General features: G+C 40.4%; 7 protein-coding genes across 11 annotated transcripts in view; 6 read left to right on the top strand and 1 right to left on the bottom strand.

The window, feature by feature from the left end:
* The first annotated feature begins 8,971 nt into the window (after positions 1-8,971).
* lhx3 (LIM homeobox 3) lies at positions 8,972-19,251 on the top strand. 2 transcript variants are annotated; one of them, XM_034122964.1, is made up of 6 exons: positions 8,972-9,344; positions 14,145-14,316; positions 14,433-14,632; positions 16,231-16,382; positions 17,502-17,673; positions 17,991-19,251. In XM_034122964.1, exons 1-6 carry the CDS (start codon positions 9,275-9,277, stop codon positions 18,422-18,424), a joined length of 1,200 nt encoding a protein of 399 aa, XP_033978855.1. In that variant the 5' UTR covers positions 8,972-9,274; the 3' UTR covers positions 18,425-19,251. The 2 variants fall into 2 exon arrangements, with proteins under 2 accessions (XP_033978855.1, XP_033978853.1); XM_034122962.1 differs by having other exon boundaries at positions 14,430-14,632.
* Positions 19,252-49,578: 30,327 nt separating this feature from the next.
* Positions 49,579-51,374, top strand: LOC117476291 (transmembrane protein 250). Of its 2 annotated transcripts, none has more exons than XM_034122697.1 (2): positions 49,579-49,752; positions 50,084-51,374. In XM_034122697.1, exon 2 carries the CDS (start codon positions 50,239-50,241, stop codon positions 50,656-50,658), a length of 420 nt encoding a protein of 139 aa, XP_033978588.1. In that variant the 5' UTR covers positions 49,579-49,752; positions 50,084-50,238; the 3' UTR covers positions 50,659-51,374. The 2 variants fall into 2 exon arrangements, with proteins under 2 accessions (XP_033978588.1, XP_033978586.1); XM_034122695.1 differs by having other exon boundaries at positions 49,579-49,781.
* Positions 51,375-53,804: 2,430 nt separating this feature from the next.
* LOC117476425 (nucleus accumbens-associated protein 2) lies at positions 53,805-84,038 on the top strand. 2 transcript variants are annotated; one of them, XM_034122970.1, is made up of 7 exons: positions 53,805-54,248; positions 73,307-73,488; positions 73,602-74,360; positions 75,876-76,052; positions 78,166-78,271; positions 78,502-78,599; positions 78,690-84,038. In XM_034122970.1, exons 2-7 carry the CDS (start codon positions 73,377-73,379, stop codon positions 79,208-79,210), a joined length of 1,773 nt encoding a protein of 590 aa, XP_033978861.1. In that variant the 5' UTR covers positions 53,805-54,248; positions 73,307-73,376; the 3' UTR covers positions 79,211-84,038. The 2 variants fall into 2 exon arrangements, with proteins under 2 accessions (XP_033978861.1, XP_033978860.1); XM_034122969.1 differs by lacking the exon at positions 53,805-54,248 and adding an exon at positions 71,728-72,294.
* Positions 84,039-84,546: 508 nt separating this feature from the next.
* nup214 (nucleoporin 214) lies at positions 84,547-124,548 on the top strand. Its single transcript, XM_034123068.1, is given in 37 exon segments — positions 84,547-84,718; positions 86,404-86,599; positions 86,723-86,877; positions 87,353-87,551; positions 87,639-87,709; positions 87,807-87,867; positions 88,064-88,167; positions 88,814-88,920; positions 89,052-89,121; positions 89,584-89,707; positions 92,196-92,354; positions 99,581-99,714; positions 99,716-100,035; positions 100,119-100,255; positions 100,357-100,451; positions 101,349-101,432; positions 101,832-101,981; positions 102,206-102,364; positions 102,465-102,568; positions 102,657-102,839; positions 103,150-103,238; positions 103,334-103,417; positions 104,288-104,590; positions 105,261-105,416; positions 105,768-105,864; positions 107,152-107,215; positions 107,817-107,880; positions 108,063-108,147; positions 109,833-109,885; positions 109,979-111,469; positions 112,701-112,765; positions 112,860-113,097; positions 113,259-113,411; positions 114,961-115,132; positions 116,458-116,606; positions 117,189-117,228; positions 124,062-124,548. Coding segments are annotated over 37 exon segments (5,973 nt in total). The 5' UTR covers positions 84,547-84,676; the 3' UTR covers positions 124,078-124,548.
* Positions 92,531-97,682, top strand: LOC117476487. Its single transcript, XM_034123069.1, has 2 exons — positions 92,531-92,972; positions 94,601-97,682. The coding sequence occupies exon 2, from the start codon at positions 94,958-94,960 to the stop codon at positions 96,887-96,889; it is 1,932 nt and encodes a 643-aa protein (XP_033978960.1). The 5' UTR covers positions 92,531-92,972; positions 94,601-94,957; the 3' UTR covers positions 96,890-97,682.
* A 5,170-nt stretch (positions 124,549-129,718) lies between the features above and the next one.
* Positions 129,719-139,172, bottom strand: fam78ab (family with sequence similarity 78 member Ab). Of its 2 annotated transcripts, XM_034123266.1 has the most exons (3): positions 138,597-139,170; positions 137,551-137,854; positions 129,719-132,784 (listed from the first exon to the last, which is right to left on the bottom strand). In XM_034123266.1, the coding sequence occupies exons 2-3, from the start codon at positions 137,811-137,813 to the stop codon at positions 132,259-132,261; spliced, it is 789 nt and encodes a 262-aa protein (XP_033979157.1). In that variant the 5' UTR covers positions 137,814-137,854; positions 138,597-139,170; the 3' UTR covers positions 129,719-132,258. The 2 variants fall into 2 exon arrangements, with proteins under 2 accessions (XP_033979157.1, XP_033979156.1); XM_034123265.1 differs by having other exon boundaries at positions 137,551-139,172.
* Positions 139,173-140,340: 1,168 nt separating this feature from the next.
* LOC117476325 (inactive phospholipid phosphatase 7) overlaps positions 140,341-144,179 on the top strand; it is a 6,920-nt gene continuing 3,081 nt past the window's right edge. The window contains exons 1-2 of the mRNA XM_034122761.1: positions 140,341-140,526; positions 140,696-141,433. Coding sequence (XP_033978652.1) covers positions 140,962-141,433 — 472 coding nt within the window. The 5' untranslated portion in view covers positions 140,341-140,526; positions 140,696-140,961. The remainder of the gene's footprint in view (positions 140,527-140,695; positions 141,434-144,179) is intronic.

Genomic DNA, 144,179 nt, shown 5'->3' with positions numbered 1-144,179 from the left:
TCATGTGTGGCAGTATGAAGATTATTTTCAATCTGTGACCGCGCTGATTTAATCAGTGGGATTTACAAGACGTGCATATAAACCTTTTTTAAGATTATGTAATTTTACATTTTTTACATTTCTTTTACATTCTATATTTCAAAGATATGTACCAATGTAGTAAACTTCTAGAGAATTCAAAGGGATTTAAGAAAAGTGGAGTTTATGCCTCATATTATTTATGGTCAAATATAAATACATATATGCAACATGATCTGTAGGTGCAACAATATGTGATGAACACATCTATCAGATTTATAAAAATAACACCTTTTCTCTTACATTGTTTAGTTTTTTTAGGCAGTGTGATTGTCAATCAAACATCTGGACTTTATAATTTCTGACAGATGGGCAAAAGGCACATGTGGCTTGTTATAATGCACCACACAAAAAAAAGGCTATTTTGTGTGCTGTTTGGTAATATCGATAGAGCCATCTATCAACAAAACTAAGTGATGACAGGGGCTAGGACGGGGAAAACAATTTGCATAATGGAAAAATCAGACCTAATCTACTCCAGAACTCGGCCTGCATGAGAGCTTTGTGAGACGATGAAGAGAGGGAGGGTGGGAAGAGAAAAGCACTGGATGAGCCTTTAAATCTGAGAATCCAACCGCAGCTCAAGTCTCAGCTCTAGCTATAAACCTCTTTGAACGCCCGTTATCTTGCAGCAATCCCCAAGACAATGCTCTGGCCTCCAACAATCCCCTAAGAATAGAATCATAGCTTGTTGAATCCAGTGTTTCTCAGTTTTCTGTAATGTTATGCAGGCTTGTGATTTCCAGCAAATCCTGGAACCATCCTCTGTCAACTTGTCTGTATGGGTGGTTGTTCTCTTGGTGACCAAAGGGTGGCAGTGTTGTTTACTCCTGTGGCATGAGATCACTCAAGATGAACAATTGTTAAGGTGAATATTATAAAGCAAATTACAATAGTTTGGTTACTGACACAATTAAATCACACAAAAACTGCTATTGCAACTGAATCTCAGCTAAAGTCTCCAAAACTCTAAACATATTCTCTGCTTTGTACCCAGTTTGCGATTTAACATGGCCCTTTTTGCAACACTTTGCACACGTTTCTCTTTATAAAACTTAAGGAATCAGTCACTTTAAAACACTGCATTTCATAACGACTCATCAATCGGGTTCAAAACATCATACATTTTTGTCTCGAGAAATTATTTTCTGTACTTTGCAGTAATATTCAATTTAGAACATGTTCTGTTCTGATTTCATGCAAGAATGCAACCTTTTGAAATGCTTTGCTGTATTGGCTGATTTTCTAATGTAAGGAGAAAAAAAATATTTGAATCAATATATACATGAATATATTAACCAAACACAGCAAACTACTCAACATTGATTTAAATATACATTTATCTTCACATCGTGAAAACAGTGAATATATCAATACATTTCCGAAGGTTGCATTTAGCTTATGATTCTGGGGGAAATGATAACACAAAACTTCGCAAATGTATGTGGTCATTTGTTCTTTGTTTTATGACAGAACGTTTTTTAACTTTGCTTTTAATCAGCAAAAGACTGAATGGTTACGCTGGTAATTCTTCAGTGGTTTTGCTTTGCATGATAAACCATTTGTCTGAGAATGCAATATGCCACCAATAATTGAGTGACTATGTCTAAAGATAAATAAATGTAAGAGTTTAACATATTTACAAAGTTGTTATTATTTCTGATTAGGGAAGGATTACATTCAGCAGTATCTTTTCGTATTTGAGGGAACCACTTTGCCCATGTTTACATCACATGACTTCATCCATAGGAGGTGTGTCTTCAGTTACCTCTTATCATGGCTTGTGCCTCCTAAAGAGGCTTCTATGTCGCTATATTTGAAGCAATACTGTCCACCAAGCATTTGAAAGGGGGCCTTTTATGTGTTCCTCCACAGATCTTTGAGCCAGGGTATTATCTGCACAAGCTCACAGGTTGCTTAAAACAGCATATGGGGATTTGATTTAGAAAATTATTGATTTGTGTTCACAGCTTATACTCGGCCCCTCCGGCCAAACTGAAAACAGGGCGTCACACCCATTAGGCCCCTGTACACTGAAAGAAAGTTATTAACTAATCAGGAGAAATGGGTCTAAATAAATGTGTTCCCTTCCGGTGGCCATGACGAGCCTTGGAAGGTGTTTGATAACTAACAGGAACACAGGATATGACATAAGAAGAGTACAGCAGGAGTTGGTGTGGATGTCTCAGCATTTTGTAAGGAAGAAACCATGGAAGCAAGTGTGTCTAATTTTCAGGTTAGCATCTGGGTGTGTGTGTGTGTATGTCAGCTTGTCTTTACTGTTCTGAATACCAGCTTATACGTCATCTGTCCATGGGTCCGTCTGTGTGTATATGCCAACGTGTGTGTCACTCTTGTCTGTGTGTCTAGCAGCATGATAACGCTTAGCCCCTCGTGAAGCCGCTTGCCTCTCTGTTGTGGCTCCTTGTTCTTGGCCTACTTTGGTCGAGGTGAATTTAGGGCAACTCGAGTCTATGGGTAAGGGGATTAGGTCTCCAAACACGCTCCTCTCCAGTTTGGGATTTTGCCCCGATGCCAGACACTTAAAGTCTGCCAGGGATTAAGATAAAGAGAGAAGTAAGAGCGGCGTGTATTGTGGTGCGCGTGGGGAGATGTTTTCAACAACAAAAATATAAGAGGAGGGGCAGGTGGTGGTTAATAAAAAAAATAAGATATGCAGAATGGTGTTGATATGATCTAATACATCAATGCATTATGACCTATTTGGCAGTGGCGCGTGCCATGATTTCGGTCAGTATGTTTTCAAGGGATAAGACACAATAATGAAGAAGCTGTTCTTTTAATTTCCTTTGTAATAATGGATGATCTCTGCTAGATTTAGTGGTTTAATCAGGAAATGGCTCAGATGTTTGCATATTGTTATTGGTCTCGGTTTAGGAAACAAAAGAGTCATTTTATCTCACAAGAGCATTAAGTGTTGGGATGCATCCCAAAGAGAATCATCTGACATGAAGGTCAAAGTAATGAAGTAGGCTTGTTTGCAACTTCGTACCAATGACTAGATATTGAATCTTCACTTAAAGTTGGACATCATCTGCATACAATTATATATTTCCTGATAAGTTTGCTGAAATACTTTTGAGGACTCTAAAGCACATGTGAAAGAATAAGACACCTCCAACAAGTTTGCACGGAGAACAAAGTGGCACATCCTCTGAATTATTTATTAGATAGAATGATAAGAGCATCAGGTTGAGGTATTAGTATTCCTGAACCTCTTATTTGGCTTTCAGGAGTCTTCACAAGTGTCTGTCTTTTCCTTTGTCTTGACAGAGTAGGGGGGGGGGGGGGTCCCCTCCACCCCTCCAACCCTCCACCCTGCGTCTGGAGGCTCCTCCTGGGTAAGAGGCTGCTGCTCCATCACGCTCCTCCAAGAAAGTGGGTCATGAGTCTGAGACTGTGGGATTAGCGACCGTCAGGCAGGCGTGTGCCGGGCCGCCTCTTATCCGTAATGTTAAGACCCCCACCCACTCCCCCTCCCTTCAGTAAAAAAGAAAGGCAAAAAAAAACACATGCCCTCCACCACCCTAACCCTAACCCTAACCCTATACAAACAACCATCTTTAGCCATAAGCCTGTTAGCCTAAGACAATTCAAAACTGACTCCCAATGCAGCGTGGCCACCTGGGAGTGATTAAGGGGAAAAGTACATCATGTTACAAACATGACAACAAACTGCTTAACCTCTCAAAATTCATGGACATGCACATTCTCAACAATAACATCAAGGTATTATTACTCAAAATAAATAAACCCCAGTAGATGTGATATGTACGCTGTTCCTAACTCTGTTTCCTAATTTACCGAAACAGAAACCAGCTCAGCAATAATGACATCTACTAGCGACACCATGATAAATGCTACCTTTTAAACAGCTGACCCTGTGATACTCATGGCAAGCTGGCTGTCTGGTTCCATGCTCGGACATGGTATATGATTAATTAGCAAATAAATTGCTAATAATAAATACATTCATTTTCCAGTTGAATGATTACATCCGTCATTGAAGGTGAGTGTTCCCCAGTACAGTCGCTAATCGCTCTTTCTCTTGACTTTCCACCTACTGATGGGTAAAGAAAGGGATAGGTCAATGAGGGACTGTGGAAACTTTAAAAGGTTGATGCGGTGTAACGATGGGATTGGGATAGTGGTAAACGTAAGTTGAGTTAAAAAACAAAACCATAGTTGTGTTTAAGGGTTGTGGCTGTTTCATGCTGCACAGAGGGAGCTATAACTTATCTGCTCAGCTCATAGTTTTGGTGCAGATCGGAGGTCTAGCTCACTCAGGGTTCATTAGAGAGAGAGAGAGGCGGGACAGAGATCTAAATTAGAGTTCAATTATAAGCACACTGCCCCTCGTGACCTCCTTAAAAATCAAAACACAACATTAAATTGAGCCATGGGGTGTCATTCCAAGGTTTGCTAGTATTACAAAGAAATAGTTAGTTCTTTAAAATGCCTCTGTTAGATCGTAATATTTTTTTGTCAGGAAGTTGGTTTAAACTTTAGTCATTACTATGACATTTAGAGATTCAGTGAGTAAACCTGTTGACCTTTTCTAGTTACCCTAACCCTAACTGTAACAATAATATTTTTCTTATTTCCCCAAAGCCTGTTTTCAAAGGCTTACCCCACAGGAATAAAATATTTGCATAGGGGAAATGTTATAAACAATTGTGTTTTTTATTGAACATTATAAATGTACATTACCAGAGACATTAGAGGACATCAGTTATATTTTAAACATCTAAGTACTGTAAGTATGTGGGAATATTAAATTGTGTTAGCTGAGCATTAAGAGCAGTTGAATACAACCATATATGGACTTAAATAAGGAAAGATCAAGTTAAAAAGGTGCCACTGTTTTTGATTGAATGTGTTGCACCAGTTACCATTGGCCCTGTGCAGCATCCTTTGTCACAATGAAGCTTTTCTTTTTTTAAATCAAAACATGCCACAACATAAATAAATAGTCTATCCTATCAAACCTTCTAAAGCTGATCTACATAACTGACTTTAAATCAGCCTATAGATGTGAATCTCATATCGCTGTTAAGCTCTTTAAGAATATTTATTTTCTATATACGCTATTTCTACCAACAAATACCACCTGCAAACCCGATAGACCCCACAGCAGGCCAACATCTGTAATGACAAGCTAGGTCAAGCCTCAGCTCTGCCTGAAAGGTTTGACCCTTGACCCCTCCAGGCATTATGTCTGCCTCTAGGGTGGCTTATCATTGCTCCAAAAAGCTGATATTTCCCACCCAGGACAAAGACTGGTAAAACACAACGTAACCAGTCGGGTCCCCAGACAGTGCGTCGGAACAGAGTAACAGCATCCCCCCATTTAAATGGTTGGACAGTTGTTGGCCTGTATTGTCTGAGCATGAAACCAGGGACACATGTTGGGTGGTAAAAGTGTCAAGGCCTGACTGAAGGGCCATTGTGTCGCTTTCCAGTGGTAGCAGTCGGGCTTTGTTCCCTGTGTTGTTCATCATTAGCATATCAATATTCAAAGGGTCTGATGCCGGGCAGAGGTGGCAGCCTTTTTAGCCTAGAGTAGACCCTCATGCACAAATAAAGAAACCTGCATTCGACTCTGAAGGACCAGCTGTTGAGCTAAGCCCATACAGATAAGAAGTATAGGGGATTCATAGAGCTGACTTTGAGTGTTTGTCCATTTTCTATTTTCTTTAAGTTCCCAAATATCCTTTCCAATGTACGGTACATTTGAAGCACTTTTGAAACATTTCTCCCATTCTCTTGGGTGAATAACAAAGGGCTAACTGGTGTCACCCATTCCACCCCTCACCACCCCTCCAGCAAGCCTCCCTCCCCTTCCTCTCCTCCAGCCAGCTGACCCCACGACTGGTAGGCCGGAGGACAGTTAACCTTGTGTGTTATTGTGTGCGTGTGTGAGTGAGTGTGTTGGAGGGGCAAAGCCACCAGATAGTGTCGGTTACTCCGAGGGCCAAGCGGAAAAGCGGTTGGGCAGTTTAGCCAGCTGCTGGGGGAGCGAGCCACGGCAGGCCTGGTCAGTGAAACCTTGCCAGATGGAGCCATTTCAAAACAATGAGAGCTGCTTGCTCGGGTTGAAAACTAGAGGCTGGTTGCTCAGGGGACGCAGAGGGCGGGCCTTTATCTACAGTATCTACACCCTGTGCTTTGGTTTGCATTATCGGAAAAATTGTCTTTTGGTCAGCAACTTATTCCAGCAGAAATGTTGTATTTTTAAGTTTCAGTTGCTGATTTTGTTGACTTATTTCTCTGGCAGCAAGTGATTCAATCTGATCCGATTTACCCATCTATATAATGTTACATTATATTAGTCTTCCACTGTTGAGGTTTGTTGTTCAGATGCACAAGTCATTCTCTTGCCGTCTTTGACATCATCTTGCTAACTATTTATTTCTCCAAATATTTTCTCTCACTCTTCTACACACAAGTTTGCTCTCCTTATCTCTATCTCCAGACAGCAACAGGCTGAGTGTCCTGGGACTACTCCGCTTAGGAGTAACCAAGCCTGGGTAATGAGGCGTGTGATTGGTCCCCTCCCTCTTGAACAAGGCCAGTCTTAGCAGCACATGATTGATCATGACAGCAGCACAATGGTAGCCTGGTGTCAGAGGGGTGGCATGGGTGCACATGGACCCCCCGTAGTAACACTCAGTCACCCAAATCAGTTACACACACATGCGCACACACACATATTCACATGTATGTGCATAATTCAGGACAGCACAGAGGCACTTGTTGACGTATGCAAAATGTAAAATGACAAGTACAAAAAAAACAAGATCATGTGCCCCAATATGTTTATTATAATGCATAAGAGGCCACACCGGCAGACTGATCAATTTAAATAAATTCTGTTCGGATCTGAGAAACCTCCCTCTAGAGACAGGCAGTGTATTATAGGAGCTTGTAATCAATATATTGCATTCGTCTACTCGAACTTTTGTCATAAGTTAAGGCCTTTGATGGTAACATTTCTCTCTTCTTGAAAATTGTCTTTGCAGTTCTTCTCTTCTGAGTGCAAAAATACAAACATAAGCTGAGATAAATGCTCCACATGAAAAACAACAGATCTCCGTAAAGATTTGTATTCGTAAATCCATTGTCTTTTCAGGTGAGTGCCCTGAAAACAGAGCTTTCATGTGCTGCATACCATTTGTTCTTTTCAAGAGACCCTTAAGGGCCAAGGCTTGTCTCATCCACTTGAGAGCCTTTTGAACCTGCTCATATTCAAGGTTATAACATCAAGTTCCAATAGTTGCAAATGCTGAATATGAATAGAGGACCCTTACTGGCTGATTGCAGCTGCTTTCTCAAGTAGTTCCCAGGTGTTTTAAATCTTTACCAATTTTCTGTGATGATGCTCTAGGTTTTGCAGAGGACAAACACAACAGGATAAAAGCCTTGGCCTGTTTTCAGGGTTGGCTCATCATGATATTCATGCAGTGTTACAAAACAACTTCACATTTGTATTGCTAATTGCTGATTAGTGTATCCCTAAAATGTCTTCTTAAGCAAATAGTGTCTTTTAATATAAGCAATGGGTTTGTTGTTAATGTTTATCAAAATAATATTGATTATGATTCCAACAATTTCAGTGAGGGTTATTTGAGATTTCTATTTGAAAAGGTTTTAAATGTGCATGAGTCACTACTATGCCCATCTTAACCATGCACTGCGTTAAATTGCAAAGACTCTCTCTCCTCAACGCAGGCTTGTTGTTGTTCATGTAGTCTAATTTTATTTGCTACAGTGGCTTTAGGTTACTCTGTACATCTCCTTCCAGATTTACAAACAGTTTTCGCTTAATCTGCGTAAAGATCCACACTGACTTGTTGACCAGAGATTACTGCTCATGAAAACACCCAAAATGTGCTTGTTATCCTTGAAAACAAATATCCACTAGATATAGTTTTTTTTAAACCATGCGTTTGTTGTGGAATTGCTGGAATGAGGGAGAGAGGATGTTGAAGTACAATGACTAAAGAATGATTTATTTACAACTTTGTGAGGCTAATTGCCCTGAATGGACTAATGAACAGCACCGATCTAATTGGCTTACAGCTCTTGTGGCCTGGCGTGCTGGGCGAGTAAAATTGAATCAAAGCTGTAGGACTCCGTCAGAGTAGTTTTGTGCGCTGTGGTGGTAATTGGCGCAGTGTCAAAGGCATGTAGCATGGCACTGAGCCAAAATTTAGCCCAGCTCTGCACAAGCGCGTGAATTCAAATATTGTAAGAATGCATTAATTTCATTGTTTCTAAGAAAGAACAAAAGAAAGGTGTTACAAATTAACCTCTGTGCATTTTAATATTTTAACTCGTTTTTTCCACTTGCACCTAACCGTAATCATAGGTAATTCTTTCAAAAACAAGAGTATTTTAATTTAGTTAGGTAAAACTAGTACGTGTCAATCATTGTAAACTATTACCAACAGTTAAGAGGCGCAGCTAATATAACGGTATGTATGCTATACCTTACAACAGTAATGATATACGGTCTATTTTTAAACAAACAAAAGAAAAACGCAGCGATACAAATGCAACAATGTCCCAAACACTGCCCAATTGCCCCATTGTGCCCCGTGAAAGACAGACACGTGCACCAAAACATAGATAAGGAGAGAAGAGGGAGGGGGGGGGGGGGGGGGCAAGTGTTTGTGTCTGTGTGTGCGCGTGTGCGAGTTCTTAAAGATAGCCACGGGGGATGTAGGAGCACACACGCCTCCAGTGAGAGAAACTCCCCCTTCAGCACCCTGGACAGAGGCAGCGCTGCCCGCCGGGTACTTGAGTATTTCAGTAAGGTCTCAGGCAGCCGGGCTCACAGTCAGGTCAGCTGCTGATGGTCAGACACTTTTCCACTGCCACACGCCCCTTGTTTTCACCCCACCTCGAGCTTATCCACGCGGAATCAAAGAGCAACTTGATGAATATTCACAGTTTACGTCCTCGGTGGCTGACGAACCGTGAAAGGTCGACTGGTTTTCTTTTTAACATTTTTTTAGAAATCGAGCTGCCTTCGAATCGATCTCAACTCCAGAGGATACATCTCCAGGAAACTGCCGGTTTGAGTCCATCGTCGCAGTAGTTTGATTTAATTTTTTACCACAGGCGTTTCGACGCTGCTTTTCTTCTGTTGGGACATCGGAACATCTTCAAAATGTTGCTTGAACACCCGGGGTCAAGCTGTCAAAGCACCGGCAATTTCTCCCGGTACAGTTCAGGACAAGGTAAGAAAACCATTTTAACTAATCACACTGCACATGCATTAAAATGTGGGTTTAGGGGAAGAGCCAGGCAGAGATGAATATTAATTGATGTCCTGGGGTCAGTTAATGAGTTTCAAGTGGCGTGAAAATGGAGGATAATACATCAGATCAGCACAGCAGGCTCTCTGAAGGCGGCCCTTGTTTTGCTCAGTGAACTCTGACAAGCGTGAAATAGACCTTGTTAACTGGTTTTATCCTATTTTGGAAAGGCACTCACTTTAACTTTTGATAATTTCTGTATTCCAAATATTCTTTTTGTAGACATTAAAAAAGTGAGAAAAAAAATACAAAGAGTTGAAGAAAACAGTCTGGTATCCACCAACCCATGTTGATGTATACAGAATATTTAGAGGCGCTTTCTTTTGCGCTGCGTGTGGGAGACGTTATGAATCTGTAATGAGCCTTCATTGTTGGAGAATCACACGAACAGATGTTATGCGCGTGCTGTCATTTCACGCCACCGCTTGTGGTTGTAACGGGAGTGCAGGCTGGGTGCAGGGAGCAGATACGGAGACCACCGGACCCCCCTGGCTCTATCTGCCAGCAGGCGCGGAGCAGCTCCCCCCCGTAGTCCACCGACCCGAAATGCTCAACAGGTGTCACATTCCTGCCCTGACAGGTGGGACACCTGAAGTTGGAAGTGAAGGTGATGATGCTTCACGGAAAAAGTACAATTATTGGAGACTTGTATAATTATTTACTGTCGTCCAAAGCTGGAAAATACATGTTTTATTTAGTTAGGCGTGTTACTCGAATTATCTTTTTTGTTATTTTAAGGCTGCATTCATAAGGCAACACAAAACTACATTCATTTGATTTAAAATATAGGAGTGTTAAATTATGGAGAATACAACTCAAACATATTTGTTAAACGGGTTATCTAATTTATTTGAGCCAAATACGAAAATGTAAATTGAGACAAGAAAAAATAAAACGAAAAACGTGAATTTACCTGATCATTCTTGTGTCTTTCTCTAACTGACTGACCCTTTCTTTGATGGTCATTTTATCGCTTTGTTGTTGCATTACTGCCGGGCTCACCCCCTCAAAAGTGAGTGATCAATATGACATAAAAATATTACAAAGCTGAAAGTAAGAGGGGCACCCATGAACCCCGCACCTTTCTCCAAAACGTCTTTCATATACTTCTAAAATGCAGGCAAATAGGACATTGATTTTGGATTCATCAGCGGCCCGGCTGCTGTGGCACTACCTGTGATTTCCCAAGGCGCTCTTTTGTGCCAAAGATCAGTGTCAATAAAATTCATTGGGGTGTTGGCCCGATCAACATGTTATTGAACAGCCAATCTCTCCCCTAAATAAACACTTGTCTTTGAGCACATGAGATGAAGATTGTGTGTGCGTGAGGCCGTGTTGTGTGTGTACCATATTCGAAATTACATTGTTACATCTGATCAGAACATCTGATGTATGCATTGCTTTATTAGCAAGTATAACAGTTGTATACTGTTATTGGAATGTTGTGTAATAATGTTTAATAATAATATAGACAAATAAAACCATGTATTTTGTATCTTCTTCCAAGGTAGAAATAATGTTACCTGTTTGTTGAGTAGAGCGATTATTTGAGAACAATTGTTTGTTTTATGTTCTGCGGGAAATAATATTAATTAATGAAAAAGGCAAAGGTTTTTAAAAGACCTCTCCCATCAGGGCCCAATCTTTCCTTTGCGCATGGCAGAGCTGGAATCCGAATTAAAAACGGAAAGCCCAGGCGAGTCCTCTCCACACACTCACATTATGAGTCAACAACATAATGGTGTCTAGTTCCCTGGATTTTTTTGAGGCTGTGGATCGAGTTCGTTTTGTTGTTTTTAAGTGTTCATTTGCATCAGTTCTAAGTCCACGCAGGGATCATTAACATTTTATATCATAAGTGTCTATCTTAACTAATGCCATGTTGAGCTTCTAACTGAAAACAGTTAAGAAAATATATCGCATTTACTCCTGTATACCGTTATCAATTACATAATATTACCATTTTACCTTTTTTCAAAGTGGTATTTGCATGCATATATAACTCTCATAGCATGATCACTGTTTATTTCTGTTTACCTTTTGTATTTATCATTTTATATATTATCGAAAAAAGGGCAATCATGTCGTCCAATCTAGTGGTGAAAATGCATAGATCTCTTGAGTTTCAAAGTGGATGTTACTATATTTCAGTTGCAGTTTGGTAACAAAATAAAAATAACAGACATGATTCTATATATTTTTTTCATCATTTTGACGAGTTATAATAGTATCTATATACCACAACAGTAAAACTCTATTGGTTATTCCTCTCACCTCCTGCATGTGTATTCCTCTTCCGGGTAGGGTACTCGGTAGGTGATGTTAATCTATCTGCCTGTCGCCCAGGAAACGGCGCAGCGTAATCCAGCACAGGCTTCAACTCAGTGAAGCATAAAAGCAAACTCCACTGCGCGCTCGTGTTCGCTTTTGGGCTCCTGGTACACCCATTTGACAACACTTGATTCCTGCATATGCGTGTGGATATAAACCAAACAAGATATATTTGATTTAATATAATCATGAGCAATGGATGGACATGGTGATCGCAACTCTCTAAAAGAGACACCAAAAAACACGGAGATGCTCCTTGCTTTGCTGTCGCACAGTGAGGAGCTACTGAAAGGTAACCGGAAGCCAACATTTAATCAATTTGTTCGTTTTTGCATTGTTTTGCTTGCATATGTTGTAGCTATACTGTAGCGTATTTGGGCCTTTGCTATTGGCTGTAGTTGCAGTTTGTTGATAATATTTCCATCATGGTAAATTAGTGTTTACTATCATGGATAATGAATGCTGTGCAGTGGCTTTAATTCCGGCAAATTGTCCTGTCGAGCGAAACCGTTTTACAGCTGGTGAGACAGGACATGTGCCATTTGAGTTGCTCCAGATCTTTTACGCATCAGGCTTTTATTTGACCTTTGATTTATCTGAATGATCGTTCAAATGTACATGTATCATATTTTATATTTAGTGCTCTTTTTTGGAGGCTTACTCCAGGGAAATTGTTTTTACGCATTGTTGAGTCTTACCTAAAGCTTTTTGGTCACGGTCCTGACGGTTTTATTGAAGAATACATGTTCTTGCTAATACGTTTCTGTATACTATATATATACGTTTTTCTAGGAGCTTTGGTTGAATGGTGGTATGTTTAATATTAAGAGACCCCAATGTGTTCATTTACACAGGCCCATTCTCAGCACGACATTATGTGATTCATCGAACCTCACCTGCTCCAACGTTACATAATGTACATTTACGCACGAAATTGCCATTTGGATATGCATGCATGTTTATTTTTAATCTTCCAAGTGGGCCCATTAAGGCGAACAATTTGCTTGGACACCTTATTGGTTTTACCTATAGGCCGCAGCTTTCTAGTTTTACAGCGCGCACTGAATAAATGATGGCCTGTGTACACCTGTTCTTGACGGGGCTCCCACCAGCACACTTGTGCAGTGTTTCGCTGGTGATGCCAGAAGAAATGGTTCATTAATGTGCCATGAATTGTCTACAACAGAACAATAGGAACAAGACTCCTTGCACGGATAGAATATAAAGTGCTTGAGCATTATTCAATTAATAATGAGGAGGACTGATAACGTCATACTTGGCATACAGATTTCTCTCTTTTTTCAAAGGTTTAATACAGCGTTTCTCTTAATCACTCGTTATTGTGTTAAAATATCTCAAATGGAGATTATTTTCTATATATTGTAGGCTTCTCTGTCTGAAACTGACCTTGCAAAAATATCCTACTGCTTGTTAAAGATGATGACACGTGACAAAATAAAAAACAGCCGATCACCACTCGATTAACGAGCTATTAATTCCCAAGATGATCCTGAAGCTTACTCCTCATTTATGGATATCAAATGCCTTTTCTTTAAAGAATCCTGCTAACTTTGATCTGTGCTGTTGGATTTATGTGAATGTATTTTATTCTAGTAAAATCGTTTGGCAGAATAAGCTCATTTCGATATAAATCTCAAAAAGTGTGGTGGTCTGCTATCGCTACAATTCTCTCTGATATCCATATGTATTCAGAATCATTCTAAAGCATGTTTCAAACACATGAAACGTTTTTTTCCACGAAAATGTAAAATTAAACAATAAGATGACTAAGTTTAAATCATAGACTTACGTTTTTTTCTTTTTCGATCACAGTTTAGTATAACCGAATAACATAGGTATGTGTATTATGTAATTGGTAAAGTCCCTTCTCAAACATTTTTGTTTGACGGACGTTACAAATATCTTTATGTTTTCAGTTGTTTAATGTTGGGTTGCGTTTGACTGTGTGCAATACAATTATGATTATGATCTGGTATTATGGTAGTTGTTTTGATAGATTTGGTAGATGAATTGATTTTTGGATATAGGTAATGTATCAAATACAATTTGATATCATTTAATTTATAGATTAAAAAAATACTACCAAACAACCAAATATTTCAAACATTAAAAAAAAGACAAGAAGGTGAGTCATTGTTTAGATATATATTCATATTAATTTCTGATTTGAAGGGTGACGTCACATTTGTGAGCGTCCGTCTTGCATAATTAAACGTGTGTACATTAACAGATAATTACTTTAAGTACGCGTAGACATATTAAGGACAATAAGCTGGATCAGATGTCACTCAGTAAAATGTTTCCCCATGCAAGTAACTGTATCTAATATAAATTGAATTAACCAAAACGATTCCATCATGTCTCCTGCAGAAATCCCAGTATGTGCAGGCTGCAATCAACACATCGTGGACCGCTTTATCCTCAAAGTGCTGGATCGCCACTGGCACAGCAAGTGCCTGAAATGCAGCGACTGCCAGGCGCAACTGTCCGAGAAGTGCTTCAGCAGGGGCGAGAGCGTCTACTGCAAAGAGGATTTCTTCAAGTGAGTAGAACAACTATTATATAACTATTTTTTTTTAAATACATATTTTACTATTTATAATTCATTGATCGAAGGTTATTATGTATTGATGAAAAACGTCTAATTTCCAAAAGGAGATTCGGGACCAAGTGCGCAGCCTGTCAGCAGGGCATACCGCCCACACAGGTGGTGAGGAGAGCGCAGGACTTCGTGTACCACCTGCATTGCTTCGCCTGCATCGTGTGCAAAAGGCAACTGGCCACAGGTGACGAGTACTATCTGATGGAGGACAGCAGGCTCGTGTGCAAAGCCGACTACGAGACCGCCAAACAGAGAGGTGAGGAACAAAATGCACATCTTCACATTTCTGTTTGTGACCTGAAAATTGCGTCATTTTCAGACCAAACCCCGATGCGTTTGTATGCACACTTGTTTTTTAAGTACCTGCTCTGAGTTGTGAGTCAGACGTGACAATGAGGTCACCCATAAAGCCTGACCCACCTGCGCTAATTGCGTCGTTGCCTGCAACCCAATCGATAGCAAACTGCGTAAAGTGGAGGCCTGGAGGCTTCCACTTGCACTCTGCGCTGCAAGGAATCAACTTTCAATAACTCTTATTACAGTATTGTGTGTGCCTTCCGGAGTAAGGACAGACCTAGAAATGTAGTATATGAGAATCTAAAATTAAGAAACAATGTATTATTATGTTTAATTGTGTTAATGGTGCTAGAATTGTTTGAGCTATTATGAATCTCTGAATACTTTTAAATGAAACGTGCAATTTAGCTCAATTAAAATGTATACTTTAATAGTTTTTCTCTTAAAATCTACATTTGCAGTACATTCACCCTGTATGCTTTTATAGGAACTCTCTCTAAACATTAAATGAATTTTCATATTAACTCATATTAATACTTTCTTTTAAAATGTAATAAATGTTCCTTAGAGCAACATTGCACACAAGTTGTGAACAATCAAGTGGCAAAAAGTTCCATTAAGCCATTTTATCAAAAACATATTTTTACCCAAGAAATGACATATCATTGTATTAATATAGTCATTTGAACCTCAATGATAGCAAATAAATAACAATTATATCAAGTGTTTAAACCAAACTATGATCACTTCTTTATGCATCTACCAGAGATAGTTAATTTGCAGCAGTTACTCACATGTGCTGTTGAGAAATAGTTAATAACATTTCAGATTTTCTTCCAAAGTTATTAAATGCACAACATTTTTCTTTAAAACCCTGACCAAACAACCAATGCCACAGTATCTTCCCAGCAGGCTGTGCTCCTGATAGGGCAGAGTTTTTATCTCCCCATCTGTTTGTTTGAATTTACTGCCCAGCACCAAGTGTTGATTTACGCAGCGAGTTAACGCAAGTTTTCACTAAAAACACACACGTTTATTTTACTAATGAGAGGGCGCAATTACTTGGGCAGCATCCATTTGGATGATGGTTTTGTATTTTGCTGTGCTGGCCAACAGATGTGCAGACATGATGCAATTATGCACAGGAGGCCAGAGTGTTGGTTTATAGGCAGTGCAGAATTTATCCTTTTTTATGATAAATTATAAAGTTTATATGATACGGGACATTTATGCTATGAGTTGCTGTGAATGTGTGTTTCTATAAAAATGTAAGGTCACTTTAATGATCCAAAGATACAAATCAAGAGTTTATCCCAGGCAATCTATATGGAAAGTTGATAGTAATATTTGTCTTATCATAATTTTCCATGGTGTTGCATTTAATTGAAAGTATTAGATGGATTCTTTTCATTTAATGTGAATTCTCTCATTTGTCTTTTTTCTTGATTATTCAACTATTTCAAGACTAAACCATATTTCTTGAGACTTCTGGCCTGGAAAACTTGGAGACACAGTCTATCGTTGGCTTACATTGTGTGTTCTCCATTCTCTTTTCAGAGGCAGACTCGACTGCAAAAAGGCCACGAACCACCATCACTGCTAAACAGCTGGAAACACTGAAGAACGCCTACAATAACTCTCCCAAACCTGCCCGCCACGTCCGAGAGCAGCTATCGTCAGAGACCGGCCTGGATATGCGGGTTGTGCAGGTAAAGTGTATTATTATCCATTAAGGGCTACTCCATTAGTGTTCTGAGTTCATTATCAAGGGACAATTGTGGCCAAACTGGCACAAGCCTACTGTACGAATAAGCGTGTGAGTGTGTAAGTGTGTGTGTGTGTTAGGGGGGGGAATTTACGGCTAGATGGAGTAAAATGAAGTCCACATGAAAGTCAGCCCAGTTTAAGTGCAAGCTCGTTAACAATGCTAAGAGGGCCCCTCGCATATTGTCTGCTGCTGAGGAGCCTCAAGCCGGTTGCTAGGTGGTGGTCATATATATTGTTTTATTTGCAAGGACAAAAGTAGAGACGGAAGCCACTAAAATGCTCCTCATTATTCAGTGAAAGGGAAGGGGTGAAGAGGGTTCACTTAGGGCGGAATATCATTAAGGAGAATGTAAAATTGCTTTTTGTGCCTGTGACGAAAAATTAATACATTTTGTACGTAAGATAAAATAATAAGAAATGTTCATTTTGTATCAGAAACCATATCCATTTGTGAGGTAGTTGACGTGTATGACCATGTGGTGTTTGTGTTTTCAAAAGCTTACATTTACAGTATAGTATAGCACTTAATTCAAAAAGGGGAATAGAGGAAACTGAATAATTGAAACTAGTGGCACGTTAACCTGTCTGCACCTTGGGGTGAGGAGAACTTGTAGCTGGTGCTAAGTTAATTAAATGCGTGATAAATCTGATGAGGATTACTCCTCAGTGTCACGGTTTGGGGTGCAAAGCCGTGTCCAGATAGTCCTTGAAAACGGAATCCTTTATCTTTTTAAGCATAATATCTGCATCAGCGAAAGAGCAGAGGACTTTGCATGTAGATGACTTTGAATTGTTAGGCACAAGGACTAAAAACAATGTTGACTTTTATTGTCCTGAAGAGGTTTATGTAAATAAGGTGAATTAGCAAATTGTCCTAGAAAGCCTTTTGTTTCTGTGTGCTAACAGTGTGTTGTTTACAAAATGAAGAACTTGAGGCAACACAAATGATTGCTGTTCTTTTTATCTTATACCCAAGCTGATGTCTCACTGTTTTAAACAATTACATGTGTTCTTACAAGTCACTCAATCCATTAACAAACAGGACGTCTTTTTCCCTCCAGGTTTGGTTTCAGAACAGGCGAGCTAAAGAGAAAAGACTGAAGAAAGACGCCGGTCGGCAGAGGTGGGGGCAGTACTTCCGCAACATGAAGAGGTCACGAGGAAGCTCCAAATCTGACAAGGACAGCATTCAGGAGGAGGGCCTGGACAGTGACGCTGAGGTGTCCTTCACAGGTACAACCACACAAAGTGAATGGGCGATTTTAGACACATTTTAACAAGCTAACTGACAACACACTTGCAAAACGGGCACATTTTCATGCTATGCAGTCATAGTGTTGTTGTGTTGTTGTGCTGCCCTTGCCTTTTTTCCCCACGCTTTGTAGATTATTTGAATCAATAATTGAGATATTGAGGATGTGACAATACTATCCAAGCTAGCGAAGCACAAATGTTAAGGAGATGGTAGGATAAATGTACCAGGAATCAGTTATTTTCACTGTGGATTATTACAGTTTTAGTAACCTCACTCTTGTCATGTTTTTTTACAGATGAACCACCCATGTCGGAGCTGGGCCTCACTAACGGAATCTACAGCAGCCTGAGCGACACTTCTCCGGGCATCGGGGGCCGTCAAGGCGGCAACAACCACAGCTCCTTCCCCCTGGAGCACGGGGTCCTCCCCTCTCAGGACCAGTTCCACGACATCCGCTCAAACAGTCCCTACGGCCTCCCTCAGTCGCCGGGGTCGCTTCAGGTTCTTCCCCGACACCAGCCCCTCATCTCCAGCTTGGTCTACCCTGACTCCAGCCTTTCCATCATGACCCAGGGCAGCGGGCCTGGTATCAACCCCGGGGTGAGGGTCTCCATGGGGGCTGCCAACGGCCCCAGCTCAGACCTCTCGACTGGCAGCAGCGGAGGATACCCAGACTTTCCTGCCAGTCCTGCCTCGTGGTTAGATGAAGTGGACCACGGGCAGTTTTGATTGGTCAACATTAAGAAATTGGACTCTATTTCTTCTTTTTTTTAGTTTTCTGTGTCTTCTGTTGGATTTAAGGAGTTGGGAAATCAGGGCAGTGATTGTGCAAAGGACTAGACTGCTGTCTTTGGATCTCCAAATGATCTGATAAACAGATTCATTTAAATCTGGGATATTGATGAAAGGAAGGAGGAAAATGTCCTCCATTAAAAGCACTTTGCTTAACAATTGTCCTTCAGTATTAAAAACTGTATGTAAAGCAAGAAATCTGTGAAAAAAATGCTGTTTTCAGATACCACTATAAGCTTTTTCATCAATGAGACTCTTTCTTTCATTTGGATTTTCACCAACTCGCTCTCTTTGTTTTCTACACTGTGTTTAGGGGGAGAATTCAGTTTACCGTTCAGAGTCTTTAAATGTCTGGTTGTTGCCAAATGTCTATATATAAATATATAATGGTTTATCATTGCGGAGACTTTATTTTTATACAAACCCCCTTCCTGGACATGAATAAGAAACCCAGATATGAGGACTTTGTACATTCTTAAACAGGGATCTAGGCAAAATGTAGATGTTGTCTTAAATGGTACCTAGGGGTCCAATTACTTCTATGCATTTGTGTGTTCTCAGATGTATCTCGTTTGTTTTGTTCTACAGAAAACAACCCCAAGGAAGAGCTTGCTGTATAGCACATGGGGTTCGATGTATATGTTTGTTTATGTGGAAAATGTTTTATGTCTTATTTATTCCCTCTGGTAATGATGATGACGATGATGATGATGATTCCTGGTTAAATGGCAGGACTTTAATAAATTTGTCACCTAAATTAACAATGGAGTTCTATCCTTTTTGGTTGAATTACAACATTGTGCAACTTGTATTAATTTCCTACTAATTTAAAATGTGTGCCAGGAAACATGAGACCACGGGTAGATCCATCCCTGTCTTATATCGTGCATCCATCTATCGTTTGCATTTATCTATAGCTCTGAAACAAGAGCACACCCACAGTTCTGCCTGTGTCTGCAAATTGAGTATCTGGCTAACTACCAACACTGTATCAGGGGTTCAACGGCTCTTTAGTGGAGAAATTTGATGCAGACAGAGTCAACTCATCAATTCAGAGATTACTGGGTCTTGTTTGCCCAAATGCCCCTATGGGAAAGGAATCTCCAATCCATTAGCCGAGAAGGGATCAAGTGCCCCTTGTGAATTTCCTCATTTGTTTAGTTATTCAAAGTCAGGTTCAATTAAGTAGATTAAACAGTATATGTGTGGGTGGGCGCGTGAATGAGTGTGCGTGCGTGTGTGTGTGTGTGTGTGATTGTATGTTTATGTATTTGCTTTTATAATGGCGTGTGACATAAATGCCTTAGGTGATTATTAAGTGATGCATTTTAAACCTTTTACTTTATTTAACATTTATTATAATGTGTTTCTAAAACCAAGACTGGGAGAATTTTGTTTATTTTGGACAACCAGAAGTGCTTGGATGAAGTAAGTACTTTTTTTATTCTCAGTATATTACATTTACTTCATTTCTGGAGGAACATTGTACTTTCTACTCCTCTACATTTACAGCTATAGTAATATTTGACCTCGTACACAAGGATTGAACATAAAACACAAAACAAAACACAAGATATACAAGTATACATTTAACTTTCAAGCAGAATAGAAAGTAATACAAATTCCCCCTGCATAGTCCAGCAATATTACAAGGCTTTCTTCACATACATTAATTGCTATAATTGTCAAACACTCTGAGGGGGAAAATATTTGAGAAGTTTTAATTTTGAAACTTTATTGTAAGTATATTTGCTTTTAGTTATTCTCAAAGCCTTAAAAAGTAAATAGTGTTGTGTTCCTATTGTGTTTCTAAATGCACTAATGTCTTCCTGCATGGTCGTGCAGCTTTTTTCTGTAAAGTATGACATGCATGAAGGTGAGAGCCAGCTGTCCTCCGACCTTTTGTTTTGATGTGCAACCTCCAACTTCCTCCCCCGTTAATGGCTGGCTGCTCTGCTCCTCAGGTTCCCACAACAAGAAAAGAAACCCCGCACAGGATATCCAGCTGAATCCTTCCAGCTGAGTGGCAGGTATCATTGTTGCCTCGCAAAAGCCACAGGTGTGTAACTCGACCCAAATGGAGTTTGGCAAAGTTAGTAAGGGGGTGAGAGTGAGTGTAAAAGGCTCTGCTAATCCCCCTAGATACCCACCTTGTTCGCTTTTCTAAACTGTTTGTATTTGGGGTTAAACGGGCTGATGTGAAGAATTTTTTGAATGCATGGAATTTGTTTTTTAAACACAGCGGCAGACAGGCTCTGTGACCGAGCCTGTCTGCCGCTGTGTGACACAGCAGGTGTGAGATTTTGGTGACCACGAGATGAACTCTTCTTCGCAAATAACGGGGATTAACCCACCCCACTCTTTCCGATTGAGTTGTAAATCCAGCGTTTTCTGAGTAAAGAATAAGATTAAGTTGGATATGCAATTTGTCAGATGGGTTGTGTAAAACTGGCGGAAGTAGTTTTTAGTGAGGTGTTAGTGTCAGCAGCATGACTGCGGGGAGCTTCACAATAATTAAGTAAATGGTGGGAAAAAAATGTCTTCCGTGATGAAGTGTAGAGCTAAAGATACAGATGCTGAGAGACACAAGATCTGGGTGTATTATACAATGGTGTTAACAAACACTTGTTTAAATCAATGTGTCATCAAACAATGAAATGTTTTTGTTGCACTAAAGAGTAATACAATTATTTGAACAGGAGTAGGCCTATTTATTATCGATTTCATTTGAATGTTAGATATCGCCTCATTGTGAGTCTCATGCAGTATCCCTCATATTATCCGGGATATGAGAAATAGTGCTCAGGTTCACACACTATTACAACTCCTCTTTCAGAATTCGAAATGGCTCAGATGAAAAGATTTAGTTTAGCCCTTACTGAGACAGGACTGTGATTGGATTAGAAATACAAAATCTACCATGTAATTTCTCAGATAGAGCTTTTTTTATTAAAAATATTTAATCCCTGGTTGCTTTAGGAATATTTGGATAACTGGATATATCTCTCAAGATAAGGCCTCGTCCTAAATGTGCAGTGTATTTTAAGATGATAGATAGTAGTCATATATTTCAGTTGAGTTTAAAAAATAATAATAAAATAATTGTGTGTGTATTGTGAGATTTAATATTGTGTTCAGTCTAATTTACTTATGGGTTTAACAATAGTGTATTATTGATTTAAAATGTATAAAAGTAATGAGACAAAAAAAACAACAAAAATGTATTTCTTATAAAGTCACTAGCCCACAAGAATATCACTGGACAAGAAAATCATAAATATAAATTGTTATCCTGATGATTGTTAAGGTTGCCCATTGCTTCACAGCTTCTGTTAAACTGTTGCTTTTGACTGTCCTTTCTGTAAAGGACTCTTAGCCTGGCAGTGTGCCTGTTGTCTCTCACACACACACACACACACACACACACACACACACACACACACACACACACACACACACACACACAGCCCCCCCAGCCCCATGTCAGATGGTGCTGAGTAAATCAGGTCTGACAATAACACCTCCCTTGGGTCCCACACATCACAGCTACAATTCAGACCTAATGGAGCAGCAACGGAGGGGAGGCCGCATGGTGCTTGTGTTGGGGTGTGTGTGGGTGGGTGGTTGTGGGTATATACCACATGCACAAATGTATGCATGAAAGCAGCGTTTCATTTTGGGGGAAAGAAGTGAAGGAGCGCAGAGGATTATCTGTGGAACAAATATCAATCAATTAGGGGAACGTTTAAATGCAAGATCCTGCAGTTAGGGCTTTGGGGCAGTATAGATGCTGGGGAAACTGAGAGGAAAGGATCTTCAGCATACATCAATAGAACATTTTATTATTTTTTTTAGAGAGGACTTAGAATAGTTTGATTTTCAAATAGGAACATAAAAAAGCTAAGCCTAAAAGTTGCTAAATGTCCATAACCAGTCAAGCCCCAAGCCTGTTTTTCAGGTCTCAGGCTCGAAAATGACATTCCCAGAACAAATGACTATATCTTCACTTCTAAAAGGGGTAAATTAATAATCTTTTTTCTCAAAGCAAAGATAAACCTGTGAGTTGGATGTAGAAAAGTCAGAATCAATATTGATGTTTTTATTTTAAAGTAAATTGAACATAGTAAAAAAAAAAACATTACTTATAGTGAAAACCACCCTTGAATGATGGGATAGTAGACAAAAAGCTTTAGGAATCCAAACTATAACATATAATAAGTACCCTGTATCAAGATTGATGCAAAATAAGTGAAATTTGACCTTTTTAGAGAGATTTAGAAAAGAATAACCACTTCTGGGGTCATTTGGGGTCATTTCGGTGCATTTGCCATATCTCTGGAACCCATCGGTCGATTGTGATGATTGACACCTCTTTTTAACCGATAGAGCCAATAGAATCGAGAGGGAAGTTCCTAAATCCATCTAAACATTACCATTGGTGAATGAGTGATGCGCAGCCAGCATGCCCAAAACCGGAAGCTGTCATACACTCTCGTAGCTCTCATAGCAGCTATATGAAAACTCAGTTTTTGACATAAATGTTAATGATGGATTATCAGTAATCATTTCAAAGTGACACAGACACATTGGATTAACCATTGGATTAACCTTCAGCGGCGTTTTTATGCGTTTTAATGCCATTGAACACAACTTTTGATCAGAAAACAGGAACGGCGTATTTGCCGTTTTGGCCCTGTAAAGCTAAGTTGTGTGTTGTCTGGTTTCGCCCTCGCTGCCCTGAGTTTTGTGTCGCACAGTGATGATACTTATACCCAGGGGTGCACATAACTGGTACGCAGGTACACATGCGCGGCAACAATCTGAAATGCGTACCGTCACTTGTGTCACAAAGCGCATTTGCGTACCGACGTAAATGTGAAGCTTTTCCAGAAGGCGGTTAGTTCACCGGACGACAGAGTCGGTCTCCGTGTGCACAGACAGGGCTGCTGTTAACGTCGGTCTGTACAGCAGCCCTGCGCTAAAACAGCTGATCACAACATTCACACGCTCCGCGGTCACGAAGCTCTGTACTCTACTACCACCCCCCCCCCCCCCCCCCCCCCCCCCCGTTTACAATCGCGAAGCACTGTACTCCACTGACGCCACCCCCCCCCCGTTGACAATCGCGAAGCACTGTACTCCACTGACGGCACCCCCCCCCCGTTGACAATCGTCAGAAGTTGGAGTACCAAACACTGACTCCAGGTACTCATCTGAGTACCTCACTGAGAAAGTTGTGTGCACCCCTGCTTATACCATTTGTTTGTGCAGAATCGATGAAGTATAACGTATTTCTACCGTGAGTTATGTGCTAAGTGCGTTAGCACTCTTTCGCTTAGTGCTAATTCAGAGGCTTGGCGTTAGAGTTGTGTTTTGTTTTGGTAAAAATGGTTCATATTGTCCGATAGCTGAGTTTCTTCCCGTTAAGTGGGTATGACACATTCATAGTTTGTTAAATGTTCAGAAGCCCTCAGACGCTGTTTCTTGCAAGATGTTGCCCCCGGTACCGGGGGCATGGGGCTTAACAGAATAACTGGTGAATTTATATGAATATGTTTTGCTTTTATGCTGCAAACAAACTGCAAACACAGCACTGACCAACAAGATACTTTTGTTTCTGTAGATTAATGGCAGCAGCAGCATTAACTAATCAACACGGTCATTAGCGTGTTTTCACTGACAACTTTAATCAAATCTATCACGGCTCCACCTCTCCATTACCCGCCGGCACCATAATTATCTCTTCATTTCATTCTTAGACGGGAATGCAATATCTGGTAATCTGTCTGCAATGGTTGACTGAAATGCATTCAGGAACATTCATATTAGTAATGTATCGGCTAATGTATCACTCAGCGCTTCTTCTCACTGCTGGCATTTAGATGTTTGTCATTTTTTATGCAATCTTTAAAGCACTTTATACAGGCATTAACCTGGGAGTGTGGACATGAGAAGCATAGTGATTTTCAAATGTGATGTTTGAACAAATATCATCAAAAACTTGTTTTACAGTTTCATTTGAGCTGGATGTAAACTAAGGATATTTACCAGATGAAATGTTTACCTATATTGTATTTCTAACAATTATTCTTTTTTATTATCTAGTCTACCTTAATCATCAATTACAGTATGGAATGGACAAAATCGTACAAGTTATCAAAGCTAGAAGTTATTAATAATGATGAAATTGTTTACTTTTTCCCATCTAACATAAAAAAAACCTAAAAAAACAAAGAAAGCAGCTCTTTTGCATTTTGGAGCTGTTTTGATAAATGATTGTCCAATCTGGATTTAATTAATTTTCCATGGAACAACTGAATAATTGAGTAATCATTTCAGCATTAATTGTTTTTTTATAGGTGATAAATCTTCCCTCTACAATCTTATCACAAACAAAATCCCTTAACAAGCAACAATTTAGCTGCTGTGGACATTTGGCAGTGGCAGACATTTTATAAAACATTTTAAATACTGATACTTAAACCACATTTATGCTGGACTTAGCCTCCTTGTCACTGTTGTCAGAATTCATAACAGCACGTGTTTATTTTTGCCTCACAGATAATCACCCTTTTTCTCATTAGGAGCCTTGGCTCAGCGAAGGGCCATTTTGGGGCCTTTCGGCATCCATGAGGTGTTAACAGCTCCCCACGGGAGGCTGTCTGGCTCTCACATAACCCTCGACCTCACCCGCCCACAAACGAAACACTCACCAAACCACTCAGACTCACAGATGGTCGCTACACCAGCAGCCAGCCATCACGCTTTTCAATTATCGCTACGCCCGGGAAAGGCCATTGCTCAGCTGTCAGCGCTTAGTGACACAGGGGGAAGAGGAGGAGTCAGAGTGGGACAGGAGACAAAAAGGCCTGCATCCAAAAGTTAGAATACCCAAAGAATACATTCCTGATTTAGGAAACACATGCATTATCACTGCTACCTACAGAAATCTAACTGTTAATGCATTGCTTTGACAGTCACCATAAAAAATGTCCTTATGTCTGCTCTGATCTCTAGCTGAAGAAGGAGATCAATCACTCAGTATAATTGTTGTTTTTGAAGCTAGATGTTTGAGTGGCAACGGAAGGAGAGGGGAGCTGAAGCACGCTTTGTTGTCAGTGGAGGAGAGACGAGCCCTGCATGTTTGCTTGTTAGCGTTTTAATTTGAATATTGCTTCATAGTGGGGGAAAGAGGGCAGGATATTGATGATCTTTAGTGCTGCTGCCAGGCTGTTTTTCAAAGAAAAGCACTTTTCCTGCATCTCGATATGTATCACTTCACCATATGTTAATTTTCAGACATGAAAGTAACCCATTATAGGCCACCAACAAACAAGCAATATCGTTTGTATTATATTGACGTCAATTTCTATATGATTCTGTCAAATCTATGGGAACTGATTCTGTCAGTAGATTCAGGGTCGGACACTTGAGGCATGCGGAGGACATTTTGTGCATGTTGAATGTCATTTTCTGATCAAAATACACTATATATTTGTATTCATTTCCCCCCAAAATGATTTTTAGATTTTCTTTATACATTTTCTAACTCTATCCAACATTCACCTTGTTCCTTCCCTGCTTATCCCTGTCCAACCCTGTCGGCTGCTGCATCTGAGGGGGGGGGGGGGCAACAGGTAATCAATGAGGCCAGAAACATGTGTCAGGAGCCAGGTCTTCACTCATTAGGCCTGACATAACAGGAAGACATCCGTCACAATATAAAGCAGCGACAGGACCAGCGTTTACCTGCGCTGTCAGACAGCTCACAGATTTATCTGTCTCTTTGTGGTGGTTTTAACTGATTTTAGGGGGATAGTGAGTTTCTCCTGCACGGAAAAACTGAAACGTTGCCTTTTTCAAAAGTGTTTTATGTCAGCAGATTTCACATTGACTGTATTAGGTTAGTTGAAAGCAATAATATTAAGTTGAACCTTTTTATTTAAACGTAATATTATTGCTTTAAACTAACCTAATACACTTATGTGAAATCTGTTGACATAATACATTTAAATTAAGTCAGCGTTTCCGTTTTTTCAGTGGGATTATATACTGTACAACTGCAGTGTAATTTTGAACTTTCCCCCTTATATTTAATTAGTTAGTTATGAGGTTTGTACAAATAGTTTATTCTGCTGAATAAGGTGCTGCTGTGCTCTGATACTGGAATTTTACATTTTTTCATAAGACTTTTCTACATTTCTTAGATACAGGCATGTTGACTGTCTGAGAAATAGCACGTCTGTAAATTCATTCATTGCACCTATCCTGAACCTGAGTGCCCAGCTTTCCATTTGACTGTTTCCAAACACGCTATTTGTCTTTCCCCGAGAGAAGAAGTAATCCAGCTTCGGCACGAGGACCCCCCCAAGGTCGCCACCATCAGCCGCCAACGCTCAATCCAGGTTTGAACATTTGTTACATCCCCTCTCTCGCTCAACCCTTGGCTGTTGTTTTATTTCCTTTTTTTCTTCATAATTCATGTCAGAACATCTATGGAGAGATGAGCGAGGGTGGGGTGTGTGTTGGGGTAGGAGGGGAGGCGGGGGAGGACGATGGGTGGAGAGGACAAGGGGGTGGAGAGGGCACACACTTAATCCCTGGGTCAAGATGTATTTATTGAAGATTAATAACCGAGCAGCAATCTCATCATGCTCTCGATGATTTTATAATTTGGTTTCTGGGGATAAGGGAGGGAGGGGCGAGGGGGGGGGGGGGGGGGGGGGGGGGGGGGGGGGGGGGGGATCAGGGACAAAAGCAAGAGGGAGACGCTGAACTATTGTTAACACAGGAGCAGGACACAGTACAGTCAGTGCATGACTTTGTGTTGGGATTTCAAGCTTAGATTTCTAAAAAGGATTGTTTGCTATCTCTTCTCACTGTAGTACGGTCTTTTCAAACGACATCGCCCAGCATACATGTTTCAACAGTCCTGAAAGGAATCCCTCCCAGAGTCTATTTAAACCAAAGCAACTTCTCATTGGACTTGTTGTAACCAAACCTTAAGGGTGTAGGACATCATTACGTGCTCTCACTGCTTTCTATCCAGTGTGTGTGCTGTGACTGTACGCATATTGTGGATTTAACAACGCTTTTTTTGTCCAAATCCACCTGTTTTTGTATTTAGAAAATAAATAAAAATATGCGGTAAATTCCTGCTGACCACAATAGCCTTAAACGTCCTAATCTGAAACCCCCTTATGTTGAGGGGTGGCTAAAAGGGATTGGAAATATAATCTACATTCTTTCTGATATGGGGTCAAAAATCTTAACTTTTGACCGAGAGTAAATTACATGCTGCTAGATTATTTATTATCTAGCAGCATGCATTGATAAACTCATATTTTCTATAACTCGATAGTGGAACAAGCTGTTTATATGGAAACTGTATCCCTATTATATTGCATATGTAGAGCGGCAGCATCCATCAGTTAATGGATTTGTTGCACACTTAGACCGAACGCCCTAAGAGAGGGAGAGGTAGAGAGGTTGAGGAAGAGACACCTTTTTGTCACCAAGCAACAGGGGGAAAAAATGGCAAAAAGATAAATTTCAGCACGGGGTAAAGGTTCAGGGTTCAAGGTGCAGTCTCCCATCCAAATTTATTTATACCCCTAATAATAATGAGTGGATTGAATAGATTGTTCGTCCCTGACCTTGGTGATCAGGCAAACCTTATGCCACTATATCAAAGCAGACAGGCAGACATGTCGGCGGCTGTGACGGCTGCCACCGTCGGCCCAGAGATGGAGGGAAGGAAGAAAAGGTGGAGGGAGGGAGGGAGGTATGTAGAGCAGAAGTGATGGGAGGTGAAGGGGCACCGTGTTTGCATTTTGTATGGAATGAGGGGTGTGTGTGAAGGACACAGAGGAAGGGCAAATTTGCTGCGTGTTTTATTTTTACATGTGTGTTTACTACCTGTGAATGTATGTGTTAGTGTGTGTTTGCATTTAAATTACAGAAAACCTCAAAATTCTACACTATATTTGAACTGGTCCGTTTGTTGACTAATCTCCCTTAACCTTGAACATGAGGATGTACAAATGATAGTATCCTATAAACAAATGACAGCCCTCTTTTGTATTACTTTACCAACATTTTTCATGTTTTTGGTACATTTTAGGGACTTCAAAATTAGGCTGAAATCTTTTTTAACTAGGTGCATTTTATATACAGTAATGGTTATGGTTTAGTGTTCAAGCTGACTTTTTTGTGTGTATCAGTTGACAAAATGTCTCTTCCTTTTGCACGAATAAATACACATTTCTGAGGCTAGTCTCTGGTGGCACATTATCCTCCTGATTTCAACATCAAAACCTTTATCAACTTTGCCCTCCCACAACCTCCCTGCACACATCCCTCCTGAGACAGGACCATCACTTGAATCTCTGCGCATTAGCCATCAAAGAGCCATCCCGAGCTACATTAAATGTATTTAGATCTTACAAAGTGCTCCCCCTTGAATCCATCACTTCTTTCAATGACTTAAGGAGCAAGAAAAAGGAGGTTCAGGAGGAGGGGGTGGCTAACAGAAGAAAAGGGAGCTCAGGGATTTACGGTGACAAAATGCCGGGGTCAGGCAGGGTGTGTGGCGGAGGTATTGATCAGTGAGGCATACAGCGCACACGTGGCCCGAACCCTGACCCTTAAATAGCGAATGAATCTCAATCCAATAGACTGGAGTGTCTGGTACAGCTTACACACACAGAAACGCATAAAACACACACACCACACAAATATATATGTAGAAATACATTCACAATCCTGCTGCCATTGCTGCCTAAACAGCACCCCCCAAATCAATATCAGCAGAGAATGATTTCTACATTACAGAATCGAGGGTCCTTAATAAAAGAAAAGGTGGGCATTTGTGTGTGCTTTTTTATTAAGAGAGAGAAAACAGAAAAAGGTGACATGATTGTATTTCCAGTTGTAGCTGGCTTCAGCAGCTACATTATTTAAATACATAAGAAAACCCAGAAAAGGAGATCACTTTAGGAGCAACAAAAAAAGACAATCTGTGCTCACAATCCTGAAACATGTCGGTGCATTATCCTTTGAACAGCAGGCCGCTTCACACACATGATGGAAAAATCGTAATGGGTAAAAAGAAGGCATGTAAAAGATAAAATACTAAGTCCAACTCAACATCTAATTACACTAATTGAATGAAACAAAGCAAAGGGCATACCATGTTCACAAAAGAGAAGAATGGTGTTAGCAGAGAAGCATGAAGAAAAAGTAACATGCACCCACATGGACATGCAGAGTGATATAAACACACTAAGAGAGTTGCATACATGCCAACATGCACAGTATTTATTTATTTTTAAATTATTATTTCATATGAGAAAAACTGATCATTTAAAAACATCAAAAAAAATGTTTTGCTAAATGAATGAAAAATGTGTCCATCCATTTATCGATATGCTTTCATTTTGTCTGATTTATCAAGGCCATTTTAATACAGATTTGTTTTACAGCATGCTTTATTATCCTTTTGCTATTTCAGTGCACTGTAACATATGGTACACGTTATATCAAACTATATTATTAAAAAAACGATTTCATATGGTCTGACATAATGGCAAGCAATACGCATATACAAAACATAAAATGGCACACTTTACAATATGCATGATTTTATGGGATTACTGGTATATTGAAGTGCTGTTAATAAATCATACTTAACTAAATAAAGCACATTTCTAAATTTCATTTATGTTTCTCATGAGGTTTATCGAAGTTGAGATCAGCCTCTGTTTCACATTACTTTACATTACAAATTATTGGATTCTGACCCCTTTCAATGTAGGCCCATATGTAGATTGCCTACCTATTTAAGTGCATGGTCAAATCTCCAAACAAAAAACTGCTCGGATTATTCTAATGTCAATGAAAGGCTTTCCTCTTTATTTAATGCCTCTGCCCACTTTGCATTTCTGGGATCTTGGTACTGACACGCATTCACCCTCGACCCTGCACAGTACGCACAGGCATGACACAAACATAAGGCTTTACTTATAATCACTTCTTCTATCTTCTTAACCCCCTACCACAAACAGCCCTCCCGCCCACACAAACACACACACACACACACACACTTATATACCTCCCGCTCCCCAACAAACACAAAACCCTTTCACGTAATGAAATTACATAGAGTCATATGTTACACCGTCGACTAGAGTTATGGGTACGTTTTACATAAAATTCACATCGGGGGCATTGTCCAGGATGCATGTGTGCATACGGATTTACATTTTAAAGGGTATTAAAGAAATGAGCGAGGTGCAGTAAAATAGGAAGGGGAAAAAATGAAAAAAGCGGCCCAATTTCCTGTTCTATCATGTTGAATCCTGGCAGCCATAAATAACATGAACACACACCCACTTTCTCTCTCTATCACCCTTATACACACAAACACTTCCACAGAAAAAGATACTTATATGTGAACAAGGTAATTTTCTCATCTTTTTTTTACAGGCGGCACACAAACACGTTTTTCTGGATCAAACTGTTGACAAAAAATTGACTATTTTGTTTATTTATGCACTGGTTCTTCCCAGGATTAAATCACTTTTTAAGATAAATAAACATTTTAATTTTGATGTCAGTACAGCTTCACCAACTAGAGCTATTATTCTATACGTACGTGTGCTTTTCACACTTCCCTGCCTCTCCATCCAGAGCTGTGATCACAGGGGGGCTCAGAACCACCGCCTTTAGGCCAGCCTAGGCCACCCTTAATCCAACATGGCTCGTTGGATTCCAACAAGCAAATCTGATATTTTCAAACACTGGATTATGCTTTTCTTTTATTACTGCTGGAGCTGGAAGAGAGTTAGGGGGTAAGGCCGAACTGATAGGATTACCAGAAAAGCCCGTGGACTTAAATATGAAGGGAGGAATAATACAAAAAATACATATATGTGTTCATTAAGATGATGACCGAATGAAAAACCTGAATAAAAGAAGGGCTAAAAATACTGATAAAAGGTAAAAGTAGGTCTGACGGGATACTAATCCCAAGATAAGCTCAAAAGCATCTCAACAATGACACAGAAGACGATTTCACAAACACACTTGATTACACACAGAGAGCAGAAACTTAGTGAACACGTCTCACATAAGCTTCTCAACAAAGAAATGTGCATATCGGCTAAACAGAAGAGAAAAAGAGTGTACACAGACAGCACACAAACACACATGTGAGCCATTGCTGGTGGATGTTGTTAAAACGTTACCATGCTACAGATAACCTTGTCACCATGCAACCCTCTGATATTCCTACATGTGTATATTTTCCTCATGTTCACACCTTTATGAGCATAATAATACCATCATGTCTCGGTGTCACGGCGTGCTAACAGCCAAGAGGAGAAGCTGAGAGAGAACGAGAGGGAGAGAGACAGTGATGTAGACTGTGCGATGCAGAGGAAGGGGGTAAAAATGACCTTGCTGGAAATAACAACAGCAACCCTTAATGTGTTGCATTACAAGATATGTGATAAAACACTTTTATGGGTAGGGCTGTAAATGCTGCGGTCTCATCCCACACTGTGCCCACTCAACGGCCCATTTTGTGTATATGTGTGTGTGTGTGTGTGTGAGTATGTGTGTGTGTGGGGTTGGGGAGGGGTTGGCGTCCAGTGTCCAGATCCAGTTAACCTGATTGGGGGGGCCATGAGCACAAACTAATTGTCTTTGTTCTCACCTTGGTCCAGGTTCATTCTGGGAGAATTAATTTGCCACCTCTCTCAAGTCATGCAAACACTTGTGTCTGATGTTGCTTTCATTACTTTATGAGTATCTGTTTTCTCTTCAGGCATTTGATCATATTGAGAGCTTTATTTTGCTGCATAGATGATGCAGATATAGGGTTTCTCAAGTTGGCTTGAAGAGGTGTTTTTCATGTTTTTATTTTCTGCTGTGAGTGTCAGACTGAATAGAGAATATGGAGTTAAACTCAGCATTGCCCCCTGATGGATGTATTACAGAATAGCATCCCCTTAACCAGGTGTACGAACACATGTTATATAACAAACAGGCCAAAAACTATTATTACTTATTGTTCATTCATCTGCTGATCATTTTATTTGTTTGAATATTAGTTGTTTTTTCTATAACATGGCAGAATGTATGAAAATCACAACTACATTAAGCCCAAGCTAATGCCTTTTAAATAACCTGTGTTGTCCAAGCATCAGTCGAAAGGCAAAGATTTTCAATATTTACTGTGTGATAACAAAAAGAACACACTCAATCCTCAAAACTGAGGAGCTGAAACTATATTAGAAATGTAACAAAATAGATTTGTAATAATTAGACAAAAAAAGCAGCTACAGTACACAACAGGGATTCATTGTATTTTATGCTAGAAGAGAATTTGAATTGTGCTTTCACCGATAGGCTTTCTGTGTAAACGTTTGGGGATTAGTGATAAACTAATGTCCCCTCTGTCCTTCTTTTTTCACAAATTCATAATCCTTCAGCTCTGTATTTGGTTAATGTTCTTTTATCCCTATTTTGCATCTGAACGTGTCATGCCTTGTTGTTTCCATCATGTGTTCAATCTCTGAGAATATGCATTTCCCACTGTCTCTATGTATGTCTGTATCAATCTTTCCTCTGTCACTTTTTCCTTTTTCAACGCTCACCTTCTTCCCTGTTTGTGGACCCCAACACTCCTTCTGGCCCTTATATCGAGGCGGTGTAGATGTTAGGCCAGGACTTATCGATTAGACCATAAATTACCCATGCATCACTTCTCCTCTCCTCATTGCGTGTCTCACAAGCCGTCTGAGACCTTATAGAGAGAAGAAGAGAGGGGTGGGAATGGGGAGTAGAGCGGGGAGGGAGAGAGAGTCTTCAGCAAATTGTTAATTAAATACGAATCAATCCTCTGCCATTTATCAGGCCATGCATCCACCTCACCTTTAGGAGGGGGGTTGTGGAAGGTGGGGGGGGGAGCAACGGGGGAAATCAATAAGGCGGACTGAGGGGAGGGATAAGTGTTTAATCCACCAATCAAACTATATCATGGCTATTATAGAGAGACAACTGGACATTATGGGGTGAACAAGGTGGGTTTACGCTTTAGCATCAACTATGGTATGTAGCATAAAGTGTTGTCCAGCCCCACTGGATTGTAGAAAGTAATATATAATGACACATTTAGCTTAAAAGCATTATTTGGTATTTTAAAGAAGGTTTGGTAGATGCAAAGATAAAGTACAATCCATATGAAGTGAACATTTAATCAACAGAAGTGTGACTGTTTAATCATTAGCAATATTGGGAATCCACACATAACTTATTTCTTTTAATTATATGATATGTATATATTTTATTATTGAGTAGTTTAAGGGATTACAATTTGAAATCTATACTGTTAAAAACTTCCTGAAGGAACTGTCCTGGTATGTCTCCCAGCTAGTTGCTAACTGTCTGACTTTTGATGCTGTCTGAGAACAGTGTATTTTTTGTGTGATTTTTAAGCTTTTTCACACAAAAAAGGCGTCTGCTGTAGCTCAAATATGGCTTTGCGTGCAGTGAGAGGAACCAAAACAGTGAATTTGCAGGATTACATTTCATGATAAAGATAGGTGAAATATATTGAGATAACAGTATGTTAGAGAGCATGGAGTTTGTCTTCTGAGTGATGTGTTAATTATTTTCAGGCGAGCTGTTGGAGACTGACCCAAAGTCCATAAATCTGCGTAGTCTGTGAATAACAAGTGATCTGACCCCGTACTGTAAATCTGGAGGAGAGTGCTAAAGTTAGCAGGAGCAGGAAAACGATCATGATAGGAGTTTTAGCACGTTTGCATTGACTGAACGTCGTACACTGTATGTCATTCTGTGGTTAGAAAACAGCTGACTGATGTCAACGTGGATTTGATGAAGCAGCAGAGAAGGGTTTTTTTTCACCGAAACTCAATTGTGACCTTTGCCTCTTCCAACATGAAGATGAACAAAGTGACGTTTGTCCACTGGCTTGGTTTTCTCAAATTTATGCTACATTACATGTGCAGTTGAACAATTTTTTAGGGTATTGCCAGGAAGGGCTCTTTTTTGACATATTTGGCATAGGCTACATTGAAAAAGCCAGAGTGAATCTGAACAGTGTGGATTTAGCATTTAAAACGTAATTGCATCAATTAACTGGACTAAGAGTCTGTAAAAATGCTAGCTGCTGTGATGCTGTAGGCACAACAGCGCTTTCAGCTAAGTGCTAACATCACCATGCTAACGTGCTAACAACATGTTTCTATTCAGCACATGGTGTTTACCACATTCATCATCTCAGCGTAGTGTTTTATACAAACGGATATTGTGACCTTGGGATGGCATTTTTGTAGCAGTCCTTGTCATTTGTGTAATCATTTAGACTGGATGAAAGGTGTGTAACCTACTGACCGACCAACAAACAACATATTGCATAGAGCCCGCTAGTGTAGCTAAAAATACACCAAAATTTGCTGCAAAACCCAAATTCATATAAATCAGTGCTGAAAACATGACCTTGGTGCCCTCAAAGGGAGCTTCAACCCCTTAACTCAACCCAAATCCATGTTCACCACAAACATAATCTTATAACGAGTTTTCAGTTTATGCTAGCATCTGCAAAGATGCCGTCATACTTACATGTCTTATTGACACAGAGCTATTTTTGGACGATCAAACCATGGGCGATTCTCACTTCTCCTTCCGTAAGAACCCTGGGAGCTTAACAATCATCCAACATCTGTCTGGAGCCCAGAGAAAGGCAGAGGCCCAGATGTCAGAGAGATTGGTCTTATGGGAGGTTTCTTGGCCCCTTCACTGGGCAGCCCAGTTAGTGAACTAGGATTAGAGTTATGACATATCCTGGAGCAAAAACATAGCCGGACTCTTTCCTCAGATTTACAGTATGTAGGCTAACTGTAAGCACAACTGAATTCAAAATGTCTCTGAAGGCATATAAAGGCAAGTTTGACCACCATTTTAGTCATTTTCTGACAATCTAGTCAATGTTATGCTCGGTGATGATAGCAGGAGAACAATTTCCTCATAAAAGACTAATTAACAATGGGTTCCGGATACCAGAACAGTCAGGGTGATAAATAATAAGCCCTGATTTATGTTGTGTGCATGAACAAATATTTATCACTTGTCTCACAAATATTGCTCTTGGCCCAATGCCTTGTTGCTGCTGATTCCAAGAGTTCTTAAATCCACTTTTAATATAAGGATGTGCTTTTTAGTGCATCGTTTATGTATATCTCTCTGTGTCTTTATTTCTTCTTCTTATCTGTTTTTTTGGTTTTCTTTTGCTTATGTTTCTTCCTGGGTGGTTGGCAGGGCTCGTTCCAGGCAGCTGGATTGTCCTCTATTAGTGTTGCTTCTGTTTCGCAGGCGTAATCCTCTCCACTGGAGCCTCGCCTCACTCCTAATCTGAGGCAAAATCTCTCCTGCAGATGGTTCTCTCCTTAAGCACTGCAAAAGCAGTGAGCTCATCCCTATCGCTCCTGTTATCTCTCAACTCTCTCATCCCTTTTTTCCCGACATTACTCTTTCATTTCTCATCCCGAGCACTTGATTTCCCACAGAACCATAAAGCATAGAGCACTTTCTCGTATGCCATCCGACGATGTGATTGTGTCCTTTAAACTCACACCACCTACAAGTGTATAGCAACCTAAAAGAAACCTGAAAAAAAACTATCAAGACCACCATGGTTTATTATAACATAAGTGTCATTTTTCATCAGGATGGGTTTTAGTGTCCTCACCAAAGCAATCAATGAGTTCTGGGAATGTGGAAACATTGCTACAATGAAGTTTGGCAGGACAAAAACCAATAGGTCAGATGATAACAGAAATTGTAAACAAGCCAACAGTTTTGCCAGAATATCTTAAAAAATTCAAGTTGGAGGTCAAACCAAAAAGAATACCTAAAATGGATATTGTGAAAGATATTAAATTATTTTGTGCTGATCTAAACTAACGCACAGTTTTGCCAGGAGATGTTAACAACTTTGAAATGGAGGTAAAACCAAAATGGATACCTGAAATGGATATTGCTAAAGAAACGTATTATCTTGTGATGATCTCAACATTTTCATACCTTTTCTACCTGTTTTAAAGGGTATATTTGGAGAATCTGTACTGCAAAACCAACGGCTCTATTACAAAACTTCCCTTTCATCCAACGCAATAAGAGAATCAGCACCCTTTCCTTGGAGTACTTTTACTTGTTCTCCTCCCCCAGCAGCCACACTAATAGTTTTCTGTGATAGGTACTTTTCTCTTAAAACTGCGCCACGAGGTGCACGGCAAAGAAAAGGGATAAATGATTAGGGATGATGAACAATAATCTGGCCTGTTTCCAAGGCAACAAAGAAACAAGATCCAGGTTAACAACATGAGCAGAAAGCCAGGAGGCTGAGGCGGTGATCAGCTGCTGTCAGGATACCGGGGAGCGGGAAGTAAAGCTCTTGGTGTTGGAAATGAATTGCAGGGTCTTGATTCACTGCAGGGAGGGAAGAGAGACCAAAAAGGGGGGAGGGAGGAGGGGAGGAGGGGAGGAGGGGGGCAGTGGAGATGAAAGTTGCAGCACCATTTTTCACAGCAGACAAAAACATTTGCTGGGATATCAATTTGGAGCTGCAAAGCAGTCTTCCCCTCCTGCCCCATCATCCATCATCTTTCCCTACTAACCACCACTTGTGCACTCTGCCCCCCCCCCCCCCCCCCCCCCCCCTCCTCCACCCAGCCACCCACGCACATGCACACTTACAAAGCCTTACCCTCTGTTTTCCTCCCACACTCATGGCCACACATACAGGAACACTTTCTGCAACCTCATGCAATTACACAAAAACATACATGCACAAACACACACTGCAGGCAATGCAATGCCTTCCTTAAACCCGACATAGTGTGACCCAGAGATGCTGTGTGTGGGAAGAAAATGCTAAGCAGGGCTGAAACGCAGCCCTGAACGTGGCCGGGGTTGAGAAGGCGGGGCTGAGCGGCCGTCTCCCCTAGTCTTCTCCCATTAGCGCCAGTAGGGGAGACCCCACCCTCCGGCTGCCCCCTTATTGGCACCTTTGCCTGCACCCCATCACTCATCTCCCAGCCATCATCCATCACCCATCGCGATCAATAGTAGGCCACGCATTCATCAGCCCCTGGGTGCTGATGGGAAAGAGGAGGGTCGGCGGGGGGAGAGATGGAGCGAGGGATCACATGGTACAGAGGAGAAAAAGAGGCCAGAATATTTGAAAGTGGGAAGAAGGAGTAAAGAAAGGAGGAATGAAGAAGGAGGAGCCACGTAGGAGAAAATGTGAAAATAAGAGCTCAACTGATAATTGACAGTGGTACACTGATAAAGCAGCCATATGACAGACGAATTATAACTTTTTTGTGTTTTTTAGTGTCGCCAAGAGGAAAATGTATCTGTTTTTGGGCATAGGATATGAAATTTTACAGAGGCACATTAAAATGAAATAAAAATTAATTAATTATTGGACTCTTGGGAAAGGATGAACACCATTACACTGTGGCAATGATTGAAGAAGGCTTGTCTAATTTGCCACAGTCACATTTCTAGGTGACAGTGTGGAAGCCATCATAATGATAAGTGGTGGTTGTGTACATCGCTTCACTACGTGACGAGTGGCATGAAAAAAAAGCTTTCGGGGAAAAAGAGAAATATAACTGGAGGGAGGTTTAATGTGTATGATTATACACACAGGCATACAAACATGCTCACTCACACACACACACTTACACACTTACACACACACACATATAGGGAACATAATGGTGCAATGTCCCTGTCAGTCATTCAGCAGTTGTCAGTTTCCGGCAAGGCTCTGCACTTTGTGCTGACAGCCCATAAGTTGTGCCGACAAACACACACACACACACACACACACACTCACACACACGCTGGCTCAGGCCTTTCCCCTCCTGACTGAAGGTGGACCGGAATAGATCGCACTTTAAGATGATGGATGCTCCCTCTGCCCAGAAAGGTTAGGGACGGGGCGATAAGTTACTGAGCACCACGTTCAGTGCGAGTCGTAGAGGTGGCCAACAAATATACAGTAATTGTGATTGCTTGACAGCCGAGACATGACCCTCTGTCACGGCTGGACCACACCATGACGTACTTTGGTGGAAAATGTATAAAAAAGGTGCAACATTGCATTTCTCAGTAGCCTGTGTATTCATTTATTATATTCCATTAGTGTTCTCAACTGCAAATATTTGAAAAAAAAGTCATCAGAGTTTGTAATATATTGCTTATTTTAGAATATCATCCTAAGAATATTCTTTTTTTTACAAAATCTAATAAAGATGCAGATACGCAGAAGAAAAAATGTTCAAACCAGGGCAAAACAAGACATCAAAACCAGGTACTGTGTGGTGGAAACTGTACCCTTCAAGTTCATGTGAGACAGTGTTTTTATTCCAACCCACTCTGCCCCATTTAGGCTTCAACAAGGGACTTGAGGCGAAGGGGGGGTTGAGAGAGCTCTGGGTTAGGTGACCAGAAGCCACACCACCACCACCAACCACCTGAAGTCATTCAGTCCCCAGGTCCCCTCTGTGTGTATGTGTCAGATGTCGCTCTCAGGTTTCGAACCCCAGGCCTCCATCTACCGGATGCTCGCATTGGATTATTCAGGAGAGGCTAAACGCTCTTTGTAGCCGGCTGACAGGGACAAAACCCCACCTGGGGAGGATAAGCCACCACAAGCTCTGAAGCAAGCCTGCTCCTGCCGCATGAAAATGTTGTTACATGCTAAGAATTGTGGAGGAACTTATCATGTTAGGAATCTTCTTTCTAAAAAGTCTTGTTTAGTTCCACTTTCATAGCTCAAATACAACATTTACAAAGATGTTTACGGCAAAGCTAGGTTACATATGAAAGGGATAGAACAAATGTTTTCTAAAATGTGTGATTCTTTCAAAATACTAAAGAAATTAACAATATATGCTAAGGGAAATTAGGATAAATCTCACAAATATTAGGCTAAAGCACATAAGCTAAAAGCTAAGCTAACACCAGGGTGGTCCACAGGAACTGCAGAGCATGTTTTTAGGTCCACTTTTAAGCGAATAAGCAAAGATTCTGACGTTACCTGTTCCTTCTTCCTCTTTCTCCGTGTGATGTGAACACGAACACCTTACAGGCTGTGTACTGTTCTTTCCTAAATATTTCATTGTGAGCTCATCTATTGTCTTTATAGTCCACACACATACATAGACAGGCTCACAACACAACCAAACAAAACACGCGTGCACCTGTGAAGGCAGACATTTGTGTATGTGCGTGCATGTGTGTCTCTGCGTGTGTCCCTGTGTAAAGGGAGACCAGTTGCAGATAATAGACGTCTGTGTTTAATATTGGAGGAGTTTGGAGGTAACCGCAAACCTGCAAACCTGGGGTCACCGTGTGTGAAGCTGGACACCTGATCTGCCGCACAGCTGAACACAGCTATTGTCTAAACGGCAGCATGGAGGACTGATACCTTTAACCTGATTTATGTTCCATTTTCTTCACTCATTGATACATGTATGTGTGTTAGAGGGTGTAGAAGCTGCTTCTTATCACAGCTGAAATAATGCTATTCCTCCCTTGTGAAATATTTAAATGTGAAATAGCAAAAATGGAGAGAGAAAAATGCTAATAAATACTATATCTTTCTTCAAGATGCAGGTTGTTAAGTGAGTTTCGGGAATCTCATAAACACTAATTGAGACTGGTAATCTCCTGTCAGCTGGCAAAGAAATGTGAGGTACGAGTGCTATCAATCAGATTCTTAAAGACCTCTGCTGACGTCTCAACAGATGGGGGAGAGGGGGAATGGAAGAGAAAGGTGTAGAAGGCCAGGTGGAGAGATAGTGCCGAACATGAGCCCCATAGAATGAACGTTAATACATGAAATGTTGTGAAAAATACATAATCAAAAATAAAAACATTGGTATGCAAGAAGGTACTGGTAACAGGTTCTGACATCTCCTCTGGGGTTTAGGGCTTTTAAAGTTGCTACTTTCAATATTTATATCAACAATATGCAGATGTGTGACCCATTCACATACACAACCCGATAGTTCCTGAAGCATCTTCCAGGTCATTGGTTTGGTTCTACATGCACAACTTCATTATTTCGGTTCACTCTCGCCTCTCTCGTTTCCACACATCGTTACCAGGAGAAAGCTCTGTTAAACTCACTGTATGCTACAGCCCAGCAGCGAAGAGTCAACAGACAAGGTCAGTGACTATAGCTGGTGAACATATTGGAGCATTTAGCTGCTAAAGAGCCTGATATTCCCTCAGGAATTGGTGACCAGACCAGAGCCGAGAATATTGGACTCGTATAAATCAGGTTGACACAAGCATAACTCCAAATGAATTCTAATTTTGCACCACAGTGTCAGAGAGAAACTGACTGTCCATTGGTTTTGGACAGAAAGCCACCTCTGCACCTCGGTAAAATGTCTTATAACAGAAACATTCTGTACAAATATTGGTAGCAACCATTCCCCTTCTGGATTTTTGGTTTTTGCCAAGCTGCATCTAAAATGTGTACTATACTGTAACACTGCTTTGTTAAGTGTTTTACCCATTTAACTCATGTTCATATGTTTCAGGAAATGAAGGGACCTCTGTTGGTAATTAGACTCCAAGAAAAAGAAACGGAATTATGAACAATGAAGGTATCCAACCCCGAGAAGCTGATGCAATGACAAAACCCCTATGATTCCCCCTACTGTTGAGAAAGGCTATTTGCAGTCATTGCAGATTTTAAATAAATTGCATTATGTCAGTGAGTTTTCTATTTAAATTCCAAATGAAATGTAGCTTTCCATGCACCCAGATATGACAAAAGGGGCAGACATTTTAGTTAGCAGGTTTGATATTTCCCCACTTTAATCCTTTTATTGCTCTGTTGGTGGCAAAGATACAATGAGGTTAGGTCACCGGTTTTCCTGACCCCTAACCTTTTGACCCCTGACATCCTGTCGCTGGTAGCAGCATGTGGAGGTATTTGTTTTCTGGTGGATCAGGCTGATCTGGATCTGGTGGGTTAAAGAAAAAGTGGTATCCGAGCTGGGGTACTTTTGTACTTGCTGTATCATTAATGGGGCACCGATAAAGATACACGGATCTTCTGGCACTTTGCTACAGATTAGGAGACTGGCTTCGAAAACTGATGCGTTTATCTTGTGTTTTCCATCTAGGCCACGTTTTGGTTCAAAACACATGTAGGTCTGGCCTTTTTTAATTGATTGCTGTAATATATACAACAGTTAAAGGATGCCAGGTGACAATGTTGTCAAGAAATGCTCATTGAAATAGCTTTAAAAAAGAGATCTTGTGAAAATCACACACAAAATATCAGATTTCTTACCGAGTATGGTTTGAAAATAATCCAACATAACCACACTGCTCAGATGTCAGATCGCATGCACTCATATTTTATCACTGTGAAGTAATTTGCCGCATAAATCTTGCTGCATTTAAAATGTTCTCTTGAGCTGGTCAAGAGGGTTGACAGGGCAGTGCGGTCCAGGCGTAAATCAGCATAAGTGATCGGATAGATTTTTCTGTGTTAATGTAACGTAACCCTGGCTTGCACAATAACTCAGGCGAGGGGAGGGAAAGCGAACATGTCCAGCGACCAGCCCTCTATTTGCCAACTCAATGTGGTTGGGTCATCAAATCGACAATGTGATTGACCCATCAATTGACCCCTGCTGACCTCTCAGGCCAATCAGGCTAATGGTAGCGCGTGGTCCCAGCTTTACCTCACTTGTATCCTTTTACTCGCACTCCTTATGTGTATGTCCAAACACACACACACAACACACACTGACATCCAGTCCTATATCACACCCTAGGTTTCTAACCCTTCTCTATTTTAACTGCCTGTATTGGCACGCCCTTCACTGAGGGACTCTCGTTAGCATTGACCTTTCTTTCTCTGCACGCTTGTTAAAATCAACAGGCCTCAGATCAGTTCAATTCATAATACACAAACGGTTTGCTGGGCTTCTTTGTAATCACAACTTTCTTTTTCCTGTCACAGTTCTCAGTCTTGCGTAAAATGTACAAAATACTGGGACCACTTCAAATTGATCGTGAAAAAATGCTGAATCACCATATTGCATCAAAACTGCCTTATGTGGATCAATATGTTTCTGCAGGCTCCAAACATCTATTACGTGTGTGTGTGTGTGGGTGTGTGTATGGGAGGGGGTGCTGTATTGATTGGATCCAGTATGTGGTAACTATATCATGTTTTCACTTATTTGATGTAATGGAAGTGTATGGATTCATAATTGACAAGAGGGGTGTTGATTCAGACACTACGGGGTGCTCAGGCCAAACTCAAGTGGGATTAAAAATGGCAACTGTTCATTTATTATCCAAATATTGCAGTGTCACATCATATTATGTATATACAGCACCAAGCATATATTGATAGGCTTGAAAAGCAAGAGCAAAGTGCTCCAGGTGTTGATCATACAGCAGTCTGAAGTTTGCACCATTTACCTGAAGCAAATCCATGCAGTTTACTTACCTTCTATTCTTGCCTTTACGGATTTAAAACTGCTTTACCAATGAAAAAATAAACTTAATGTAATTGATGTAGCAGCCTGTCATGCTGAGTAGGTCTAACGATTAAGTCCAATATGTACCGTAACTGTTAGCAATTATTTGGTGGTGAAGTTGCTGACAGCCACAGAAAGCTCAGTTTGAATGAAAAGCAAAAAATAACAAATGGAGCGGACAGTGGTTTAACTGTGCATGCCCTCTACTGAATATAGTATAAACATTTATAAAAAATGACATTGTCATCGACCAAAATTATTGTTCGCTCAAAACAAACTGCTGCAATGTTCAATGTGTTCGCTGCTCTCAAGACTATCATGATTTTTGTAAATCTTGAAACACACTCACAAGACTTCAGAAAGCTTTCAAGCATCTCCTGATTACAATACAATGAGAGTAAAGTTCACCCTGCCAGTGTAACCTCATCTCAGGCCTCTCTCTCTCGTTCTACAATATCTACTGAAATAAATTGCACATCTTTTCCAAACAGAGCAATTTCTCCGCCATCTGTTCACCAACGTAAATCAGGGCTTGTTGATGTAAACCTCCTCCTTCCACAAACTCCCCCCAGTGAGGACTGAATCAGGCCTAATCCCCAGTCTCCCCTGCCCTCTAAATCATCCCTTCATATTAATAGCTCTATGCAGATAGAAACGGGTGTATATGCAAAATATGCAAAACACAAAACCCAGGCCTTGCTCTTATGTGTGCTCATGATGAGCAAGAAGAGAAACAGATTTTCTTTTACAGCATGTTGGCAAATTGGCAGTAAAGTTATTTATTTTTTAAACTTCAAATACCCTGATAAAAATACATATATTTTTTTCTTTACTGAGTTATTAGCAACATTCTAAACATGACAGATCTGTGGAAAATAAGGCCAAAAATGTGTTGAAAAATGTTTTCAACTTGAATTAACCTTACTTTATTTTACTCCTGCAATGGTTAGAATAAAACGGTATTCTGTTGGGGGCTAAAATGGCAAGTGAAGAGAGGACACAAAAGATCTCGTGATGATGATGTGTGACATCTTGGAGACTCAAATGCAGCTTCACTACTCTCTTATCCACGCATGCAGATGTTTCCACATCAGTTGATAATCCAGCCTAGCCCCCTTATGCCAAGGATTAACACTAGCCAAATCCAGCCACATGTGGGGGACAAGAAAGAGAGACAAGACAGACCAAAAGGGAAATAAGTGAAATACTTTGCTCTGTTTCATTCAGGCATAATCTACAGGCAATATGTGCAGTAGTATTGGAATGAAAAACGCTTTAATTTCCAAGCATGAGCATTTCCCCAAGGTGTAACTCCTCTCAAAGTGCTACATAAATCCCTAACGACACATGTGAACTTGTTTAATTTTTTTAATGTAACACGTTTGCCTCTTAGTGGTTCAGGTTTGTGAAAAAACAAGCGGAAAACTTTGAGCTACCATAGTTCAAAGTAACATCTGGCAAGATGAATACTTGGGATCTCTGGTGCAACAGGAGCAGGTTTTAATGACAACAGATGGCTTGACAGGATTATGAAACACACACACACACACACACACACACACACACACACACACACACACACACACACACACACACACAAACATACACAAACGCACAAGAGATTGTGGAACCAAAAGAAAAAACACTGAGGATGATTGAAAGTGTTTGAACAAGCTCAGGGCTATTTCCTTAATAATTCAACTTTATATAGCATAGAAACTTGGAAGCACCAGTCTGACCTGACTGCCTGCATCAGGTTAATTTTAATTAGTTGAATTGGGTACTTCATTTTCTCTCCGAAAGCTTGGCATCCTCTGCACACCTAAAGGTCCTGAAATTGGATCGGTGTTAGGCCATTTTCTCATCTTTTAATTTCCTACCCATGCATTCCTAAAAAAAGTTACAAAATAAAAGAGGGCAAATAGTCCCATTACTTAAGTGAAATATATAGATTATACAGTATAAGCATATACAACTGACCATGCTTATATTTTAATTGTATTCATAAAAATGATAATAATTAAGAAGAAGACAGTGACAAAACAGGGACAAGACAATAAGAAGATAAAAAAACAGAAATAAACAAAGGCTGGTCACAAAAAATGTAGGAGAGAGTTAACTGAGGCTGAATGAACATTAAATAAAGAGTCAACTAAAACAAAGTATACATTAAGATGTTTACATAATAAAACAATATTAATTAATTTTAATTAATTAATAAGACTGCATTATAGTGTTTTTTTAAGAAAGATTGAAAAGAGGACAAACAAAAAGGACCAGACCTTACAGATTCTTCATGCTCTTTGATATATGTGGCCAAAGTTTGTTCTGACGGGCCTAATGGATCTTTCCATAGGAGATCCATTGAGCTGCTTCATAACGCAGCACAGCAAACATGGCTTTGATTAAACTTTCACTAATTAAAGTCTCCCTCGTCTTATTAGCCCGACTAATTGATTTAATTTGTCTGAGCTAAACTATTGGCTGTGACCTCTACTTAGTTAATTAATTAATTGATTTAGCCCAAGTGTATTTGGAGGAGTCAAAGAGGATTTTGACATGTTGCCCCCTTTAATCTTGCTTACTCCTGACACTCTTTGGGTCATCATGGCAATGTATTAGCAAAGGTTTCAGGGACTGGAGGGTGGATGGCGGTGGATGGCTGTGGATCGTGATTGCCACTCCACAAGGCAAGTAGATTTGGCCTCCTGTTGTTTGTCAGTAAATGAAGAATTAGCCTTGGAAATGACATTTTAAAAGCACCATTCTTCAGTTGCTTTCAGACTTGGAAGTAAACTTAAACATGCAGATTCAGCTTTCCCCGACCATCCTCCACCTTCGGGAAGACGAGGCAACACTCCAAAGGTTGTCATGTCGAGAAGAGAAAAATATGAGTCAATAATGTTGCCATAATGCATGATTAGAAGCAGTATACATATTTTACAAGGGCACTTGGATGCCTAAATCACAAGCATCCACTTTATTGACATCGTTTTTCTTGATAATGTTACGAGACAGAGGAGCATCCTCAGCTTGGATGCAGTTATTAGCCAGATGTAGTGGAAAGCCAACATCTGAACTTGGCACTTTTTAGAGGCATTTGTAGCTGTAATGGTGCTGCATGTGTTCATTTATCAAAGACAGCGGTAATGAAGAAGCTGGATTCTGTTCAAATACGCCTATATAACAAGGAAAAGAGATAGCTCGGTGCCATGTCCTTGAATGTGCTGTTCCTCATGAGCACTGGAGGGAAAAGATCTGTAGTGAAACCTGAGCAAACAGCTCCCTCCACTGGTGAAACATCAACAACCAACAAACGCCATGGATGTTTCTTGTAACTGTTCTCAAGAATAAATGAAAAAGCAATTCAATGTTCAGAACAGTGCAAAGAAAATAATGGATTTCAGCAAATAGTTTGTATTGAATTATTTGGGAATGTAAAAAGACTTCTTCTATCATAGTCCTGTGTTACATGTGAGCAAATTGTTTCAGATCACCCATAGCGAAACACCAATTATGAGCTTGGCCTCACAGCTACATTCAGATGTTGCTTTGTTCTGTTTGATCAGTGAGCCTTGTAAATGGGTCAACTCTGGTGATTGAGTCTCATTAAAAAGAACAGCTGAACTGTGTTAGACAACTGAAGGTTGTGTCCTCGACAGTTCTGACAAGGACTTGCACACTTTGACATTCAATATGCAGCAACAATTAAATGCAATCACTTCTTTTTTTTCCCCCCAGAAGCTAGAAGTTTCCTTTTTTTGAGATTTGTCATTAACTACTTAGAAAATCCATATTTATAGATTTGGATAATGCTCATCTTTAAATATTACTAGGCCAACATAAATGTGAACTCACTTGGAGATCCATAAAGCCTTGTGCTTAATCTTCCTGTGTCCTGTCCTGCTGGAACCACATTTGTTATCCCTAAGGAAGCTAATTTCACCACCTGACAAGCAAGTATAACCTGCAAGGTATTTTTTGTCTTTAATGGCCACTATAAATCTTTTAACCAGAAAATAGTGGACCCGATTATAAGAATATAGAAGAAGACGGGTCAGCTGGGACAACAGGCTAGGTTCTTGTCCCAAAGTGATCCAAAATCTAATTCAAAGAAAAGATTGAAAAAAGAGTGTTGATCAAATGTAATGCCAAATGGATGTGATACCTCAGGGATTTACAGTATCTTATATAGAAGTATTCTGTAGAAGGGTTCCACAGAATCTGCCTTTGGAGATATTGAGTTTTTATAGTTTTCAGCAACACATTTAGTGAGGTATATAACTATGTATTTTTTAATGAAAACAAAATTATTATTTTAAAAGAAAAACCATACTGAAGTTCAACACTTGTCGAAATGCTTTGTGTGGTTACAAGTCCGCTTATGAGTTAATAGTGATAAAGATAACTGAGTCCATGAATAAACTGTGATTGAATAGCATGTAAATCGTTTTCAGGCTCGTGTTACCGTGACAGAATAAGATATGCTTGAGCCCATAATTCATGCAGATTCCTATGATACATTTCCTAATGTGATATCAGTCTATACTTATTGAAAATACGTTGTTTTTTCATCGCCTAAGGTTGTTTGTCACAATGGTGGCTTTGATAAACCAAAGATCATACAGAAGCAATAATACATGGATGAAAGAGGGTGTTGAATGCAGCTCTTCCAATGAATTCAACATATGACCCGGAGCTTGAACAATTCTTTATCGGGAGCAAGGAGAATACTTCAAAGAAATAAGCCATTTAAGAAGATGGATCATGCAAGGCTACAGCCCACAACACACTGACTATTAGAGCTGGTGTTAAGTGCTGGCCACAGTCAGTTGCATCAGGCCAACACGCTTTTCATCAGCTTTGATGCTGGTAGCAGAGGACACTTCAGACACTTTGATTTCAACGAGAATGGATGAGATACAGTATGAGCAGATTGTCTGTGAACCAGGATTCAATATTAAGGTATCTCCTGCATTGGATTAATTCCAGACCAATGTAGCTCCCTAAACTGTGACGTTTTAACTGTCTATTGGAATAGACGTTTGGAGTGCACGTTGGGCGCTCTCTTGTGGCCAAAGAGAATTTCTAAAATGTAATAAATACTGTTATTTTATTTTATTAAGGAGAGCTTGCTTCAAATGTTGATTGGTTAACTCGAAAATAATTACACAGATACATTTATTCAGCCTTAATGACAGCTTAATGCATGTTTGATTAAATATTAAAAGGCTTGTTTTTCCAAGTTTGCATAATACACATTTTTAATTTCCAGTAAAGTGATCTAACAACTGCATCAAACCCTTTTTTTTTCTTTAAAAAGTGTGTATTTATTATGATTCATTGCCGTCTGCTGTCAACTCCTTGCTGACTGATATCTGGGATGTAATCATTCTGCTAACCCATAAATCTGCCCAATGAAGGTTACTTGATATACAGAGTGAGAGGCTTCACACACTTCTGAGGTCGTGCGTGTGGACGCGCTGTGCAACCTTGTCTGAGATTTACAGACACATGACTGCACTCTTGACCTTTACAGTCCAAGTCTGGTCTTGGAAATGGAGGGGAAAAGTTACCCAGCACTTTTAAATAAATGCTGAGGTAGAGAGGTGATATTACAAATAATGATAATCATTTAAAACAAATAATTTATCATATTTGGAATGAATCCAAAACAGACTTTTCTTTGGTATTTCAATTTGATCTTTTGATGTTTTTGTGAGCATGGATAAATTCCTCTAACACTGCAAGATTCATATACCAAACCTTGTGACATTATGCAGGGGGTGCATACATATTGATTTAATGCATTTTGTAATATCCTTAAAACTGTAGAAACTGTGTGTAAAGGGCAAGTATTTGTGAAATGTTGCTTTTGTTTTTCAAGTTCAATTGCATACATTTAAATGTGCTACGGTTAAACCTAATTTCTGTGCTTAAGAAAGAAATGGAGATGAATATTAGTACAATAAATTTAGCAAAATAAAACGATAAGGTATAAAACTGTAAAAAGCATGTCTAAATGAATAACCCTATTTACTCCTGGCATGCTATGTTAATTTATTGTTTTCCTCTTTTTTGGCTATATTTTATCCATTTGTTTGCATTTGTATATGTTTAACTGTGTATCTATTTAATTTAAAATATAAAGGATGATTTGAATTACCATATCGTCAATTTACTTAAAATAAAGTATTGAAAAAGAAGAGAAAACAACCGTATAAAATGTACCTTTACTTAGCATTGTTGTATGGAAAATCCCTAATTTAAGGTATATTTTGTCAAACTTTAAAGCAAACAAAGACTGCTTCCCACCATGCTTTGGCAAAAATACACACACAAACACACTGTAACCTCTACTGTTTGTTAAATATATGGATATTAAACCTGAACTGTTAAGGGAGCATCCTCGCTTTAGGAGCACTTCCCCTTTAAGCGTGCAACTGTCGTCACAGCAGGATGACTCGTATATTTTGCGACACAGCGTACAGCCACCACCGGCTCGCCGTCGCTGCCTCATCTCCACTGACATACAACAGTTAATCGTGTAGAACAAAAAAAGAAAAAAAGTCCCGTGTGTTTACAGACAACTGCTCATAATGTGATACAATGCTCCATTCATCTGGGACTCAAACACCAGCTTTCTTGGTGAGCCGGAAGACGTCGTATTGATGCATGTAAGATTACCACTGGTTCTGCACGATCAATTAATTCTATAGTAGGGGAAGGATGAAAGAATATACTGTGTTCTAGCTATGATTTTGCCATTTAGCATTATTGATAGCTTCATTCTCAGACACATGTTTAAACCTGTTTCTCAATGTCTCTGGATGTAGATTTACTGTTTGCATCTGAAGGAAATTGAATGATGCACAGGCCTGCACTTCTTGTATTATATTTGCAACATGGTGTGCATGTGCATTTTGAAAATGTATCCTAAAACACACAGTAACACTGTAATTTCTTCTTGCATTCAAAGGGGTAAGCGTTGCTGACTGGAATCCACACAGGGCTCCTGTAAGAGCCTCTCTTTGCTCCAAAACTAAATGAAGCTAACCAAAAAGCAACACTCACAGAGGACTCCACCTACAGCTAGGACTCCTGTGCACTGTGCTGGGCTCCAGTAGCCCACCCATGCCTTTGATCCCTATCCCACGGCGGGTGCGCAGCTTCCATGGCCCCCACACCACCTGCATGCACTCGGCCTGTGGGTCCACGCACGCTTCCAAGCTTGTGCGCACCAAGTACAATAACTTTGACCTCTACCTGCGCTCGCGCTGCATGTACAGCTTCCTCCGGTTCCTGCTCTACTTTGGCTGCAGCCTGCTGACCTCTCTGCTCTGGGTGGCGCTCTCTGCTCTCTTCTTCCTGCAGTATGTCAGTGTGAGGGTTCTCCTGCGGCTGCAGTACAAACTGTCTGTCATTCTGCTTTTGCTAGGGCACCAACGCCTAGACTTTGGCGCGCTCAATGACCTGATCATTTACAGCATGCAGATCACCATGTTCCTGGTGGGGGGTCTTGGCTGGTGCTTCATGGTGTTTGTGGACATGTAGCTGCAGTGTGAGAGGCGTGGTAGATGTCATGTGCAATGTGGATGCTTCACACTGCAACTTCAGCATTGTGTGGTGTTAAAAAACTCTTGATGTCAACACTATTTTATTGGTTTAGTTTTAAAATATGACTAAATCCATTAAGAGTGTGTGTAACAACTGGGTGGACGGTACAATATTGGTCATGTATATCTCAGAGAGAAACACCTGGTTGAAAATCTAAAATGATGCATGAAGTCAGTCTGAACATGAGAGAGACTTATAGGACTCTCAATAGATTAATAGGGTCAAAATATATTCTAATTCTAATTCATTTTTGCCATTTGTACACAAATTTTGAAAGGAATCTTGACTCAGAACTCATTTGTTTACAATAATCGAAATCATCAATGTTGCATGGAGGAGTGACTGAACATGTGACTGTTGTTGTCATGGCTGTGGGATGCAAGATAGTCATTTGTGCCAAAAAAAACTGAGTTTGGCTCCAAACGCAAAAGTCTACCATGATTCCAAGGTTGATATTATTCTAGTTATGTTGTAAACACAATATCATGTAAACATACATCTATCACAGTAAAGTATATTTGGTTTAAGTGACCAAAAACTAGTTGTCAACGGTGTGTGTGATGTGTTTTTGTGGAAAAAGGTGGGCCAGCATAATATAAAGGGCATAAAATGACAAAAACATGAACTTTTTTCAGTAAAGTTTTTAAAATACATTTTTGTTGAGGAGCTGTTTTGTTACTGTGCCAAGTGAATGTGTTTACTGTGTTGGCCCAACACCCATGATGCCATGCCTCGAGCTGTGTCACAAGAATGTGTGACAGTTCAAATTGCGAACGTCTTTGGGTCAAATGTTCCATCAGTCGCTCTTCACGGTGCCTCTGACATACTTCTCTGTTTAGCTTCCTGCAGGACGCAAACACCAGACCACATCTAGAACTCTCTGTTTCTGCCAAGCATAACAAAGGCAATGGCTGTGTCCACATCACCTTATATAGCCTGTGTCTCACATGGCATGAAGTATGCTTACAAGATCTAAGGAGGGCTCAATCCTTTCACACTTAACTTAGTATAATTGTCATGTACAGGCATGAGCTTACATTTCTATGTTTATAATTTGCTGCTGGAAACTACCATCCCTAGATGTGAACTTTCGACACAGAGGCTGTGGCCTGACGGAGACATGCTTGAAACTGGTATGGCCTCTGGCTGTAATTGGGTAATCGGGGGTTGGAACAATAAGCGTTTGTTCTGAGGATCAACACATCATATGCCTCATGCTCTGAACTGGGCTGATCTGACAGCACAGTTACAACAGAGAACATGAGTTGTGATGTCAACATAGTGCAGAAGGTAGGCTACATGATAAAGTCATGGCCTACTCATTTTCATTTCTTCTTTTTATTTGGAAAGCTGAAGTAATTTGCTTATGTCCGGATGACTTGTCAGTTTTCATGTTTTGTCCTGATCATTACATTTCGAAGTTCCTAAATGTTGTCATACCATGTCAACTTCAATCATCCCGTGTTGTATCCACTGCGTTGATTCAAGGCCGCAGCTCCTACCAGCTGCCATTTATAAGGCTACAGTTACAGTTTTACACGCCAAGCTAAACAATAAGCCATGATGAAAAATCTTTCATTTCCCTTGTAAACATTACTATGTAAAAATGGCATCGACCTCAGTACAACGAGTTCATCATAAACTCGCCACTGAGTACCACAGACACATGATAGTCCCTATAGGAATATCATAGTACTACCATACACTTTTAAATACCGAGAGGTGCAGTAAGGGGGCTGTAAATTCGATTTAATGCCATTCCCCTGCTGTGAGCTCATATACTGTAAGAATATCACAGGACTAATAGAGGGGTTTTACATCATGGTACAGTTAAATACATTGTTGTTTATTTGAAATTGTATGTAAAATGTATATGACCTAGAAGTACTTTCTCACAGTGAAAGGACAAACATTACACATATAAAAGAGAGGGAAAGCAAGAAATAAAGATTATTCAGTGCCATCATTAGATGAAGAATGTAATGATTAATAATGTTCATTTGGGAATTGCCTATGTGAACAAGTATCAATAAGTATGCAATATTTCGGAAAATAGTTAAATTTGCTTAAAAAGCAAACATAATAAACAGAGGGGGGAGAAGAATTCAAATCTTGTACTTCAGTAAAAGTAGAAGTACCAAAAGGAAGGAATACTCTGTATTGTAACTAAATACATATAGTTAGTCCTGCAATCAAAAGGTTACTCAAGTAAAAGTATGAAAGCATCAAAACATACTCAAAGTATTAAAAGTAGGCTACTTATTATGCAATGTGGTCCATTTCAGAATAATATATTATGTTTTGATTATAAATATTAATGCATTAAAGTGTTATCAAAGCTGGTTTGTTTGTAGCCTTTATTTAACCAGGTGAAAAATCCCATTGAGATCAACGATCTCTTTTCCAAGGGAGACCTGCAGGTGTAACTAAAGTCTGATAAGTGTTGATTATATTTCATGTTATTAATCAAAATGTGTAAATTAACTAAAGGTACACAATTAATAGAGTAGAAGTACAAAGTTGCATAAAATGGAAATACTCAAGTAAATTACACTTAAAACAAAATTGTACTTTAGTACAGTTCTTGAGTAAATATACTGTACTTAGTCACTTCCCACCTCTGCATACAAAATATATAACATGTAAGTATGTACGGTAATATGAAATATGAAATCTAACCTTGCATCCTATGGAGATTAACAGTAGTGATCATAAACATGTCATGTTGGAACACATTCTGCCATCGTCTAGCAGAGATTGTGTGAGCTGTGGCACTGTGACATCGCATGCCTGCAGTAAAGAAAAGTTGACTTGAGGTCACACCGCCAGCAGTTGGCGCTTAGCCGAACTGCACAATGTACATACACACACATGCGCATCATGTAGCCTGAGCTGTCATCACATAGGACACGTGAGGTAACCGCACATGTACATTTTCTTTAGGAGCACAATGAGGCACCTCGTTTTTGAACCACGACTGCGAATATTGTCCAATAAGTTCACTTTCATACACGCACAGACAGTGTTGGTAGCACTGCTATACCTCGCCCCGAGGGCTAGCCACAGGAAAGTCTGCACCTTTAAGCCCGCAGAGTGCACTGAGTTCGTGTGTCCGTAAAGGCGCACGATATGACCGAGCACTGCTCACAGTCCATTGCCGAGTACACTACAGTAGGACAGTGTACCTACAGTAACCTGGCAGTCACGCTAAAACGTCTGCGTCTTTAAAAATAAACTCTGAAGCGAGTGGTGCATGATGTCAGGCTGCCTGCACTGTTCATGTGAGCAGCGTTCACTTCCTGCACAGGGATAGAAGCGGCCAGAGAGAGAGTGGGATAGAGAGATGGGGGACGAGCGGCCAAGATAGGACTGCTGGAGTGATAGTGAGCCAGCGGACAAGGGGAAACCGGGGCCTGCCTTTTTTTAACACCCCGTAAACTTTACAGGTTATCCGAAGAGAAAGCCTTCCGCCAACATCCTCGCCACCGTCGGACCGCCGCAGTTCATGGAATAGCGACATATATCGGGTAAATATATCCCCCTTCTGTCTTGGCGTGATGTTTACGGTGCCTGATTTGTGTGACGCATAGGTTTTACCATGCATTATTCCCTCGTCTCTCCTTCTTTATGGCCGCACACCGTGACATTCTGCTGACATTACAGCACGAGAGTTAATTGAGATATCACTACCTGTTCAACTAAGTTAGGCTCTTCAACTTTCGTGAAGTGATATCGCGAAATGTGAAGGTTTTACACGGGGGATGATAGGTGTAGGCTTCCACGCGGCACGAGAAGAATTTAATTAGACTATTTGTAGTTATTTACTAATATTAGCCCACTGTAGCGTGACTATTATGTTGTCTTGTACTTTTGAATACTTAATAGTGTTTTCAACTCATGCTTTGCTTTGCGGTGGAACGGTATGATTTGTCTTGCGTCACGATGAAGCCAAAACAAAAAAAAATCTCCACCCATAATGCATCTATTGTAGTGCTGTATGTTGCAGGATTGCGGCAATGAATACTACACACACAGCATCTGAAGTTATTGGTGTTGTCAGGGGCAGTAGTATACAACGTTTATTAATACATTTAAGATAACCCACTACAGCTGGCTTCTCTAATCCTCAACCCCAAGCAAGTTAGTAGTATAAGATATTTCTTAAAATTCTGGTATTACTAGAAAGTCTTGTACTGATGTAGTACACGAAACTCACTAAGCATCACTTTCTAACATTGTTTTAACATGACATAGGCTGTAAACTATGTGGGCTGGGAGGATTGTGAACCAAAGTGGATCATGAAATGTAAATCTTTGTAAAATAAGTCAAAGTGATTCTGGGATTACCTTTAAAAAGTTCAAACACAAGTTTCACCTATACATATTACAGTTGTCTACTGTAGTGTCAGTTCAGTTGGTGTTTACCTTACCTGACCTGAACCCTGCAGGAGTCATCTGACTATACAGTACATGCAGTACCTCCCCCCTTCTCCAGTGTGTACATGGTTGCAGTGTGTGTGGCGAGTCGGCATGAAGCTTGTGGCAATCTTCTTCATTTCCTGTCACTTTCCTTCCCTCTCACATGCACTCTTTCTCTCTACCATCCAGCTCTCATTCTCATACTCTAGTCCACCCTGTGTTTGTTCTCAAGAAGAACAATTCGTATTATTTGCAACTTGGTTATGTTCTACTTCTTCATCTTTGTCAGGTCGTAAAAAACCTAGACTGAGAGTAAGACTTACTGTACAGTTTTTATGCAGCATTCTGGTCCCTGACAGGTGTCGCACAGGTTGGACGTTAAAAAACGACAGCTTGCTTAATAGATTCATATGAATCATTTAAGTAAATTAGTGTGAAGTGCGTAGTGTTCCTCACCATTTAACAGTTTTGAGTGTTTGAGCAATTTTAGTGCCCATCTGCTTCTGTCCGCTTCTCCTATGTAGAAATATCATGGGGGATAACAAAAGGAATTGAAAATCCCTGTTTAAAAACTGAAACAGTATGAATCCATAGGTGAGCCTGTCCGCCCTAAGGCAACACACAGGCAGCATTTATCAAGGTTTCATATTGCTGTCTCAATTCAAGGAAATCAGTTCTGGGTAATGGGAGTTTTGACTGCCAAGTTTCTATCTTCTGTGTTTATCATAACATATATGGAAAATTAGGACTTTTTTTCCCTTTCTAAACGGAGGCCTTCATACACCACTTGTCTTTGACTTGGACGTCTGCCAAAGGGTTGTGATGGCTCTCAACAGCTGTATTTCTCTCAGCGTGTGTGTGTGCGTGTGTCGGTGAGTGTGTTAGCATGTGTTTGTGTGTGCTCTCACAGTGTCCCGGGATGCCCTTCCTCCATAGGCCTCACATTATACAGCATTCCACAAGGGGGCCCGAGGCTGTGTGCAAGTGGGGAGTGTCAAGGAGAGAGAACGACAACACAGTTTCAAATATAACTGGTGTGGATCCTGAGACGAGGGTGAAAGAGGGGAGAAAGTACAATAACTGTAAGAGCCTTGACTCATTAAGTATGTGTCATCTCTTGTTAGACCCATAAATGAACAATAGTTTATGTTGCCTCAGCATATGAAAAGACACAATTAAAAAAGCATTTAACAACTTCTATTAGGTTAACATAAAGGAGATTTCCACTCCGTATGTTTGTCTTCAACAGACAATATTTAAAGGCAACAACAACACGCTTAAAATACATTTATTGATCCAAACTACATTTAAATCATGGATTCTTTTTATCCAAAGTGCTGCTTAATTGCCCCCATTCCTCGGTGCACTTTTATCTGCACTGTAAATGCGTGTATACTCATGTGTGGAGTGTGTTTATGTGTGTTTGATTTTCCTTTCCTGAGACAGTAATGAGTCACTGCTGATGGTATGCGATACAGGGCACCAGTCATACATCATATTCTCATACGCTCTTGTTTTTCTGCAGCACATAACTGCTGTAGCTGCTGCTGGTGTGTTCAGGCTTGTTGGTAGCTGTTAATAAAAACTCAGGTTCACACAGTTAAGGTTAACTGTGAAGAAATGCTTTTTCCTGTTGAATGTCAAGAAGCTGTTTCTAATTGTATCTACATTTTCTGGACAAATCAGTAGATTTCTGCATGCAGTAGTTTCTAATGGACTATGATGGGGCCAAAGGAATGTTTCCTTAAAATGGGAACAATTAAAATCAGATTGCAAATGAAACTCAACTATTTCCAGGTCTGTACGGCATTGGTTCTGTTGGGCCAACATTGGGGCTGCACGATTTGGGGAAATAATCTAATTGTGATTTTTCTGACAGATATTGCGATTCGATTTGCGATATTTGTTTTTAAGCGACCCAACGGAAGTTTATTGTAAAATGCTGCCATATCTCCGGCTAGGAAGGTCGTATCAACGTGCTCCCGTCTCTAGCAGCCCGAGCTACGAGTGAAATAACTAAACTTACATGAAACTTCCCTTGGGTTGCTTTAAAGTCAAGCTTCAGTTTAAGATTCACCCTGTAATAGATGTAAAACATGTGATGGAGCATTACTAACCTGACTCAGATGGTTTGTTTCACCAAACCATCTAGGAAAGCTCCATTAGAAGCCATTTGGAAAAGTATTTCAAAAATACTTGGCAAGTGATTGGATCAATCTGTCTATCACCTTCTATCATGGGCCACTTCTGATTGGTTAACAATGACTGGTACATGTGGAGCACAGCACTTCTGATTGGTATGGATGACTGACACACAAGAAGAAAAAAAAAAAAAAACGTTCAGCCCTAGCCAACATGCACATTTTCTTTGTCCTGTTATTTTCTTCTTGCTGCATTTTTACAAAATACTTAACGTTTTTTATATCCAAAGTTAAAAGGCAATAAAGTAAGGTCGTTTTTTTTCTCTTCCTCATGGTGAAAAGTCTGTCACCATGAGAGTAGTTCAGTAATGATACCTAGTAAGTCCATAGATCTAATATGACTTTAATGTTCACCACCCGAAAGCCTTGAATTATACACATGCAGTGTATCCACTTAACTCTGTGTGGGTTTAAAGAGCTGTAATAAATTGCCAACTTCTGAAATGCAGGTGAATAAAATAGTCCGAGGCCCCAGTTACCTTGCCTTGTCCACATATTTTCTTATCAAAGTTCAAATTAGGTTCGGAGACACATGAAATCAGATTGACTTCTAAATAGTAAATCTGGCTGCACTGCTTAAAAATAAATTAACTTAGATAAACTAAATTACGTCCAAATGACCAACGTTCCCCATGTCTGTCTTCTAACTGATACACAGTAGCATCACGGCATACAGCATACTGTCTCTTTTACCTAAATCAAAAGTGAAAAAAGGGGTTTGGTCCAGTAGAGGGAAAGAATAGTAGAGGGAAAGAATATAAAGAAAGATCAGCCTTTAATTATATATTACAGTGTGTGTGTGTGCAAGACATTCGCATTCATCGAGCATAACACAATTAATTTGCAGCCAAACTACATTTCTTATCCCATAAATGGTGTAAAAGGTGATTGCCAAAGCCAAAAAAGAGGCTGGGCAGTTCCTCAAACGCTCTGCTCATTTCAAATGGCTTTCTTGGAATTTGCTACTATACCTTTTGTCAGTCCCTCCTACTTTCAGCCTCCCTCTAGGAAAACACATATTTGAAGATAGGATAGAACACAGGGAAACAGGTGTGGCTTTTCCGGTTAATTAATGTATTATCTGTCTTGTCGTCGCCACAGAGATTATATTGACACATGCTCTCTTTAATTGTTACTGCCCACACAAATACAAGTACATACTAATTCTGTACATGTTGCAATACATAAACATGGAAGTATGATGAGGGAAAGAGAGGATCGGCAAAAGCGATTATAAATCTTAAATTATTACAGATTTGGTCTGATTTGGCTTGCTACAGGCTTTTCAGGAAGCCTTCCAAGAATTCAGACAATGAACAGCAAACATGGCATGTTCCTCAGAACAATTCCACATAAGATCTCAAAGACCACGTGTCTCTCTTTTTCTCAGAATTGCCTGCCCCCACAGCACGCTACATTGCAGATAACTTTAGCAGCTAAATCTCATGTTCCCTGTGTATGTACTGTACTTACACTTGACTAGGATCTCTCACAAACGGACAAATGTGCAGAGTCTCTCTCTCTCTTTCTATCTCGCTCTCTCACTTTGTCTCAGAGAAGTGACATGTTTGGCCGTTGGCATAATGACTAGAAAGATAGTGTGTGTGTGTGGTGTGTGTGTGTGTGTGTGGTGTGTGTGTGTGTGTGTGTGTGTGTGTGTGTGTGTGTGTGTGTGTGTGTGTGTGCTGTGTGTGTGTGTGTGTGTGTGTGTGTGGTGTGTGTGTGTAGGTGTGTGTGTGTGTGTGTGTGTGTGTGGTGTGTGTGTGTGTGTGGTGTGTGTGTGGTGTGTGTGTGTGGGTGTGTGTGTGTGTGTGTGTGTGTGTGTGTGTGTGTGGTGTGTGTGTGTGTGTGTGTGTGTGTGTGTGTGTGTGTGTGTGTCGTGTGTGTGTGTGGTGTGTGGTGTGTGTGTGTGTGTGTGTGTGTGTGTGTGTGTGTGTGTGTGTGTGTGTGTGTGTGTGTGTGTGTGTGTGTGTGTGTGTGTGTGTGTGTGTGTGTGTGTGTGTGTGTGTGTGTGTGTGTGTGTGTGTGTGTTGAAAAAGAGGCATGTGCACAATTGACTGTTCCAAGTATTTTCAGCATGAATAGGAGCATGTAGCAGAGAATTACTGTGCTGAGAAGTATGACGAGGATGAGTTTCTGATATAGTCATGAGATTGCATACTCAAACTGGATGGAACATTTGATTTCACACAATAATATTTCATAGTTGAAGCCTAATTTTATGGTATTTGTGGCATCAGCACATTAACAATTCATGAAGGTTATGAAGCCTTATGGAGAGCTTTTTTCACTTATATGCATTAGGGGAGATTCTGAACAGCTTAAAAGATGTTCAAGTTGTTCATACTGACTATAATCACTCAGTATTAGCCGGCACTTCCATTTCTGGGAACCTCGGTTAAAATCCTTTTGTGTATTTAACTCACAGTACGTCAGAGCTCACGACCATAAGGGCACTGGCATTCACTTAAATATCTCTAGAGAAGAATGTGTGGGCTTAAATCAACTTTTTTCCTCCCCCTCCCTATCTCTGCAAATGCTTTATTCTAACGGAAGACAGTTGGCCTGATAAATGATCTCAGATCCTTTGAGTTTCAGCAAAGGGGACATTAGACTTACTGTGAAAGTCAAACCTATAATTCGGGGGATGACACATTCAGACATGCACAAACACACACGCATAAATAAACCCCACCGAATCATTTAGATACACACACTCGCACAGAAGTAGACGGGGAGAGAGAGCACTTTGGATGGCATTTATTCTTGCAGCCCACCTCAATTTTCCATGCTCTTTTGCTGTTTGCTGTACATAATTAAATTGATACACACTTCAAGCCTCTGTCAGTAAACAAAGCTAGCTAATTAGTGCAAAAAGCAATGAGTTAGGATAGCGAAAAATGCTGACCCCTTCTCTGTGGTTATGACCTGTCCTGTATGTGGGCTTCATGTCCCAACAGCCTGGCACAGGGCCGGTAGGAGCCAGTGGAAAAAGACAGGAATCTGAGGCGGTTAATGTTCACTACACAACCCCCAACCTTTCCCCTTCCCACAGCTAACATGCGTTAGCAATTACTGCTAAATCCCAGCATTGCCTACCTGAAGCTTTCATTACATTTTAGTTACCCGAAGAAGGTGAAAGCTCTGACATTTATAGGTTGGTGATGTGGGTTTTCTGATGTTAACAATAACTTTATAAACCCTGCAAGCTAAGATGAGAAGATTGAAACCACTCTCATATCTGTCGTTCAGTATGTAGCCTCAGCCAGTAAATGGTTAGCGCTTTTAGAATAAAAACTCAGAATAGGCACACAGCAAGACTAGAATCTTTTTTTTTTTTTTAACATAATACCATTCCCATACAAATAAACTGCATCCACAATGACATTTTTTGTGAAAACGTATTTTCTCCTGGATTGGTGATGAAGATTTAAACGCGTAATAAATTTAAACAAAACAACACATAAGTGTAACCAAACTACTTTACTATTTTTAGGTAACTGAATTACTTCTTTATGTTTATTAAACTTATAAAACGTATGTGTTTTAGCAATAGTATCCTCAGTTGACCAAATGTACAGTACAATTGCATTATTTTTCCGCTGTGTGTGGGTGATCCATGTTGTTCATGAGGCAGATACAGTAGGAACCTAATCGTATACTGTAGGTCAGCTTGGGCCCTCTTCAGTGTTTCACAGTGTGATGAGGTTATGAAAGGTGGCATGTTATTTGAGCACATGCATGCTAGCTTAGTGTGCTGCTGACTGGAAGATTCCCTGGTCACAGCAGTGTGTGTGTGGGTGGGGGGTGTATGCACCCAAAATAAATGTGTATGAATTGCAGTGCGCTTGAACAAACAGTCTCTTATGATACATTGTAACACTAGACAGCATTATGATTTTTATCATGGGAAATGTTTGCCGCATGTCATGAGACATTCTTTTGATTCACCTACCCTGATCATATCAAACAACGTTTAGTTCCCCCTATTTTATTTTTATTTTGCAAGAGGATGAATTAAAGCATTCTGTCTGCTCTAAATGAGAAATGTACATGGGGCACTCAGTGGATGTGGGCGCTACTCTCTCTGTGTGTCTTTGTGTGGGGTGTGTGGGTGTGTGTTTGTGTATGCCTGTCTGTAGACAGTGGGGCACTGATGCTGAAAGATGTGTCCTCATTTTTGCATTGCACTGGGCTCCTCTGGCGCTCATGTTGGGCTGCTCTGATGTCACGCATGTGTCAGAGCAAACCATTCAGCAGTACAGAAACGGCTGCACAGGGTGATCAAAATGGCATGTTCATCCTCTCCATATCGCCCCCCTCTAGCCTCTCTACTTCTGTGTCACTCTCTTCCTGTCTCTCTTTCTTCATCTTTTTTCACTGTGCTATATGCACTGGAAACTTTGTCATACATTTTGCATTTTTTTAAACTTGCTAGAATCCTAAAGTTGTTTTTCATGCAGAGAGATGCCTCACGAGGGAAGAAATAGCGCCGGCTTTGCTGTGGATGAATTTTAAACTCTGCTTTCACACTTAAAGGTGCCACAATCCTATCAGAGCACAACCTCATTTTATGTGTTTTAAATTCCTCTCACCTTGCCTGCCCCTGTTTGATTGACACTCTTGCTGCAGCTGCTATCTTCCTGCTTTAATTGTTCTTGGATGAACATGCACTGATATAACGGGTCACATTCTTCTAACACTGAATAACCTTTTTTTTTTTTTTTTTTAACTTGCGTTTCAGCATGGAAAAACCTATAGGCAGAGAAGAGTTATTTTTCAGAGGAATCTGAAAAGGGTAGACCTTGAAAAGCCCTTCAGCCTTATAGATGGAGCTTTGCCTCAACAGCTACATTCCTACAGGAGAGGCATATGGTGCAAGCCTTTCTAACTAAGCTATCTTTATGACTATCCAGCTTACTTTTAGTGGAAGTCAATGGTATTGGTTGAAAAATGTTTAAAATCCTTTATTGATATGTGGAGAAAGACTCAACCATATGCAATTCCACTTGAAGTAAGCTGTACCGTCATTCATTTTGTATTTTTACTAGACTGCTGTCCTAGTTATGAAAAGTGCATTTTCTTTTCACCAACATCAAGTTTTCTTTACCCATTGAAGCACACCCTAGTATTACGTTATGTCATATTTTGTTATATTTTGCGGGATAGCAACTAAGACCTAATTATTCTTTTAAAGGAACCCCCAAAATTATTTATCACTTTTCTTTTTGCTCATTTATTTTTAACCACACCAATTAATTTGATCCTGTTATTGACTTAAATGAGATGAAGCTCCTTTAGGTTTAAATGACTTGGAATTCCCCACCATCATTACGAAAGAAAACGTTTGTTGGAGAAGTCGAAACTCACTTGCTTAGGCTTTTTATAAACTGTAGCATTTGACCTAGATGACTAAGAATCTTCATTGAAAAAAATTCCAATGCTGATGAGAAGTTAAACATATCAACAGACCACATGTAGAGACACATGATGTGTGAAGTGAAAAGAGCAGTGGAAGAAGAGTTAACTACGGTTAACCTAAAAACCACAAAACTGTTTTTCTCATAATCTCTAGAATATTTTTTGTATGTCATCGCCAATGCAATCCCCACTCCTGCCACCAGTTTTGCGCTATTATACTCACAATGGAAAGAAACATGGCAATACACCAGCCAGGGTGGGATAGGAGAAGACTGCAAGCTAGCAAGCATAAATGTAAAATAATCCGGATTTGAAATATAAAGGTTGTCTTAAGGAAACTCAATTTGTGGGTTTGTTGATCCTCAAGCATACTCGCAATTTGTTATAATGAATTATTGTTCACTGAACATAACTAAGGGAACTCCAAAGAGCATCTTAAGAAAGGGCAAGTTGTGTTATTAATAAATCACGACAAACCATCAGGAAACAGCACCATGTTTATTTATTGTTTGAATTCTAGTCAATCCATTGAACAGATAAAAAAACACACTGTTTAACTAATTATTTTAACACCCACTCCCTCCACTTGGTATATATTTTTTGTATAGTACATGCGTCTGCAGGAAAGCCACAGATACGCTTTCATTTCATGGTGATTCATCCTATTTTCTTCATTTTTCACCATCTGATTTCTGCACCATACAAATCAAATCATGTTTGGAACAAATGCATACAGCATGTCACTACTAATACACATACACTCACAAACACACAGACCTGCTGTGCAATCTAACCTAATTGTAGTCGTTGTGTGACAGTCAGTGACACTCAGCAGGCCACTCTTTTGTCCCCAGAAGAAGGTCATGTTAAGGAGGATGTCAATGGGGCTTTAGTGCCCTGTGCTAACTTCTCCAATCTGCTGTGTTTTAGCATCCTTGAGTATCAAATGTCTTGTGGCCAGAAGTGCTAGCACAGCAGTGACACACCTGCCTTTGCTTAAAGCTCCTTGATAATTTATTCTTGCATGTGAGTTTACAGACACCAACTGCAGCCAATTTGCTCTTTCTTAAACCTGCAAACCACTCCCTGCCATGGCACAAAAACGGTTTGGAAATGAGGTAAGGCATTCGAGATGCCACAAAGGCTTCTCCGATGTCCTTGTCAAAGCAGAGTCACAAGGCAGGAGTTCAACACTCCTACTGTGATGCCTGGGGCACATGATGTTATCTGTTCACATACACCTAACTTTGCACCATGAAAAGGTTTCATCACTTTCTGTTACTGTTGCAACTTGCAATACACCGTATCTTTCTGAAGGTAGACTAAGAAAAAAAGTACGCTTCCTCTATACTAGATAATCATTTCAGTCCCAAACGTGTATTAAAAACTCCAACTAAACATGTCTCCATACCTAAACTAGTATCTATTTTCAAGTAATGTCATCACAAAACGGGCAAATCTGCCTGAGCCCATCAAAAATGATACTTTGCTGGCAGAAGAAAATGTTCACCAGCATGAAATTGGGGCCCTTAGGCTCATGGAAAATGTACAGTTCTGTGTTCTGCTTTAGACACCCACCAGTCACATGGTAGCTGATGCCAATGTACACGATCTATTCGCATGAAACTTTCCAAAAAAAACGATATCACATGGCAGTCGATGTGCACACACACAACTGATGCTGATCACATACACACATGTATTCTTCTGATACCGCCTGAATCATTTCTTAGACTCTCTCCTCCCTCCTTTTCTTCCTGTTACTTGCGTAGCTTCCTTTGAATTTGGAAATCGGCGGAATTTTCAGTCTTATGTCAATGTGTGTTCAAATTATCTCAGTCTTGCGTGAGTTGGGTGCCTGAGTTTCCCTGCTGCTTTAACGTCACACTTATGAGTTGCTTTAGACTGGTACTGTTATGGCAGAATGTTTATTACAGCGTATTTCTGGTATATTCATTAATGTCACATGGTATTAAGCAACAGTATAGTGGACGGTGTGGTGTTCATTTGGTTTGCTGGAAGGAGGCCCATCTATAGGCAACCAGCTGAAACTCTTCACCAGCAGTTGTATACATTGGCATGTGTGGTAGCTGCTAAATAAGGTCATGAAATCTGGGATCATGTAGAACTCAGAGGATGCAACATATATGACTGTATAAGGTTGGAACATGTCCAAGTTCAGGAGAACTGACAATGTGTGTGCGTTAAACATGTTGAGGGAACATGTTCGTGTGTCATTTAGAAAAGTATATCTAGCCCTGTGTTTCTTCTGTTCTGGGGGGCAGTTCCGCGATTGGCTGCTGTGGCAGCAGGTAATGTTTCCCCATTATTGTTTGTTTGTTGCAACAACTAAATAATAATTACTGATCAGCTATATCTGTGTTTGTGTTTTATTGATTCCTCTCTGTTTCATTCTTTCCTGTTGTGTGAGTGCTGGATCTCTACAACAGTACAAGCTGCTCGCATCCGTGTCTCTGCTATATTATGGCACGTTTCCACTACAGCGCGGAGCACGGTTTAAGAGGGCTGTGACGTCAGCGGCCCGTCTTTGGTTGCGTTTCCACTTGGCCTAGTACCGGCCGGCGGGTCCTAATTCACAGTTTTTCTGGCCTCATAAAATCGCGGGTCTAGGGCCAGAGACAACGAGGCTGAGTCGGGCTGAGTATGCTGAACTAGAGAGAGCATCGCTGGCAAGGGGGCTACAACTACAACAAGATGGACATATTTGACCGTGATTTAATTGTAATACACGTTTCAAAATGATGCCGAAGTAACAACATACTGATACCGGTTAGTAAAAACCATGAATTAATGCTTTGACAAGTCTGCAGACAGACGGCAGGCGAAACACCTTTTAAAATGCGTGTTTTCTAAATGGAGATTGGCTAAGCTAACGCAATATATGCTCCGACCGTCCACACTCACAACAACGGCCTATACAGACATAAATAAAGCAGCGACTGTATTCGCCATGACACAGGCAGTCTGTGGTTTGTACTTGTTTAACTTTTGTCTAGTTTCTGAACATATATGAGGAGCTGTGAGCTCTGAGTGCTAACAGCTAACGGCTGTGTTGTTTTTCTGGGGTTCTCATTGAAGATGACGTCACGGCTCCGCCTACACTGTGTTACTATAGATACTACCCCAGTTCCTAAACTGTAATGGAAATGCGCCATAAAGTGAGCCAGTCCTAACGGGGCCTACCCATACCGAGCGGGGCTGAGCGAGGCCGTGTAGTGGAAACGCGCCAAAAGATTAGTATTAGTGAAATATCAGGCTGTCTTTTAACACTTTCCCCTGTTGTTCTCACCTTATATTGTATTATTTTTCCTTCTTACTCTGTCATAAAGCAGGGTTTTATTTTCCAGAAAAGGCAGTCTTGGAAACCTCTTTGATGGAGCTGACATTTTGGAGTCCGTAATGTGGAGGTGGTCTCTCTTTTGATTAGAACAAAGTGTCAGTTTGTTGATATCACTTGTCTTGGATTGTTGCCTTGCTCTGTAAAGCAGGCACCAAATGCAATTGAATAAACACCATATACCAAGATGTTCTGATCAAGTTTGAATGGGAATACATTTGACACAATCAGGTCTATTTGATCTACTATTTTTGATATATTCTTTCTTTAGTAAAGTGTAATCTTTTTATATTTTTGGCTGCAACAGATTCTTTCCTCATACAAACCGCTTTTCTCTATCACCGTCTGATTTCCCTATTTCTCTCTAACTCCCCTCTCCCTGTGACTGTGCATTGTCTACTTCTCTCTTGTTCTTTTCTATTTGCATCTTTCACACACACTCCCTCTCTCTGTCCTCTCGCCTTTTGTTCATCTATCTCCTCTATTCCACCCCTACTTTTTGCCTCTCACAATTTAATCTCCCTTCATGTACCTTTCAATTTCTTTCACTATCTGTATCGCTCACCTATATGCCCAAAAGCCATTACATATATTCAAGGGTCCTGTATGTGGGTAGATGTTTCTGTGTATTGGCGTGTGCAGCAATCCCGATATCCTAGTCGCCAGTTTGGTGTGATATAGTAGCCGCTGCTATTGTTTGTTTACCTCCCACAGCCACTTGAAGTTCATTAGCAATGCCTTTGCCTCAGGAGGATCATCCACACACACACACACACACACACACACACACACACACACACACACACACAGACTTGCTCTCCCTCTGTCTCTCCCACGGTCTGGTTTTCTCGCACACACATCATCACAACTGCAAGATGAACTGACATAAAGTGACCAACCAACCACTGGGAAATGTCAGAGTAGTTGTGCGATAACAGATCGGTAACTCGCTGCAGTGCTGTCATCCTCCACCTAGCTACTGCATTTGTATGTATTTGTGTATGTGTTTGCATGATTATCCCTTGTCCCTGCACTAGAAAAATCAATCATGGACGTTCTTTTGTTAACAAATAACAATTAAGCCCTTGATCTATTGTGTGGGAAATAAATGGTATCTACTAATTACAGTAGCAGCAGGCAATAATATAGCATGTGACTGGACTGGGGAATTAGCAAAATGCATCAAATTACCACATTTTGTTTATGTTTTTCCAAGCTAAGTATCAAACTATACATTTAATAGAATTACATACTGACAAATCAAAGCAGTTTTTTCCTTTCTGTTCCCTTGAACAAAATCAAGTTTATAAGGTTTCAAGAATTGAGAACTAATACGATATTTATTCAAATACATAAAAAAAAAAATCCTTCTAAATTCTAAATCACCTTGATTTAATGTTGTTAAATTAATTTGCACTTTGTACACTCCCTAGGTCCGCATTGGTCCGGCAGTTTTCTTGTTCTTTTTGTTATAAAAAATACAAACAAGCAAGATTGTCTTTTTCCTCCTTTACCAGATTGATATTGTGCGGAGCAAGACTTTCTCTGGCCTTGCTGATAGAGCAGATAAATAAATAAACTAGATATCGTCTTGTGATGGAATCACAGCAGCCCCAACGCCAAATTGGTCTTCCTAGCATCTTACTTCCTGCGCCTTTATCTCTGACCACACCCATCATTGAACTCTGGCCTACATAGTGATCTGATTTAGGCACCTGAAGTTTTGTGACTGCATCTTGCCCAGTTGTGTCCACAGACAGACGGACATCCAAACACCTAGCACGGTATTCAAAACCTCTCTGTGGTAGTTCCCACAGTAAGTGTCTCCAGGAGCTAATTGTGCCATGATGACACACACAGACCAACAAGGTGAAAACATGACTAGCTGTTGGGTGGTAATTATCAGACACTGAACACTTATTGTCACTTTAATTAACTAACTAATTGAGATAAGATAGGACAAAACAGGTTTAAGGTCCCATCATCCAGCCCTGTCAGTTGAACCTAAAATGTAACCTCTTTTTTTTCCCCCTACTCCAACCATGAGTTACATTATTGGTGCATATTGAGTGAACACAAGTGGAAAGATACCAGACAATATTCAGCCCACAACAAATCATTTCAGAGTTGTCTGTTTGTTACATAACTGCATGAATCATGGGGAGATTTTTTTCCTTTTTTCTTTTTTTTAAAGAAAAAGATGATTTGGATCCAGACTATGCAGACAACTTCACCCAGCAGGGTTTATACACAGAGAATGATGTTGCATTATAAGCAGTGATAAGCAGCCTCTCTTTCTCTCTCCCTCTCTCTCCCTCTCTCTCTCTCTCGACATCCCATAATGATACTCAGACAGACTCCGGCATACACTCACTCGGTCCCGATTGGTAGAACTGTTGCCAGGGAGCGTTGCCGTCTCAACGTGGATAGAATCTGTTGTCTGGTACACTTTAGACATGAGAACAACTGCAGGATCTGAATATTTATAACGAGGGGACTGTTCATATTGAGATTGTATAGACGCAACATAAGCAAGAGAGGAAAGAGCTGCTCCTACTCGGCTCACTTCTTAATTTTCTTTTATGCGTGAATTGCTGTACTTTAATGAGATACTTATGATTGACCTTATATGGGTTTGTCTCTTTAATGTATGTTTGACGTAGTGAGGTTTTTATTATCTGCATTTAGAATAAAAGTTAACTTAACTTCGAGATTGAACTCTGTAAAGTGCTAAATGGCATTTACGTGAATCATAATTGTGTATGACTTTTATAGTCTTATCTTGGAGTGTTACCCTATTGTGTGTGTGTGTGTGTGTGTGTGTGTGTGTGTGTGTGTGTGTGTGTGTGTGTGTGTGTGTGTGTGTGTGTGTGTGTGTGTGTGTGTGTGGTGTGTGTGTGTGTGTGTGTGTTGTGTGTGTGTGTGTGTGTGTGTGTGTGTGTGTGTGTGTGTGTGTGTGTGTGTGTGTGTGTGTGTGTGTGTGTGTGTGTGTGTGTGTGTGTGTGTGTGTGTGTGTGTGTGTGTGTGTGTGTGTGTGTGTCAGCCATCTGGTCAATCGTTTTATTTCTTCATATTATTCAAATATGCCTGGACCTGCTGCTACAGTTAATAACACTGTGCGTAGGTATGAATCCTTTATTAAAATGGATGGAACACATTCCAACAAAGCAGACAACAGCAATCAGAACTGCATTCAGATCTCTTATCTCCACTCACAAGCTAATCCAACACACACACACACGCACACACACACACACACATGCCTGTATTATAGTGCCAAAAGTCACAGCCGGATTTATAACAATGATTATAAAAACACGCCTTGGTATGCGAGAAACTTTGACATGGTAATGCAAACACTGAAGGAAATGAGGACACAGGTAGCAGAGAGTCACACACACACACACACACACACACACACACACACATATAATCACTCGTTAGACAAACAAGTTCGGGGACTTCATGCCTTTATAATTTTTCATCAGGGTTGTGCAAAGTCTATATTTAATGCATGCAGGAGGAGTTTTTGATTTCCGTGTGTGTGTGTGTACAGTACATGGGCTTTTATGCCTGTGTGCCTAGCCGCATAATATACATGCATATTTGTTTCAAATTCATTCGTGCATACATTTACATGAACATTCGGCGGTGAGTCTCTGTATATGTGCAGTGTGGCACTCCGCCGTCCTGTCTGCCTGACTCAACATATTCTTCGTTCACTCTCCTTTGCTCTCCCCCTCCCTCTTGCTTTTTACCCCCCCCCCCCTCTCCTCTCCTCTCCTCTCCCTCTCCCTCTCTGCCCGGCTGGCACGTACATGCATGTCTGTAGACTCTGTACTGTGCTTGCTGCCGTGGCACGCGCCAACCTCACTGCAATGCAGCCCTGTGTGCATTAATTGGCAGAGAGACAGTGGGTATGTGGTATGCAGGGCGGGAAGGATAGAGAACAGGGATGGGGAGGGGGAGGAGAACCGAGGGGCGATGTAAGGACACGGTAGTGACAGCGACTGATGGATGGACCGATGGACAAGCAGTGTGACAGAAGGACAGACAGACAAATAAAGCAAATGTTTATTGCTGAGTGTGCACAGGGAGATTACCTGACTGTGTGTGTATGTCTGTTTGCATTAGTGTGTGTGCCGATTTGTGTCTCGTGTGTCTGACTGTGCTTTTTGTGTGTGCTCACTCATGTGTGCCTATATGTGCCATGCAGATATCACACTGCTGGGGCAGAGCTCTCTAAAGCAAAGTCTGACTCACTGTATTCATCGCTTTGTGATATCCTCCCTTTTATATTTCCGCGGTGACTGAAGAGTAAAAGTTTGCTCAGTTTAGCACAACTTTCTCCACTTGAGGTTTCTTTGGCAAAATATGAAACACAATGTGTCTGGAAATGTTCCGGGGATATGCTCAAATATGAAAATTCTTTGCATCAGCTTTTTATAACAGATTGTTGTAGGGTGAAATGATTTTAAAAACAGGAATGCTAACTGTCTTCATGTCTCCTCGACCAAAATGTGGCACAGAGGTCAGACGGCTTCCTTCATTGTGTTTTCGCCCTGTAAGAATTACACAACATACTGTACAAATGCACTTGCTCATCTGTCACAGCAATTTTGCATTCTTATCCTCCCACGCATATCTCTCTGGAACGTATCCTTTTCTCTTAGCTGTTGTCCTTTATTCTTTCCTTCCCTGACACCGGCTGCGACATCTGGCTCCTGTCCTGCCTTATTCTCATCAAGCTACATTTAGGGAGCTCCTCCATGTGCCGGTCAAAAGATTGTAACAAAAAGCCAACACAGAAATGTCACCTGAATAAGCTGAGCCAGCAAACTGGGGGCGTTAATTAATCATTGAATTTACAACTTCATGTACAAATACAAAATAATCTTGCGTGAAGACAGAACTTCTCTCTGCCTTGTGTGTAGGTGTTTGGCAGAGAGATCCTCGCATGATTCAGAGGAAAATACACAACACTTGCTCAAAAGTATTTTTTTTTTCTAAAACTATTGTCCTCCGAATATTATAAGATAATGGGAGACACCTTAAAATGACAGATTTTTGATGAACCTTTTTAATTGTACAATTTGAATGATTAGAGGAATACTGCATCGCATATATTAAAGCTTCACTAAGAAGTGTTGCTTTACCAAGATGTGACGCATTGTCTCCTGACTTGCGTCAAACAGGGAATTCAGAAGTTTCACGATTCGATGCTTAGTTAAATAACGGTGGCTATGACCTCTGTCAGCTATTCTCATTTCTCTTTTGCCTGTGTCACCCCCGCCCTCTTTCTGTTAGACCGTATAGGCATCCGTGTCCAGGGGCAAGTGGCAGAAGTTGCTTCAACCTAATTGTCTTTCTCTACTCGTACTGTCCTCAAATGACTTTCTCTGTCTCAACTCTCCCCTCCCTCCCTCCCTCCCCTGCTTCTCTCTAGCTCTGCCCAGTCTCTGTCTCCGTCTGTAACTGTAGCCTGTGTTTTTCTCTCCCTCCCACTCCCTGCGACGTATAGATACTGCATTGATCAGACACACGCGCGCAGACACATGCGCACACACGCACACACTGAGCCTCCCACTCCTTTCATCATTGATTCGCTCTGCTCTCTTTTCTCTCTCTCTCTCTCTCTCTCTCTCTCCATTCTCTTTCTCCCCCACTCTCTCTCCCTCTCTCTCTCTCCTTACAGCGGCACTTGTTGAATTCAACCCTTGGAGAATAGAGAGAGGGGGGAGAAACGGAGAGAGATAATGACAGGGAGGCAGAGGGAGGCTTTGAGGCAGCGCTAGAACAGACAGTGAGCAGAGAGAGAATGGGGCTTTGGAGGATATAGAGATAGAGAAGATAGGCAGACAGAGGAAAAAGTCAGTCAGACAGCAGACAGAGAATCATCTTTGAGACAGTGGGAAGGACACTTTAAGTGAAAAAGAGAGTCGGCCAGACGGAGTACACCAGAGTGCTCTCCTTCCATCTCTAACTACTCCTCTTCTGTCCTGGTCCGGACTGCTGATGGGGTGTTAGTGTGTGTCAAGTCTACATGGTGTGTTTTAACCAGAGGACTGGCTTACACAGGTCAGAAGTGTCTGGGATAACAGTGGGCGCTTTTTTCTGCATTTTGCACGTGTGAGCGTCTTTTAGTGAAGGAACGTCGTGTGCTGGTTTCTCCAGGTGAGTGCTTGCGTGTCAGAGTACACAGTTATTTCCCTATGCAGCCTGTACTGTGTGTGTGTATGTATGTATGTATGTATGTGTGTGTGTGTGTGTGTGTTTAGGCATGCACACTTTTATGTAAGTAAGCCAGAGAGCGTGCTTGTCTGTATGGAGTGCATGAAGTGTGAGAGAGAGAGTGAGTGTGTGTGTGAGAGAGGCGGTGACATTTTTTTTTCTTCAGTTTGTATTCCTGGAAACTGTTCTGCAGCATTGCTTAATAATGAAACCAGAGCGTATATGCGTATGCGTGTGTGTGTGTGTGTGTGTGTGTGGAGAAAATAAAACAATGACAGACACAAGGTTCAGGAAAGGGAAGGAAGGTGCAAATATGCCTGAAGTATGTTATTGAGAAGGATCAAACTAAGTGTAGATTGTGTGCGTGATGTCAGTTGTGTTGTTTTGTTTTCTAGCCAGAGTTTACAAAGAGATCAAATGCTGACAGTGGTATAAACTGTCAGCAAAATTGGGGTAGTATGTCTAAACTGTGGCATTTTTCATGACAAAACAAAGTCGGATACAGTTTAGTTTAATCTCAGATTTGCAGGTCATCCAAGTCCATGGTTGAAGCATTAAGTGCAAATCATGGAGCGAGTCCAAGGTTCTTTTAGCCATGTGAAACAACTTAGCCTTAAGGTATTTCACAACGTCCTCATGTACAGTAGGCACGGCATTGTATTGTTGTTTTTCTTTCATGTGGACTGACTTGACTCCATTCTCTCTCCTGCTCTTCTCTCTCACCCACTATCCCAGCATATCTCTCTTTCACACACCTCTCACTTCTCCCTCAACTGCATTCATTTTCTCACTTCATCTCAACTCTATTTCATTCTTGCTCTTTCTTTCCTTTTTAAGATTCTCTCTGCCTCCCTCTGGCATGTCTTTTCATCTTTCACGCATTTTGTTATCACTCCTTCTTTCGATGCCTTTTTTAATAACTTATTTTTGTTCTCTTTTCTTCTTATTTTAATAGATGCGTCTCTCAGTGGCGGAGTCTGCAGTGAATATCTGAAACCCCAACTTCCTCTTCTTCTGCGGCCAACATGTCCCAGCTGCTCCATGTGGAGATCCCGAACTTTGGAGCCACGGTTCTGGGCTCCCTCAACGAGCAGCGCCTGCTGGGACACTACTGCGATGTGTCCATCCTGGTCAAAGGTTGGTTAGTTTTGAAATCTAGAAATTATATTTATGTTACAGAACTTTGAAATTATACTAGAATCTTGTATCTCACCTTTTTTATTCTGTTCTCTGTTATTCCCATCAACCAGGTCAGGCTTTCAAAGCCCACCGGGCTGTTTTGGCTGCCAGCAGCCTCTACTTCCGTGACCTCTTCAGCAGCTCAACCAAGAGCCAATTTGAGTTGCCCTCCTCAGTCACACCTGCTTGCTTTGAGCAGATCCTCACTTTCTGCTATACAGGGAAGCTAACAATGGCAGCTAGTGAACAGCTGGTGGTTATGTACACAGCTGGCTACCTCCAAATTCAGCATATAGTTGAAAGAGGCATGGACCTAATGTTTAAGGCAAACTCACCTCACTGTGACTCACAGACAGCGGGGTCTTTAGAGGAGACAGGATCCGAGCCGCAGAGTCCTTGTAATAATGGAAACGGCTTAGCGGTGGCTGCCCTTTTGGGAGCCCCGGGCTGGTCTCCATCCCTACTCATGCCCCAGCGTAAGATTAAACAAGAAGGGGGGGACCCAACGCCCCTGACAATACCTATGACGCAAAGCAAGATCTCCTCTTCGGAGTTGGGGAGTCGGCTGGCGAGGGCCAGTTCCCTGTTCTACACGACGGCTGGTGGGACCGCCATCCCCGGTATGCCTTCGTACCACATTCAAGGGGCTGGGGCTGGTGGGGGTGGAGGAGGAGTTGAAAGGTCAAGTCCTGGATCATCCAGCCTGCCCACCACTGACAGTCCTACATCCTACCAGAACGAGGACGAGGAGTTTGAAGAAGAGCCATATGATGGGATCACTGAGGATGCCTACAGCCATCTCTATGGACGTTCAGCTAACCCCTATGGGAGTGAGTATTATGTCAAATTAATGTTTTTTTAAATCTTTGTGAAGTGTTACAGTGCTTTTGTGTTTTTGGTTGAGAGCACTTATCACTGACGCTAGCTCTGGAATATTTTTCATCTTTAAAAACCTCTGCAAATACAGTTTGTTCTCAGTTATAGCCCAAAATTAATTTTCCATTTCCATTTTATTCCACATTGATACGTATTTAATTCCTAACTGAAATTATCAAAATAGCTAATGCTAATGCCAACAAGAACATTTCAATGTCAACCATCCATCAATATGCTCTTTTCTTGCTATGTAGAATCTAAGTAAGTGAATTACTTTCTCAATTGCCCTTGGCTCAGATAGGGAAATTCATCTGATATCTGACTGATCTAAAAGTAAAACTCTGCATGACTTGCAGAAATACAGTACATACAATGAATGTAGGGTTTATTTAACACGGTTGCTCCTTGTCTAGACTTCAGTATTGTGCGAATAAAAGTGATGTACATTTATTTCATCCCAGCTACATTATTTACAGTAATCTTTCATAAATCATGTATCCTGAGCATCTAGGAAAAAGCAGGATGTTGTGCCTCCAGTGTGTGTGTGGGTTCTCTCAGCATAAAGATAGCTTTATGGAGTTATGATTGGAGTGCATCGTGACCAACAACACACTCGGTATCACAGCTCCAACAGCTGGTACTTTACTGCTTTCTGTTATAGTCTTTATACTGGTGCAGGTTCACCAACACCTGTGAATATGTATATGCTTTATTTACTTGTGTTTGAATTCACACAGGGACAGGGACTCTCAAACTCACATGTGTGCACACAAACAACACACACACACCTTCCATCATTGTTAGCTTCCTGCAGCTCAAAGGCATCGCACAGGTTTGTCAAATACTAGAGTTTCAGATATTTATGAAACCCACTCTATCTGCAATCAGTCAGAGCACCCCGGGGTGACATTGTGGGATATTTGAGAGCATTGCCCATCTTTCTGTGTGTGTGCGCGCATGTGTGTAGGTAGTTAGAAGTGTGCATTAATCCACACTTTTCTGTATTCACTTTGTGAATGTGTGGCAATTAATTGATTACTTCTCCTGTTCTGTGTGTGTGTGTCTGTGCGTGTCTATGTGCACGGAAGGTGTGCATACACACTCACAAGTCATCTCAGAGGTTAGGGGAGGCAGTTTTGTAAGAAAGAACCTAACACCCAGCTCCAGATCTGTCCCTCTCCCAAACTCAAGTTGCTGATGCAGCATCATGACTGGGATACATCTGCAATGCTCCAAAACATTTATAAAACACAACAAGCTGATGAGTTTACATAAACCTGCTCTGTGAATTAAATCGTGTACCCTTTATTTAAATAGAGGGCACAGAGGGAATGGATGGAAGTTGTTTTTCTTTTGTGGTTTATACACTGGTCTGATCTTTGTATGGATGCATACCAAGTGATCTGTCTCTGATTTGCTGTGTAAGAAAAGCTTTCTGAACCCTTTCTGTTTCCTTTTACTTTCATCAGTCCAGGAGAAGCCAGAGATGGCTTCGATGCCCTTGGCCTTGGAGAGCCGCAACTGCGTGCTGATCCGCAGGGACCTGGTGGCGCTGCCTGCTAGCCTCATCAGTCAGATAGGCTACCGCTGCCACCCTAAGCTCTACACTGAGGGGGACCCCGGGGAGAAGCTGGAACTGGTAGCTGGTAGGCACGCACACACAAATAGGAATTCACATGCATGCATTTATTTCACTTTCATCACATGTACACATGCAGAGAATAACGTGCCATTAGTCAATTGGTTAGTATTCATACTTTCACCCTTTACCACATTTAGATCATCAATTCTTCGATAGTCAGTTAAATTAATACGATGGGATTCATTTAAACTATTAAATATAGAACTTAAAGGTCCCCTATTATACTGTTTTTCATCAATATATTATAGGTCTCAGATATATACAAACATGTTTCTGAAGTGTTTGGCTCGAAATACCAAATAGATCATGCATTGTAGCATCCCATAATCCCCTCTGTTTCAAAAGTGCTGATTCTCTGTCTGTTACTTTAGATGAAAATAAGGAGCCCAACGCCCCTCTGCGAGATATTTGGTTAAAAAGAACACAATGGTGCTCTAGGAGGAGATTCAGGTGATAAGGTGGCGGCCTTGGTTGGTGATTGGCTAATGGTTACACAAGCCAAAAAATCATGACATCATAAAGTGGCCAAAATCTGATCAGACAGGTTTTTATATAAATGGATCAGGACAAAAAGTGAGAGAATCTTTTTTCCTGAAACTTGAGGGGACATTGTATATTTTTATGTATAAAAGATTTTTATGTATAAAAGACATGAAAAAGTGGATTTTGCACAATAGGTGACCTTTAAGAGAACTCCAGGTTTTGCATTGTAATATAGAACACCTTTAAAAAAGAGACATCTTATAGAGCATGAATTTAGCATTACGTCTGTACTTGAGCTAAAAGGCAATTGATTGGGGAGGTTGCCCACAGCCCAGTGACCCTCACTAATATCCAGTAGGAGAGTTGTTCATTTTTACACGCGGTTGTGTTCACACACTAACCATCCCCCGCCAAAATAATATACATGATCTGATTCTAATAAATGATTAAATATGTATTCCATGGTTGCCAACCCTTTTGATTTTCCCCGGCTCTCTCCCCGCTGTTCTCCTGCAGTTTCAAATCCCATGATTTTTACCCCCCATATTGAAGTAATTTTCTAACTACCCATCCACTTTATAAATAGACAAGTATCACTGCTGTTTGTGATTAGGGTTTTAAAATGATGTACTTAATCCACAAATGTGACAGTTCAAATAGAGAAGGGAGAGTCGAGTTCATACATGCACAGACAAGCAGACAGACATTATGGCAGCTTAACAATAAGGTCGTGTTTTGGCCATTTCCTTAAGTTACTGTTCATATCCCTTTAATGCAGGATACATGTATTCAACCTGCATCTGACCTATGTTTAAGCTGATTCTGGTTGACCCCCATAGGGTTTTGAGTAACATTACTGTGGTGATCTTAAAAGGACAGAACAAAGCTGAGTTTCTCTGCAGGGATTAAGGAGAATGACAGAAAGAAAACTATCTCTGCAGTACTCATCAATCAGGTCTTTATGGTAGAGTGACTAGACAGAAGTCACTCTGGAGTAAAAAGCATATGACAGCCTGCCGGGAGTTTGGCGAATTGCCCTTACACGGCTCTGAAAGCATGAGAAATTATATATTTTTGGTATGATTAAACAAAAACTGAACTCTTTGGTCTGACTGCCAGACATCGCTTTTGGCAGTCAGACAAGAGACTCTCAGAGAGACCAGGTACCATGTAGCTAATATAATTCATACAAGGGAGGAGGGCCAAAAGTTTAATCAATTTACTATTGGTTCAAGAGTTCAAAAAGTAACTGCAAGCTCCAGTTCAATCAGACGGTGATGTAATAGAAAAACACAATGGAACCCAATGGTAAAAGGTTAATCAGTTTTGTAGTGTGCTTATAAGATACAGAATACAATACATGAATGTGAAAAAGATAGGTTTTGAAAAGAAGGCAAAACCGAGTATTTTAATTGTGTGCGTTTTTTATGGCCTTCAACTTTGATTTCTCTCCTGATTGACATTTGACTGCGTGAAGTTTCCTTGAACAGGAATTTCAAATGTAGCAAAATAACAAAAGATGAACTAGCTATTGGGCCCAAGAGAGAAACGACAAGGCCTAGAGAATCTGTAAGGACAAATGTATTGTAATATGAGCAGTTTTCTCAGCAAATACTTTTCTATTTCTACACCAGGTACACAGGTGTTCATGACTCGAGGACAGCTGATGAATTGTCATCTATGTGCTGGTATCAAACACAAAGTCTTGCTTCGCCGCCTGCTTGCCACATTCTTCGATAGGTGAGTACAAAAACATGCACTGTGAAGAAGAACTGTTTGCATGAGTCTGTAAGGGCCTACTGTAAGATTTGAGTTCTTTGTATGACTGCAACACTACAACTGTTGTCTCAAACCAACTTTCACACTCCATCTGTGGCCATGTTGTGCAATGCGGTTAGTTGTGTGTTCCCATGTTTATCTACTGTATGTGGCTGTTGCTGACTCTGCCCCCTGGTGTTGACTCCCTGCAGAAACACTTTAGCCAATAGCTGTGGGACAGGTATCCGTTCTTCAACTAGTGACCCCAGTAGGAAACCCCTGGACAGCAGGGTCCTCAACGCTGTCAAACGTAGGTTTACTTCCCAAATCCGCAAATATATTTGATAACATTTCAAAAGAGTACAATTTTTCTACATTGAGTTTTCTTTCTCTTTTACAGTCTACTGTCAAAATTTCAACCCTAACTTCAAGGAGAGTGAAATGAATGTGATTGCTGCTGACATGTGCACAAATGCGAGGCGTGTCCGCAAGCGATGGCTGCCCAAGATCAAGTCCATGCTGCCTGATGGCATGGAGGTGTACCGTGCAGGAATGGGCATGGGTGCTGCTGTGGGTTTGGGCCTGGCCCTGGGTGCCTCTCAACCAGGGGTGGCCCTCCCCTTCGAGGTAGACTTCAAGGCCCTAGAGCCTAGGTTGTTTCCTGATCGCAAGGACCCTCTCAGGACTCACGCAGCGGTGACGGAGGGCAGCCCCGGGGCTGGGGCGGCTGGAGCAGAGGCTGAAGGTGGAGTCCAAGAGGAGCAGGAGGAAGATGAGGATGAAGCTGGGTTAGAAGGTGTAGACGGATCAATGGGGGCACCAACATTGATCACAGGAGCTGAGGCAGGCAACTGTGGCGACACGCCTTCAGAGCAGGAAGTGGAGAATTTTGGACAAGGTCTGCGGGTGAACGGACAGTGAATGACGTTTTACGGCTGCCTCTCACATTGTGAATCTGTTTAACAGCGCATTTTCTTTTGCTTGCTCTCTTACTCAACATCTCGTCCATCACTCTTACTTCTCCCCTGTGCTTCCTCGACAGGAATTAATTCAGCACAATAGCTACGCTCGTAGATCTTAATATAGGCATTTGTCACACATGCATGCGCACACGTGTGCTTGTTAACACGCATACTTACTGATAGTAGAAGTAGATCACTCAAAGTAGAAGTAGACACAGGCATGGCATTAGCACATTAAGAAAATCAACCCTTTCTGCTACATCCTTTTCTTGGTATATTCAGTATTTACTCGGGTGTTTCGGCACCTGCAGCAATATTACAAAGGCCTGATAGCAGAACAAATGTCTGGAATGATTCATGATTTCAGAAAAATACAAATGCAACAGCTGCTTTGCTGGCATATTAGGGAGTGTAGTATAATGGTATGTAAAACTATTCTGTTTCCTTGAAAAGCAACATCCGTAAATAACCCATGTCACCTTGGGAGAAATAGAGAAATGATCTAACTCATTTTGTTGTATTAGTATGAATACAATGACTATATTATTATAAAAGGTCAAGTTCTGCATTACCACCGTTAAACAGAAGACATTTTACTTTATTTTATAACATGGGGTCATTTTGAGGATAAAGACGAGAAGTCCTCCACAATCCAACAAATAATCTATCACATGGAATTTAGTTTTCATGCATATTTGCCCGTGACATATTGGATTAGATTGTCAATGTGATGCCTGTGTCTGCTCCAGACCGCCTCTCCGAAACACACACACAGAAACATCAGCAGACACACACACACGCGCCCATATTCTCACTTTATGATACTAAGCCTTTAAAATCTGCACCAATGCATAAAAAAATACACTGTCCAAAAAAAGCGCGACAATGCTTTTTAACTTTGAGAAATCCTTTTGGATAACATCATTCTGTTTGGGAGATAGTGGGAGAGAGACATTAACAAGAGCGTGTTCAAATCCAAGCTTGCATGTCTGCAAACAATGAATACAGAGAATTATTGAAAACAACAACAAAGACACACACCTGCATCTAAATGATAAAACTGCTTCTATTGCCTCAAGATATGCCATGAAAGGACTTTTGTCCATTTTCCACTTGGATCTGTCCTCAGTCTGACTCCTGTTAGAACTGACCTGGGTGTGATCGACTGTGTTTAACACAGAACCCATTGGATCTGCTTTTTTAACCGCAGAGCGTGCTTTGACAACGGGTAGAAGAGACTGAACATATAGAGTGGTAAGCGCACTACACTGAGTGGCAAAGGAGCGAAGCACTGTTTCACCTCGATGTGTTCGTCTGATTGACCACATGGTCCTGCTTCCATTCTTTTTTTTTTCTTTTTTTTTCCTGGAGGGGTTGGGGGGTAAATTATTGAATAAAACTTCTTAGAGCAATTTCTGCTGGCTATTTGCATTTGCACTCAAAATAAATTGAACGGGTGGGAAACTAAGGAGTTTTGGCAAAATGTGACTGTACTAAAGACTGAAAGTGTCCTCCACATCACAGTGGTTGTTTATTTGATGAGGAGATTGTGGGTTTGTAAAGAGAAAACTGTTCTTTCTGAAAAAAACGGTTTCTATATTTTGGAAGGGGGGTGGGGTGAGGCAATGTCAGACAGGGACTAAAAACCTGTACTTTTTTTGATATCTTTCTGCTGTTCATGTTTTCTGCCACGCATATGGGACTTAGTCCAAAAAGCCTTCCTTTGTTGCATTGATTTTGAGAGATACACTGTTGTATGTTTTTTTTTCTGTTGTTTCTGTCAAAGAACATTAATTGAAAAGGTCAGACCATCAAATTCAGTGAACCCCAAAGTTATTGGAAAAATGAATCACACTTTTCCACTGCAAATTTGACAGCATAAATTGACTACCAAGCAAACAAACGATATGTATTGGCCCCTGATGTATTTGATCTGTTGGTTTTTGCTTCAGTGCTGTGCCACCTCAAATGTTGTGTTTACGTGTCATGTTTAGGATTCTTTATGAGAGGCTTTAAGATGGCCCTGCACAAGAAACACAGGGTTATAATTGCACTAGGTAATAATAATGATGACGTTTACAGAATTTAGTATGTTTTTCTTTTCTCTTTTCAAAGACATGGGTTCCACCATGGATAAAAACAGGACTGTGATAGAATGGCTGAGATGATGAATGAATGTAAACTGTAGCACTGTTCTGGCGAGAGGTCCAATCCTGGATTAGTAAAATACATTTCTTTTAATCTGGCCTTTTGTCACATTTGTATAGTGGGTCATTAAAAAAAAAAAGGCAGTAATATAACATTAAGTTGAATATGAGCCTCGATGGTGTTCAAAGTTTTTGTGATTTTAAAACTGGTCTTCCAAATTGGTATTTCCCTTACAAAAACTGAGCAAGGTTCGAGTACAGGCGTTCATTTTTCTTAAATACTATTGTGTTTTTAATCCTAATTTTGTTTTAATCGTTTTAGATTTATGGGTGTCTTTAATGTTCAAATATGTGTTGACAAAACAGACAAATTATTGACGTTAAGAATGTTAACTTTTCAAATCTAGCAAATTAATTCTTTATCAAATTGTGTTTCTATTTTTTATGAAAATTAAGATATTAAGTTCACTATTGGCACCACTAGCTTAACTTGCATGGCTTTATGATAGGATCACCTGCACTTCTTCGATGGTGTGGGTGCTAATTATGTGAAATTAACCTTTTATAAGACAAACAATACAAAATATTATGCAGACATTTTTTCTTTACGGAAATTGGCCTTTAAGGACCTTTGCTCAGTAAAATGTACTTTTATTTTTATATTTTATATACTCATTCACTCATCTTTTTGCTTAATGTTTGCCATATTTAATTCTATAAGGGTAAATGGTTAAACCCACTTCGATGCATTGAACAGTTCATTTGTAACAACCATGGATCTTCTAGAATGATCTCCTCACATTATTTATAATATTAACAGACATCCCTAAAATGTATACCAAAAATCTATAGTATTCACGTGTTCACGTTTAAGATCAGGCTTTTGACAGATTTATAATCGGACTAGTCTTCTTTACAAGACAATCCCACAGATTAAACATTTGGTTCCCCATCCTGCATTTACATTTCTGCTTGTTTACAGTTAGTCTGCCTTACAGGAAATATGTCTGTCTCGTTCCTTGCCAACAAAAAAAACAAACCTTTTTATGGAAATCTTCTCTGGTTTCTCTTCTGCTTAGTCTTTTTCTTGTGCAGGGCAAATTTGAAAATGAATGATGTTGCACTATAAACTGAGATATTCTCAGAGAATGTCATGGATAACCTTTGGTAAGGTGAGCTGTTTGAGGTGGCCTAAAGAAAAGGTCCTGTTAAAATGTATGTAATGCTATGTATTTTACATATTTTTTCAATATATTTGATTGAAACCAGGTCTCCTTCACAGAAAATTCTGAATTCATGAAAAACATTTTCTTTAAATAGTTTTGGAAATGTGTCTTTTGCAATATCTGCCATTCACCTGGATGATCATTGAACATTACAAGTAAGAGATAGGAAGGTTTTTCACATTTCTTTGCAAATAAATTGTTACTTACTTTCTAAAACCTTAGTGCTCTGTTCATCACCCCATAACTGTAAAACGTATGGGCACAGTAGTGCCATTGGTTTTTCCAGGAAACAATACATTTATATGCAAAGAGACTCTTGTATCATATAATGCATGCCATTCAGAAACTCACTCTAACCCAATGAAACCTCTGATCTTTATGCACCATGTATTTTATGCTGAATAACTGTTGTCACTGTTAGCAAACAAAGACTGTGGAGTCCTGCAATGAGTAGGGTTGTGTTTTTATCAAACCCTGGCCTTTTATTGAATGTTTGTGTCAACTTTAATCTTCTTTAAAAATGACAGCAAAGTAGTGATAAAGAGTTGAAAACATAAACTAACTACCCAGTTGAGTGTGCATTTGAACCTTCTGCAGACTCAGAAAAAATGCACTAAACGTTTGTATGTGTCCTTGAACATAATGCCAGCACTTTAGAACTACTTAGAAACAAAGAGAGAACAGAGTAACTGTGGGTTCGGTGAACGAGGAGAAAAAGCAACTTTTAAAGCCATGTGTTCAGAGCGCTGACAATCAGAATAGGATGAGACCCAAAGTGCATTATGGGAGATCTGACATGACTTGCTGTGCTCTTGCTGTTTGCTTTGTCTATCTCCAGCTTGCTTTGGTCTGTGCTAGCTTACTTTCCAGAGCAGAGGGACTGGATGATGTTCACTCCAGCCTTCTTGGTTAAAAGTGTGTGCAAAAAGAACTGACTACATTGGACTAATACCTTGGTGCTTCGTGAACAGAGCTATTCCATGTTGACATGGAACATATCTGTAAGGCTCTACTAAGCATGGCCCAAATAGGTCCTAAGTCTAGGCATATTGGTATCCTCTTAATGGACAGTCTTTAGGACAAAAGAGGATCTTATCATGCAAGCCTGCACCTTGATAATGGTAACGTACTTCACTATCAACAGGGCTTAGACCAGGCAAACTGGGATTTGACAATTTCAGTGTTGATACTGCTTTATGTTTAAAATTAAAATGTTAATGCGCCTTCTGTCTCAAGCATCAATAATATATACAACAGAAATGCAAGTTGCCACTTTTGATGTTGCATACGAATCTACCTTTCATTCCCATCATGGTATTTTCCATCACCAGTCTCAATTGTGTAGTCCAAGAGTACCTGATTTCTTTAAATGCAATACAGAAAAATCTGCTTTCTAATAAAAGTCCTTACTTCACCAAATTGCTCTTGTTTCTTTTGTCTCTGTTGGTATGCTCCTGTGTTATTTATTTAAGTTGTGTACGGTAAGCTACCTTCAGGGGCTTGTCGGGTGCAGAAACCCACAATAAGTATTCAGAGGCGTATAGGTACTCAACCTCTACAATGTTCGATACCCTATGAATCAATTAACCCTATGTTTTAAAGAAATTGAAATAGAAAGATTGATTCCACCAGGACACATGTAGTAAACAAAGATGTAGTAGGCCATGGTTTGTTTTTGGAGGCGATTGGTAAAATAGCATTTATTATCTATATATATATATATTTATTTTTTAAACAATGTGCATAGGAGATTTATATTTTCTGGAGTTTTGTCTGTAAAAGTAACTAGGTGATTACAATAAATACCAGTTATTGTCATCCTTTTGTAAAGTAACTGAGTTAGTGTAATAGTGTGGTCTCGGGGTACTCTGGTATCTACTTCTCATCCTGCGTACGTAGATGACGTTTTTCTGTCGCAAAAATCGCGCGGCGTGTGTTCAGCTCTCCTGACAGACAAATGTGGCTCACTAGAAATTTGTCTCCGACACAAATAAGTGAGGAATAAAGAATACAAAATATTATCGGGAGAAGCAACAACTACTTTGCTTCAAAATGAGTGACGACACAGACAACCCTCCTGAGAGGGAAATGAAGGTAAGCTTAGTCAATAAATAGTGTTGACAAGTTAGCATCTGTGAGCTAATGTTTGTTCGCATTTTCAATGCTTCTGGGTAGCTTAGCTGGCTTGCTAGCTGTTCGTCTTTAGGTTTTCCGTTTACACCTGAATCATAAACATATACAAAAAAGATATTGGTTACTTACACACAAATAACAGTTAGATATGTCGGTTTAAAAGTGTGGCACGAAGAAGCTGTTAGTCACTTTTATCTTCTTAGTTTCTAGCCAAGTAGTTATCCTAGAACGCTAGCTATTAGCATATTTGCTAGCTACGTCATATAACATTATGCTCATTGAGTGTTCAGTGTTTACTTGTGGTTGTGAGAATTAACAACTGTATGCGCGTGAAATAAATAAATTAGGTAGTTGTCACGTTTAATACACGTTTGCTCTAATGGTATAAATGGAGTCGCAGTTAAGCATAGTTAGCTAATGTGAAGTGACTGCACAGCATGTTGGCTATCAAGATAGATTTTACTTTCTATTTGGTGCTTTGCGTAAATTACCGATGTCACAAACTGGTCAAGTTGAAAGTATCAGATACCTGTTTCAAAGGAAAGCATAACAACCAGAGGTGGGAAGTAGTGGAGTACAAATACTTCGTTCCTGTACTGAAGTACATTTTTCTGGTACCAGTACTTTACTCCACTACTTTTTTAACATAAATACCTGTACTTTCTACTTCTTACATTTTCAAAACAGGTTCGTTACTTTAGTTTGAATCTGTGTTTAGTGGCGTGATCATTATTATTTAGAGTCATTGCGTGCCTATTGATTTTAACAAGATCCGTGTCTCCTTCATTTCCTGGTCTTCTCTAAAGAAGAGGGACCAATGAAAACGGTCATTTTGCAATTGTTCAGCATCGAAACATTCATTAGCTAACAATGACATTATTGTTCTATTAATATAAATTGAGGTCAGTTACTCTTTAAAACAGTTAGTTATGGGTACTTTTTACTTAAAGGTGGGGTAGGTAATTCACTTCAGAAACACTTTTTGTTATATTCCATGGAATGCTCTTAACATCACGATAGCAATGAATACATTAAATGCTTTGACAATAAATACATACATTTCATCTGTGGAAGCCGTAGCGCTGTAAAAAGCACGACCAATCATCTGAGCCGGCCCGGCTAAAATAACTGGATGGCCTACCTGCCTGTCAGCCTTCCATCTCATGCACAAACGTATCTCGTGCCCTCATTGGTCATGTGCGCGTTCGTGTGTGTTGGAGGAGGGGCTCTGGGAAGTCTGAAGGAAGGGGCAGATTTTTTTCGGTTACGTACTTTCAAATTCTAGCGCACTCGAGCTGGTTTCTCCATTCTTACCTACCCTACCTTTAAGTACATTTCCAAGCCCATACTTCTTTACTTGTACTTAAGTAAAGAAGTGTAGTTAATACTTCTACTTTTACCAGAGTATTTTACCTCTGATAAAAATTAATGTTTCTCGCAGTAAAGTAAATGTCTCTGTTATAATATTCTGTGTTATTATATATATACAGTGTATGTCTTCAAGCATGGTTCCAGTATACTTGTTTTTGTCCCTATGAAGACAGTTTAGTTTGCAGATATTGAACTGGAACCACTTACAGTTTGTTCACCAATCATAACGGCTGACCCTGAAGTTATAAGCATTGCTTGTGTTTCTTTTTTTTCAGGATTTTCAGTTTCGACAAATGAAAAAAACCAGAGTCTTTCAGCCCACTGAAGATTTGCCAAAAGAAAGAACTAGTCTGCTTACCATCTCAAACAAATTCGGTTTAACTTTTGTCGGGCTCGACAGAACATTCAAGGTTTACCAAACTCAAGACATCCTGGGTGCTGATAAATTTGATGGCAACCCCAACGAAGTAGGTATGTATATGACTTTAGAAATTGTTTTGCACAACATTGGCATGTTGGCTGTTGCTAACAATTCGTCTTCACCCTGCTTTCCGTTTAAGTCTTTTACTCACAATTTGCTCCATTTTGTTCTAGTCGAGGGGACACCTGTATTGGCAGACGTGACTGTGGATCTGTCCCTGCACCACTTAGCTCTCAGTAGTGATGAACTCACTTTGTCAGTATGTGGTATTTCTGAGGCGGGGGGGTTGTCCTTCACCTTCTATGATGTCCGCACCTTCATGAACAAGGTGACTATTTTTATCCTACTTTGACTCTTTCAATGTATGTATTGAGACATTGTATTTGAAGATGGTGTAGTAGTGTTTGCATAACAAAAATAGCTTAAACAGTGCAAGATTAGCTATTTACTTACATTGTTGTATCCAGTCTGACCAGCAACATGAAAAGCACCCTGACATACAGCAATTATTTTAGATTCAATTATAATTTATAATTAGTTTTACAGTTCAGCATAAAGTCTCCAAATAATGCCTTCTATGTTGACCGTTAAAAGTACACAGTTTGTAAACCTTCCCAGCTGATGTACATAGTCTGCATGCAACAGTTTAATTATAGTAGTACATTATGAAATAATTGCATGGAGTTCTTGTCAGTTATTATTAACTATTTTCAGTTAAATGTAGTACGTTTCTAACCTGGCTACTCAATTATTAAATGCCCCAGTGTTTGACAGATTTACATTAAAAATATATATGTTTCCAGGCAAGAACCCAGAAACTACCTTTTGCATCACTGCTGCCTGCAGTAGCCCCTGGCTCTTTAGTGCAAGACCTGAAGTGGAATCCTGTCCAGCCGTCAATGCTCGCCGTCTGTCTGTCTGACGGCTGTTTGATGATCTTGGATGTTACTGGCGATGTCAAAGTGCAGGCCCAGCTACCTGCTTCAAATGGCATCACATGTAGTGAGTGAGACTCGTCACCTTGAGTTTACTTCTGCTCCATATATTTATTGTGGCTCAATTTGAGATAATGTTCTTTGTTTCTCGCAGTTGGCTGGAGTCCAAAAGGAAAACAAGTTGCTGCAGGGAAAATGAATTCTGAAGTCAGTCAATATACACCTGTAAGTAATCCTTATTCCTCATGATTAAAAATAAATCACTTAGAGCTGCAGAATCCGACTAACGGAAGGAATAACTGACTTAATCTTATTTTTAAAGGCACTAGAGGAAAAAAGAAAAATCCCCTGTCCCAGCTTCTACACTTCTGACCCTGTCAAAGGTAAGGAAAATCCTGTATTGATAAATCAACTGATATTTGTGTGTTATGCACATTAACTGAGCCGGATTATTAATGAGATGAAATACTTTATTTATTTGACATCAATATATTTAATATTCTCGTTTAGTTTCACTTGTATTACTGTATCTGAACCCTATCTGTGGCTAATGCCTCTCTTTCCTGTTGTCTCTCACAGTTCTGGATGTGCAGTGGCTGAAAACGTTTGTGTTTGCTGTGGTCTATGCTGCTGCAGACGGGTCCCTTGAGACCCCTCCTGAGCTCGTATTGATCTCCCTTCCTGTGAGTGCACCCTACAACCACAGTGCACTGAATTCACCTTCACACATTTTGATTATTTTCAGGTTATACCCCTTCAGTCTCCTCTGCTTCTCACTCATCACCTCAGCAGATACATTTTACCATATATTTATTTTGAAATTCACATCAGCTTTTCTTGTTTGTTGGAAGATTATTCCTCCACATGGCCACAACAACAAGGTGAAGAAACAAATGCAGCCTTAGGTGCTTTTGCCAGATATGTCAGCTTTAGAGGCCATGTGCTTTGTGGTGTTAACAGATTGTTTTTGGCTCTGCAGTCGCGTACAGGCTCCTACTGCGGCTCCCTGTGCCTCCTAATGTATTGTTACTTCACTAGGATGCTTCTTTAAACTGACAACTAAAGCGCACAGTGTAAGACATTATTGTTGGTTTCATAGAGCTTCACATCTTACCACACATCTCCTACTTCACATCAACTGTTTAACAGAATATTACTTTTAAATCGCAGTTGGATGTCAATGGGCATTATGTGCTTCTCAGTATATGTAGTGACATTGTTTTTCTTGTAAAATGGAAGAATCAGCTAGCAGTTGTTTCATTAGTTGAATTATTTTAATGTACCTTAAGAAACTGTTTTAACGTTGGATTTCTCTGTGTGTTTTTGTAGAAGAAGGATGAGAGGCCGGAGACAAAGTATCTGAACTTTAGTGACACGGTGTACGGCAGCTGCACGGAGCGACAACACCACTACTTCCTTAGCCATGTGGAGGACTGGTGAGTTTGATCACCATTTACATGCATTGATGGTGAAGGATTCCCCCAAAAGATGGGGCAAGATATTAAGTTTGATTTCTTTCAATATCATGAAGAATTGGTGTAATATTTGCTTGGTTTCTTTTATTCAGGGACCTCCTGTTTGCAGCATCAGCGGCCTCCATTGAAGTCAGTGTCATAGCCGCCAGACAAGAGGACAAGGTATTAAATGACGTGAAAAGCTAAAGATGTTATAGAAATCATACGTTTAAATGACACACTGTTTTGAATAAAGATAGAAATGAAAGGTGTCGATCTCAATGATATGTTTCCATTGTCATTCCAGGAGAGAAGTCAAATATGATATTTGTATAGTTTTGATAGAAAAAACATGACATTACGTGGTTTGAAAGTATCAAGGAGAGTTGCATAACTTTTCTAACAAGTTCTTCTCACTCAGAAGAACACTATTTTTTTTTAAATAATGCAAGCTACCAGAGCTTCCTCCATCCACAGTGAGCAAGCCTAATGCCATACATTAAACTAGCCCATTCAAGGACAGTAAAGCAAGGTTGTGAATGTGCTTAAACACATTTTCCATTACTGTATCAGGTTTCCACAAAAAAAAGAAAATGTTATTATCATTTGAAATGCACTGAATTCGACTGTTTGTTGTCCTTTTAGAACTGGGAGCTTTGGATCCTGGAAGATGCGAGTAGAGCTGAGCTTCCAGTGACGGAGACGAGTGAAGACACGCTGCCTCTCGGCCTAGCCATAGACTACACCAGCCAGCAGGCGATCTACATCAGTGAGTGGATTTGGTTTTCTGTTCATTTCCTCTCTTCACCTGTCTGACGCGTGCGCACGTAGACTACAAAAAACACTTACTCAAATGCTTGTTAATTTTGGAGCCCACTAATGTCTGTTTAAGCACTTCAGCGTTCAATTGAAATCATTTTGGCAATTTGTATTGGATTTTACAGTTAAATGTTGAAGATTTATTTAATCTGAGTTCTAATGAGTTTCAAATCATCAATGTACTTTATCCGAATACTGATCACTATAACATTATAAAGTAATAAATAGGATTAGTTTTTTGTATATTGCTTTAATGTTTCCAATGTGTTTAGTTATAAATGGTTTTGCACGTCTTTGGTGAAGCAAAAAAAATGCACTGGGTTTGAAAGAAAACAGTGAAATGACAGAATGAACTTTGTGGAGCGAATCCAACCAGCTGAGGCCGGTTTGAACACTATCTTCCATCAGCAATATTGCCCTTCCCTAAAAGCTTGTTTTAATGAACATGTATGCTTAAAAGGTGTCATACTCTAGCACGTAAGGTATATGATTTACTGTTTACAAAATCTACAAACTAAAGCTTTCTGTCATATCAAGTTTTCTTTTAGGCATGTTTAAGTATTGAGTCTGTCTGTGTCCTATTAATATTAATATTAACAGTTGGAGTTATCTCATGAAATGCATTGTCCTAGTTTGTGGTTAACCCTCCCCTAATGATCAGATTAACTGAAATATGCCAGGTTCCTATGTGCATACAGCATCCACTGCAGTGCTCTATTGCAGCATGTGTCAAGAATAGTGAGAAGCTAGCGTCTCGGCGCACTGTTTTATCTAAAATGGCCCAGTCTGCCAGACATTCACGTAGAGCTGCTGCTGCTGCTGCTGCTGTCTAGTCACATCTCTCCATGCTCACTCCATGAAAAAAAGAACTCTCCTCCCCAGTGAGAAAAAACCTGCAATTTGGGCAACATTGTAGTCTGATCAAAACCTTTATCTGAAGTGAGAACACATTAGATATGGAAAGCAAAGTGAGAGTTATCTGTGGAGAAGAAATGCAGTCATTAAAATGGCTCAGACAAGCTAGAGGACCACAACAAACAACAAAGCCCAGACGATCCTGTTGCAGAATGCTGATGAGCTTAACCGAGTGCCGCTCCCTTCTGTTCCCTCGCTTTGCCACTCCTTATCTTTCGACTATAGTTTCATAACTGAGATTAAACTGCACATTAGGTGCTGTATTTATGTTCTGCATTGTGTGCTTATTCTGTCCAGAACTTAGTATCACTTTTACTAGTGAAACTTAATAACTATGTTTGATCACATTTGTAAATCGAATATATAAATGTATTTTTGTGTATATAGCTTATGCAGAGAATAAAATACTCAATACTTTTAACATTGTCCAAAGCAGACATGCAGTGGGTGGAATGAATATACATTAGATGCAAAGTATCGGATAATAGCCAGGGATATGAGTCAGTGGCAATTAATCAAACGCAGAAACTCAGAAGGAGCAGCTGCTGCTGTCATCTACTGATGACAATGGAAGGTATAAGTGAGAAATAGTTTTAGATATGAGACAGCTGTAGCGAGAACAGAGAGGACAAACTGTTCATTGTACTTTTTGATGTATCTGAAATGAGTTGTATCAACGCTGACTAATTCATCTTTATTTTGGGGTGTGAGTTCTCAGTGTGAAATTAGTTTGGTTTAGAAAAGTTTGGTGTGCAGCCCACAACTTACTGGAAAGTGGGCATGAAGAGCAGGAAAGAGTAGGGGTTTGGCAACAAGAAGAATGAGATGGACTGTGTTTTACCAAATGAAGCATCTTAGGATATTTTTGTCTGTACATGACTTCAGTGTGCCTTTTCAAACTGAACACTGGGTTCTTTTTTAAACCACTGGGGGGCAGAATGAACCACGGTCAATGTGATGAGTACAGCAGTAACATACAGGCCGTTTCTCCTGCTGCAGAGCCACTATTTCAAGTATACTACGTCATCGAGTGGCACCGAATGCTGGGCATTTAACATGCATTTAAACAGTCCTTCGGCGCCACTCGATGACATAGTATACTTGAAATAGTGGCTCTGCAGCAGGTTTACTCGACATTGAGAAACGGCCACTGTCTTTGTGCTCAAATGCTGTCAACACTTTCATGATGATTAAATTGTCAAACTGCATTTTGCTCTCATGGACATAGCAAGCATAGTGAGCAAACAACACCTACTGTTAATCATTTCCCTTGTGCAGAGGTGTGAGTTGGAGCGCAAAGCTGTGAACAATGCCTTATAATGTATTACCAAACTCTGTTGCACATGCTTTGGCTCTTAATTAATAGACTCTATACACAATGTTAAGATAGATGTGGATTCTTCCTGGCTCTCTGATCACAAAATGTCTGGAAAAGTTATGTGTGAGTCTTTCACTGCTCATCATGTAGACTACAGTGTTTCTCCATCTGATTATCCCTCTCCCTACTCTCTCCCCTCTCAAAGCCGATGAGAAGACCTTGCCCCCTGCGCCCACCATGCTGATGCTGTCCACGGAGGGGATACTCTGCCCATTTGCTCTGCTAAACCTCAATCCTGGTGTTAAGCAGCTGGTCGCACCCCCATCTGTTCTCGCCCTGGACGGGGAGAGACCGCCCATGCCAGGTGAGAGCCAGTGAACTCAACAGATGTTTTTAGAATAAAATGTTGTAGAGATTGATTCATAATCACACATTGCAATGGTACATGTATCAGGGTTCGTACGGGTGCTGGAAATCCTTGAAAATGCTTGAAAGTTTACGTGGTGTTTTCAAGGTTTGAAAAGTGCTTGAATTTTGGGAATGGTGCTTGGATTTGAGATAAAGTGCTTGAAATTGTAAATGCTTTACTTTTACAATAAATTGATGTCTGACTGAATAGTTCGCTTTTTAGATTAAAAGAAAAGAATTGCTTCGCTTCTACATAAAACAGCTCCGCTCCGGCCTTCCCACGCTATGCGCGCGACCTGCAAGTGTTTTTTTGTGTGTGACCTGGGCATTCAAATGAGAGTGATTATAGATGACAGTATGCCAGGAGGTTGCTGTTTTAACGAGCGTTGGCTATCCGAAGAAAAATACAAGCCATGGCTTGTACAACTGAATTTCCCCACAGGGATTAATAAAGGTCCATCTTATCTTATCTTAAAACGAGGATCAACCCAACGAATAGCCTCCTGCAAAGTTTGCCACAAAGAATTTCAATTATTCACGATGGGAGAGTCTGCGCTGACGAGCCACATGAAAGGTAAGCCGTAGTAGAGCATTTTGGATTAGGCTAACGTTGCATGTTATGTTTGTTTAAGCTAGTAACGTTAGCGAACTCGATGTGGGATAATTGCTTATGCAGGTGACAATAATTTCAGAGGAGCGTACCTATGTCAGTATGTGCGACAGTCGCCATCCTGTGGTGTTCAGAGGATGAAGCACTCACTGTTGTAATTCAACCTAGTCTCACGGCATTTCGTGTCACAAAATGTAATCTATTGAATCATTTTCCCATTTGTTTCATGTCACACAGAACGATTTTAAAAGCAATGTATTTCTACTGGTAGTATTTTTCGTGCCTAAACTTGCTCTATCGAAATCAGTCACATTGACCCGAAGACACATTTTGAGTTATATACACTGTTGGAAAGAGGATATTCCTAGCTTTCTAACGGAGGAAACATATTTTCGTTTGTACTGGTCTGGGGGAAGCTCGCGAGTGTGTATGTGTGTGTGTGTGTGTGTGTGTGTTTGTGTATTTTTGCGTAAAGGTATATTGTGTTTGTTTCCCGGGGAAAACACTCACGAGAAACACCGGCTGTTGTTATGCCTGCTGTGACGTTAAGTTACTCCGTTCTCCGCTTGTAATTATGCCGTTACAAGCTTCAAAGCTGTATTTATCATCTGAATTTGCCGAAACAAGTTTAATATTCTGAAAGCTAAGACTTTGTTTATTTGAAATCAGATGAAAACAAACTGTAACGGACCCTGCCGTGTTATCTATGATTACTATACACCATACATTCATAATTTCAGCCGGAGGGAGGGGGAGCAGCGCTGCGGAAGAGCAGGGTGCGAGGGAGAGCCGTCATCTTCCCTTTACAAGCTTCAAACATGTATTTATCGTGAGATTGTGGCAATAAAAGTTTCATATTCTGAAAGCCAAGACGTTGTTTATTTAAAATCAAACAAAACACCCGAACCCTGAAAAACAATTTTTTTCCCCAATCCACGTTTATTTTTGAAATGAGCCATTTCGACTTCAGACTGATTTCGATAGAGCGGGTCACATATAACACATTAGAAGGAAAAACAAAAATACAGATTTCAGTATTCTGAGGCTCTGAGCCCCATTTATTTTCCTCACGGACGGCAAAAAAAGTCCAACATTATACAATTAAAATAACAACAAAATTTCACAGCTTCTGGTCTTCCAAGACCCGACCGGACAAAAAGACGCAGGCACGAAACATACTACCAATAGAAATACAATGCTTTTAAAACCAAAAAAATTGGGATATCGTGTTGGTGAACACGAATCATTAGATTAATCCAGATCTGTAAAGTAACTAAAGGTATTGCATACATTTAGTGTATAAGTACACAATTTACATCTGAACTGTAGTGGAGTAGAAGTAGTACACAGTTGCATAAAATGAAAGTACAAGTATTTTAAAATTGTACAGTACTTGAGTACATTTACTTAGTTACTTTACACCACTGTACGCTACTGTATGTCATGTTACTGCCATGAAAGAGATTAAACAAGTAGATAACTTAATAAAATAACACATACAGCGACATAACTGAATGACAACTATCATTTTCAGCATCTTACTGATAACTGTTTTATGAATAAACAATTTGTGTTTATGATATGTTATTTAGGAAAGAAGCATCAAGATTGGATGAGAAGACTTCAAACTCCAGGTCCTACATTAGGAGATTTTTTCCTAACAGACAAGGGATGCATCAAGCAGCACAGCTACATCCACATCAGCAACCAGCAGTGTAGAGAGAGCCAATACAGTGGAAGCCACCTGTGGAGTAGCGACAGGAGTTGCCCCTCTAATATCAGCAGGTTCATCAAATCCACCCAATTCATCCAGCAAGACCACAGGCACTTTAACATCATTTGTTAGCTCTAATCCAACACTCAAAGCAGAAATATGTTGGGCAACAAACGTTGTAACCAGCCACTATTCGTACAAATCATGTGAGAACGCAGAGGCCATTTTCCAGACAATGTTTCCTGACAGTGATGTAGCGAAGCAGTTCAGTTGTGGGGAGAATAAAGTGGCATATCTCACTACATTTGGGATTGGTCCTCATTTCTCTTCCATAATGAAGGCCAAAGCCAAGAAAGAGTCTGGATATGTTCTTCTGTTCGATGAAAGTCTGAATCGGGAAATGAAGAAAAGCCAGCTTGACATCCACATTCGATTCTGGAATGATAACCAAGTAAACTCAAGGTATCTGACATCGTTTTTCATGGGTCATCTCACTGCAGCACAAATCTATGAGAAGGTTGAGACAGTGTGTTTGGATATAGGCTTCCAGAACCTGATTCAACTGTCAATGGACGGCCCAAATGTGAACTGGAAACTCTTCTCCATAGCCCAGCAAAACATTGAAGGACAAACCGGCAAGAAAATGCTAAATGTAGGAAGCTGTGGTTTGCATATACTACACAACTCCTTTAGAGCAGGGTGTGCAGCCACAAACTGGGAGCTGGGAAATGCTCTGTCAGCCCTTAAATGGCTTTTCAAGGATGTTCCAGCTCGTAGAGAGGACTATACAGAAGTCACTGGTACCTCATCCTTCCCTCTTGACTTCTGTCATCATCGATGGCTTGAAAATGTGGAGGTAGCTGAGCGTGCCTTACAGATTTTGCCTTCTCTAAAAATATACATCGATGCTGCCAAAATGAAAACTGTAACAGAACCATCTACTAAGTCTTTTAAGACTGCTCAGATGATTGTTCAAGATGACCTCTTCGAAGCAAAGCTCAACTTCTTTTTAATGGTGGCAAGGAAAGTCACACCTTTTTTGAAGTTATACCAGACTGATAAACCGATGCTGTCATTTATGAGTGAGGATCTCTCTAATATACTGAGGAGTCTAATGGAGAAGTTTATCAAGCCCAGTGTCATGAAGAATGCCACTACCACAGTCAAGCTTCTGCAAGTTGACTTAACTGACCCAGTCAACCACATGGATGTCACCAAACTGAGAGTGGGATTTGTCACAGAGCGAGGTCTGGAGGAACACATGAAGAAGAACTCAGGTGCTGAGAGGTTGAGGCTGGAGTTCAGAGAGAATTGCAAGTTGTTTTTGCTGAAGATGGTCTCCAAGCTTTTGGAAAAGGCTCCACTGAAATATCCCCTTGCAAGAAACTTGTCTGTTCTGGATCCAAGGGTGCTTCTCAAGAGCAAAGAAGTAAGCACACGAAAACTCACTACTGTTCTGCGGCTCCTTGTGGAAACTGGCCGCATTGAAGAAAAATGTTGCGATGAGATCATTAGGGAGTTTGGTCACTTCTATGACCACAGCCTTATGTCAGCGCCAGATTCCTTCAGGGACTTCAACCCACAAAGTGGAAGATTGGATGAATTCTACCAGGAGCATTTATCCAACAAAGCAGAGTGTCGTCATCTATGGGAGGTAGTAAAACTCGTCCTGGTCCTTTCACATGGTCAAGCATCCGTTGAGAGAGGGTTTTCAGTTAACAAGGAAGTGATGGTGGAGAACCTCAAAGAGCATTCATTGATTGCTCAGCGGGTCATTAATGACCATGTGCACAGTGTTGGAGGGCTGCTCAACATAGCCTACACAAAAGAGCTGCTCATCTCTGCAGCATCTGCCAGGCAGAAATATCACATGTATCTTGATGACCAAAGACGTCTAAAGCAAGATGAGAAGAAGACACAGAAGAGGAAAGGAATGATGGAGGAGATAACACAGATAAAAGCCAAAAAGAAGAGAATGGAGGAAGACATAAGGGTCCTCATGAAGTCTGCTGATCATAACGCAGAAAAAGCTGAGTCACAAGGACAACTAAGCTTCATCTCCAAGTCCAATGGCCTTCGAAGAGCTGCTAAGGAAAAGGAAAGACATCTGGAGACTTTGGAGAGACAGCTAACTGATAAACTCAAGGAACTGAAAGACACTCCCTAATAGGCCGTATGCTATTTAGCCTTGAATGATTCAGTGTATAAGCCTTGGTGTCTCTCTGTCTCAGCTCGCAGCACACACACACACACACACGCACACAAAACCTACTGACCCAAAGGACCTTGTCAGGCTCTGTAGGCCTCGTAGTGTCGCAGTAGTCAGGAAGGCAGGGAACTAATTGTTACCTTGGCTGTGTAAGATGTCGGTTTGTTTACCTCAATAGATTTCTATGCTGTTTGGTATAAGAAAATGTGGTTTGTGTCTCCCACTTCCGTTTCCTTTCATGTAAATAGTTTAATCCTGTGATTGCTCCTGCGTGTTGTGTGAGGATGCATTTAGGGACTCGTGTGTTCTGCAGACCTGTGGTGGAGCACTCATCCGCCGCAGAGTAGCGAATAAATCCAGAGAAATCCACTCGATGGAGAAGGGATGTTAAAACCCAAACTGGAATCCGGTCTGTCTCAATGAGCCTCATTTTCTGATTTAAAAAGTGGTTGTACATTTTATCTTACGATAAATCAATATTGTAAAAACCAAAACTCTTACACAGAAAGAGGATCTCTGCACACGCTCCCCCACTTCAGAAACTGACCTCATGCTGTTACTCAGATTAAAGTCTTATGTTCTGTTTTTATTAGATAGAGAAATACCTTGCGTTATATGGGGAGTTTGCCCATAATTTATATAAATATATATATATTTGTATGATGTAGAAAGTGTGTGCTCTGTGGCCTCGCTCTCTTCACACTGTGCTCGGTTGGTCGCATTGTATCAAAAGAAAACGTTTGTCCTAACCTTGGAGAGTCGTATGTTTACTGCCAACTTAAAAGGACCTAAAAAATGTTAAAAATGTTAATAAAGAATTGATTGAAAAGTTATTTGGCTGATTGTTTTATATTGGCTCAGCCAGGTTATATGGGATGCCCAGTCTACTTGCATATGGGTCACTCATTTTAAAATATTAAACTTTGTTTTCTTATCTTTAATTTTTCCTCCTTATGTAGAATGCTATTACGAAACACACATTTAGTTGTTTATAGCATAAAGAACATCTGATTTAATGTGAGGTAGGGAAATAATCATTTGAGTATACGTATGTGCACATAAATATGTAATTTACAACAGCTGTAAGCTGCTTGAAAATGCACCTTGAAAATGCTTAAAGTGCTTGAATTTGACTTTGGAAAAGGTGTAAGAACACTGATGTATGAAGTCATTGGCCGTTTCTCAATCGCGAGGATGCTGGCTTGGTAGTCGCGTACTTCCAAGTCACTTCCTTCAGAAACGAAGCAAGTATGCTTCCAAGCCACGGCTTCGGAAAACGAAGAAGAATGGAACAGGCTAACAAGTGTGCCAGCCAGGTGTGCGTCATATGAGAGGCCCCGCCTTACATTTTCCGCCAGTGATTTGGGGATATTGGTCCGTGCGCAAAGCATTGTGGGGATTTTAAGGACGCGAAGTCTACCCATGTGCAGCCTCGAAATTTCCCCCAAACCAAGGACGCGGCCTCGGTGGAATTCCAAGTATGCTGGACATTGGAACGGTCCTGCTGCGCCACTTGATGACGTAGCATCCTTGAAATATTGGCTTGGAAGCCAATATCCTCGCGATTGAGAAACGGCCATTGAATGCAGTGATACCAAAGTGTTTGCAAGATTCTTCCTTATTGGTGTGATGCTGTCATGATACTGAAAAACATGGACATATCATTGGACATGTCTCCCATTAGTTTCTAAAGGGAAGTTGTAAGTCTGGAATTTGGTAACACAACTCAGTTAAACAGCTCGAGGGACATGTCAATCAAACAAACAAGATATGTTAAAGGAACAAGACTTTTATTCTGCTTATCTGTTTTTAAACTAATGTACACCTAAACCAATTGCTTTTGATAGTTTTATTACACATAACATCATCACATTGGTCGCACAGTGCTGATTTGTTTTTAAGTGTACTGGGGATGAGAGCAGAAAGGAAGCATCTTTGCTAATTGCAGTGTTATCTTTGTCATTTATTACACACAAACATTTATTTTCCAATTATTAATGTTTTTTACTTTCTATTTAGTGAGACCTGTTCATTTGCTTATACAGGGATCTGTCTGACTCCGTGAAGTTTTACTTTTCTATGAAGCTAGGAAAACATTGTTCTTTACCCAGCCAAACACCTCAACAACGTTTATACAAATTCCCTTAAAGGTGGGGTAGGTAATTTTGGAGAAACCGGCTCGAGATCGCTAGAATTTGAAAATACACAGCCGGAAAAAATCTGCCACTACTTTACAGAGCCCCTCCTCCAACACACACGAACGCGCACATGACCAATGAGGGCACGAGATAGGTTTGTGCACAGATGGAAGGCTGACAGGCAGGTAGGCCATCCAGTTATTTTAGCCGGGCCGGCTAAAATGATTGGTCGTGCTTTTTACAGTATTACGGCTTCCACAGATGACATTTTTTTTGGGATTTTTTGTCAAAGCACTTAAGATATTCATTGCTATCGGGATGTTAAGAGCATTCCATGGAATATAACAAAAAGTGTATCTCAAGCCGGTTTCTCAAACTTACCTACCCCACCTTTAAGCTCTGAAAGGAATAACTATTAACGTTGTCTTTCTAATGCTTCTAGATTTAGCCACCTTTGCTTGTAAACACAACTTTTGATCAAATGAAAGCAAATTTAATTTTCTTTTCACAGGTGCTTTGGCTGCCCAACCACCCAAAGTCGCTGCCTCCATCCCATCTGCCTCCATCCCATCTGCTCCAGCGACATTCCCAAATCTCAGTTTTCCTCCAGTTGCTGCTCCCGCTCTTCTGGCCCCTGCTGCCGCTCCCCTCTGCTGCCCCGTTCAGCGTCGCTCCCGCACCTCCCGTGTCCTCGGCATCATCGTCCAGCTTCGCTTTCTCGGTCCCAACTACCTGCGCCTCCTCTGCTCCTCCAGCTTTCTCCGTGGCGACAACCGCACCTTTTGGCTCCGGACCCTCCAGCTTCTCCTTTGCCAAACCTCCCTCTGATACTCCCTCAGCACCTTCAGCCTTTTCTTTCGCCCCACCCATCAAACCAGCAGCGGTGGCATCTCCACTTCCAACTCAGACACCCCAGAGTATTGCCGCTGCCTCCCCGCCAACAGTGAAACTGAATCTGGCTGATAGGTAACAGATTATATTTGATACCTTTTTTACACTAATCGTACTGGGACTCAAAGACTTACAACATATGTATTTTCATTTCCAAGGTTTACAGCATTGGAGACACCAGCACCATCTCCACAGTCTTTGTCCTTCAATCCCTCAATGCCCAAACCAGTGACCCCCATTTCCAGTAGTTTGACCGCCCCTCCACCATCAGCCGCTAAACCTCCAGCTGTAATGGGTAAGGAAGTCCAGCCTCAGTGCCTTTGCTTTATTCTTTGCACAAGTGTGTATGAGTGTACATGGCTTGGTTTGTGATATGAATCATGTTATGTGTCTCAGCTCCAGTGCGTCCAGTTCAAATCAGCACGCCCCCCACAGTCGTCCAGAAGCCGGCTCCTGCTCCTGCTGCACAGGGCCGCGTCCAAACACCACAGGTCATTGTTCATTATGAAGATTTGTTTGTGTTGACTAGACCGCTTTTCAATAGTGGTTGATATTTTGCTCAAAATATGTCGAGATAAATATATCCAGCAGAGGGACATGTTAACTGTGTCGTCACGGTAAAATATTGTTTGTGCAGAGTACCAAAGTTCGATAGATAAATATTATGAACAATCTCAGTGTCCTCACCATGTGTGTAGTGAGCTAAACAAGTGAATAACATAGGTTGAAGTTTTAAGAAGAAGCAATTGTTAAACTGTTTTGGATAAGAGTTTGACCACAATGGTTGTTGAGATGGTTCAGTACAGTAACAAGAAAACTAGCGAATGAGTGACGATATACCTCACTGTAACAATAAACAATAAATCACCAGCGAAAGAACAACATTTAGTCCTAACAGGATTAAAACCAAGATAATTGATATACTAATCATCCAGTCCTCTCTAGAGTAAAAGATACAAAATAGTCAAATAATGTACATATTATAGTACTATAACAATAAGCACAATGGTTAGCTTTTTAAGCAGTAAATTGACAATTCATAACTAAACAATCAAAAAACCTTTGAGATAATACTTCAACAATGGTATTAGGAAAATAAATAAAACATGTGAGAGGGTCGCAGTAACAGATCTGAGAAATTGTTGGATGTAGCAATGTCGGTTAAACTGCCACGGAACTGTGCCAGTAGCAGTTGCTACTAGCAACAGCATGTTCAATCTGAAATCAACTCTATGTGACAGAAGGAAAATGTAACTAAATCACATTACAGAAATGCTTGCAAATTGAATTTTTGCTTGAACTAACTTTGTGTGAACTAGTTGGTGTGTGTGTGTGTTTTTTTTACTGACTTTACTGTATTTTTTATTTATTTAATATGTTCAAAGCAGGCAGCTGTTAGTATCAAGGCCTTGGAGAAGCAGCTACAGCAAAAGAAAGACTTTGATCCAATTATGGTTGGCATATTTGAAGAGGTGAGTTTTATCAAACAGTACACGATGGAGGACGATGCACCACTTACTTTTTGTGACCTTGAAAGTAGCATGGCCAAAACTATATGTGAAAATACTAGCATAATGATTGCTACAAACTGCTAGCTTACTCAACTACATTAATGGACAGAACCAATGTCACATGAAGATATGACACATCCAGATTGAACAGTAAAAGAGATAATAAGGTCATCATATCTGGCACTTTTTTCAAAATGCTTTGTAATAACCAGGTAGACTACATTTCACAAAAATCTAAATATAAGTCAAACCATCATGCTAATATTTAATTCTCGGTCACGATTAAGATAGCGTTTTATGAATACCAAGTTTTGAAATCAGTCCTCACGTTTTTTTGTAATCTCTTTAACTTGTCATCAGATCGCACACTTCCAGAAGGAGTTAGATGATCTGAAGATTCGAAGCTCTAGAGCTGACTTCAAGGTCGGCACAAATGATGAGATGAAGGAGCTGAGGAAGGAGTCAGAGGACCTCCATATTTTCACCCTCGAGATAAAGGAGACAACAGAGGTAAGGACGCGTTTGGAAAACCAAAACATGGTGCTGGGAAACCCCAAATAGTTATAATAATGTTATTTCTTCAAAGAACATAATGACTTTTTTGATTACAGTATTTTAAATAGACATGTTTTTTTTTTCAAAAACAACAGCACTACAGCTAACTTTTGAATGTGGTTATAGTAGGGTATTACATCATGGCAAGCATCTTCTAATCTGTTTATTCTGATCGGCAGTCTCTCCATGGGGACATTGGTACACTGAAGACCACCTTACTGGAGGGCTTTGCTGGGGCAGAAGAGGCAAAGACCCAGAGTGAGCTGAGCAGAGACAGAAATTACAGACAGCTGCTTTACAAAAAACCTCTGGACCCCCGCAGCGAGGAACGACTCAAGGTGAAACATTTGCATAAATGAATACTTCTCATGAATCTTTTAAACCAATCACCTTCCCCTTCCCCTTCATAGCCTTTAATCAATTGTATTCCTTATGTAGGAGATACGAAGGCTGTACCAGTACATCATGTTTGCTGTGGAAGATGTCAATGATGTTTTGGATGTGGAATGGGAGAAACACCTGGAGAAAAAGAAAAAACAGAAGTAAGAAGCATAAAGAAATATTTTTGAAAATGTAATACTACAAAGATTTGGGGTATAATTTGCTAAAAAAAAATCATGATCTTCACAGACACATGGTCGTGCCAGGGCGTGAGGGTCTGTTCACTACGTTGGCCAACAACCTGTACATCATCAACCAGCAGAAGAACAGACTGGACCAGTTGGTCAAACAGCTCACTTCTCTGCGCCTCTACAACAAGACTACCGCTCCAACTATAAGCTGCAGTGCTGCTGCTGCAGAAACTGCTACTGGGTAAGAGCTGTAATGAGCAGTTTGGATGAAATAATGTTCATATATCTGGCATACATTTGTTTTATATCTTGAGTTTATTGTGAGAGAGAATACTGCGGAGTAGGTTTAGGAATCACTGACTTTATATATCAAGTTAACCTTGACTTGCATGGGCTAGAAATCAAATCTAGTAGTTTTGGATTAATTAAACTGAATAAATTCACCTTAGTTTTATTTGTTTTCATAATTTGATACGTAGAGTAAAAAGCAAATTGCTCTTAGAATCTTTTTTTTTGCAACTTTAACTACTTGTTTCTGTGTTTTACGACAGCTTGGAAAGCGAGATTGAGAGTTTAAGGGATGCACTCCTGAAAGCCAGGCTGGACACCAACCCTCCTATGCCCAAACCCAAGTCTCCAGGTATCAATGTTTAAATATTTTATAAATATGATTTATTAAATGATATCCCATTTCTTAATTGCAACATGTACTGACTGTAAATGTATCTCCCGCAGTCAAGATATCGCCAGTGAAACAGTCCCAGTTGCGTAACTTCCTCTCAAAGGGGCAGATGCCTCCTGTCCGCTCGACTGCACCAGGTACACATATCATCCTCAAACTCATTTCCACAAGTTACTCTAATATCCTGTGATGTTTGTTTTTGTAAATCTGGAATACTGACCAGAAAGGTGTGGTTGCCTGAAAACTTCCAAATGTATTTAAGCTTTACAAAAAATCCCAAAGGAAATCAAATGTTGGGTAAACTCCCATCTTACATCTGCTCTCTGATCACACAGAGAGTTGCAGGTAGCTATTGCCTGAGATCACATGATGTGGTTTTGTTACATGTGCCAAGTGCAAGGACTGACTTGGGTAACAAAGCTTTTATGTGCACAGCTCCTCTTGCTTGGAACAGTCTTCAAAAAGGTTTGAAACTGAGCAAATTGGTTCCACTGCCTGTTTTTAAAGCTCGGATAGGTGCAATGATACTTGATACTGTTGGTACTTGTCAATGTCTCTAGGTATGTAAATGTAGCCCTGAAAATACGATGTCCTTTTGTGTTATCTGTTGTTTTATGTTCATGTTGTAACCTACTTGCTGCCATGTTGGACAGGTCTCCCTTGAAAAAGAGATTAATGGGACCACCTGGTTAAATAAAGGTTTGAATGAAAAAATACCTGTCAGTCAAAGAAAAATGAATAATATTCACTTTAAAAGGTTTAAGAGTTGATTGTTTATTAATGTAAAGAGACAACTTGCTAACCTGTTAAATCAGGTATCAAGATACGCTAAAATAGAAGCAACATTAAAAAAAATCAATCGTATCCAATCTTCAATCAGCTTCTTGATGTCGATGAGATTCATGATGAGATGTTGACGTGATTACCGTGTTAAAAAAATTAGCATAATTCAGCTATAGTTGCACCGTTGTTTCTGTTCTAAATGTTCTTCATCTATTCTCTTCCAGCCAACCTGTCCCGCTCAGCCTTCCTGTCCCCTAAATACTACGAGGACTTGGACGATGTGAGCTCTTCGTCCTCCCTGTCCCTGGAGCCCCACCCAGCTGACTTGGAGATGGAGGAAGAGGAGCTACAGTTGGCACCCCTTCCCCTTTCTGTCCTTCCTCCAGCATTGTCCACCCCCCGCCACCCCACAGTCGTGAGGACCCCCTCTATCCAGCCAGGCTTCGGGGCCATCCAGTCCACCCCTTTGACCAAAATGCACTCAGTGCAGGGTTTGGGCTTTGGACTCAGCCCTATTGCCAGCCCTGGTGAGTAGATCACACTGTTAGAGCTGTCAGGCATTAACAACAATGAGATTTTAAATGTCACATGTAACACAGACCCTGTTCACACTTGATTTTAAAATGTGTCTTGTGTGATGAGCGTACAAGCGGACAGAGTTAAACAAGATTAACAACCACTAAAACATATCTCATCACTCGTACCTCTTGCCGTGGTACACTGGAACGTATATGACCATATATCTTTTGTAGTTAAGTATATTTTCAAAGCCAATGTGCTTCGTTTTGGTCTCCGGTGGTTCTAAAGTTGCATAAGATATATTTTGTAATTCAAACCTCTTGGAGTGTTTGGTCTGCCTGGAGCTCAGCAAGGTATAGACTCTGTCTGTCTGTTTTGAATTCTGCATGGGAAGCACTTTGCTGCCTCCTGCCAGTTAAAAACAAAAGCACATTTAGTCTTTGCACACCAATATAATGAATGTGTTAATTAGCAAATAGAGCGGGGAATTGAGATCCAATCACAATGTGTCACTCACTAGAGTCAAATCCAATACCAGGTGTGAACTGATGTTCTTGTTATTGGAAGACTAAAAAAGCAGTTTAATGTCAGGTGTAAACAAAGTCAGAGAATGCAGCTGCTTAAAACTAGTAGATATGCTTGGTTTTATAAATGTTGCTCTCTGTATTGATGTTTCAGTTCCGAGCAATAAGATTAACCTGAGCGGGGCTGATAGCACTGCCCTCGCCACAAAGACAGTGAAACATGGAGCCCCCCCGACTGACAGGAGCGTCCCCGCACAGCAGGCTGCAGCCACTGCCGCCCTACGCAGACAGATGGCCAATCAAAAGACAGGTAGGAAGAACATGCAGCTGTCACCGGCTTTTGAATGCAATTGAAAGTTATTATTTATTTTGAAATGTGAACAGAATAGGTTGTAATCGTGTATAAGAAGCTATTTGTAAAAAAAATGATTGCCATGCACACTGTAATTCACCAGGGGGAGACACATACTTCCAGAACAAAACATGTGAACCTGATAGCTTTACATCCCAGCACAGGGCTTGCCCCATCACACCTGACAATAACTTTGATACTGTTTCAATGTTATTCAAACCGTGCTAAAGTCACCATGGAAACATAACATTAATTTAAAATCACCTGTCGAGATGTTCTATTTTTAATATAATTTTTTTTGTTTTCCAGCCGTTGTCGGTGCATCCTTGACAGAATCCACTCTGAAGAACGTGCCTCAGGAGCTCAAGGACAAAGGGCCTCCCATGCCACAGTCCAATATCATCAGGTAAAAACAAAAGATTATATACAATTATGTTCAGGTATGTCAGATTTAGTTTGAGCTATGCCATGATATCTACTTAAGCGACAGTTCGTTTCTAGTGTAAATACAGGGGAACTTTTGGACCAAGAAAAACAGTTGGTAAAGTTTGTTAAAGCTTCAATATCAGGATGCGTCCTTTGTGATTTTCATGCATTTTAATTGATATTCTATACAGTTTCTCATTGGGGATAATAAACACATTTTGTATGTATTTGTCTTATCTATATAGTCCGTCACATCTATATTTCCTGTCTAATTAACATCTTGTGTACTGTATATATATATATATATATATATATATATATATATATATATACAGTACACAAGATGTTATGATTTGATGCTATATATATATATATATATATATATATATAGCATCAAATCATGCCAGCATCCACTTGGATCTATTTCTGATTCAGTGAGTAGACACTGTGTCTCGTAGCCTGTGTCTGTCACTGCGAGTCCTCGAGGGTCCGGTGTTTGTTTAGAGTGTGTCTCCCTGGCCCCGATTTATCAGGTCACTGATTCCACCTAATCTTAGCCAGTGCACACAACTGGCAGATGCCAACAGTCTTTTATTGTAGAGCTAGGGCTGGTAAAAAAAAAAAAGGTCAGATGAAAGTCAATGCTGACTATAACCTTATTTTTTACTGATTAATTTAAAAAGACAATTTGTTGGGGAAACAGTTGAAAACACAGCAGTGTGAATATTTAGACTGGATTGTCTCTTTTTTTTTCATTACCCCGCTCACTTTGCTTTCTTCATGTCTTTTATTAAGCTCTTTATTCATTCCATGATTCACAGTCTCTTGTTTTCCCCCTTCCAGTCTCTTGCACTTCACTCTTTCTGCTTCACTGGGCTGTGCTCCACTTTTTTTGCTTGATATTTCACAGGCCATCCCTCCTTGAGGCTTTTTTTTCCAGATAAAGCCTGCTTACAATAACAAACAAACCAAGCAAGGCATTGTGAGAGTAAAATCATAATGACATTTGGCCTCGATTTTGCACGAATATACCTTTTTTATTTGATAGTACCAAAATATTTTACACCTTTTTCTTCAAATGATTACCAGCTTGATGTATTTTCTTTTACCTAAACAAAATAATTACAAAATAAGTGTTCCCAACAATTTAAGAATTCTTCGTTGTGAACATTTTGCTGAAATGTACACCTTAATTGTAAATAAACTGTAATGTTTCATATGGAAAACAAACACCTAACCCTTTTTCTCCTTCCGATCTCTTCCCCAGCTCATCAGCAGGAGACTCAGGAGCTTCGGTCTTTTCAACAGTTTCGTCTCACCAGGCCAAACGAGTGAGTACAAAACCTATCCATCACTCACCAAGCTTTTCCTTTCTCTTGTCAAATCAAACAGTTATATTACTATAATACAAATATTTTGAAAGGCTCAAGTCTTATTTTTTAAGAATCAATCAAACATTGATGAAGCATATGAAAATGATGTCAGTAGATGTGGAAATGTCCAAGTTTCGACTGAATAGCGCAGACACCCATACATGTGTTTTTATCCATATACATGCTTTTACTTAAATACACAAACATTAAACTCAGTATTCTAGTCCCTCTCCGTGCAATTTTAAAGAACATTCAACTTGCAAGATTTCACAGCAGGCTGACAGGTTTGCATGTGAAGACAGACCATTAACAGCACTGGTGAGAAATGTCCCAGCTCCCTCCCATGTTGATGTTACAAATGGCAGTTAGGTGACAGGGGAACTCCTTGGACAAATCTCGGTCGCTGTTCAGGCTCAAGTTCAACTGAATGGGAATGACCCAAACATACTCAAGCCTGTGCTGTGACATGTAGCACTTTGTTTGCATACACATAATGGTATTAAATGTTATTCTGCATTATGGTTTTGCACAATACCCAATGTATTTCCTGTCTGTGCAGAATCCTAGCCAAGGTTTCCAGAAGATGTCCAATGAAAGCAACCCACAGTCGAGCTTTGTGTTTGGTAAGCACCGCCTAGACATCGTGCTTAGTATACACACGATTCGTCATCCTTATTGCCCAGATTTGTTTTCTATGAATGCATGAAATACTTTAAAGATCACTGCTTATAGTTATTAACAATATGTACAATTTTACACCTTATCTGATAGATCTTTATTTACTTTAAATAATGTTGTCTTTCAGGTCAATCATCCAAAACAGAGGCTCCAGTGGCTCCTGCTAGCACCGCAGAGCAAAACACCAGCAAATGTTTCGCCTTCGCATCAGGGTGGGTCAACTTGGGAAAATTAAAGAAGCATTCAGAAATATATAAAACGAGTATACAAATAGTTTATTTTATATTTATGAACATAAGAGTCTCTTACATGTTCAGAAATGTATTTGTTGTTTAGACCAAGTAGAAAGTCAAAGTCTCAAAAACATTTAAAACATTTTGAATATTATCAAAACCCCTCTCTCCTGGCATTGCACTTGACCACTAGCTTGTGGGTAGCACAAGTAGCAAAATATCAACTTTTCCAATTATGATGTCTCCCTCTGTCCCTGACTAATAATCTGTGGGTGTGACTATCACTATCAAATCAAATCAAGTTTTATTTATATAGCACATTTAAAAGCGATTTTTGGTCGAGCCAAAAATGCTGTACATGTAATAAAAACACATTACTACAATCACAATAAATTAGGGCTGTCAAGTTAACGCGTTAATAACGCGTTAATAACGCGTTAACGCAAAAAAAAATTAACGCCACTAATTATTTTAACGCGATTAACGCATGTGTATTTTTTGTCCTCGGCCGCCGTAGTTTCAGAGCGCATCGAGTGTAAAATACCATCGACAAGCTGATGCTGACAGCCTCGCTCCTGCCGCCCGCTTGTGGCAGACCACACTTCCACGCTCACCGGCAGGCCCGGACTGGCCATCGGGAGGACCGGGAGGGAGTGTGTATGTGTGGCGCGACTCGCGTGAGCGAGGCACACCTTACGTGTTGTTGTTGTTAGCATCTGGTGCTAGCTAGCTGCGCTAACGGATTTAAGGAGCTGTTTCAATGACATTTCGCCGACAACTGCGCCGAGCACTTGACTTTATGCAGGTAGCCAGACAGTGGGACATTGTACGAAAAGTCAGCGCACTCAGCACGGATCGTACGCGCAACATGATTGCAGCGTCCAGGCAGCTCCCATTCGAGCATATATGCCTTGAGCTGCACATAGCTCCAACGATTCATCACAGTGTCTCCACACACACACACACACACACACACACACACACACACACACACACACACACACACACACACACACACACACACACAGTATTATTGTATGAGAGAGGTTCCAGGTTGAATTGAGGCGAATATTTGTAATGTTCAGAGGTTGTTGTGTTTAATATTCATGAGAATATTTGTCATTGTTCAAATGATAATAAACAAACATATAAAGCATATTTGTCCACTCATATGTTGATAAGAGTATTACAAACTTGAAAGATATCCCTCTAAGGTACATTTAGAACAGATAAAAAAATGTGCGATTAATTTGCGATTAATCGCGATTAACTATGGACAATCATGCGATTAATCGCGATTAAATATTTTAATCGACTGACAGCCCTACAATAAATACTATGATACAACTGTGTTCCCTTGTTCCAGTTTGAAATAAGTTACATCACAGAAGAAGAAAAACACATACTTTATTATTCCTACAAGGGGAAGTTCAATATTCACTTGGTTGTTACAGTATATACAGTACACCGGAAATACACACATGCACAAACACATGTAGTAATCAAGAGGTGTCAGAGCAGTTGGGGGTCCGGTAGCTTGGCAAGGCTGAGGTGGTAAACTAGTTTTTTGTGGTCTTATCAGGGACTGGAACCCTGTCACCATCCAGTTTCCAAGCCAGGATGCTCTTACTGTTGGTTCATTCAGACTTTAATTTATTTTGCAGGGCCACTGGCTTCAGTTTTTCTTCTGTTACACCGGCAGCTGGAGTGCCACAAGGTAAGCAAACAATAAAGTAGCTTTGTAGCGGATAGTTATGAGGACGATGTCATATGGTCACACATTCAATGACTTTTGTTTATGTCTCTCCAGTTAACGATGCGAATAAATTCTCCTTTGGTGGAAATGGTAAGATGATGTTTGGCCAGTCGGCAGAGGAGCCATTCTCCCTCACCCCAAAGTCCCCCTCCCCTGCTCTCGGCACCGCCTCCCCCACCCTGCCCCTAAACATGCCAGGAGACAAACCGGCCCTGAGGACAGAGCCACAGCCCCTGAAGCCCATTGGGGGGGAAACTCTGGGCATCTTCTCTGGACTACGTGTGGGCCATGGAGAAGAAGCCCAGGATGCATCCGCCAAACCCACCGCTGGCTCATTTAGCTTTGAGGAAGCTGGACTCGGTCTAGGCAAGGGAGCGGCGCAGTTTAGCTTTGCTCCAGGCCCACAAAAGTCTGCAGACGATTCTGCAGGAGCGGACCTGTCCAAGGGGGCAGCGTCGGGGAGTTTGTTCAAGCCCCCTGAACAAAACCCCAAGCCGGCCTTCTCCATCCCTCAGTCCGGTTTAACGGCCTTGGCTTCACCTACGTCTTTCAGCAGTCTTCTTGCGGCTTCTCCAGACCCTTCAGAGGAGCTGAAAGGTTCCCCACCACCTTATGAACCCACCCCACCTCCAGCTGTAGAGAGCCCCAGCCCCCCTGCAGCCCCCGAGCCTGCAGAGGATGCAGCTGCCACAGAATCCACAGCGATTACAGCACCATCGCCCTCACCTCCTTTGGCCGCAACCTCCCCGCCCCCATACCCTCCCTCCTATTTCACCGTCCCAGCTGATGCAGTCCCACCAGCCAGTGCGGCTCCCACAACAGAAGCCCCCCCAGACAGCACCACGACCGCTAGTCCTGTGCCCACATCTGCTGCCCCCGCCCCTGCTGTAGCACCCACCCCTGCTGTAGCTCCAACAGCCTTCCAGGTGCCCAGTTCTGACAAACCAGGCTCCATTTTCACTCAAACGACCCCCACAATAACGGACAGCAGTTCCCTCGGAGCTACACCAGTTATCAGCACAGTTGCCGCTGCGGGCACCACCCCTACCTCCACTGTTGTTAGCACAGCTACTACTGCTAGCACTGTGTTTGGGCAACCTGCTGCCCCTCCAGCTTCCTCTGCCCCCCCAGCTTCCTCTGCCCCCCCAGCCCCCTCAGCCCCAGGGTTTGGCTCAACTGTGTTTGGTACACCCTCTGCACCTGGTTTTGGAAATTCTGTGTTTGGCCAGGTGAGTGGCTTCGGCCAACCTGCCACCAACACTGAAACACCTGGCGGCTTTTCTTTTGGCCAATCTGCATTTGGTGCGAGTTCTAACAGCGCAACTACTGGAGGAAGTCTCTTCGGTGCCGCCACTGCCACCAATGCCAGTTCCTTCTCCTTCGGCACGAGCAGCGCCAACACAGCCAGCAGCACCGGGTCAGGGCTGTTCGGACAAACCACAGCACCGGCATTTGGCCAGAGCTCTGGATTTGGGCCAGGGCCTGTGTTTGGGAGTAACACCACCACATCTTCATCTACAGGATTTGGATTTGGACAGCCCTCAGGTGAGAGTGAGTCTGCACTTTTAGTTCTTAATGCTCACTTGTAAAATATGATTCTTAAAGAATAGAGATGTCCCAATTCCCAGTGAAGTTTATTTGGCTTTGATCCCAATCATTAGATGTTGTTAAATGTGTGTGTTAAACATGGAACTAACAGCGTTGGTTACTATATTTAGCATATTTTATTTTATAACAAGGTACAAATACTTGAAGTTCTGGCTCAAAACTATTAGTTTAAAGATTATTGATATGTATAAAAACTGGAAATGTAACTCCTGAAGTGACACAATCAGCCAGAGAGAAGATTTATCTCCCTGTTGGATTTGTCCAAATGTTTTATTTTTTCATTTTTCTTCCATGTTTATGACTTAACAAAGTATAGTATCAATTTCACTTGAATGGCTAGTGCTAAACTGAACCTGACACAACTCATTACATTAATGCACCTCGAAACAGTATCTTGAGTACTATATTCATATAGGAAATCATGTGGCCGTTTTGTAGGAAAATGACACATTTTAGGTTTGTCACGTAATTGGGTATGCACGTTTCTCAAAATTAAATTCAATCAGCTGTAAAGACAAGTCGGGGATGTTGTCGTCCCTTCAAAGCGGTGTTAAATGTCCTAATGAGAACTGACCATCTACAAATAGTTAAGTTGTGTCTGACAATATTTAAGCTCACAACCTCAGCTAACCCCTTAATTGTATTATGGGCAGTGGGCTGTAAAGGCTGTAAGAAACATTCAACTCATTTAGCGGACCAGCCCACACATTTGGAGGGATTGAAGGTCAAATGTTACACTTTTTTTGATCAAAAGACCATCATCACCCTTTGATATACTGCCTGCCTGGCTGGGGGTGTGGGGCTGGCTCTGATATTTGGGGGGGGTGGTGCAGCAGTCTGAGTAACAAGGGTGGCATGAGGGGAGTAGTCCCATTCCAAAAGATTCTCTAAATTCCCCACACAGCGTGGGAATGTCTGGGACTCTGGGACAGCTGACGGAAATGTATCTGCCCAGCAGTAAAACACAGTTTGTCACATTTTTAAGGGGGGGGGGGGCTGAGTTCCCAGAGCTGACTCATTCTGTTTGACACTGGAGGAAAATAATTAAAATATTCATTCAGTGGTGACTGGAACATTTAGGTGGCATCATTGGCTACGTGACATCTAGTAGTGCATTGTTATCAATGTGTCAGTCATGACTGGATTTTTCTTCTCTCTCTTATTACAGCTTTTGGCTCTGCTGCGGCCCCTGTGTTCGGCCAACAATCTAGCAACGGAAGTGTATTTGGACAGGTATAATCCACTGATTTATTTATAGTAACCAATAAATAGAACTGTACAAAAAAAAACATCTGGACACATTGTAAAACCAACATTTATTTCGCAGCAGCAGCAACAGCAACAGCAGCAGCAGCAACAACAGCAGCAGCAGCAGCAGCAGCAGCAGCAGCAGCCATCGTCTGGTGGCAATCTGTTCGGCTCAAGTTCAGCCAACGCAGCGGGACAAACCGCTGGACTCGGATTCTTCTCTGGACTCGGAGGCAAACCCAGCGAAGAAGCTGCCAACAAGAACCCATTCGGCACCGGTGCTTCCCCCGGAGGGTTTGGGCAGCCTGCTCAGACAGGTAGAGTAACGCAATCTGAAGAAAAACAAATTGCTGACCCTTCTGTTAGCATATTGTTGATTGAGTGGTACTGGAAGCTAATTGGTAACAGTACAAGAAACAAATCCTAATTTTACTGTCCGTGAAAGACACATGTATCTGTATATGCATTTCCTCTGTAGGTGCCCCCTCTCTGTTTGGGACTAGCAGTGCCAAGTCCTTTGACTTTGGGCAGAGCACCTTTGGGGAGCAGAAACCCAGCGGGACCTTCACCACCGGGGCAGGGAGTGTCGCAGCACAGGGATTTGGCTCCTTCTCATCTCCGGCAAAATCAGGTACATCTGCTCATATTGCTTTGTATTCTCATAATACTGTGGTTTTTCACTCCTTACTGTCATTCACTGGCAGTTAACGTTTTATTCAGATAAATTATAATGCTGACATTTTCAGACCAGGCTTGTTTCCATGTGCGCCCCTTATCATAGGGATTCATTTTCTTAATTAAAATTGAGCAAAAGGCCTAACAAATGTAAACAGTTCTGGTATTAGATCATAATTTCACGCTTACACACATGTATCTGGATTAGTGGTGTTTGGTTTTCTCTGTTTGACATGTTTGGGGTCTGGCTCAGAGGCTCTGGGTTAGTGATGTGTGAGGATCAGTGATAGTGCGGTGACTGTAATAGAAGCACCTTTACAAAGTCGACTTTTACACATCAGCTGACTGTTGACATTGCATTCTCCTTTATCACCTGAGCTACAGCAAGTGCCCTTATCTCCTCGCCCCAGCAGAGCAGGGAGTGAGGCAGTCTGGCATTACCTGCCACAGTACTGCTGATGCATGTTACCTCTAACAGTACTCGCAGTACTGCTGCATATTTCAAACACAGAAAGTGTCACATTATCTCTTTTAAGATCGATTGTTTTCAAGACTGCCATTCAATGGAGATGCGTGGTTTATCAAATTATCGGAAAAGGGTCATCCCAGTTTTTCTAAATCCAATGTCATGTTTATAAATGTAAACTATATCTATATCTATGAAGCTGAAAAAAACATTTTCTGCCATTTGGTTCATTTGGCTTTGGTTGATTATTTAGAGTGGATCAATTGCAAATGAACTAGCTGTTGAGCAAGTTTAAGCAAATAGATAACTTAGATTTTAAAATTGAGCTTCTGTCATTTTTAAATGTCTGGTTACAAAAACGTCTGTGTTGACGTCCAAGGTATCATTTAGCTGGGATATTGGTAATACTTGGCTCTCTCGTGCCCTATCACTGGTGAATGTAGAGGGAATGTAATCTTGTTACATTAGCTCAATCAATTATTTACTGTGGCATGCTGCTGGCCAGGCTGTAATTTCAGAACTCTCTTTCTCCCCTACCACTCCCACCTCTGAGGCTCTGAGCTGGTGTGAATATCCTGTTTTCAACCTGTTCCCAAACATACTTCACTGTACACAAAAAGACACAATATCCTTACTGCATTTGTCATGGTCAGACATTTTCTTGGGAGATACAGTAGGGAAATGTATTCACTTATATAAGAAATGTCATTAAAAAACATTTGTATATCTACTTACGTGTGTACATGTATTACCCTTTAGGTAGTGTCAACCCCTTTCAGAACACATGTGGACTATTGTAGTGTAGTAATGTAGTTATTTCATATATTTACACAGGCGTCCAAGCAGAACTGTTCAGCCTTGTATGAAAAGAAAACCCCCTCCACATAGGTGAAATATCCTGTAACTAAGCTGAAGAACCCTTTGAAAAATATATATTTTCTTTATATAAATAGTGCTGAGGCCGGTGTAACTCCCCATATGTTCCACTGCTTTCTGTTACAAAACCTTTTTAAGGCCTTATCCATTTTCCCTCCTACAGGTGGTTTCGGCAGTGCTCCGGTGTTTGGGAGCCCCCCTTCCTTTGGGAGTTCCCAAGCTTTTGGTGGTGGAGCATCGTTCGGATCGACCCCTTCCTTCGCCAACCCCATGGTCCCCTCCGCTAGTAAAGTGTTCGGAGAGGGAACAACGGCCTCCAGCATGGGAGGGTTTGGGTGAGAAACTTAATAATAAACTCTGTGTGTATATAAGTAATACAAATATACAACATTGGTCATTTATTGAGAAATAAATGCATTTTTTTATGGAATATATCTGGATGCACTTGGCAATATGTAAAATCAAATTTGACATTTTGTCTAATTTGCATTGGCATTCAGATGTTTACTTTGAAAATACTGAATGTCAGTTTCACCAGGTTTTTTTTTTTTGCAGGGGGGGGGTGTATAGGAGCAGGATTTTGCTCGCAGGGTGAAGCAGCTTTTTTTGGGAGTCAGAACATCTGTGTTCTCTCTCTCTCCTCTCTCTCTCTCTCTCTCTCTCTCTCTCTCTCTCTCTCTCTCTCTCTCTCTAGCTTCCGCTCCCTCTCTCTATGCCGATCGTCTCTCTCTCGCTATATCTCGTATCTCTCTCTCTCTCTCTCTCTCTCTCTCTCTCTCTCTCTCTCTCTCTCTCTCTCTCTCTCTCTCTCTCTCTCTCTCTCTCTCTCTCCGTGCACCGTCACTAAGAGTAAGACATAAGGCAAACGGAGATTAGCTTTCACATTGTTAAACCATGTATTGACATTATAGTGGTGATGTGATTCAAATTCAACAAATCAGGACATTTTTAAAAAGCCCTCCTGAAACTTTATTAATTGAATAAGGGAGAATGCTTTCACACTGTCATACACACACACACACACACACATATTTTCTTCTCACCTCACCTGAAAAGACTTTCAATTAAAATCTGAATTAAACGTTCTGGAAAATGTTTTTTTTCCTCCCTCCTTTAATTCCCACTCTAATTCTCCAGATTATTTATTTATTGATTTTCTTTCTGCGTTGTATTACAGAGAGCACAGCTTTGCTCCCAAAACTATGCAGCTCTGTGCAGAACGGCTCGATTATTCCACTCATAATCTCACTGCGGGTCAGGCTGCCTGCAGATTAAACTTCTCTCTCTCTCTCTCCCCCCCCCCCCCCCCCGTTTTGCTTATTCTCCCTGTTCTCTCCCTCAGAGTCCATGGGTGGGATTATCGCTTAAACCCGTCTCTCAATCCTCACTCTTACACACACACACACACACACACATACACACACACACACAGTCTGACCCCTTCTGGATGGTAGCATCAGTAATTTCTCACTTTTATCTTCTTTCTTAGTAAAAAGACATTATAAATGAAGCAGGGCTGTAAAATGGGATTGAGCCGCATGGTTTAGTGTTTGTCACACACCCCTTAAAATATGAAAATAATTAAAATGTTGTTGTTAGCAGTTGTAGCCTCTGGTTACTCCTACCACGTCACAACATTTGTGTCTGCTTCTGTTTTCAGGTTTGCCTCACCACCCAGCGGCCCATCCTTTGGGTCCCTAGCCAGTCAGAGCGCTCCGTCGTTCGGGGGCCTGGCCCAGCAGAGCCCTGGGTTTGGGACTCAGCCCAGCAGCTTCTCCGGCTTTGGACAGCAGCCACAACAGGCGGGAGGTGAGACTACTGCTTTAGAGGCTCTGTTTGTCCCTATTCTTCCCTCATCATCATCATCATCATCTTCAAATGTCCTTGCCAGCACTTCTACATAGTGTATGCTGCAGTCAGTGTCTCGAGGGTACTTGGTATGCAGTCCTCCCAACATGAGTACAGTTGAATAGTTATGACGACTCAGCATTTTTTACCTTTTGAGATCAGACTTTCCTTCTTTTCATCTTACAGTACATTTGACTTTACCTTCCACTACGCATTGACACTCACATTTTTTAGATGGTGATTCACCTTTGCTTCCTTTCTTCCTTTTTAGGCTTTTTCATGAATCATATACGTACTGTAAATCACACCATCCAACTGCACCCTTCATATATTTATCTTTCTGTGCCTTTTCTGTCTCTATCTTCCAAAGTCCTTTGTAGCAAAGCTTTGCCTGACTCAGGGTTTACGTACACAGCACCATAGATGTGTTTGTTATGGATGACTCATGCGTTGAAATTAAATTGCATTGGTTGTCTGTTTTCGTATATTTGATTGCTGCAATCGCCCAACTAATCCCTTTCTTCTTTTTTTTTCATTTCCTAGGATTCCCCGGGCACACAAACACCTTTGGGTCTGCTAACCAGTAAGTTATTTGTGCGGGAATACAGACCCACATGTCTCTCCTCCCTGTCAGCAGCGCGCTGTGTCTGTAGTGAAGTTCAAATATCTTCAACAGCCCGATTCCCCACAGACCCTTTCTGAATGAATTCTTTGTCTCCTTATTCGTTTAGAGTCGGATTCTCTTTGTTGCTATTTCCCCGTATTGAATTAGGGAGGGGAGGAAATGAATGATTTATTAAAGCTTGCCTTAAAAGATGATCCAATAAATAAAGCAATAAACAGCGGCCCATACTAAATATAAATCAGTCTGACCCCTGTGGAAGACGATGTCCCTGAAACGGGTGGTGCATGAATGAATGCTTTAGTCCAACTTTCTTACTAATTGCCCCCTTGTGATTACATTTTCATTTTGCTGCTGCGTGTCACATGGCGGCCATGTTCCCCGGGGGGTGTTCCAGTGGAATGCCCTGTGAAGTGTGCAGGCGTGTGTCGAGGGCGGGCGCAGCCTATTGGACGCATTCCCATGTTGTTAATAATCCTCCTCTCTGTCGTTTTTACTCATTTCTTTTGGGACTTTGTCCAATAGTACATTCATCCTAATGCTTATTGTGTTTCTTTACTAAGCTGGGATGCTTTATTGGATTGCATTAATAGTTTTCTCTTGCGAATATGCAAAACAGGTTGCTTTAATTGATAACTGACACTCAAAACATTTAAAAAACATTTTGACGCACATCTTAACAGCCCACAAAAAAGAAATAAGACAACCGGTTATCAGAACTTATATTTCCAACCTAAATCCATTGTGTTCAACATCTTAATATATGAAAAAACACATTAGGTGTGTATTTGTGTGTGTATCTGTACAGCTCTACTGTGTGTTTGTTTGTCCTTTCTTCCTATACTCTTCTTTTAAAAATCTAATTTGTGTTCCAACCATTTTATTAAATCATCCTTATGTTGACAGAAATATCCAGATCCAATATGCAGTATTTTAATAACAGCACCATAACATCAAAAGGAGAATTGTAAAGCTCTTGTTGTAAATCTTATAATAAAACTACCACTGGTGGCTTTTCAAGCATTGAAACTCTTTTTCAATAATCTCTCCCTCTCTGCTTTGTCTGTCATTTCTTCTTCCAGATCAAGTGCTCAAACATTTGCCAGTTGGAGAAGCTAGTTTTATTAAAGCTCCACGTCACTGCTACAGTACTTTCTGCAATCAAGCTCAGTGTGCCACATAATGGGTAAAGAGAGAAGAGTGTGTTGCATTCGAGTCAAATAAAGGGAATTCAAAGATATACTACCTGTTAAAACCATAGACTGTATAAAACAAGCTCACCGCCTTCTTCAGAAAATATAGGACATTGTAACTCGCTGATGCAGTTTACAGAATTGTCCTTTGTTTGTTTGATTGTTGGTTAATTTTTTGTCCAGCATTTTTAAGTTTTTGTTTCTGCACTTTTAAACATATACACATTAACCTAAAATCATTCAAGCGTCTGAACAGTTGACACTTCCTTTTCATTTTTGGAAATTGTGTTTTCAGCATGGCTAAACAAATTCAGATGCAAGTAGTTTCTCTCAGTAGTCATGTAGATTTTATTAAATTCCAAAGAATTGTGATCTAAGGTGAAAAAGTTATATTTTCATTTTCAAATGCAATTAATCCCCGCTTGATGTATATTTTTACATGAAAACATGGAAATAAATGACATTTCTCAAATTATTTGTCTATTCAAAATTGTATTTATTAAGCAGTCATCATAATTTGAAAGGCACAAAGCTAAAAGCATTAAAAAAAGATCTAAAGCCTGCTCATTAGAGAACTGAAACATAATTTCTCATACTTTATACTTAGGTTTTCCGCCATTTGATTGGGCTAAAGATTCACAAACCCTTTTCTAAAACATCTTGACATGCATTGAAACAGCATTTCACAGTTGACTCTGCTCAGTATTTCCTTAACAGAGAGGAACATGTGAAACCAAACCCAGTTTAATATGAGGTGGCATGATGAATAGCATGGCAGCCCGCCTGAGGCCCTGTGTACACGGTTCACTAATTAATGCTAATTCCTTGATATGCAGCTCGTTCCTCCGTCTTCAGTCTGGAATCCATTGACTGGCATTCAGAGCTAAATCAGGCTGCGGGAGAATGCTGATGAGGAACTCGTATCAGAGCTTCCATGTTGTGGCATTTGGCCACCATCGAAAGAATTACATTCCCGGCTTATGGCTGTGGAGCATGTCCCTGTCACTCCATCCATCCTTATCTCGCGCTCCAGCGGACGGGTGGTGGAGGTCCTGATCGTGGGGAAGTGGGCACGGGAATGTCGGGGTCATAACATGTGACCTGAACCCGCCCAAATGGTCCAATCCACATTCCCCAATAGACTTTAATAGAAATCAACAGTAATCTACCTGCTTAAGCTTTGAAGATGAGAATAATAAATGGCTATTCATAAATTATATATATATTGTTTAAGCAGTGTGTACATGATCACAATTCTGTTTGATCAGTACCCCGCTCTTTGATGTCTCAGGTAAAGAATTACAGTTGGCCGATTTAAAGAGGCACACGGGCAGTCACAGAGCCCAAAGTCTGTAATGCTGTCAGCTAAAGCGGATGAGCTTATGAGATTTCCAGCACCCACCCTGCGACTCGCCTCGATGAAAGGCAGAATTTTAAAATATATTTTAATAGAAATTCTCCAAAGTGACACTACGTTTTTTCTTATTGTGTCACTGTTCCTGGTGATGGGAACGCTCACAGACACCCGCAGGGATGGCAGCTGTCTTCATGGAATCCAGATAAAAATAGCTTAGTCAAAATCACCTCTCCCCTTCCCCAAACCCCTCCTTCAATATCTGTTCTCCCTCCACACCAGCAGTGAGTGATGATACGCACATCCTGCCTAGTTTTGCAGACATACCCATTATCTCTGCATGTGGTACTGCCCCTCCCTCTCTTTGGGGTCATCAGGCCTTTCTTTCCCCAGTGGTTAATGCTGGGTCTGGTCACTCAAGGGTCTCCCGTTCACGAACCAGCCAGGCTGTTCAGGTCACAGATATTGTGAGTTCAGTGTTATCCCATTTGTGAGCACTAGCCCCTCTGGAACATCAGGCTACAATCATCCCTAATAGGTTGTTTTGTCTGCCCAGATAATCCAAAGCTAATAGTGGTGTTTCTCTCCTCTGTGCTGAGTGACAGTGCTGCACTGCGGGTATAAGCCCTACCCTTGTTTGGAGAATGGAACTGTTGTAAAAAAAGTTTAACAGATTTCACAATATTTAATACATTAAGATACATAATCTGTAATATATGACATATTGGCAAATTCAAGGTTTTTAGCCATGCTAGTAGTATCACTTTTTAGGTATGGAAATGGTGGCTTCTCTCATGCTTCAACACTTTGTTCTAGACTGAAATATCATATCACCTTTGGCCTGTCATATATGTTTACCTGACAAGAAACAAGCCACTATAATTGACCATTTTCAAAACAGATCACTGCTAAAAAATGAAATCACGTGACAATGTTTGCTATACAGTTATGTTGCTTTTTCTTTTTGAGTCTTTGTCTGCAGGTTTAGAAAAAAAGCTTTGGGATTTTTGAGTGCATCAGAATCCCAAAGCGATACACAAAACCATTTTTTCACATTTGATAATGTTTATAGATCGGGCATTTTGCCTTGCCGTGTTTTTTTTTTATGTATTGCAACTCATGTTTGTCTCTTCTTTAACTGCTGACAGACGGTCCTTGGGGTACTGGTATTAAGTTTCAGAATGTAAGGGCATGATCACGTTGTATGCCAGTATTCACGCTGAAATGCCAACGCAGAGCTTTGAGCATTATATTGGCACTGACATTACCATCATGCATAATAAATAACACCCGGGCAGCTACAGCAGAGTCTCTCCCGACCTCAGAACCTACCTGCCTGAGATCCTCTTCTTTAACTCTGTCTTTAACCGACTCCCAGGGATTACCCAGTTCAGTGTCCTTACTTATCCTGATACTTAGAAGCTTTATAAGAGACTTTTAATTTAAATCAACCCTCCTTGAGTGTTCATAGTGTACACAAAGTATCCAGATAAAGAGCCCTGCCTCTGCAGAAGAACTGGACACTCCCTCTCCATTTACATGAGACAACATGAACAGGTGCTTGCAACAACAATTTCAACACTTGCACTGCATGTGAACGGATTACTCAGAACGGGCTTAAAGTATTAACTAATGTACTTGATCGTGGATGTCAGGCATTATCATAGATGTTAGGGGGAAGGCTAGCATCACCAAAACAACACAGGGATGGCCTGTAATTTATAAAAACAACACTTTTACTGAAGCAATAGATAGATAGTACTTTATTCAATAAGGCAATGTACATAAGAGAAATTAAGACACTAGAAGTAAACAGTCCAAAAGAATTCTGAACTAGTAATAAAATAGCATTACAAAAATACAAAATTTGACATGTGGGAATACACATTTCCAGTAACAAATATAATGCAGGGTATTACAATAACTATGACGAAGCCATAAAACATGTTATAATGTTTTTCACAATTCCTTATACTACTTTCCCAACAATACTTTCTAAAATGAGACATTGAACTCCACTAGGAGAAGGGAAACAGATGCCATGTTGGAGTGCATACCTTGTTTTGACAGTATCCTGAGGGCACTTGAGGTTAGATGCTGTTTTTCTGGAAGTGTTAGAGCTGAGCCACAGCTGGCTGCAGAGCATCACCTCTACATTTCCCACTCAGGTGCGCATTCCCCGCCTGAGCCTAAGCTTTGGTTTCAGTCGTCACTCTGGTTTCATCACCCTTGTCAGAACTGACCCCGAAAGTAACTATTGCTGAACCTCTTGAGGTATAGTTTAACTTGTGGACTTCCATTCATTAATATCCCTTTGAGAGTGTTTCCGTTTGAATCTCATTCCACACTTATCTGATTTGCTGAATAAAGGACTTTTCACTTAGCGAGCAGTTTAAATGCATCTTAAGCCCTGCTGGTGTCAGCAGATGTTCACCGCAGCCCAACTGTGTGGAACATAAATGAACGAAATACATAATTGCCCCCAGAAATATTCCCTTTCCACCCCCGTTTTTGATCATCCATAAAATATAAAAGTCTTTTGATGAGACTTTGCAAATGATTCAGCACATACAGGGGGGGGTGCTGTGTTTGTCCTGCAGCTCTTTGGTCTTTTTACCTACATTGCTAAATTCATTGCTTTATTGCATAAGAGTGATTGTAAAACAGACACACAGATTTATAGTTCAGTGTCATTATCTAAGAGTATGTTTGTTTTAACAGGCATGTCGCCAAACTACCCGTAACCGCTGGCTTACTTTCTTATTGGTCGAAGAGGATAACAGACTCCGGCTCACTAAGCTTTTGCATTAATTACATCTAAACATGTGGGTGACGTCCAAGTATGCCAGCCAGCGTCTGTTTCAGCCTCCTATTGTAACATGGCTTTAGCTCAATAAGAACAGGTTTTACAATGATCACAGCAATAACCTTTAACCAGGTAGGAAAATATAATTAACATACAGAAAAACTTGTGGGTAATGTTACATATGTATATAGGAATATTTCAATAGAATTCTACAGAATTAAACAAATGAAATGCATGTATTAACCTTATAATCGTTTCCTTTAATGTAACATTATTTGAAACGCAATTCGTTAGATGATCATTTTGTATTAACGCACCCTTATAAAAGTGTTTTTAGTCACAGCTCATGGCTTTATGAATTGTTATTAAGTGACTTATTAATGCTTTAAATATCACTTGTTGGGTTAAATGGTTGAACAGATGTTGAAAACCTGATGTTTAAAACCAATTATTTATTGTAATCATATCAATTATGAAGTAAGATAAACAATTTATTTATTTAATCGTTTATTTGAGGAGGGACAATGCATATTGATGAACATTTAAAACAAATAATGCTTTAAAACGTAAACATGCCAGATTTGAGCTTTGAGCTCATTTCCATCCGTAGTCCCTCACATACAACATTTAAGAACCTGACATTTATATACATAGCAAAAATAAATACATGATATGCAGAAAGAGCATGAGCAGCATATAAGTATTTACCACATGGCAGTACAATGTAGCAGCACCGACATATAACGTGCAAGAGAAGATACAAGAGATACATAAAGTGCAAGAGAAGAAACCCCTGTATTAAAGTGCATTTAGTGATGATTGCACGTCTGTTTGTTTCTCAACCATTCTTTGAGTTGACCTTTCAAACTATTGAGAGTGGGACAATCCCGTATCTCAGTTGGGAGGCTATTCCACAAAGAGCTGCCTTTAACGGAGAGGACATTTTGTCCAAAAGTGGTCCGTCTACGGTGGACCTCACAGTCTCCTCTGGTTTCTGACCTAGTGCAGCGTCCAGTGTGTTTTTTGTGGATGAATTCCCCTAAGGGGGATTTAATCATGGATAACCTTCATTTATTATAAGAAAAGAAAGAGGGTAAATGCAGAGAATCAGGATTGTGTCACACCAGGAAATGTTGGCTTGTACCCGACCCATAAAGCATTACCTTATTGTGATTTTTAACCATTTCTAAAGCCGTGAGATACAACAAATGAACCCTTTTATAGAAGCTGTCAGAAGCTGGCACTCAGGTTGTTTTTGTGAGGAATGAATGGCTTGTTGTTGATGTATGGAGGTGCTACACATGACACAGTGGTGTTGAATGACAAAACATGACAGTACACACTCATGAAATTGTTTAGGCAAGCTGACGTTGAAGAATAGTTTACACTTTGTCCTTACGGCTTTCAATCGTAATGAAATGTTTTTGATATTTCTCAACAGGCACAGATCCACATGAGAGATTAAAGGAGGAAGGGGGTTCCACATCCACGTCAACATACAGGACCACGTGACCGCACATCAACAGCTGGGACAACTCAACAACATCGATGTGGAAAATGGCTGTGATAGAGCATTATTTGAATCATTTCAATCTACTTTTTTAGACCTGACTTCTCCCTTTTTTAAGCTGTTTTAAATTGTTTAAACTGCAAAGAGATAGAAATTAAAGCACCAATGACTAGAAAGAAGACTAGTATGTTTTATTCATGTATTTTAAGGGATTCATATTAACATAAGTTCATGATGGTCTCGGCAGGCAAAGGTCAGATGAGGTAAAGATGAGCTTTAATTCTTTAAAGCATCCCACAGGAGCTGCTGGTGATTTCTGCTTTCATTACAAAAGCCTTGGCAGAGTGTAGGGGGGGGGTAGGATCCAACTATACGCTGTAATTACTCTGATGGTAATTAAAGTCTCCCTATAATTGTCGCAGCTTGTGGGATGTTCATTAATTTCAATGGGAAAGTGGACCATACAGTATAGTAAACAGTTGTTGTCCTTATTTAAGTCTGGCAGTCCAGATGTAGCCCTGTTGTTGTGTAAACACACACCTCTTATATAACTGTCGGGGTTGTATTGAGAGTGCCTGTCTTGAACATAACTGTGATTTATCCACTTTGCTGCAGCATTGCATTTCAATTATATATCCCATAATATTGTCCTGCAGGCCTTGGACATTATTTAAAGCATTCAATGCAGAAAGAGAAATAAGATGTTGGAAGCTACTCAATATAAACTCATTTAAAAAGTCTTAAATTTGTTTGTCATCTTACTTAGAAGAAACCTTAAGACAATAGTCTGAAGCTGTACATCATATCATTCTGTTATGACATTTGCAATAACAATACTTCCTCAAAAATATCCCTTTTTATATATATTCCACTAAAATATAAAGGTGACTCAAAGGCATCATACTTCAATGTTTGCAATGCACAAAAAAAGGCACTAAAATCAAGTGCCGTCCTGCTCCCAACAACAGAGTTATATAGAGGTCAGTCCTGGTGCAGATGAAGGTCTTTTCAAAATAGCATGGTATATTTCTGTGGATCGATAAACCCCAGTATTATCCCAGAGGTCGGATAAAGGAGCGCGATTGAAACTCATAACGTCGGCACTGCAGGAGTATTACTAGTAATGTTTGGTGCCAAAGATAAAGCAGCACGGTGATTATTCCATATTACAAAAAGGGACAGGTGGATGTATGTGAGGAGACACTGCCTGGTCTCTGAGTCGAGTAAATATAGCCGTGAATGTAGAGCTGAGGAATGTGACCAGGATAGCACAGAGGCTGTAGTCCAGCACACAGAAGCTGCTGCTGGAGACTTTCATTTGGTGTATGGATCAATAATCTTTGATAAACCAGCCATTCAATCCTATATAGTGTCACTTCACCTGATCAGCCCTATTTCACTGATACCACACTTTTCACACTTCTCATTAAAGCCAACAGTCTTAAGATGAGTCTATTACCACCTTCCAAATCTCTGAGTCTGTACTGAAAGGGATAATATCAGCTCCCTGCTTTTGGTGCAGACTAAAGATTAATTTTAAGACATTACCTACGTGCTTAATGTGGAAATATTATAAGTGATGGACTTAAAATTAAGCTACCCAGAGAAGAACTCGTTAAAGAGTTATAATGGAGGAGTGCACAATGGGTTCAATCATCTGTTCATTTTGCATTCCTGAATACCTGTGTTCCCTCTTGCATTTCAATTAGCTGCTTCTGATTCATACATTTTGATTCATGTGACCTGATGATTGTGTGTCGGAGGGATACAAATAGTTTTCATTTCTCTATTGTGCCCTATCTAATGGATGTAGCTCGTCATTTAAGTCTCAAATGACTCTATTAGGAAGATAAGAGTATGAATAGAAAATATCCATCTTAAATGGCAATGAGAAAAATATGAACTTGCCAGTCAGATAACAATTTAGCTAAATGAAAGCAAAGTAAAAGTGGAAATCCAGAGAGAATCCCATTACTTATTATTTATTATTGTTTTTTTTATCGTCATCTTACAAAATAACCACGAGAAAATCCGATGTTGCTCCCAAATCTAATGAAGGGAATGACTAAATAATTTTAAAAATGAATTCAACATTTTTGTATTTAAGCAGTATACGGAAAGCAGCAGAAAGACTGAGGTGAGCACTCTTTAAGTAATATTCTTATTGTAATACTAAACGCGTTATTGCATATAATCCTTATATCATGCAGTATTATTTGTCCCCTCACTGTCAAAATAGTAGTACTCTAAAGGATTTCTACTTAGTTGTTCTCTTGATTATGTCCCATCTTTGTCACTCTACTTCTATATGTCCTGTATCTTCTTTCATTGCTTTTCACTATCATCAACAAAAAGAGACGCATAAAGGGATGTAACGTGTTTCCCTGATGCTGTATGAGATCTGGCCGAGGCATACAGTACATCATGTGCTCCACCGTGTATGTGTCGCCTCGGGGTTTGTTCGTATGCGCGGAGGCTTTCAAGATTTTTCAATTCAGCGCTCAAGACTTCGCTTTTTTCTGCTCAGGGGGTATTTCGTTCTTTGATTTTTACAGTGAATCAACACAGTCAAACATGTTTGGAAAGGACAGTGACACATTGAGTGCTAAAACTAGAAGATTAATGAATTACAATTATTCATTAGGGAGGGAAATGGAGAAGCTACCAGGCAGCAAAGGAAAGTAACATCTACACTTTAAAGTTAAAAAACCAAGACAACAGATATTATTTGTATATTTTATTCCTTCATGAAAAAGACCTTTTTATATATATTTTTTTCAGGGTTTGTTTTCCCAGTGTTGTGCATTTTCACAGTTTTAAATATTTGCCAGAACTGACCCATTTTCAAGTATTGGTGTAAAAGTCAAAGCTGAACAAGAGAACGAAAACTGCTTTAACTACGTCAGAGCTGTATTTCCAGAAGACAAACATACATAGTCGCTCGTATTATCACATGTGCTACATCGAGGTTGTATTCAAACCATGGGACTGTGTTGATTTTATTTTGGAAGTAAGGAAAATGGCAAAATAAACTTTTGCTTGAGATGAGATGAAACCAAAAGTCAAAGGCAGGAAATAAAGGCAGGTGGTCCTATGTGTGAACCTGGGATGTTTTATTGGTTTGAATGAAGGGATGATGAGGATGAACTGATGTCTCGTAGGAGTTCATTAACTTCTTAAAGTTTTTGAAACAAAGGTAGCAGCCATCAGAAGAACTGTAATGGTGTGCTTTCAGGAGAGGAGGCTTTCATCTCCTAGCTTGGCACAGCCCTCCAAGCAGAAATAGCAAAAATATTGTCCACATCGCTACATTTGTGATGTTTCCCTGGAAATACAAATATGCCCAATCATTTTCATTAACAACTGAAAACAGGACTGCAATTAAGTGCCACAAGGTTTTAAAGTTCACGATGTCCTAATGCATAGTTTTGGCTTTGTCCAATTTTGGCACCTTTTGCCTTCCATACGCAAACAAACAATATGTTATTCTGTGGCTTAGTAAAGGAAGCACGTAAAGCAAGTTCTTCTGTTGTGTTTACACAAAATACACATTATAAATACATATTCACACACACAAACAGAAGACAATTAGAACCCTTATCCTACAATATGACATGAAATGCTGTTGATAGTTGACAGGCACCCACTCAATGACCTCAGTTCCTCCATTGTTCTTACTCCTACAAGACACAAAAGATACATGTATCACTTCCTGTTTATTGGTTAAACAGGCGTGTTTGTGCATATGGCTTTGCAGCATGTGTTCAGACGGTCCACGTGCAGGGCTGATAAATGAGTTCTCACTGCCAATGTGACACTGCTGTGACAATCAGATACCACGCCAGGCCTACTCCTTTTTCGCCTCAGGGTGTGTGTGTGTGTGTGTGTGTGTGTGTGTGTGTGTGTGTGTGTGTGTGTGTGTGTGTGTGTGTGTGTGTGTGTGTGTGTGTGTGTGTGTGTGTGTGTGTGTGTGTGTGTGTGTGTGTGTGTGTGTGTGTGTGTGTGTGTGTGTGTGTGTGTGCGTGTGTGTGTGTCTGAGAGAGAGGGGGCAAGCTCTGTCCCTGTTTTATGACAAGGACGTAACCTTTCCTGCGTTTGAGAGAGCCAAAGAGAGAAAGCATCATGACTTATAAGCAGAAGCACACTAGAAACTCCTCATCCTGCCTAAATCCCTCAAATAGGATTTAACAGACACGCTCACATGAATACACACACATATGCTTGTTGTGAGCGTGAGACACACTGTGTGTTTACATTTCATAACATGTAGTCCAGTTAGAGTGCTGTCCACTGTCTCCATAGGTCATTTCGAGGCTGCTACGTTGATACCACTGGACACAGCTTTCCCTGCTGCCTTCAAAACAAAACCACAAATTGAAATATCTTGTGGTTGACATCCATGTTGCTCTTGGTAAATGTCAGAGTTATTTTAAGCTGGCTAAATGGATTTAATTTGATGTCACCATCATATTAAAATCCATCCCTGCTACTGTGTCTGTAGTACACTTTGAGTGCGACTTTCACACAAACACTTGGACCCTGACCTTTGCTATATGACCTCACTTACATTTCACCCATGACTTTAGCTAGCCTTTGCATTGCATGGCACGACTCGGCACAGTTCAGTCCATCTAGGGCATGGAAGTGTGTCACGGCAGATCTAATTATGACAGCAGCACCCCCCAAAAGTTCTCGTCTCCCTTCAGCACAGTGCCCTGCGACCCAGCCTGAAGCAGAGGCTATCGTGGTTACACATGAGAGCGAGCAGGAGTGTCTATATGCGGCCTTGTGAGGGCTTAGCTATAAGTGAACAAAGCAGTTTAGCTGGTGGCATGAAATGGACGTAATGAATTGATGTTTGAGCTCTGATGCAGCTAAATATTGCTACATTAATCCATATGGTGCTCTGCAGAGGGTTAAGCTAATTCTCCATATAATGTAATTTTTTTGTACTACAGTTGTATTTGTTCTATTTTATTCACGGTTATAAAAACAGTTAAACATTTTACTCGCTTTGTTGTTGAGGGCTAGAAAGGAAGATTGGTATCACTTTTGTATCTGCATGCTGGATATCAACCCAGTCTCACGGCATTTTGTGTAATAGTCACGAAATACATTTAATCTATTGATTCGTGTTCACCAACACGATTTTCCAATTTTTTTTCGTGTCACACAACGATTTTAAAAGCAATGTATTTCTATTGATAGTAGGCCTATGTGTCGTGCCTGCAACACGTCTTTTTGTCCGGTCGGGTCTTAGAAGACCAGAAGCTGTGTGGTTCATAAAAACATTTTCTTACTCAATATCAAGCCACGATTATTGTTTTTATTTTAAATTGTATAATGTCTGACTTTTTTTGCCGTCCGCGAGGAAAATAAATGGGGCTCAGAGCCTCAGAATACTGAAATCTGTATTTTTTAAATCTTTTTTTCCTTCTAATTTGTTATTATTTGGTGCAGACACGAAACATACTACCAATAGAAATACATTGCTTCTAAAATCGGTCTGTGTCAGAATACTGAAATCTATACTTTCCTTCTAATTTGTTATTATTTACATTACTTTTAAAATCGTTCTGTGTGACACGAAAACAATGGGGAAATCGTGTTGGTGAACACGAATCAATAGATTACATGTTGTGACTATAACACGAAATGCTGCGACACTGGGTTGGATATACAACAAGAGGGCTAACTTAGCTAAACACTAAAAGAGTAAACACTCCCTGGCAAGCCACAATTTGTAATTTGTATACTTTGGTTTGTACGCATAAAACAAAAGAGATATTGTGCTGGTAATTTAGCTTTGGAAGTGCTAGTAGGTATATTGTGTTACCTTTTGACCGAGCCATGCTATTTCCCATCATGCTAAGCTAAGCTAACAGCTGGAAAGTTAGCATACAGACATGAGAGTTGTATTGATCTAATTCTTGCCATTAACAAAATAGCATGTTTTGCTAAATGTCGAACTATTCCTTTTAAGTTTTGGTAGAAATATCACGCAAATCAAAGAACTGAGTTAAATCTTAAAATGTTTCTGTTTTGTAATAATGAAATGGACAGAATATCCTTAAGAAATGCGGCTTGGATCAAGTTTGATGGATGGGTATTTTTGTACAGTTGACAGTCAGGAGACACTAATACACTGAAATAGCAGCAGCTTACTGATCTTTGTGAAAAACATGAACTGGTGAGACTTGCATGCTAATTATTTCTTTGGTTAGAGGCAAAACACAGGAAGTTGGTAAGCTTGCAAGATGTTTGCAACATTTTAAAGTAAAAACCTGGCCATTTACATAGCAAAGTTACAGAGCTCCCGAGCAGATTTTGTAACATCTTTGTTTGTTTCCTGCTGTCGCTATACTATGTTTACATAAATAACCTTTTTACTTATATTTTGACCTCCCTTGATGCAAAATTCAGCATTTTTCTCTGCTTTTAGGAGTTTCAGTTTGCAGATTAAGCCCTTTTTTCAAGATTAAAAGCTAAACAGACATTAAATAAATTAATATTGGTATTTAGCTGACCAGAGCTGTTTGTGTATTCATGTGTTTGCGTCTTACATTTGCTGGCAGGGACAAAAAAGGGAAACAAGCCCCACATATCAGCGGTGAGGGCTACAACTGGCAGGGCAGAGAAGTGGGTCATCTATATGCCATCCGAGCAGTCAGGAGGAAACTTGCATGCCTCCTGCTCTGCTTTTCAGCCTCAACAACGTTTGAGAGAAAGAAGGGGGTAGGGAAGGGGGGAGGAGGAACTCTTATATAGATGAAGATTACAGATGATTGAGGAACCAACATGAGAGACATGCTTAGTATTACGGAAATAAAGGGGGTGTTTAAAGGAAGGCAACAATACAAAAAAAAACTTAATTTGATTGTCGAGATTGACAACATGGCAGACATCCCGCTGTTTTAATTCTCAGTGTTTTAAGTCTCCAGTTGTTTTCCTTGTCTGTGGCTGCTAAATTATCACGGTATTGATTGTTTAATGTGTGCTTTGCTAACACTCTGTTACTCACTGTGGCTAGAGAGTAGGCCAGACCGGATGGATGAATCAAGAGAAGGAAAGGAAGTGAAAAAGAGGCCCTGAGATGGAGTGATAAAGAGAAAGGAAGAGTTGTGTCTGATGTTAAATGCTACAACGGCCTATAAAAAGAATAATGTTAATGAAGTGAGGTTAACTGAGGTGTGCTTTTGAGTACTTTTTGTTCAAGTTGCTATTGCACGTTACTGTGTTGAGTGCTATTGACGAGCGTTGGCTTTACTGGTGTTCTCTGTTCCAGTACAGAACAGCTCTTCCGTTGCATAATGCACTTGAAACACAACCAGTTAGCTGGGTTGTATAACTGTGTGTACCGTAATGCTGGTTGAACTCATGAGACAATACATTTGTCAGGCAAATGCAACTGAACATAAAATACTTGGAACTAGGATCTTCTTCTATGGTATTGTTCCTAAATCCACATATGCCAGCACCAACTGTCTGGTAGAGATGGGACAAAATACTGCATTGCACTTTGTTTAAGGCTAAAAAGTTTGCAGTAGAAAGCGATGTAAACTTAAGGCAGCATGGATTGAATGTCTCGCATGTTTTAAAAAAGAAAACTGAAAATCTACTATGTCACCAAATGCAACAATAAACAAAAATAAAATGCACTCTCTCCCAGTCTATAAATATAAACACAACTGGTATTCATACACAAGGTTTGTGCATGTCCATGTATGTATCATGTGCGCAGACATGGACATGTAAATACTTAACCCACACTCACAAACCTCATATCACAACATATAAAACTGAAATAAAAAACAAAGAAATCCTCTTGTTTTTCATTTTTGCACAGTTTCATTTAGCACAGTGCGATCCCGACCCAGTTTGAAGGTAGAATGGTTGCAGTTTGTTCGCTCCAGTTTCAAAAGCCCCCACCTCAGAGCAACAGCTGGTCTTTTTCACAGAGCTGGTTTTATTTGCCTTTTTTTCTCTCTCGTTCAGTCTTTTTTTAAACAAAGAGGCAAAAATGAGCGGAGGGGTTAAAGCAGTGAGAGCTGGTGACGAGCAGGAACAAAAGAAAAATAAGAGATGATACTGTTAAGGTATCCAAGGCCAGTCTGGTCAGTGAAACAGGTCAGTATTTGGGTGGGATGACCACCACGGGGTTACCATTCTTTGGCCGCCACATCAGCACCTGGGCGTCGTTGGCGTTGGGCTTGACCATGGCGTTGGAGAGGATGGGCTCATTCTTGCCCAGGATTTGAGGCTGTTCCTGGGTCACGGGCTCGTTCAGAGCAGCCCTGTGACCCAGAGGCTTCTCCGGGTCCACTCGGATGTGAAGCCGCATCCTCCAGCGGATTGTCTGCAGGACGAGGGTCTCTGAGGTGGCCTGGTTAATGGCCACAAGCCAGGTGGTGAAGCTCTGGTCGCGGCGGATGCTGGTGAGCTGAGGCACGTTGCTGTCGCTGACGGGCACACCCCAGGTCACGCTGGGGTAGAAATTGTCATTCATACTAACAGTGAACTTGATGGCGTTCTTGGTGGGGCCCACCACAGTGCAGGTCTCCGTGGTGTTGCCGTACCACGGGTAGTTCACCCCATCCGAGTCGCTGATAGCCTGGATTTTGCCATCTCGCAGGTCGGGGAGCTCCCAACTTGACCTGGGAATTTAAAAGGAAACATAGATGAGGATTTACTAAGAAATAGAGCACATAAGTGGCTGTTGATAATATAGGATCATTGCCGTTTATTATGATTAACTAAAGTCAAATGAGCAGACAGCCCCAATCAAGTTCGTTTTAATTCAAGCTACCAATTTTGGAGATAAAACTGGAAGTGAGCTTATGTAAAATTCAATAACGCCTCAATAACAAGGCGTGGATGCATGCATGTGTACAGTAAGCCAAAGTTGAACTAGGAAGTTGTCTGTAAACTGAGATGGATGGCAGTTTGGGTAAAAATGCTACTGTGTGCCTTTGTTTCCTCCTTCAAATATGTGTTTGAATGTTTCCTGACCCCTCTGACTACCTTTTAGAGATCATAATTTCTCTAACTGATCCAAAAACAACAGAATTATCCTTCAAGATGATCTCTTCATCTCTGGTGCACTTGGATTCCTTGTGTAAAAAGCTTTCCTTCCTGTATAAATAGCTGAGAATTTGCATCTTAACAGGCTGACAAGTCTTTCTCTTGATGTCACTGTCTATCCTACAACACATGATAGACACAATGAGATGATTCAAGGCCTCACAGTTGGATCTTTACGGCAATTTTTTAAACTGCAGAGATCAAATACAATCCAACAATAAAATACTGTGACACACAGAGCGGGCGACATAAACCTACATACACCTATGGATTTTCTGCCTGCAACAGGAGAAAGATGACCTTTCTTTCCCTGAAGCTGTAGATCAGCAGGACAGAGGAGATAAAAGTGTGATCACCAGACACATGACTTACTGCCTGCTTGGGCCAGCCTCAAATTCAGATTTATGTATTCATTTGAGATTGGTTGAGATTAGCATGTCAGGCATGATAATGGCTGGCTGTCTGTGTGTGTGTGTGTGGGTGTGTGTAACTGTGTCTGGGTTGTTGTGTCCTGAAAAATCACTTAATCCTTTAAATCTCCTCCAAATAATACTCAGACACAAATTAAATATGTTAGCTGTGGATATCTGCATCTCATTCTCAGTTGGAAACTTCTTCTATTTATTATTTATAGGACTGATGTAAATCTCTGTAAAGGAAAAACGGCCATAACATGCAATTTCCTGTGCATTTCACTCCATCACTGAACTGCCTTCATGCTGGTTTGTTTGAGTCACTGAGACCTCGTCCTGTGGTACGTTGTGTAGTTCTTTACCCGCTGAGGAACTGTGATCAAAAGTGGTGAAAGGCTTGTAGAGATATGTCTCACTTCCTGTTTGTGTCTTCACTGCCTGGTTTGTCACAGCCAAATAGTCCGCAATAAGTGTTGTGAGTGGTTGTGACAGAACCGCAGAGATGTTACAAAGCATTCACTCAACAAAATAAAACTAAACTGCCTCGCACAGTGACTTCTGAGCATGTCAGTTATTCCAAATTGTTGCATGCATTCTATCACAGTGATATCTCGTGGGGTATTTCTGCGGATACCCGAGGGTACTTGTAAAGATTTCAGATTACTGTGACATTAAACGCTCAGTGATCATAGGCCATGTACTCTACACATAAACAATGAAAGCTCTTTATCAAAGATATAACTGAACCAATTAGGGCTGCAAATAATGATTATTTCATTATTGATAAATCTGCCAATTATTACTTGGATTAATCTATTCATTGTTTGGTTTATAAAATGTCGGAAAAGAGAGCCAATTTTTTATATCCTTGTTTCTCAAAGTCGAAGATCATGTCTTGTGTTTTCAGTCCAAAACACAAAGGTGTTTAGTTAGATATGATATGAAACAGGAAACAGGTAATCCCCAAAGGTCAGATTCTCTAAACAGCATTTCTGCTTGAAATCTGAATATATGAATGTTTTTACTGATAATCAGATACATTGATAAGTCGACTAATATTTGCACCTGTAGAAGCCTATTAAGCCAAATATACCACTATAACAAAGATATTGATATATATAGATATATAGATAGTCACACTGAATACATCCAAAATATATCTGCTGTCTTGCAACATATAATGACAGTTTTTCTACACAACTCTACTGTATAGAAATGGATTGCACAGGCAGAAATTGGGAAGACTAGACTGGTGATCTGTAAAAGGTTTCAAAACGTTAGGTCTGAAATGTACAGACGGCATCATTGAGAAACCGTGTGTCAACTGAGCATTGCCCATATCCTGTTGCTGCTCATTTTTCGCAACATAACTTTGCATGTTGCCAATCAGAATACCAGAATACTATTGAGAGCACTTTATAGCAGATGGTGAAGTTTGGATCAATCTCTGTTGGAGTGGAAGTGAAGAAATAGGGTGCCAATTTCATTAACTAGTCAATTACTGTACAGCATGCCTCAGCACCTCGAGTGTCGTGTGTAGACTGAACCCTGCTCTGCCAAGAATGTTGGCAGGAAGCTCTGTCTCCAATGTTTACGTTCATGACTAGAGTTAACGTGCAATCTAAGAAGCACTATACCCGATGCAAGTAAACTTTACAACAGATAAATGTCCATTACTTTTTTAGTTTCACTTCTGCCACAGTTGCTATTTTTAGCACTTTTACATTTTTAAGGCAACACTAGACGCTGGGTGGAGCCACACATTGGGTGTGTGTGCCTGTCTGCCTGTTAATAAATACACACACACAACCATACAAAGCTGTACCACAGTTAAAGCACTCATTAAGACACCTACAACAAACGGGCGGAAGAGAGAGGGTGAATGTGTTCAGAATCCAAAGCCAACAGAGAAATTCTCCACATTACCGTCCTCAGCTGCTCGGTCCAATTAAAGTACGCTGAAGCTTTATTTCCATCAAAGACACTTAGTATGAGAGTCTCAGCGGTGAGAGCAGTATCATCTCCTGCATCCTAAATATGTCTTAAAAATTGATATAAAGAAGAAGTGGACTTTATACGGTTGTGAAATTAATTGACTTTAATATTGAAATGATGATTATATATGAAGTAAAACTATTTTAGATGCATGAGCTACAGTGGTAGAAGAAATGGTAACACTGTACAAAGAGGGGATTTGTGTGTGGGTGCATTCAAAGACCCCTATATATATAGTGCTATATATATACTGAATTTGTATCTCTTACATCCATGTTGGTTAGTTCCAGCTTGAGATCACTGATCTTCTTTGTCAGTGTGTTGCCTGTCCTTACAATATGCTGATATGATGTTTAAGATTGTTATCTTATAATTTTGTGTTTGCTTGCTGCAATTTGGACACAAATAATACACTGACTTTAAAGCTATGTTCTTAAGCGCACAGTATGTCTAATAGTGCCACTTAATCATTGATCTTTAATGACATTTAACCTACTGTGACCCAGTTCTATGCCAGTGATTGTCATTTTAGAATGAAAGTCATTTTCAATGGAGAGTTCAAAGCTATTTTGCATTCATTTTGTTGGTAGTTCAAACCTTTTCAGCGATCTTGAAGAATTAGAGAAAAGTAAGCCTAAGTAGAGCGCATGAACCCAGGCAATAAGTGGGCAATTTTAGTGTTTAGGGCTTTAAAGAAGGGGCTAATTTTCTTTTTCCTTTTGTGTTACAAAATTGGATATATCTGAATGCATCTATTTTCCTTTTATATGAACAGTACATCTGTAACAAAAAAATGACCTGACAAAAGAGCATGACGATTTAACTTAGCTAGATAAAAGAGTAGATTTTCACAATACAACAATGTTGCTTAGATGAACAATTACTGAAGCAATTACTGTTAGCAAAATGTGGTTTACAAAAGGCATTGATCATCCTGGCCTTTGAGTCCAAGTCCTTTTTTGACTGTCTATTTCTTTTTCTAACACTCTCACAAACACACACACACACACACATGCAGGGCCATATGGGTTGTTGGGGAGGGGACTCTAATCTTAGACGTACAGCACTCAAACATCCTTAGCTACAATTTCAACAGATAAAGCTAATTGTGAGTGCATGTCAGCTTGTGGTTGCCCACAACAGGATACAACAATGCTAACTAACATTACCACGCATATACACACATTAACAATGAGGGGGGGGGGGGGGGGGGGGGATATAGGAAGGAACAAATGAATAAAAGACAAGTGTTAACTGTCACACTGTGTCCTGATGAGCATGTTTTCTTTAAGCATAATTTGCTAATGTTTTACTAGATTAATTGACAAGGAGAAATCTGAAAGGTCATAGCAATCATTTTCAATCCCAATGTCCTGCTCTCCTGTCTGTCAGCTTTTTCAAGTACTTTGTAGCCTACAGGGGCCCAAATATACTGTATATAGTTGAGCTACTGAAATAAAGAATATTACACTGCACTTTACAGGTAGACAAGTGTCATTAAATGAGACTATTTTCATTTAAGAATCATTTTAGCATTATGTGTACAAAGAAATAAACTTCCAGTTCCAGAAATACTCTTACACTGACATTACACATAACTAACAAGGCTCTCTTTTGGGGAAGAACCATATTTGTCTGTACATTTGCCCACAGTGCTGAATATGCTTGAGTTTAGTTTAGTTTCCTGAAGTTCTGGTTAAAATATTTCTTCTTTAAACTTGAAATGTGTAGTTCTCTATTCTGGGTAAAAGCATTCCACAAAAAGAAAATGTAAATAAACTTCTTAACGAAAATACAACATAACTATTTACTTATGTTTACTTATCTGGTAGCCAAGTGATTTGTTTATTGAGTCTCAACCATAATGTGCTGAAGACATGCTCAGCTCAACCCCATAATAGTAACATAGTAAAAGAGCCCCTGATACTCACATCCCTTTGTTTCCATACGTATTGTAGAACTCCATGTGGTTACAGGCTTGGATCCAGCCGATGGTCCATGTCTCTTTACCGGCTACTGGCGGCACTAGGACCCGAGCAAGTGCTCGGAAGTGTGGTGTCCGGTAGCGCAGGACCACGCTGGATGACTCGTCGATGCTGGTGGGGTTGGGGTCGATGGAAGTGTTCACCTCCAGGACGGTGATACTGTCTCGGAAACTCTTGGGCTTACACCTGATACTCTGGATACAGCCCATTGCATTAAATAGCAACACAATCCACAACAACGTCCAGAGGTCTGGAGAAGAAGAAATACGCATGGAAACAGCAAGAAAATCACCACAGGTGGATCCACATCATGTTTTCCAAAAAGGTTTATCAGATTAAAAAGCGTTTATCTATAGCAGGCTGTCTCGTGAAAAAAAAGCCATGCATCTGTGCACATTTTTGATTCAAACCTTCTTTCAAAAAAGAAGAAGAAGACGGGCCTGGAACATCTTCATATTTGTAGAGCACATGCTTTCCGGTGCGTAAACGCAACTTCATCAAACAAGTGCAGAAACAGAAACTTTCCTTTATGCGTGCACAGATGTGTTCATGCTGTCTAGTTAAAAGTCATTGCTTCATAAGCGATTTTTCACAAAAGGACTTGACCTTTTGGCAACATGCATCCATTGGAAAGGTGCACGTAAAAGACTCGGGTAATTATGAGCTAAATAATTAACTAAAACTACTAATGTTACATCTTGGCGTCAGATTCTCTTTTGTGTAATCATTTTTGTAATTACACGATTATATTTGAGTGAATGCTATATGTCCAGAATTATAATAAAAATGATGCCCAAAGGTGAATTTCACATTATATGGAGCAGCTTTATCTCCATTTAATCCGCAAAAACATAATTCCTCACAATAAAAAGTGAAATTTAGAGCGTTATCCTGAACGTGTTTATACATGTGCGGATTAACGGCCCATGCAGTGCAATTGCATGAATTGTGGGGTTTTGCGGACAAAAAACAACATGCAAAAAGAAGTCTACCTATAAAACAATTGACTGGAAAGTCTCCAGTGTCATCAGCCTGGTGAAATCCTGGACAGCTTCAGGGTGATCGGCGGCTCACAGTTCTTCGGTCAGAGAGGTAATTCCGTTATCCCCTTCACAGCCGCTCCCGTTATTTCTCCCCTACAGCTGCAAATAACGTCCCCGTCCCGCCGGGAGAGAGGGATCATTTCCACAAGCGTTCAAATCTAGCCGAGTTTCAGCCGGAGCACCGCAACATCCAAAGGACAGCGCCGGGTCAACTTTAGCACCCGTTTCACAGAATCCATACCTAGATTTAAAAATAAATAAAACATAACGCCTCAGAACGAAGAACCTCCAGCTGTCACATAGTTCGACCGAGCCGGCAGTTCTGTCCTGTCCGTCCGCCTGCGCTGGGATGCGGTTCAGCCTAAATTCCTGCACAAGCTGTCATTTCTCCGTGCTCGTCCCATCGCTGCCACGGCAGGTTCACCCCGCTTCGCATTGGTCTATTTCAGCTGCCTTGAAAGCGGCTTTATAAGTACCATCCGACACTTCCTGTATGAGCTCCAGGCATGCTGGGAAATGTAGTCGCTGTGGACAATTTACAGTAGAGAAAGGTGAAACAGTTCGCCTCATATCACATTCAAGGCTGAGAGCCTCTGTGTGACGTTGAAGAATATTTTGTGTTACCCCTTTTCACACTGGCGTTTAAAATATACTAGTTATGTCCTTTCTACTGTAGTTATGTTGCTGCTGTTTATTGTTTTATAAAAATAAAAAAATGTAATTCCATTTTATATTATTATGTTTATACTTTTTAAAGATTGTAATGCCTGAACACACTGCTGCTACTGTTACTAAATACTTTCCCAATTTGGGATCAATAAAGTACATCTATCTATCTATCTATCTATCTATCCATTTATCTATCTATCTATCTATCTATCTATCTATCTATCTATCTATCTATCTATCTATCTATCTATCTATCTATCTATCTATCTATCTATCTATCTATCTATCTATCTATCTATCTATCTATCTGTCTATCTATCTATCTATCTATCTATCTATCTATCTATCTATCTATCTATCTATCTATCTATCTATCTATCTATCTATCTATCTATCTATCTATCTATCTCATCATTATTTATCTCATAATTATTATAGCCTAGAAGTAATAGCATTTTAATTGACTTGATACCATGAATAAATTACTTTAATTAATAATAACGTGTGCTTATTTATTTATTTTATTTTTGATTATATTTAATAACATTTGATATCCCATTGTAATTAATATTACAGTACAACATCGTGCCAATGACGTTTATTTTTATTTTATTTAAAAAGAGATGTCAGGGCATTTCAGGTTTGATATTGTTGTATAAAGTAATCAATAACTAATTTGGTGTATCATTTTACAATCATAGTTTTCATTATTGGGTGCTTTTGTTTCTATTCACTTATGTGACAAGTAATTTCATTGATTCATCGTCATCTATTGATTTATATTCTCCACGACACAACCACAACACAATGTTTATTTATTTATGTATGTATTTACTCAATGTATTTGCATTGGTGTATTGTTAAGCTCTTTGTCTCCATAAAGTTGACATCATGGCAGTGCTGCTGGCTGCCGCGGTCTGTTTAAGCACCTTGGAGAACTCCGCTCCACAGCAGAGCGCACTGCAGAGGTTGAATCGCGATTGTGCGTAAAATTACGTCAAATCCGCACGGAAGTACCAGATGCTGCACTGGCAGGACTGCCTCCCTGTCCTCACCCTTTGTTGATGATATTAGCTGACGGCAGTTTACTGTTTCAGGTCTAGCCTGCATCGTTTTAAACTAAACCCCACTCTCCTCGCTGCCAGGGCATGTTATGGCTCCAGGGCAGATTTAAAGTGACGCGTTTTGCTTCATATTCATCCTAAAATCGGTAAGATGTCAACACCGTTTCTTGCCTAGCCTTTTTCTTGCACAATGTTTACACTTATTATGTTGTTCTCGGTTGGCAGTAAAGCACCTGCTAGCTGTGTAATTGTGTTATTGTGCCATGCTTTGGCGTAACAAGATGCCCATGTTGTTATTTTATCTCCATGCTGTAGATCGGGTTTCACCGGATTGGCCGAGGCAAATGCCACTCTATGAACTCTTCCAGCGTGCATGACTCTCGGTATAAACAGCATGGCCATTGCACATTCCAGCTGGTCTAAATATATCTATTAAGGCCACAAGAGGGGGAGGACTGTTGAAAGGGGTTTATCCTGGGACGGTTCACTGTCGTGGTGGACTCGCACCACTTGAATCACCTTCCTGAGATTGACAATCGTTTTTTTAGCACCTGCAGAGGAGAACTTGGCCCTATTCAAACATGCCATCGAGTCACACTGTGAGAGCCAGGGCGAGGGAAAGAAACAGCGTCCTGAGCAGACCTGAGTTTCTGTCTCTAAACCAGCCCCTCCGCAGCGGCGGCGGGGCCGGAGGCGGCGGCGGGCCCCCTGAGAGCCGAGGGGGCGCGAGGAGACCCGGTCCGATCAAGCACCAAACAAGCCAGCCGAGTGAGGAACCGGTCGAGCCCACCAAGTTGCCCGAAGAAGACTGTATGCTGCTGAACCCCTCTTTCAAGGGAATCGCGAAGAACTCCCTCCTCGCCATAGACATCTGCCTGTCTAAGCGCATGGGGGTTTGCGCGTACACGTACTCGTCCTGTGGAGGCTGCCGCTCCATGGTGTCCCTGATGTCGTTCACAGGCCACGGCATCACGTGGATCATTGGCACTCTCCTGTGTCTCACGAGGAGTAACACTCTGGCAGGGCAGGAGGTCCTGGTCAACCTGCTGCTTGGTAAATGCCACACCACTACACTCACCAACCACAACAAATCAGTAGTATAATACCCAGAATGCACTGTGAGCAGGTCACTAATGCACTCTTGTTCTGCATGGGTGAAACTGTGCTGTCGAAGCTTTTAAAGAGAGACTTTGCACCCTGTAACTGTTAAATAGGTCAGCTGTGTAATTCTCTAGTTTATTGTAAATACAAAACATGCTTCCATAATGGCTTTATAAGTTGTAAGTTAAATTATTATTACACCTAGTATTAATACTTCAAATATTATGGGATGAGAAAGAAATGTTCACGACATGACAACCTCAAAATGTACTTATGGCTGACTTATTATAACTTTCTGACTTATATGATCTTTAAAGTATCAATAACTGATTGAATAACCATTATTAAACCATCATCAATACTATTTAAGGTATGGATTATTAGAAAGTATCAGATTGTGTTTTCAAACTCATACACTTTATGATACAAAATGTCCCTTTTTTAATCATTGTATTAAATATTGTTCTGATAGTTCTTCGGTAACAGATAATAAGAAAAGCAGACTTTGCAAGAAAAAGGAGGGAATGTTAAGATGTGTCACTTTCAATGACATGTTTTTATAATGAGTGACACCTGACCATTATGTAATGTGCCAATAGCATGCAATTTAATACAGCCATGCACAAAGTAATGACCCAAGATGACAAATATATGCAACAAATAGTATTGTTGGCGTCAGAAAGCAAGAATGTGACTGGAAGTTCATTTGTTTAATCTCCTGCACATGCAGAATACATTTTGGAAAAGTAAAAAGCCTCATTACCACTAAGGTAACCAACAGGTCAAAATGGAATGGGAATCTGTGTAAATGTGCTCAGGGTGTTCCTGAAATAGAAATAATTTCTCTTCGTAAACCCCTGAGTACACAAAGGTGAAAAACATATGTTGACCCTCTATGGGCGACCTAGTTTTAAATGACACAAAGAATACATTTTTGACCCTAAATAGGAGTGCACAGGTACACATGTGCACACAAATATGCATCATGGACCTTAACACAGATTATTGATTAAACAGAGCAGTACTAATCTCCTGGCTGTGGTTACATTGAGCTCGGAAGCCTAAATCTCTGGATTTAGGACAATGTTTTGTGTTTGGGACATTGTTCAGCCTCAAATTCCTGTTCATTATTTGTTGGTCCAGGATAATATCTAGTCTATTGTTGTCTGTCGGGAGAAAATGTACAGACATGCTGAACATTGGTTGGGGAAATGATTTTCAACACTTGGACAAATTCAGTTTTGTTTTCACCTAACAGGGAAGTACTGGCCTGTCAGTTTTGGTTTGATTCAGTTCATTGCCATGAGCAAATGAAATGTGCAGTGCAGAAATATATTTCCCATACAGTGTTTTGAAATGGCTTCTGGGAATTTCTGCAATACTACTGAGCATCTCAGGGACTCCCAAAGCAGACCTTGACTGTGCAGAGGATGTTCCATCCATATCGTCTGAGTTGCAGCCCTGCTTTGGTGTTTTCCGCTTTATTCTTTCGTATAACTTATTTACTCTGTCCCTACACAAATTCAAGTTTCCCTCAAGTCATGCACAAACCCTTTTTAACAGTAGTGCAAAAAGGAATAATTTAGGCAACTAGGTGAACAGATGTGATGGCGACAATATCAATAACATCACTCTCACCACGTGGCCAGATAAGATCAATGATGCAGTCTGGTGTACCCAATTCCTTGTGCTGTTTTTGAGGCCTGAATGGAAGAATACAGTATCAAACAGACATGACATCACACAGCTGTTGTCTTTAATTACATTGCCATCAAGCTTGATGGAGCAGATGGGTCAGTATTATATTTCTAGTGCCTGTAAACAGCTCTTGCAGCTTTCTAAGGTAAAAGGAAATTCAGCAATACCAAGATAATTGAAGCAATTCTAATCAAATGTGTATTCTAACGGTGAATCACATGACTACATGTGCTATAAAGAATATGCTTGAAGTAACCAACCCTCAGCTTTATAGTATCTTTTGACTTGTTCTGGTTCACTCTTACCCCCCTAACAGCTCTGTTCTTCAGCAAAAAAGCTCTAAAACCTACTGTGGGCTATCTGCCAAGCAATAAACGGCAAACAAATAAAGTTAATGACTAGCGCGTGTATACATGAGGAGCATTTAGCAGCTATAAATACAGATATTTTGCCCAGGAGTTGGTGGGTATACCAAAACAAAGCACAGAGTGTGCTTGATTCATAATCATCTCTAAATGAATGAAGTATAACATTGCTCCAAATCTGCTGGGTGTATAAATACAGAACTCTTTGCCGTATGAACTTCAAAAGATGTAATAGGTCAGTATTGTGTTTACAGCTTGTTTCTGCTTACCCGAAGTGACTTAAAAAGATATGTATTGCGGTTTAAAAAGACTGTTGTTGCAGATATTTTCCTATTAAATTCCAACCTTTGTATTGCCATATAAACAATACAGGTCTGCAGGAATTCAAATATTTGAAAAAAATTGAAATAAAAGATAGGAAATAACTGTCCCTGACATGGTAATTTCAAATAGGTTAAATCATCTTCAAAGAGCTGAATACAATTGTAAAGGTGTAATTGGATGAGCAGTAAAAAGTGGAATTTAGGAAGGGTCTAAGATGGGCCCTAATGTTGTGTTTTTGTATATGATGTGTTGGCCTAAAAGAGTCTATTTCAATCAGCCATAGACTCATCATTGCTGAAATTGGATAGAAG

The sequence above is a fragment of the Trematomus bernacchii genome, unplaced genomic scaffold, assembly GCF_902827165.1.
Source record: "Trematomus bernacchii unplaced genomic scaffold, fTreBer1.1, whole genome shotgun sequence".
Taxonomy (NCBI): Eukaryota; Metazoa; Chordata; class Actinopteri; order Perciformes; family Nototheniidae; genus Trematomus; species Trematomus bernacchii.
Note: the sequence above shows the minus strand (reverse complement) of the source record. Positions and strands in the feature narration are given on the sequence as shown.

Coding starts and splice junctions, on each gene's coding strand:
- lhx3 (XM_034122962.1), top strand. CDS start 9,275: ATGTTGCTTGAACACCCGGGGTCAAGCTGTCAAAGCACCGGCAATTTC. Junction 14,317..14,429: donor TGCAAAGAGGATTTCTTCAA/GTGAGTAGAACA, acceptor AATTTCCAAAAG/GAGATTCGGGACCAAGTGCG. Junction 14,633..16,230: donor CGAGACCGCCAAACAGAGAG/GTGAGGAACAAA, acceptor TTCTCTTTTCAG/AGGCAGACTCGACTGCAAAA.
- LOC117476291 (XM_034122697.1), top strand. CDS start 50,239: ATGCCTTTGATCCCTATCCCACGGCGGGTGCGCAGCTTCCATGGCCCC.
- LOC117476425 (XM_034122970.1), top strand. CDS start 73,377: ATGTCCCAGCTGCTCCATGTGGAGATCCCGAACTTTGGAGCCACGGTT. Junction 78,272..78,501: donor CTTGCCACATTCTTCGATAG/GTGAGTACAAAA, acceptor GACTCCCTGCAG/AAACACTTTAGCCAATAGCT. Junction 78,600..78,689: donor GGTCCTCAACGCTGTCAAAC/GTAGGTTTACTT, acceptor TCTCTTTTACAG/TCTACTGTCAAAATTTCAAC.
- LOC117476487 (XM_034123069.1), top strand. CDS start 94,958: ATGTTTCCTGACAGTGATGTAGCGAAGCAGTTCAGTTGTGGGGAGAAT.
- fam78ab (XM_034123265.1), bottom strand. CDS start 137,876: ATGCGTATTTCTTCTTCTCCAGACCTCTGGACGTTGTTGTGGATTGTG. Junction 132,785..137,550: donor ACGTATGGAAACAAAGGGAT/GTGAGTATCAGG, acceptor TTAAATTCCCAG/GTCAAGTTGGGAGCTCCCCG.